Source organism: Sinohyriopsis cumingii, chromosome 8, assembly GCF_028554795.1.
Source record: "Sinohyriopsis cumingii isolate HCF-2022 chromosome 8, ASM2855479v2, whole genome shotgun sequence".
Classification (NCBI taxonomy): Eukaryota; Metazoa; Mollusca; class Bivalvia; order Unionida; family Unionidae; genus Sinohyriopsis; species Sinohyriopsis cumingii.
In genome coordinates, this window is record NC_142968.1 from 64,140,343 (window position 1) to 64,260,542 (window position 120,200).

Sequence of the window (120,200 nt, forward strand, 5' to 3'; positions counted from 1 at the left end):
CTAGTTTATAAGGTCATCAATATAGTGAAGATGAGCTAGTTTATAAGGACATCAATATAGTTGTTGTTGTTGTGGGGTTTAACGCCATTTTTCAGCACACGATAGGCTATACATGGCGGCCAGTATTAATGGTGGAGGACGAACCCGGGAAAACCCCAGAAAGAACCACCGACCCACAAGAAGCTACTGGCAAACTTTCTCACATACCCACATTGGCTGACATCAATATAGTGAAGACAACCTAGTTTATATGGACATCAATGCAATGAAGACAAGCTAGTTTATAAGGACATCAATACAATGAAAATAACCTAGTTTATAAGGACAACAATGCAACGAAAACAAGCTAGTTTATAAGGACATCAATGCAATGAAAACAAGCTAGCTTATAAGAACATCAATGCAATGAAAACCAGCTAGTTTATAAGGACATCAATGCAGTGAAACAAAGCTAGATTATAAGGATGTCCATGCAATGTAAACAAGCTAGTTTATAAGGACATCAATATAATGAAGACAAGCTAATTTATAAGGACATCAATGCAATGAAAACAAGCTAGCTTATAAGAACATCAATGCAATGAAAACCAGCTAGTTTATAAGGACATCAATGCAATGAAACAAAGCTTGTTTATAAGGATGTCCATGCAATGAAAACAAGCTAGTTTATAAGGACATCAATATAATGAAGACAAGTTAATTTATAAGGACATCAATGCAATGAAAACATGCTAGTTTATAAGGACATCCATGCAATGAAAACATGCTAGTTTATAAGGACATCCTTGCAATGAAAACAAGCTGGTTTATGAGGACATCAATATAGTGAAGACAAGCTAGTTTATAAGGACATCAGTGCAATACAAACAAGCTAGTTTATAAGGACATCAATATAGTGAAGACAAGCTGGTTTATAACGACAACAATGCAATGAAAACAAGCTAGTTTATCAGGACATCGATATAATGAAACAAAGCTAGTTTATAAGGATGTCCATGCAATGAAAACAAGCTAGTTTATAAGGACATCAATATAGTGAAGACAAGCTAGTTTATAAGAACATGAATGCAATGAAAACAAGTTAGTTTATCACGACATCAATGCAGTGAAAACAAGCTAGTTTATAAGGAAATCAATGCAATGAAACAAAGCTAGTTTATAAGGATGTCCATGCAATGAAGACAAGCTAGTTTATAAGGACATCAATATAGTGAAGACAAGCTAGTTTATAAGAACATCAATGCAATGAAGACAAGCTAGTTTATAAGGACATCAATATAGTGAAAACAAGCTAGTTTATAAGGACATCAGTATAATGAAGACAAGCCTGTTTGAAAGGACATGAATACAATGAAAACAAGCTAGTTTATAAGGACATTAATATGGTGAAAACAAGCCTGTTTATAAGGACAACAATGCAATGAAGACAAGCTAGTTTATAAGGACATCAATGCAGTGAAGACAAGCTAGTTTGTAAGGACATCAATGTAATGAAGATGAGCTAGTTTATAAGGACAGCAATGCAATGAAAACAAGCTAGTTTATAAGGACAACAATGCAATGAAGACAAGCTAGTTTATAAGGACACTAATATAGTGAAAACAAGCCTGTTTATAAGGACAACAATGCAATTAAGACAAGCTAGTTTATAAGGACATCAATATAGTGAAGACAAGCCTGTTTATAAGGACATTAATGCAATGAAAACAAGCTAGTTTATAAGGACAACAATGCAATGAAGACAAGCTAGTTTATAAGGACATCAATGCAATGAAGACAAGCTAGTTTATAAAGACATCAATGCAATGAAGACAGCATCATTGATCAGGATATTGATACAATAAATACAAGCTAGTTCATAAGAACATAGATACAATGTAGACATGCTAATTTATAAGGACATCAAAGCAATGAAGACAAGCTAGACATCAATGCAACAAATACAAGCTCATTGATAACAATAACAATACAATGAAGACAAGTTAGTTCATAAGAACATTGGTACAGTGAAGACAAGTTAGTTTAATAGGATATTAATACAATGACGACATTCTAGTTTATGAGAACACTGATACACTGAAGACAAGTTAGTTTATAAGGACATCGATACAATGAAGACAAGCTAGACATCAGTGCAACAAAGGCAAACTCATTGATAACAACATCAATACAATGAAGACAAGCTAGTTCATAAAAACATAGATGCAATGAAGACAAGTTAGTTTGTAAGGACATCGATACAGTGAAGACAAGTTAGTTTATAATGACATCGATACAATGAAGACATGCTAGTTTATGAGAACATCGATACAATGAAGACAAGTTAGTTTATAAGGACATCGATACAATGAAGACAAGTTAGTTTATAAGGACATCGATACAATGAAGACATGCTAGTTTATGAGAACATCGATACAATGAAGACAAGTTAGTTTATAAGGACATCGATACAATGAAGACAAGTTAGTTTATAAGGACATCGATACAATGAAGACAAGCTAATTCATAAACATATTGATACAGTGCAGTCAAACTAATTCATAAGGATATTGATACAATGAAGACAAAATAGTTCATATGGACATTCCATAAGCTTCGATGTCAGCATTGAGCAGGTTCTTAAGGTCATTGATACAGTGAAGACAAGCTAGTTTATAAAGGCATTGATACAGTGATGACCAGCCAGTTTATAAAGGCATCGATACAATGAAGATAAAATAGTTCGTAAGGACATTTCATGTGCTATGATGTCAGCAGTAAGAAAGTCACCAATACAATGAAGACAAGCTAATTCATAAGGACTTTCTACATGATGTCTTCATTAAGAAACCTGGACTTTTTCAAGCCAGTCTATTCAGCCTGATGCTGGTATTTTCAAGTATTGCTCTCTGCACAATAACATAGATATATTCCTTTTAGATGAAAAGTAATCTGTAGATGACAAAAATGTACTAATTTCATGAGGAAGGAATTGAATGAATTGTAGCATTAATGGAGCTTTATCAAGCATTACTGGTACAAAGATTCACTTTGTCAAATAACTGAGGATTGTCCAGTCAGAATACCATTACAAAAATTTAGATGTAAAAGTAAGACTTCTGATTAGATTCAGACACATTGGTCCTTAGACTTATTCTCAATACAGTATTCTTATTAAAAATAAGAAAAAGCTCTGCTTATTATCAAAGCAAACAGAAGCTAGTGAATAGAAGTAGTTGTGTTATTCAAGTCCTACTTAATTTAAAATCTTAAAACTATTATAAAAATGTTCTGAGCACAGAAATAAAGTATAAAGTTCAGGCTCGGATTTTTTGGTATCATTGATTAACAGGATTACTACCAAAAGTACAGTAGCTAATATATTAAATGGAATATAGCTCAATATTATATCTGACAAGATCTCAGCTGATAAGTAGCCCAATATTATATCTGACAAGATCTCAGCTGGTTAGTAGCCCAATATTATATCTGACAAGATCTCAGCTGGTAAGTAGCCCAGTATTATGCCTAGAAGAGCTCAGACAGTTAAGTAGCTCTCTCTCTCTCTCTCTCCTTAAAAAAATGGTACTATCAGCTGCTCACTATGTGCTCAACATTAAGAGGTTAGTGTTAGAACTAGTTGGCCTGGTGTCAGGATATATATGTGACTGGGTGAGATATCATGCTACATCAATACATCAGTGCTAGACATCACTTTAAGTTGCCACACTGCATACAGCACAGCAATATGACTGAAAAATTATTAAAGCTAAGTTTTAAAAATATTAAACTCCAAATATATATATCTGTGTGTGTGCATGTGTGTGTATATATATATATATATATATATATATATATATATATATATATATATATATATATATATATATATATATATATTTTTTTACACACACACACATATATGCATACATTACAAGACCTCAAAAGGTAAGCATTTTGTACATTATCTATAACACGTTCTCAGATCTGTTTTATTTTTTACAAGACCTGAGATGGTGTGTAGTTCTGTATAATACATAACAAGACCTTGGATGGTAAGTAGCTGTATGTTATAAACAACAAGATCTCTGATGGTAAGTAGCTCCATATTATGTGTAACAAAATCTCTGATGGTAAGTAGCTCCATAATATGTGTAACAAAATCTCTGATGGTAAGTAGCTCCATATTATGTGTAACAAAATCTCTGATGGTAAGTAGCTCCATAATATGTGTAACAAAATCTCTGATGGTAAGTAGCTCCATAATATGTGTAACAAGATCTCTGATGGTAAGTAGATCCATAATATGTGTAACAAGATCTCTGATGGTAAGTAGCTCCATAATATGTGTAACAAAATCTCTGATGGTAACTAGCTCCATATTATGTGTAAAAAATCTCTGATGGTAAGTAGCTCCATATTATGTGTAACAAAATCTCGGATGGTAAGTAGCTCCATAATATGTGTAACAAATTCTCTGATGGTAAGTACCTCCATAATATGTGTAACAACATCTCTGATGGTAAGTAGCTCCATAATATGTGTAACAAGATCTCTGACGATAGGTAGCTCAATAATATGTGTAACAAGATCTCTGACAATAGGTAGCTCAATAAAATGTGTAACAAGATCTCTGACGATAGGTAGCTCAATATTATGTGTAACAAAATCTCTGATGGTAAGTAGCTCCATAATATGTGTAACAAAATCTCTGATGGTAAGTAGCTCCATAATATGTGTAACAAGATCTCTGCTGGTAAGTAGCTCCATAATATGTGTAACAAAATCTCTGATGGTAAGTAGCTCCATAATATGTGTAACAAGATCTCTGCTGGTAAGTAGCTCCATAATATGTGTAACAAAATCTCTGACGGTAAGTAGCTCCATAATATGTGTGACAAAATCTCTGATGGTAACTAGCTCCATAATATGTGTAACAAAATCTCTGATGGTAAGTAGCTCCATAATATGTGTAACAAAATCTCTGACAGTAGGTAGCTCCATAATATGTGTAACAAGATCTCTGACGGTAGGTAGCTCCATATTATGTGTAACAAAATCTCTGACAGTAAGTAGCTCCATAATATGTGTAACAAAATCTCTGATGGTAACTAGCTCCATATTATGTGTAACAAAATCTCTGACGGTAAGTAGCTCCATAATATGTGTAACAAATTCTCTGATGGTAAGTAGCTCCATAATATGTGTAACAAAATCTCTGATGGTAAGTAGCTCCATAATATGTGTAACAAATTCTCTGACGGTAAGTAGCTCCATAATATGTGTAACAAAATCTCTGACGGTAAGTAGCTCCATAATATGTGTAACAAGATCTCTGCTGGTAAGAAGCTCCATAATATGTGTAACAAGATCTCTGACGGTAGGTAGCTCCATATTATGTGTAACAAGATCTCTGACGGTAGGTAGCTCCATAGTATGTGTAACAAAATCTCTAATGGTAAGTAGCTCCGTAATATGTGTAACAAAATCTCTGACGGTAAGTAGCTCCATAATATGTGTAACAAAATCTCTGACGGTAAGTAGCTCCATATTATGTGTAACAAAATCTCTGACGGTAAGTAGCTCCATAATATGTGTAACAAGATCTCTGACAGTAGGTAGCTCCATATTATGTGTAACAAGATCTCTGATGGTAAGTAGCTCCATATTATGTGTAACAAAATCTCTGACGGTAAGTAGCTCCATAATATGTGTAACAAAATCTCTGACGGTAAGTAGCTCCATATTATGTGTAACAAAATCTCTGATGGTAAGTAGCTCCATAATATGTGTAACAAAATCTCTGATGGTAACTAGCTCCATAATATGTGTAACAATATCTCTGATGGTAAGTAGCTCCATAATATGTGTAACAAGATCTCTGACGGTAGGTAGCTCCATATTATGTGTAACAAGATCTCTGATGGTAAGTAGCTCCATATTATGTGTAACAAAATCTCTGACGGTAAGTACCTCCATAATATGTGTAACAAAATCTCTGACGGTAAGTAGCTCCATAACGTGTAACAAAATCTCTGATGGTAAGTAGCTCCATATTATGTGTAACAAAATCTCTCATGGTAAGTAGCTCCATAATATGTGTAACAAGATCTCTGACGGTAGGTAGCTCCATAATATGTGTAACAAGATCTCTGATGGTAAGTAGCTCCATAATATGTGTAACAAAATCTCTGATGGTAAGTAGCTCCATAATATGTGTAACAAAATCTCTGATGGTAACTAGCTCCATAATATGTAACAAAATCTCTCATGGTAAGTAGCTCCATATTATGTGTAACAAAATCTCTCATGGTAGGTAGCTCCATAATATATGTAACAAGATCTCTGACGATAGGTAGCTCAATAATATGTGTAACAAGATCTCTGACGATAGGTAGCTCAATAATATGTGTAACAAGATCTCTGACGATAGGTAGCTCAATATTATGTGTAACAAAATCTCTGATGGTAAGTAGCTCCATAATATGTGTAACAAATTCTCTGATGGTAAGTAGCTCCATAATATGTGTAACAAAATCTCTGACGGTAAGTAGCTCCATAATATGTGTAACAAGATCTCTGCTGGTAAGTAGCTCCATAATATGTGTAACAAAATCTCTGATGGTAAGTAGCTCCATAATATGTGTAACAAGATCTCTGCTGGTAAGTAGCTCCATAATATGTGTAACAAAATCTCTGACGGTAAGTAGCTCCATAATATGTGTGACAAAATCTCTGATGGTAACTAGCTCCATAATATGTGTAACAAAATCTCTGATGGTAAGTAGCTCCATAATATGTGTAACAAAATCTCTGATGGTAACTAGCTCCATAATATGTGTAACAAGATCTCTGCTGGTAAGTAGCTCCATAATATGTGTAACAAAATCTCTGACGGTAAGTAGCTCCATAATATGTGTGACAAAATCTCTGATGGTAACTAACTCCATAATATGTGTAACAAAATCTCTGATGGTAAGTAGCTCCATAATATGTGTAACAAAATCTCTGACAGTAGGTAGCTCCATAATATGTGTAACAAGATCTCTGACGGTAGGTAGCTCCATATTATGTGTAACAAAATCTCTGACAGTAAGTAGCTCCATAATATGTGTAACAAAATCTCTGATGGTAACTAGCTCCATATTATGTGTAACAAAATCTCTGACGGTAAGTAGCTCCATAATATGTGTAACAAATTCTCTGATGGTAAGTAGCTCCATAATATGTGTAACAAAATCTCTGATGGTAAGTAGCTCCATAATATGTGTAACAAATTCTCTGACGGTAAGTAGCTCCATAATATGTGTAACAAAATCTCTGACGGTAAGTAGCTCCATAATATGTGTAACAAGATCTCTGCTGGTAAGAAGCTCCATAATATGTGTAACAAGATCTCTGACGGTAGGTAGCTCCATATTATGTGTAACAAGATCTCTGACGGTAGGTAGCTCCATATTATGTGTAACAAAATCTCTGATGGTAAGTAGCTCCGTAATATGTGTAACAAAATCTCTGATGGTAACTAGCTCCATAATATGTGTAACAAAATCTCTGACGGTAGGTAGCTCCATAATATGTGTAACAAGATCTCTGCTGGTAAGTAGCTCCATGATATGTGTAACAAAATCTCTGACGGTAAGTAGCTCCATAATATGTGTAACAAAATCTCTGATGGTAACTAGCTCCATAATATGTGTAACAAAATCTCTGATGGTAAGTAGCTCCATAATATGTGTAACAAGATCTCTGACAGTAGGTAGCTCCATATTATGTGTAACAAGATCTCTGATGGTAAGTAGCTCCATATTATGTGTAACAAAATCTCTGACGGTAAGTAGCTCCATAATATGTGTAACAAAATTTCTGACGGTAAGTAGCTCCATATTATGTGTAACAAAATCTCTGATGGTAAGTAGCTCCATAATATGTGTAACAAGATCTCTGACAGTAGGTAGCTCCATATTATGTGTAAGAAGATCTCTGATGGTAAGTAGCTCCATATTATGTGTAACAAAATCTCTGACGGTAAGTAGCTCCATATTATGTGTAACAAAATCTCTGATGGTAAGTAGCTCCATAATATGTGTAACAAAATCTCTGATGGTAACTAGCTCCATAATATGTGTAACAATATCTCTGATGGTAAGTAGCTCCATAATATGTGTAACAAGATCTCTGACGGTAGGTAGCTCCATATTATGTGTAACAAGATCTCTGATGGTAAGTAGCTCCATAGTATGTGTAACAAAATCTCTGACGGTAAGTACCTCCATAATATGTGTAACAAAATCTCTGACGGTAAGTAGCTCCATAACGTGTAACAAAATCTCTGATGGTAAGTAGCTCCATATTATGTGTAACAAAATCTCTCATGGTAAGTAGCTCCATAATATGTGTAACAAGATCTCTGACGGTAGGTAGCTCCATAATATGTGTAACAAGATCTCTGATGGTAAGTAGCTCCATAATATGTGTAACAAAATCTCTGATGGTAAGTAGCTCCATAATATGTGTAACAAAATCTCTGATGGTAACTAGCTCCATAATATGTAACAAAATCTCTCATGGTAAGTAGCTCCATATTATGTGTAACAAAATCTCTCATGGTAGGTAGCTCCATAATATATGTAACAAGATCTCTGACGATAGGTAGATCAATAATATGTGTAACAAGATCTCTGACGATAGGTAGCTCAATAATATGTGTAACAAGATCTCTGACGATAGGTAGCTCAATATTATGTGTAACAAAATCTCTGATGGTAAGTAGCTCCATAATATGTGTAACAAATTCTCTGATGGTAAGTAGCTCCATAATATGTGTAACAAAATCTCTGACGGTAAGTAGCTCCATAATATGTGTAACAAGATCTCTGCTGGTAAGTAGCTCCATAATATGTGTAACAAAATCTCTGATGGTAAGTAGCTCCATAATATGTGTAACAAGATCTCTGCTGGTAAGTAGCTCCATAATATGTGTAACAAAATCTCTGACGGTAAGTAGCTCCATAATATGTGTGACAAAATCTCTGATGGTAACTAGCTCCATAATATGTGTAACAAAATCTCTGATGGTAAGTAGCTCCATAATATGTGTAACAAAATCTCTGATGGTAACTAGCTCCATTATATGTGTAACAAAATCTCTGACGGTAGGTAGCTCCATAATATGTGTAACAAGATCTCTGCTGGTAAGTAGCTCCATAATATGTGTAACAAAATCTCTGACGGTAAGTAGCTCCATAATATGTGTGACAAAATCTCTGATGGTAACTAACTCCATAATATGTGTAACAAAATCTCTGATGGTAAGTAGCTCCATAATATGTGTAACAAAATCTCTGACAGTAGGTAGCTCCATAATATGTGTAACAAGATCTCTGACGGTAGGTAGCTCCATATTATGTGTAACAAAATCTCTGACAGTAAATAGCTCCATAATATGTGTAACAAAATCTCTGATGGTAACTAGCTCCATATTATGTGTAACAAAATCTCTGACGGTAAGTAGCTCCATAATATGTGTAACAAATTCTCTGATGGTAAGTAGCTCCATAATATGTGTAACAAAATCTCTGATGGTAAGTAGCTCCATAATATGTGTAACAAATTCTCTGACGGTAAGTAGCTCCATAATATGTGTAACAAAATCTCTGACGGTAAGTAGCTCCATAATATGTGTAACAAGATCTCTGCTGGTAAGAAGCTCCATGATATGTGTAACAAGATCTCTGACGGTAGGTAGCTCCATATTATGTGTAACAAGATCTCTGACGGTAGGTAGCTCCATATTATGTGTAACAAAATCTCTGATGGTAAGTAGCTCCGTAATATGTGTAACAAAATCTCTGATGGTAACTAGCTCCATAATATGTGTAACAAAATCTCTGACGGTAGGTAGCTCCATAATATGTGTAACAAGATCTCTGATGGTAAGTAGCTCCATGATATGTGTAACAAAATCTCTGACGGTAAGTAGCTCCATAATATGTGTAACAAAATCTCTGATGGTAACTAGCTCCATAATATGTGTAACAAAATCTCTGATGGTAAGTAGCTCCATAATATGTGTAACAAGATCTCTGACAGTAGGTAGCTCCATATTATGTGTAACAAGATCTCTGATGGTAAGTAGCTCCATATTATGTGTAACAAAATCTCTGACGGTAAGTAGCTCCATAATATGTGTAACAAAATCTCTGACGGTAAGTAGCTCCATATTATGTGTAACAAAATCTCTGATGGTAAGTAGCTCCATAATATGTGTAACAAGATCTCTGACAGTAGGTAGCTCCATATTATGTGTAACAAGATCTCTGATGGTAAGTAGCTCCATATTATGTGTAACAAAATCTCTGACGGTAAGTAGCTCCATAATATGTGTAACAAAATCTCTGACGGTAAGTAGCTCCATATTATGTGTAACAAAATCTCTGATGGTAAGTAGCTCCATAATATGTGTAACAAAATCTCTGATGGTAACTAGCTCCATAATATGTGTAACAATATCTCTGATGGTAAGTAGCTCCATAATATGTGTAACAAGATCTCTGACGGTAGGTAGTTCCATATTATGTGTAACAAGATCTCTGATGGTAAGTAGCTCCATATTATGTGTAACAAAATCTCTGACGGTAAGTACCTCCATAATATGTGTAACAAAATCTCTGACGGTAAGTAGCTCCATAACGTGTAACAAAATCTCTGATGGTAAGTAGCTCCATATTATGTGTAACAAAATCTCTCATGGTAAGTAGCTCCATAATATGTGTAACAAGATCTCTGACGGTAGGTAGCTCCATAATATGTGTAACAAGATCTCTGATGGTAAGTAGCTCCATAATATGTGTAACAAAATCTCTGATGGTAAGTAGCTCCATAATATGTGTAACAAAATCTCTGATGGTAACTAGCTCCATAATATGTAACAAAATCTCTCATGGTAAGTAGCTCCATATTATGTGTAACAAAATCTCTCATGGTAGGTAGCTCCATAATATGTGTAACAAGATCTCTGCTGGTAAGTAGCTCCATAATATGTGTAACAAAATCTCTGATGGTAATTAGCTCCATATTATGTGTAACAAAATATCTGACGGTAAGTAGTTATATATTATAACAAGATGTCAGATGACTTTTAGTACATGAGGATGTTGGACCACTTGCCCAGATACGACCAGGATGAGATTGTATTATTAAAATATAAGGACCCTGTATGGAAAACTATGTCATTGTATTCTTAGCCATATCTGTCAACATTTTGGTTTCCTTTACAAATGATAATTAATTTTAAATTCAGTTAGCATAGTCAACTTTATATTGACAAAATCATAGAAAACTTATATTGTCAGAATTTTACATCATTATGATTTTTTACCATATGGTTTCCTCAGCATAACTTTACCAGGGATGATCAAATTTAATGCTTTATATATTTGCAAATCTTCACTGAGTCTGTTTGAATCTGGTTGTTGGCATTCTACCTTAATAAATGTCAGATATATTTTTGCACCTTCCCACTTGATTAGGAATGCAGTAACACTTTAAAAAAACCCATTTCTACATCATGACTAAACGAAGTACAAAATTACTATGAGATTAGTGCAGCAATCTAAAATTATTTGATACAGCATACATTATGACCCAAAAGCTACATTTAACTGAATCTGAGTTTGAAAATATGTGATAGCAGATAAAAGTTTTATCAAAGTTTGCAGTGATATAAAATAGCATACGTACGAAAGTATGCAAATGTTGATATGTTATTTATTTAAAATATAAAAGAGATATATTGGGGGGGGGGGTATTAGTGCCTTAACAATTTTAGTCATATCACTACAATGTCTGCAGTGTAGTAGTTTATAGTGATGTCTAGCTCTCGGGCCTCATGTCACAGACATGTAGCATCATGTCCCACCCAATGACATTGTCCTGACACAAGCTGGCCAGTCTCAACAGTTTAAAATAACAATAACCACTAATGCTGAGCAAGCGAGGTAGGTACTTGATAATACCAATTTGTATAAGTCTTTGGTATGACTCGGCAGGGGTTCGAACCTGTGACCTCTCACACCTGAAGCAGACGCTTTAACCACTAAGACCACCTGAGCAGTACCCAGATAAGATGGTAATAAAGTGATGTATGCAGAAGGAATAAATTCTGTTTTTGCTGCAGATAAATACACAAATCAGTATTGGACTAAATTTACACTACAACTCGAAGATCATCATCTTACACACTGTACAAGGCTAGTCAACAAAAACAAAGAAATCTTGGAGCGCATAGTTTAACATAATAAAAAGAAAAACAAAGAAGTTTTTGAGGGCGTAGTTTAAAGTAATTAACAAAAACAAAGAAGTTTTGGAGGGCATAGTTTAAGGTAAGACATGGTGACAATATATGAAGTACTTGTTTTAAAATCAAATGTTGGCTAAATTTGACATAAATCTGAAATTGTTTGTACATTTGAAAGGATTAAAGAAATGTCGCAGAACATAAGTTTCTTCTGCAGGTGGTCATCCTGCTGGCATGTTGATAACACCCAAAGATAATTTATTAAAACATGGAGATTTTTCTGGATGTTTTTATTTCTTTTTAAACAACTGACAAAGAACAAACAGAATTAAGACATCTTTATTTCAAACCAGAAAATTCAGTTGCTTATAGAAAATTATATGGGACAAAAATAAAATAAAATAAAATTGTTAACTGAACAGTCTACCAACACATTAAACAGGCCAGCAATAAAACAATTTTCCTTGAAAAAAGTAGTGTAGAAGAGTGGTTCCATGATCTTGTTTACATTTTAGTACTTCTGTTTTATATGGGGGCTGTTGACTTATATATATATATATATATATATATATATATATATATATATATATATATATATATATATATATATATATATATATATATATATATTGAGGGATATGCTGTTACAGTTGAACATCACTCCTTCAGAGACGAAATAAACTTAAATAGATGATGACATATGTTCTTAATCCAATCAAAGGCACTGTGCAGAAAAATACTTGTATTTATTTAAATCCCAAAGAATATGGTTAAACGTTTCCACTACGTTTTGCAAAAACATTATAAATTACCAATATTATACAAGCAAAGTGGGACCATAATTTTTTACTCATTTAAATTGGAACCATCTTAATTTTTCAGTTTTTGACTCTGTAATGACAAATTAAAATTTCTTGTTTTTGACTCGATGTTTAACGAATTTAATCATAAGAATCTCTAACATATATCTCAACCATTACTTGATATGAAAAAGATATGTTGCAAGCATAACTTTTATACTGATGTTCAATCTGGTTATGATACCGCTTCGTAGCCGAAATTTGAAATTAGTCACTGTTAAAGAATTTTCAATACGCAGAGATTATAACTTAAAAAAGTAGCTCAAATGTGCCAACTCCATGCTCTTACTATTTAATTAATATTTTGTGCTCTTGATTTCGTCCTGATAATTCAGAAAACTCTGTCAGGTTCGATTGATGCCTAAATAGTCTCTGGCTTTTTAATTCTAATAATATGTCATTGTAGTTTTGATATACGCTCAGTAATTATTTATCGAGTGATTCGATCTGATTAAAACCAGATCTCTAAAGTCCTAAGTGTACCTCTAACAGACACCAATTGAAGTTCATGTTTTGGTTACCTTTGCAATTTCCACTCCACTTAATTTTATTATTCTATCAAATAACATATTACAAATTCGTTTAAGGGAGAGTTATTGTTAGTAATTTTATGTTCTGAGTGGTGTGCGTCACTTTCAGAAATTTAAAAGTTGTGGTTTGCTTGGTGAATCAATAGGTCACAAGAACATGACATCTTATTGGTGTCCATCAGATCTCCACGCAGGACTGTGAAGATCTTATTTTAATAAGATTTAACAATGATTTTAACTTTTGAGCTTTGCTGCAATTATATAATAGCTACACTTTTTTCACTGGCACAATTTGCAATCGTCCCCTCATTAATTTTTTTTTTTATGTGAACATCGTGAAGTTGTAGAAACCATGACGAGGGATTATACTAGTTCTTGTTTAATTTTTCTCATTTATTTAACAGATGATATCGTTTTTTAGTTCATCCAAAATAATATTGTGCCTGACAACAAAACATATCCTCTGCATAGATATCCATCTTTCACCATTTCTGTTCACAATTGGACTGCTAAAATCTAGTTCTTTCTCGTGTCTTTTTTTCCTAGAGCTTATTGCACTGCAAAGCTCGATTTGAATATAATAAATTCAGATAGTCGAGTGTTGTGCCAAAGACATAGGTTCCCACCAATGAACATTTTATTTGAGCTTGTATCTGTCGTTATCATTGTCATCTATTACGCATTCCGTTTCGAACCCGACAGACACTTAGCAAGTTAATGAAGCTATTAATTTGGGGATAAAACGATTACGATACAGGTACCAACATATCGAAAGCTTTCAACAATACACATTAAAAAGTGAATGTGACTTTGCTCCTAGCAGTGACAGTACCATTCTAGTTCCAACCAACATAGTTACAAAACCGTATAGATACCTTCAGCAGATATAACAACAATTTTGAGAATCCTGGCGACTCGCTTCAACTATGTTCAAAAGAACTGTATTCATGAGCCTGATCCGCAACGTGTCAGGCGGCTTTCTATAAAATCATTAAATGTAGAGGATAATAATGAAGACAGAGTGGCAGTACCTTTGCCAGGGTGGAGGAGCCTGACATAACATGTCTTCCAATAGTATCCAAACTTTAGGATGACACTAAATAGTTTAGAAAGAACCCCCAACAATTATAACAAAATATAAAAAAGTAATGCGCGAAGTTCTGACAGGTGGCCATGAAAAGAAACAACACAGTTATATTGATACAGTTAGTTGCAGAAGGTGCTATAATTTATCGTTTATTATTTTAGTTTACAAACCTTTAGCTCATCCACGGAAGAAAAAACCTTTCTTGAACCTTCTCTGTGATATGTTTACACTAATGATAAATTCGAATAACAGACCAAAAGAAATAAAATTACATGCACAATAAAGTAGGAAGCAATATGGTAAGAACTGTTAAAAAATTAAATTAAACATCAGACCATAATTCAAGGTAGATGCAGTTGCATTATTTTTAACACAAACAATCATCCACGTTTATTCTTTTTAATTTAATTTGGTGAACTTCATGTCGTCTGATGTCTCATAATGAGGCATTATCGCCACTTGCTTCTCCTCCACCCCATACAATTTTTGCAAACTTTTCTGTACACATAGCAACAGTTGATAGTCATGCGTATGGCAGTGGCTAAAGCAACGGTTGAGTGGCCCTATTTTTTAAACTATCGTCTTAGCCTTTCACCTGTCGGTAATATTTATATTTTCTAATTCTTTTTTTTCTCAATGTGTTTTTAAAATTTCCTCCAACTGTAAAATATCTAATTAATTGTGGTCCTTTGTTTTCATTCCTTTTCAACTGTTCTTACGTTCATATTTTGTTTGTTTCCATCTCTTTCTTTTCTGATTTTTTTAAAAACTCTCAGTTGGGTCACATGTTCGATACCCGCCCATGTTAACCCTAGCCTGCAACCTTGGTGCCCCTTTGGAAAGGGCACGTAGCCCCGATGTCCTCTGAATGATATAGCGAAAATGTGTTGAAGGTACCGTTAACAAACGCTCCAATAATCAGTATCTAATTAGTATCTATATAGTTTGCATAGCCTCTCTATTCTCATTCCTTGTGTATCGAGAATAACCCTTCACTGCAGTTGTAAGCTCTCCATTTAATACTCTAACATCTACCTATTGATCGAAGGTTTTATTAATATATGCTGTGTGCATCTCTACCTTCCCGGGTACTTTAATTGGATATCTTTTTTTATAATAATGGGTTCCAGATGGTGATGATATTTAGTTTTTTGTATTGTATGAATCTAACCATTTGTCCCCCTCTTTTCTCAAACGTTACCAAGTGTGACTAATAAAACCTTTGTACGCTCTCCTGAATTAGTGTTAAGTGCTAAGAATATTTGATGACGTTCATCGTGGTTTGAACTGGCTTTCCTACAGGTTTTACATGAAAACGTGTTTTGTTTATTATTAGAAGTTTTTTCTAGTTGGTATTTTACTTCATCCATGCCAAGTGTATTTTATCTTCTCTGTATACTGTTCAATAATTTCTAGTCGATCTACAATATCCAATTCATGTGACATCTCTGAAATAATATGAAGATTTTCATCATCATTGATTGCACGCTCATTGTCTCCAACACATTAATCATTATTTATGTGAAGGATTTTCCATTCAATAATCAAAATCAATTACATCCTCTGCCACTTTGTCGGATATTTAAAAAGCACCGATTGTAACCTCGGCATACTTTAAAAACTGTGATCTTATTGAAAGAAAAGACAAAGCATGGACGTAGAGGAACAGTTGTCGGGAAAAATGAATTATCATTTATCGAAGATAAAAACGGCAATAAAACTACCCATTTCTACTGAACCTGACAAGTGCAAACAATATTTGAACACAGATGAATGAAATGGAGCATTAAAGAGACCAGAACACGTTTCACTAAAAAAGAGTTGGAAAAGGTGAATGAAAATAGATAAATATTAAATCTGTTTCAATACCAGAGCTGTAAAATCTCCACGTCCTTGTTCACTAGTGTGATTTACACTGTAATGTCATTGATCGTCGGATTTTTTCTGATTGTCAAGTTTGGCAATTTACAGGATAAACTGACAAATGACATTAACTGGAACAAGATATTTCACTGGATTTTTAAACAAAAATTCAAAATGATTTCCTCTATCTCACTTATTTGCTAGTGAGTTAATATCTAACACATTAATTTCACGCACAACAAAATAAAACAAAGAAAACTTCATAGCACGATATGGAAAAAATACTCCATAAAAAATGTGTGCTGGTTGCTTTGTTCTTGATGCATTAGTCTTTAACCACATTTTGTACAATAGTTGCCACTGTTGTATTAGCTGCTTCCTATGCACTAAACTCTACAGGGGAAAAGCAGTACTTTTCAAAATGAATAGATACAGCTAGCGGCTCTGAATAACTTATTTTCCTTGTATTCTTTTGTATCACTTTCGATTTATAACTTTAGAAAAATAATTCACTGTCAATTATGTACCTAAAGCTGGTCCAGTAGACATTTCTTTGTTAATCTGGATCCGATAGATTACACAATGACTTTAGTACAACGTGATCATTGTCTACATTCTTTGAATTAACGCATTCTGGTTAAGTTTAGCCACCTCCACGATGAAAGAGATGGAATATACATTTTTTAAGCTGTTCTAGAGTTGCCTCAATGCTTGTAAAAAAAAATGTTTTAACTGAACGAAAATTGTCATCTTTGTAGCATCTTGTGTATTCATTGCAGTTGTTTTTTTTTGTCATTTCTTATTATGTACTTTCACGTATGCTTTACAAGTTTTTTAGTCGGTTTATCTTCTTTCTCCTTGATAGTTTGGGTAAAACTTTATATTGTCTTATTTGCCCAATTAAATTTCAAGCTGCTTTTCACTCTTCAAAGAAACATTGAAATGTGACATGCATTTAAAATGTTTTTTGATTTATATTCCTAAATTCCTTAAAAAATAAATGAAAGGTAAACAAAATAAAATTGAAGAAAACAAGTTTAGGAAGGAGCCCAGAAAGGTTACTTCACAAAAGCCAAAAGACTGATGTAGGATTGAGCTTGGTAGAAACTACAAATAACATTCACAAGACTTCTAATATTAAAAAATCAAGATTAAAAGGAGAAACAAACAGACCCAAACCCATTACTCGTTACAAATTCAATGCACTGCACAATACATGAAACATACAAATCTCAAAACATGTAAAGTCTGATAAATGGTGGTGTAGCTTTGTACATATATTACCAATCAGGCAAAGAAGAAAAGCACTTCAACCACTGCAACAGTCAGGGGAACAGCAGGTTAGAAACCCAATGTTCAACAATATTTAAAACCAATCTAGCAGAGTAATACAGATGTTTTAGAAACCAACATGGAGAAAATCAAATCATCTCCACATTACTAAAACACTTTATAATCTTGACAGAAAGTTTCATTGAGATCTGACAAGATAGCTGTCTAAACAATAAATTAAAAAAACAAGATAATGAATTATATATTTTTTCACACAAAATTACTAACACTTAGAATTGCAAAAATATGATTTATTCAAATTAACTGTTATAGAAAATTAACAAATGACAGGAATTGACTAAATGTGTGTAAAACCAGAGTAAAAGCTACAAAAACGAGAGTGATATTTATTGCGGATTTGAGTGAAAGATCAAGATGTTACATTAGTTAATTATACATGTTACGATTCAACAGTCAAAACTAAATACAAAAGAATGTTTATTAAGAAATAACATAGTAGAATTGATGAATTACATAAATGGATGAAACAAATGTGAAAATATTTAATGACCTTGAACAAAACTTTACAATAGACAGGTGCATTAAAACTGAGACAACTATTGCATGAAATGGTAGAATTGATACAACTGAACTGGAATAATCAACTAAAAAAGCATTCAAAACTTAAATGAACATTGAAACAGGTATGAATATCTTGTATTGAGCATTCGAATGGATGAATTAATCAAAGAAATTGATAATAAAAAACAGGAGTTTGATGAGAAAAGCAAATGCCTACATGCTTATTACTTTACAACTTGCAAATTGTACCTAGCCCGTAGGTTATCATTGAAATAAGTGAATTTAAGACCAAAATCTTTTACTTGTTAGCGAGACAAGTGCTAATTACTTAACTTGCTGAATTGCTGAGTGATGCGTTGTCAAGTCCTTTGAACACTGCAGTGGAAGAGGCCATTATTCTTGTTTGCATAAGTACAGTAAATTGAACAACCCAATTTGTTAGGTACTATCATAAAAATGTGCATTAAAGAAAATAACTCATTTTATTGAAAACAGAATGTTCAGGCCATTGTTAAAGATTATTGGCAAGTTTGTTACCAGAGGCAACTCCATATATAAAACATAATTATTTTAGTAGTCGGTATACGTGTGGTTTATTTTGTTTTAGATAAAAATAAAAATGTCAAAAAGGAGTGGTCAGAATGGATCATTAATGAAATGTTTAGTTATGACAACAGATGGCAATGATTTCATTAATACAACTTGAATTTATGAAACCTAGGTGGGTTAGTGGTTTGTGTGCCAGACTTGTGACCAAAGGATACCGGTTCAAATCCTACAATCTAAACAGTCTTAGGTTGGCTATCATGTGTATTTGGTGAGGCAATTTATTACAATTGCTCTGGCACTAAAATAACCTATCTGTATCACTCTGCCATAAAACACCAAGCCCAACAAAACAAAACCAAAATGATTCTGCTAATTTCTTAGTTGCACCTTTCCTTGTGTTACAATGCAACTCCCTGATTGTTAGGCATGTTTTGCTGTTTTCACATGAATTTCAAGACATGATACTGCACTGAAGAAAATAAATACTGAAAGTTGTAAAGATACAACACTTAATGTACATCCTACTCAAAATGCAAACATGGAATTATTCAAAACAGAATATATATATTTACACCAACAATATACACTTAAACTTAGAATTATGGAGTGGATTCTGTTTATATGATATCATGCAGCGTTCTAGCTTCTTTCATTTCAGTGTTTTTCGGCAATATCTTGGCATCGAACATTTTCGATCACTAATCCTTCTGATCAGGATTCTGCTGCAAACTTTTGCCACAAAAGTTTTCATACCATCAGTACTATTTCAGTGAATCAAACCAAATCTGACTTCTAATGCTGTGTCAGCCTGATCAGCTAAATTAATGATACAATCAAACTAGTGTATGTATCATCTAAGCTAGCTATATTGGTGTTTTGTAGGCCTGATTAGCTAAATTAATGATACAATCAAACTAGTGTATCACCTAAGCTGGCTATACTGGTGTTTTGTAGGCCTGATTAGCTCATTAAAGATACAAACTAGTGTATGTATCACCTAAGGTGGCTATACCGGTGTTTTGTAGGCCTGATCGGCTACATTAATGATACAATCAAACTAGTGTATGTATCACCTAATCTGGCTATACTGGTGTTTTGTAAGCCTGTTCAGCTACATTAATGATACAATCAAACTAGTGTATGTGTCAACTAAGCTGGCTATATTGGTGTTTTGTAGGCCTGTTCAGCTACATTAATGATACAATCAAACTAGTGTATGTGTCACCTAAGCTGGCTATATTGGTGTTTTGTAGACCTGATCAGCTACATTAATGATACAATCAAACTAATGTATCACTTAAGCTGGCTATATTGGTGTTTTGTAGGCCTGATCAGCTACATTAATGATACAATCAAACTAGTGTATGTATCACATAAGCTGGCTATACTGGTGTTTTTTTAGGCCTGATCAGCTGAATTATGGTAATGATACAATCAAACTAGTGTATGTATCACCTAAGCTGGCTATATTGGTGTTTTGTAGACCTGTTCAGCTACATTAATGATACAAACTAGTGTATGTATCACCTAAGCTGGCTATATTGGTGTTTTGTAGGCCTGATCAGCTACATTAATGATACAATCAAACTAGTGTATCACCTAAGCTGGCTATATTGGTGTTTTGTAGGCCTGATCAGCTAAAATGCTGAGAAAATATGCCATGTATGCATCACCAAATCAGCAAGATCAGAACTAAAATGATGCTCATATTCAAAAAAGCCAATGTTGATATGGTACTATTCAAAAGAAAGCACACCTGGAATGAAGACTTTGATCTATTTATGATACCACATTGAAATATTTGAATGAAATTGTTGTTGTTGGGATTAACGCCATTTTTCAGCACACGATAGGCTATACATGGCGGCCAGTATTAATGGTGGAGGAAGAACCCGAGAATACCCCGGAAAGAACCACCGACCCTCGAGAAGCTACTGGCAAGCTTTCTCACATACCCACATTGGCCGAATCCGAGACTCGAACCTACGCAGACAGAGGTGAGATGGCAGTGATTCGTAACGGAGAGCGCTTTAGACCACTCGGCCACTCGGGGGCCCCCTTGAATGAAATTAAACTTTCAAAAGAGATCCTTACTTACCTATGGAATATATGGTACTAAATGATAACTTCACAACTGGAGAAAAAAAAAATGCTGTGCAAGCAACTTGACACAAATTTGTACCAATAACTGTGTCAGCCACAAGAAACTCATGCAATTTAAAAGAAAGGCATGTAACAACAATACAACAGACTGAAAAGGCATGTTTTGTGTCTAGTAACAAAGTCTGTCATAAGCTGACGATAATGTGATAAATTTAGTACAAGATACAAAGTCATCTGTGAGACAAGAAAAAACAAAGGTATTCTCCAATCATGGGCTAGTTATATAGTGGTTTATTTCTGTCGCAGTACCTTAATGTGATTTACTGGACCCTGAAAATATTTAGCATGTATGTGATAAAAACAAGACAAAATATGTACATATATTGAACCTTTGGATGGTGTGGCTCTTCTGTCAGTGGTCTACACTTAAATCCATTGATGTTGAGGTGATATCTTGGCCAAAGTCAACACAAATGTGTCATAATGTATATACATGTATTTAACAAAACTGTTGATCTTATTGCTTGTGAAATATGACAACCACTTTACAGTTTGTAACTATGCCAACTATTGCACATAATCAATTTACAGATCATTTTGTCAGGAAACAAAATAAAATAAATTACTACAAGGTAAACAATATTTATTTGGCAAGACAAGACAAGGATACAGATATGATACATCTACCATTTAATGGACCCCCTACATTCCAAAACAAAGCTGTTATCCTTCCTAATGAATACAATTATAAACTTGACTAGAAAAATTAAGTGGGTCTGATATTGCACACCAAAGTACTTGATATACTGTTATGTCAGGTTGTAAATGCAAATTTACACATTAAAACTGTGCCAGGAAGGAAGGGGGCTTGGGGCACATCATGTATGCACCTTCTGGTATCTTCATTCATAAAGTATATATCATATATATCTATAGACACACACATACCCAACCTGGAAATCTCTCTGCTCCTGGGACTTGATGGGCCCTTATTATAACTTGTACACTGTTCATAGCTGAACTCTTAAAGTATTGGTTTATAAAGTTAATCTGCACATGCACACACACACATGCACACACACACACACACACACGTCATAACTTGGAAGCCAATGAAACCCCACCCAAGTGAACTCCAGAGGAGTAGTCATTAACATTCAAAATGTCCGACTTGTGACAAGAAGGCTGTGAGTATTATTCCCACCATCTGATCTGCCTTATTAATATGCATGTATTTCACCCACAGCTGAACTCAACTGAGATCTTCATACAATTTCATATGGCAAATCTTAAAAAAATCTGTTCAAAAATAAAGTTTCTAGATTCCTTCAAGCTCAGCCAATTAAATGGAAGACCACCCCAATTAATATGAACATATGTCAGTGATAATCAACTCTTCCACTATCCTGATGATACAAGTTTACATGCCAGGTCTGTTAAAAAATACTAACACTACCTCTAGGTTGTTCACAAACTAAGTCAGTCAGATTCAAGATCACATCATTCAAATGCATAAATCTCACTCATGATCCAAATCATCTGAGGCATTGACAATATACATCTCCATACCTACTGGGACTGAGGAAACAATAGCTTATAAAAATAAAAGTTTCTATAAATGTACAAACATGCAAACAAAATAACTAAAATTATAAACTTTATACACATTAAACTATGATAAACATGGCAACTTGTTACCTGGAAACAAATTTCTAATTTTACAATCACATCTGCTTGAGGCTACTAGGTCTTGACAGTCTTATTGTTTTTACTAGACAATTTAAGCAATTTATTTACATCAGCCAACCCCACAGACACAAGATTAAAAGTCTAAACATTTCTGACCAATTATTATAAATACTCTGAACCCCAATACAAGAAATCAGACAGAAATGTCATGACAATCTGAGATTCTCAAAGACAAAAAGAAAACATTTGACAATCTTCCTAAACAAATTTAACAAACGTTTCATGAAAATCCATGAACACATTTGTGTCCAGTTCAGACTGCACCATAAATTTTATCTCACTTTACCGTCCTTAAGTTTCCTTCTGACTCGAGACATCTTCCTAATACACTATACAATTAGCAGAATTTTAGAAATACTGTGGGAAAAATGGAATGAAAAACATCAGGCAAAATATTTCAACATGTCAAATGTTTTGTTCTTATCGTCATGAAAAATCCCAACTTTTTCTGAATTTCACCAAAACTTTCCTTGGAGTACTTTGGAGAGACAGACATATTAAAAAAACATTTGGTGAAATATTTAACTTACTGAATATACTATGCAATTATTGGAATGTTAGGATTACTTTGTAGAGACAGAATGAAAAACATCAGGTGAAATATTGTAACATACTAATATCCTATGCAATTAGTAGAATGTTAGGAATATTGTGAAGAGACAGACGGAGTGAAAAAAAGTAGGTTAAATATTGAACTCAGTAATATATTATGCTATTAGCCGAATTTTAGGACTAGACAGAATAAAATCCATTACGTGAAAGCTTTTAACAAGTCTGATGTTTTGTTCATTGTTTTTATTCTCATGAAAGAACTTCACGACAACTTTCCTCCGAGGAAGGCAAATGACCTGCATTCTCTATTAAATATATTTATAATCATGCACACCCGGTTCTTTCCTGGGAAAAGTTTCAGTGCTACATGTATGTATTGCTCCATGGTGACTAGAAATGGGATTCCTCTGACAGGAACTGCTTTGGACATGACTGACAGAGGAAACAGGGTGACTGTGAGGGAAATGGTACAATGATGCAACAGATATATCTCTGCCCTATATTTCATTCATCTGTACCTGTTCAGGAATTTCTGCCCACAGATGGAACTACTTGATTCACAAGATTTGGAGAGTGTTCTTGAGTTTAGTTGTGACAGCTCCACCGTCAGAAGCTTGAGCTGAGTGTAACATTCTACGCAATATCCTAATAGATGTGTGAAGTCTCATATGCATGCGGAGACTAAAGGCAAACAAAAATGATTGATTACATCTTCTACACACATACTGAGGCATGCCAGTATGTGAAATTTGATGTACTTTCAATTGATATATATGATAAAATGCTTTGTCACACATAAGGCATTTGAACCTAGGCTCTGAATGATAAACAGCATGAATTTGCAACTGATGGTGATTGGGAAAGGATTTGGGACATGACAAACACTGTAATCGACCAAAGCAGTTCTGGTAAGTCTTGGATGAAACTCTCAATATCTGTGGTGAACTAAGGTGGTCTTTCTTTGCACCATGTCGCAGCCTTTTTTCACAAACTTTGCATTCATATATACTCTTTTCAGCAGAAGATTCGCTGTCAAATGTGCCCCTGCATGTGTTAGAATACCTAGCAGTACTTGTGTCTTCAGTTTTGTGCATCTTCATGTGAAGTTTAAGAGCAAAGCTGTGCTGAAACCCTTTGTCACAAACATCACACTTGTACAGGAATGGAGTGTTGTGTGATTTAACATGACGACGCAGGGTGCCATTGTCTGCCAAAATATGTCCACAAATTCCACCTTTGTAAGAGATCAGGCCACTATGTGACCTGGTATGGGCTGAGAGGTAGACATCTCTGGTTTCGGTGCAACCACAAACAACACGATGATAGGGACACATCTCCATTGATGCTGCATTCGTTTCTTTCAGATCAGTAACCACACCCTTGGTAGCTTTGCTTAAAACTAAACTTTTGCTTTTTTCCACATCTGATAAAACAGAAGGATTATCCTTATTCACCACTGTGCCTTCCACATCTAGCTTCTGTTTATTATTTAAAGAATTAACAGAATCAGTCAAAGATTCATTGTTTTCAATCTTCAAATCTTCATATTTCCGCTTGTTTCTTTGATGTGATGGTGGCTCAGATAGGCTTTGCTCCATGTATGAGGGTGATAATTTTGTTTTCCCAGCTGTGAACCCTGTCTTAAGAGATATCAAAATCTCTGCATGCAAGAGGTCTTCCATAGAATGCTGCCAGAGATGTGATTTGCCCTCACAGATTATGTTCCTGATATCAAAAGCAACACTGTTGTCTTCGCCACTGGAATAATATTGACTGGCTTGAGAAATGAGGGATAGTGTGTGAGCAAGGGAGTTCTTATTGCTGGAGGTAATGGAGCAATTCACACTCAGTTCTGGAGAACAGTTTTCAATGTAAACAGCTGAACTTGAATCTCCCTCATTTGTCTTGCCAAGCATTTCTCCATCCTCTATTGCTGTCTCCTCAACAACTGCAGGACTCTAAAAAAGAAAACATTGGTTTCTAACTTCTGTTTAAATGCAGATTTTAGGGGAAAACCAGTATTCTATAGAATCATATAATTTGTCACGTAAAAGACACTTAATCCATTATCCTATCCTTAATCTGTCAACTCTGTCCCAATTCTAAGATGAACAAGAGACCCTTGAAAGGGATGTTGCTTATCAGCTGAAAAGAATTTCCAAGAATTTGAAGATAAGACCATTTCTTTTATTTAACTACTGAGTGCTGAAACCATATCTGATATTCTTCTGTGACAGCAAGATTTTTTAAATAAAACCAATTTCGTTTCAATAAGACAGCATTAGATGTCTTCATGTGGAAACACATTTTGACGTAACTTTCCAGTTGGAGGAGTAGCAATAACAAGATTTTCATCATGTCTGCAATGGTGAGCAGACTGGATAACAGACTGGCATCATGAACATTTAGTACTAAATGGACATCACAAGAAGAATTTTGGTAAAAGAACAATGTCAATATGAAACTTCATTCTGAACGTGTAAAAAAAAACTTCATGTTGGCCATTTTGGCAAGAATAATAAATATCTGACACAACGTACGATGCCTAGACATCACTCATTATTTAGTAATAATGTTGATTTGACCATCTATTCAGCAGTTTAAGATGGCTGCTGTGGTGGGCATATTGTATGTGCAAGCAGCACCATTTTCATTTAGGACCTACTATATACATCATAAGTCATAAGAAGTTTTCAGGTGAAAACCTCATCTCAATATTACTTTCCATTCAGGCATAATGGTAACAAAAATGTCAAGATGACCAATGTGATGACTATACTGGACATCAGGTTGTCAGTTTTCATTTTGGACCAATATACAGCATAAGAAATCATTTAGTGCAAATACCAGGCAGATACGACTATCCATTCAGGAGAAGCAGAGATATTTCTTCAAGATGGCCAATGTACTGGCCATCAGATTGGCATCATTTTTAAGAACACAACTAGACGTGTGTGTGTGTGTGTGTGTGTGTGTGTGTATATATACATATATATATCCCCCCCTCTCTCTCTCTCTCTATATATATATACATATATATAAAACACATACATACACAAAGAGCTAATCCTGCATATCCAATATTACATAATGAACATATTTACTGTTTTAACCCACTGCTTTTAGATAACTGACCTCCATATAAAACCATGCCATAAGCCTTTCATTAAGGTACATGGACGAGAACTGTGTTGTGATGTGATTTGGATTTTTAACAATTTTTCAGTCATATCGCTATGATGTCTGCAATGTGGCAGTTTATTGTGATGTCTAGCACTGGGGCATCATGCCACAGACATGTAGCATCATGTCCCACCCAGTCATATTATTCTGACACCAGGCCAACCAGTCCTAACACTAACCTCTTAATGCTGAGCACAGAGCAAGGCAGCTGTTAGTACCATTTTTGTAAGTCTTTGGTTTGACTCAGTCGGGGATCAAACCCATGACCTCCCGCATCTGAGGTGGATGCTCTAACCACTAGACCACTGGAGCGGTTGGACAAGAACTAAAGTTTTTTTTTAATGCAAAAACCCAAATGCAACCAGTGCCAATGACCTCGGACATTCAGAATTGCAGCTTATAGGTTTCATCCTTATTCTAACTACAAGCCCTCCATCTTCACTAGCCAAGGTTCCGATATGTTAACCCTATCTACACCTGGGCTGATTGAGCAGATAATTTAGTGCTTTGTCCTAGTGACATCTAATGGATTTTATGAGTTGCCTCCCCTAGTATTTAATGTTAACTCACTAATAGCATATAAAAGTGGTACATTGTATATCGGCCAAAAATGGTGGAGGCAATTGACTTCAAAAGTATACTTTTTAAGTTTAACACAGAAAGCACAACTGCATAGCAGAGAAGCCATTACAGGTGTATTTGAGTGAAAGGTATTTGTACAAACATGAGACAAGTACTGGGAAATTGCTTATTTATGAGTCTATTCAAGTTGTGTGCTCCTCTTGTCTCAAATCAGAACAAATTAATTTTGATTGGATGTAGTGTCTTGTTGCCGCATGTCATGAAAATCACAGACCTGAAGCATGGAAATATCTGCTTGATCTGCCAAAATGTAGATAGTTAATATATCGGAACCTCGGCTAGCGAAGATGCAAGCCTTCCACAACATTCGGTCAAAGTCTGTGAAGGAGGACTCAAGTTTTTTTGCAGAAACCACTTTTTCTCCAAGTCAAAATGAACTTGCCTTTGGACCAAAAGTTCAAAAGACTTCTTCCCTGCACCAAATGCAAATCTAACCCTAGGTCAGTGATGTAAAACTAATGCTGTTGTTCAGAAATAAATGTTTTGATCCTGGAATTTATAGAATTCTTCCTTACCCCAACTACATGTTGCTTACAAAGTTTGGTAATTGTTAATGATGGGATAATTTCAGTTCAATGGAAACAAAATAGGAAATGGGTGGCTGACTGGTTGGACATCGTAACAATGATATGTTCTACCTAAAAGCATTTATATCAAAAAGGGAGCTGACCAAGTAGGATATACAAACAAGGTAATCAGCCGACGTTTATAAAAAAAATTGAAGTTTAGCATGTACCCAACTCAATATTTTAACCTGCCATAAAATGTTAGCAAAGTCAAAGTCAATGACTGTTAGTGGTCATGGAAATGGAGTCAGCTTACTCTGAAACAAGCACTTATTGCAGTGCTTCTACTGATAGTTGAAGATAACAGATTGAGGCATGCCTGATACATGGTCAATGCAGTGAGACAAGACAGCAAGCAGGAGTATGGATGATGGTGGACAGACATAATACCTGAGTATTTCTTCTAGATATCCCCAATACTTGTTCTTCTAGAAATTCAATTTCCCATTGCAGCATGGATTTGGAATCCTGGCTTGCTGTGGTGACATGTGAGACTGAGGACTGGACATGGGTACTGGCCTGTGTTAATACCATCATATCTTGGTGTAGAAGCAGAAAGTGCTGGATGAGCTCGAAATTTTGTCAGGAAACACTTTTCACACCAATGGCACTAGTACATATCTGAAAGAGATGCATCCAATTTTCATGCCTTAGAAAATCCAGCCTAATAAAATTCAAATACATTAACACAATGGGAACAACACAAATAAAAAAAAGCATCATTTCTAAATCAGCTTACACTATCCTCATCTTAAATAAAATGCAATACCAATTCAATACAACTTGTATCATATACACAAGGCACCAAAAACAAGTCCATAAGGCAGAGAAATCTGACATCACTGTGTCATATTAGGGCAATCAAGACTATTACAATTCTTCTTGAACATTCTGTATTTTTGGATTTGTGGTAAGTCATGTAGGATTATTTGAGATTTAATTCACAATCCTGTAAGTATCTCTTGAATTGTGTCTTTGTACTGTAGAAAAATAATTGCTTCTTAATTTACTCAGATTGTTGGTTTCACTTCTTTTGCTACATATGCCATTTAATATCTTATTTTCATATTTTAAGACCTAGAGTTTTTATCAGCTCCTAACAGCAAACAACCCCAAAAATCACAGAAAATACTCCAAAACTTTGTGTTCCCAAATAACCAACTTGGTTATTACACCAACCCACCCTTCCCATTCTATCAAATAATATTTGATCTTACCAATTGAAAATTAACAAATTAAAATCAGTAGCTCCTATCATGGCTACAAGTTCCTGAATACAAATAGTCAAAAAGATAGATGTTTTCTTTATCCTGACACTTTGAAAAATCTAGTCATGTTTGGAGCTGTCACTGCAACTGATGTTCTCCCCAAGGCCTTTTACAATAGTGGTACCACTATGCTCTCATTGGATCTACCAGTGTGTTAGAAGAACCTTCTGCTAAAATGAGATTTTGTAGCCAACACAATATAACCAACCAAACTAGTTATTCAATAAAGACTCAATTCTGAATACAAAATTGCAACCATGTTAAAAAAATTGTTAACAAAACGAAAACTCTCAAAATGGCAATTTAATCATCTTTTCAGATTTCCTATTCACAATGTAAACCATACAAACTCATACGATTTGAAAGTATTAATATTCCTGATCCTAAAGATTATCTCCTCACAACATCTGGAATAAAATATTCTGTACTGTCAGCTCTCTAGTCACATTGCTATTATGAATAATTAAAGGGACGATAAAGCATGTCATAAAATCTGGAATTCTATACTGTCAGCTGTATAGTCACACTGGTATAGTTTCTTTTTTTTAATTATTCATGTTTGAATGCAAAATTCAATATATTGACTTTAAAAAATATATAAATTTATAAGTTTCATATACTTTTCAAAGTATGTGGAATGGAAACTCCACAATAATCTTTGTAACATCCAACCCATCACTGAGGTGTGGCATCCCTCATACAAAACAAATTACAGGTATAAGGTGATATCATACTCACCATAAATATGACATATGTACAAGAATGCATATCATGAAAGTGTCCACTGACAATAGGCAACATTCTTGTCGAGTGTAATGACTTACACTCCAAGACAAAATACGTTTATGTATGTGAATTCAGTTTACGAATGTCATCATCATGTTCCACACAAGAAAATATTTGACCTTTTGAGAGGACATCAGTATGCATAACAAATTGTACCTATATTTTAAAGCTTTTGCTATGCTGTTTATTTTATATAAATCAATTTTACACAATTTTATCTTTACATTGTATATTTTGTCTTGTAGTAATTCATGCTTACATTTATGTGGAAGGGTTTATCCTCCTAAAGTATATGGCAGATGAATTTGTTTTTACATTTGCAGGACTTTACTTTTAACTGCCACCATACTGTCATTATTGTGTTGGTGTACTATTATGCACATACATACAGACACATCTATCCATACACACACACACACACATATACACATGTACTGGTCTATGAGGTTGATAGGGCCTTGAATTTCTGCTCTTCTATTAATCATATCAACCATGTAGTCCAGTCCATGTCCCACAAGCAGTGCAGTCCATGTCCCACAAGAATTCCAGTCCATGTCCCACAAGAATTCCAGTCCATGTCCCACAAGCAGTGCAGTCCATGTCCCTCAAGAATTCCAGTCCATGTCCCACAAGCAGTGCAGTCCATGTCCCATAAGAATTCCAGTCCATGTCCCACAAGCAGTCCAGGCCCAATCATAATGCCATATTGATACACATCTACTGCTTAAGTAGCACATTTAATGTAATCTGTACACCAGTCACTCTGTACATGTTTGTCAGATATAAATAGAAGCAAAGAAGCAAGAATTAAAGCAAGGGGTGGGGGAGAGGAATGGAATTCTTCTGGATGCCAGTCCCTCTATACACGTTTGTCATATATAAATAGAAGCATGACTTCAGGCAATGGGGGGAGTGGAATCCTTCTGGAGCTGTATCTTGACTTTGAAACTTGGCCAAGCATGTCTTCAGTCTGCCAAGAAAGATCCATCACCATTATATAAACATTTTACTTCATCCTCAGCCATTAACGATTTTTCCAGAAAAATAATTCTGATAAATCACTGGCTTGGAACATCAGAAACAATTTATCATTGCTGTTGATGGACATTCATTTAGCATTTACACTCTTGCTTGGTTTGGAGGTAAGCATGGCTACTTCACATATATAAGAACCAAGTTCAAATCCCACAATGTATATAAAATTGTATCTTACATTGTTTGTGTTCTATTTTACCATTAGGAAGGAGAATGTTAGTACCGATATTATCTGTGTAAACAGAATATAAACTTTAAACCACTTACATTACTAAGTGGGAAATCTACTTCAATCTCAAATATATATATCTTGCTAATATCTCAGATCATCAAACAAAAAATAAAATTTACTTTGAAACAACTGAATAATGCATAAATACAAGTATATGGATATATTTCATCTCTCATGTGAAAAATTCAAATATTTGCCTTTTTTGTGGCTATGGCATGTGTAAAACTATCAAGTTCATTACCCACTTGAACAAATAAATCTGTTAATCACTCATTTCAAGCAAATATCATCTATGTAATATTACTGTAACTTTATTATATGCCATGGCAATACCTCAGTACAACTTTAGAAGACCACACCACTACTGCTGATAAAAGAACGTACCCAGATTACCGGTATATGACCTTACAATCATGCAAATAATTTCATCTCATAAAAGTGCTTGGATTATCGAGGTTCCAATACAGTCAAAAGACAAACAAAATCCTTGGATTATCAAGGTTCCAATACAGTCAAAAGACAAACAAAGTGCTTGGATTATCGAGATTCCAATACAGTCAAAAGACAAACAAGTAAGCTGAACATTACTTTAAATGGTCTTAAGAAACATGAAAAATCAAAGCCATGCAAGAAAAAAAAGAGTATAGAAGTAGGTGTAATGAGATTTTTTCAAAATTGTACGAGTGTAAATTGTAATCTGGGACCAGCTACATATTCTGAAGTGCTGTATTCAAAGCTATATGATAACATGACCATTGCTTCACAAGAAGCAGTGAAAACAAGATTTTCAAGATGGCCACTATTTTCATCACCCTTTTATTTAGGATCAACTAAATATTAGTTTCTAAGTGAACTGGATATGTCTACATGACCATCAGTTCACCAGAAATAACCAAGATTTTCAATATGGTACCATGATGTAGTTCTCATTAATAAGAAAAACATTACTGGGTACTGAAAACCCCATATAAACATATGGCCATGAAACTAAATGTCTGATTACTACCATTCAGGATTAAGTGGAAATTAATTATAATTCTTTCAATGAAAACCTCATTTTGATCCATTCTTACATCGAGGCACATCATTAACAAGATTTTCAAGTCAATGGCCATAGTGGATGTCACATTGGCATAATTTTCATGCAGGATGAACTAAATATCCTATACCAGTGAACACACAAAACTGACCGTCTATGCAGGAGTAGCTACAACAATATTTTCCTGATGGCTACTGTGATGACCACTAATATTTTCCTATAAGATAAACTACATCTTTGAGATGAATATATGCAATGCTTCATGGCAATTCTTCAAATAGTTTCTTCAAAGTAGTGAGACCAGTCTTATACTAATGTATGGACACAAACAACTGGACATGAGCTTCAACTCATATGGTCAGTACAACTCAAAAATCAGCAATGTCCTCTGGATTTCTCACTGCTCACAGGAACTAGGCTTGGAATAATAATCTGGGAATATGTTCACAGTCCCACTCTTAAAGCATATCCATTTACATGGCATTACAAGGGAAGTTAATGTGCAGTCAGTATTGATCCCTGAGGTTGTCAATACCACCACTGAGGACCCCAGCCCTAAAGTCAGATCATGGACACCACTAAGATCCCAACTCATGAAAATTGTGTGTGTGTGCAGTGGTTAAGGCCTTAAGTTTATTTGCATGAATACAGGTTCGACTCCCACATCTTACAAGCTTGTATCCTAATAAATCTGTGATTTTGATACAATCTTATATATGACAATCTTACATAGCAAGTCCAACCAAAATCTTGTTGGAAATATGGTCTGAAATGTTCAAAATCAAACGCAAGACCCTCGCACAAGGAACCATGCAACTGATCAATTGCATGGGGGTGATGGGGGTCAATTTTTTTTTTTTATATCATAATGCCATTATTTGGAAAGGTGCCAGAATTAGAGGGGGGGGGGGCAAAATTTCTTGCCACACCACCTGATGATAGAAGCTTACAAACTAAATTCAATCAAAATCAGAATCACGGCCTCTTGAGTGTTCGCATATTCAGCTAATTTGATGCATACTCACAGCACTAATACGACAGTTTCCAACCATAAGAACCGATTTTCTCAATCAGGTTTCGAAATTTCAAGTTCGTAATTTTGCCGCCATTTTTGTCAGCGTCAATCACCGTCGAGGCAAAGTCAGCAATAAATAAACATTCCAAACTTTGCCATTTTTTTTTTTTTGTGTCTTTGTTTTGTTTTTTTTGTTTTTTTTTGGGGGGGGGGCTCACTTGTGCTATTGGATTCGTGTAAGTTTGCCGTTTCTTTGGATTAGTAAAATTTTGTGCTCATAGTAAATTCCCGGAAATGAACTTGATGTTGCTGACCAAGTATTTTTTCGTTTGTTGATCCAGCCCTAATTGAAAACCAAAAAAAAACAACAAAGATGTGTTTAATGCAACGTACCCTCAATAATCAATTCATCAATTTATCATATCTTACCTGATTGTCACTACGGGGTCTAAAACACTGTCTTTTGTGCGTTTCAAACGAGTGTTTCTTTGTTAACAAGGCACGCCATATTGGCATGGACGAATCTATTGTTTCACACAAAGGGTGTGATGTAGTTCGCCGTCTTCGAGAACTTTTAATTCATAAAATTTACGTCACTGTGCGAGTTACAACATTTCATTATGTATATATTTTCTTTTTAAAATATTAAAGGTACACATGTCAAATACTGTATACCGACCCGGGGGAGGGGGTCAATATTAATAGGAACTGCTCTAATAACCGGAAGAGGACGGCGAGCAGTCTGTCAAGTTTTCCCACATTTGCACTGACACAGAGACCGACGTTTGGTTTGAAACGCGAAGATAATGTTAGAAATTACAGAATGAGGAATTAATTGACAAAGCTTTGAGCATTTTCTTTATATATCAATGATGCTTTTTGTTTTTAAAATCATGGGGGGGGGGGCTATCAACTAACGGGAGGGTTACGAGGACTTTTGAGGACTATTACTGGCAATGTAGCGCTGTAGTTTACAACACACGTACTGATGTAATTATTATTACTATTATTGTCATTATTATTGAATGAGTAAGCTTTGATTATTTGTACGAGCTATGCTTAAGGTATTCTGACAAGTGCATGTTCAACAAATAATATATAAATTGTAAGGGATTATTGGGGTCTCACTTTAGCATATTAATTATTGCTAACCCAATAACCCTGAATATATCAGGTCAGGAGCAGACTAAAATTAGCATAATTCAAAATTTCCCAAATTTGGCTATCAGATGTTTTTTCCTTGGCAGTGGAAAATTCGTACATATCCAAAATATGAACATGTTTATAATACCCTGAACTAAATAAATGCTGCGATATTCCTATATTTTTTTATATAAAGGAGTTCAGTACATACATATCTCCTCATTCTATTATGATGCACAAAGATAAACCATCCCCAGTTGTACATTCAAATTCACCTCATTTTGATTTACTCTGAAATAAAAGCATAAGCCAGCAGAATGAAAGAATATGAATCTGTTCAACTATTCCATTTTACAATTTCGTGCACCCTTGTATAAGAAAACAATAGACCATTAAAAGCCTGGAAAAACACTTGCCAATACATCCCTTACTTGGCACATATCAAACGTTTTACAATATTCCTACAATATTGGAACCTTCTGCACTATTATTATCCATTCAAGTTCAAACTCTTACTTTGTTATGAACATCATTGATGCTCAGTTCCACCTCTTGGAACAGCATGATAAAAGTTTTACAAAAATATAAAATCATTCACAAATTGTTGAACTGAAAAAAATTTGCATGCAATCTAATAATCCATTCTCTTTCATTTGCTTACTTTGTGAATGATCATTTATTTCAAAATTTTCAACAGTTCACACCATTACAATTTCAATTCTTCTGCTTCATTCCAACTGTCCCATTTTGTATTAATTATCAAACTAGCCATCTTTCTTAAAAATGCATAAATGATAGCAAAAGTCATCCTGGCACAAATAAACTTACAGATGATGAATGCTTATTCAGAAACCGGTAACCTGTAGCACAACAGCTCTCCCAAAACCTTCCTTTCTTTCCTACAGAGTTTTTGTTGTACCTGTAGTTGTTGTTGGGTCTGATGCCATTTTTCAGCACATGATAGGCTATACATGGTGGCCAGTATTAATGGTGGAGGAAAACCCCCGTAAAGAACCACTGACCCATGACAAGCTACTGGCAGGCTTTCTCACATACCCACATTGGCCAAATCTGAGACTCGAAACCACGTAGACAGAGGCGAGATGGCAGTGATCTGTAACAGAGAGCGTTTCAGACCACTTGGTGCACCTTTTCCTACAGAGAAGTTACTGTCTACAAGGCGATGACAGTAAACAATGTACTCATAAATAAGTCAAGAGCATTTGATGTATTATATGAACATTTTGTTAAATCCTTACAATACTGAAAAAAGCCAATTTAAGTAACAATAATTTGGTAGATTGCATAAACAAATAATCTTTAACAATTAAACAAAAATCTCAAGTCTTTATTGTACCAGATCATGATTCATAAGCTATGCTGACTTTATTACCCTCACAGGATATACTTGCATGTACAGTGTAGGCTCTGATTCTTACATGTGTTGATGATTTAAGTAATGGTAAGGTTCCAAATATTTACACAAATACATTTTGGATAATACACCATTCGATTACTCAAAACACCTGCTAAAATCAGAATGAGGCCAGATATGCACAGTTTGGGGTAATTGCTTTCCATACTCAAAATTTCATGCAAAGCACAAATGCAAGTACAAATTATGCTGCAATGATAGACCTGTTGTGAAAACTGGGTCTGATGTCAATTTTCAAAAAACTGTTTACAATGATTGCTACTTATAAAAGACTGGTCACCAATTTAATCAGCATGAAACCAACTTAATGTTATCTTTTATTTGCCTAACAATTGAAGGTGCTAAAATAAACATTCAAAAGATGATTTGTTTCTTTAAAGTCCTCACATCAGAGAAGCATTAACTGTTAACTAGTCACAATGGCATCAACTTCAGGGCAATGAAAGGGCAGATAAAGCAGCTACAATCTTCCCTGGATATTGTGCATATTTAAATGGATGATTCAATATTTTGACTTGAAATATTCTACAAACTGTCATCATTCATATACCTGTCAAAGTTTGTGGAATGAAATTTCCACACCAAGCTTTGTAACATCAAACCCATCACTGGGCATGGCATCCCTCATACTGAACAGTTTACAGAGATGAGGTGACACCATACTTATCATAAATGCATATAACACATTTTTTTACACGAGTGTATACCATGCCAGTGTAAACTAACAGTGAACCACATTAATTTTGAGTGTATTGACTAACATCCTCAATAACAAAATATGATGTACCACATGAGAAATCTTGGGTATGTGTTATGGAATATTATCAACAAATTTTAACCCTCTATTTAAAGCTATTTTTTGTTACTTTTTACATCTATTTTACCGAATTTTAACACCTTTACCTTTTTAGCTTTCATCTTATAGTAATTCATGTTAACATTTATTTGGAAGAGTTTATCCAACCAAAGTAAACCATGGATAAATTTCTTCATTTTCACATTTGAATGTTACTTTTAACTGCCAGCATATAGCAATTATTGTGCTGAGGTGTTTTAAACATACATACATGTATATATACATGCACACACACACATACATACATACATACATACATACATAGTGGAACTGAACCATCAGGATACAGGGCTTTCAATCTCAAGTTTACATGACTCAGGCGATATAATCCAGTGCATGTCTCTCAAGTAGTCCAGGCTCAAAGATACTGCAAGCTTTATAAATATGGACCATGTTTAATTTAATCTAGACCCTATTTTGATTTATAATTATTTTCCAGATATAAACAGCAGCATGTCTTTAAGCATTGGTGGGGGTGGGGTGGGATTCTTCTGGAACTCTCCCTCAATTCTGGAACTTGAACAGGTACTGACACCACAACATCACTGAGGTGTGGTATCCCTTGCACAGAACAATTTACATACATACATACATACATACATACATACATACATGCATACATGCATGCATACATACATACATACATACATACAAATTATGCTGCAATGATAGACCTGTTGTGACATATTTTGTCATTGAGGTTAATACACTCAACATTAATGTGGTTCACTGTTAGTTTCACTGGCACAATATACACTTGTGTCTAAAAATGTGTTATATGCATTTATGATAAGTATGGTGTCACCTCATGTGTCATACATACATACATACATACATGACCTGGACTATGTGGTTGATAAGGCATTCAATCTCAACTCTTCACTGTCTCGGGTCATAGCAACCCATTAGTGCAGGCCATGTCGCTCAAAAAGTCCAGGCCCAATGAAATGGCTATCTTGATAAATACCTACTCTTAAATACCTTGTTTAATGTAATCTAGATGTTACATGTCAATCCATACATATTTATCAGATATAAAGAGAAGAAGACTTCAGGCAATGGTCAGGAGAAAAGGAAAAACAATGGAACTTTCAGTGTGATGTATAAAGACTCATCACTAACATTTTACTTTATGCCAAGCCATGCATGACAGGATTTTCCAAGACTAAAATGGCTGGAGAGGAACATCAGAATTCATTTTTCACACCTATCAACAGACACTGATATTTGTAAGCTTGCTTAGTAAGCATGGTTATCTCCCATGCAGGACAACCAAGTTTAAGCTATTTCATTTTTTGTGCTATTTTACTTACAAGTGATACTTTTGTGTGATTATATATAAAAAAATACAGCCAAACAAAAACGGAAAACAGCTGACACTACTGTGTGGTATACAGAAAGAAATCTTGTACTTCAATCTGTAATACAATACATCTTGCTTGCCAGCATGTTTATCCATTAGGTAAAATAAAATTTTGGTTCAGTCAATTTAAAAATAAATAATTTTTAACAATGGATATATTTCATCTCATGTCTGGCTTTGGCACTCATCAAAGTACCAAGTTTTTCATCCATAATAAATCTGCTGAACACTTGTTTCTATAAAATATCAAAGTAATATTACAGTAATTCATTTTATAGAGTGGCAATAACTCAGTACAACTTAAGGTTCATGACAGCACCAATAATGTTCATAGAAGAACATACTCAGAATATCATGCAAACAATTTCTTGTCATAATCGACTTCGACCAGTCAGATTATAAAGAAAGAAACTGAACATTACTATAATGAGTCTAAAGAATAATCCCAAATCAAAAATATGTCCACCACATTTCACTACAGTATCCCATAAACGTGGCATGGCACTCATCAAGATGCATCCAACCAAAAATGCATATTTATTTGACCAGAGAAGCATGACAAATGGACTTGAATGCAAAACTTAAGTAATTTCAATAAGTCTGAAGTACGAAATATGGCACAGTGATCTACTTTTGGTAAGATAATGTTGCATTCATCTATAAACCATGCTGCACGACTCTGGCAAATATATTACTGACATGTAATTTGTAGGTCACAGTGGATATTTGTATGATATTTTGTACTCAACCAAGACACATCAACGAAATTGCATGACTGGTCAATAATGCAATAAACATCAAAATAAATTTAAAATCAGTCATTAAAAGTGTGAAATATAGGCCACAGTGACCTATTATTGGTAAGATGATGAACTGACAACTGTGCATCTAAATAATGACTGATAAAATGACCTAAATGCACTGAAGATAAAGGTTACTATGACCTCTGTTTGGTGTGGTGACACTCCACTCAATACAATGCATGTCTTGAGGGCAACAAAACCAGAGAAACTCATCTAAGCACAAAACTTAACGAAAGATATTGGAGTGTAAAAATTATATCAGTGACTGCATGGTCCTGTGACTTATAATAGGGCTTTCAACATAGTTTCAGGATAAGTTGTCTCCACTCACAAGTCCTACATACATGTGAAAGTCCCTCACTTTCAAAATTATAAAGTATATAAATGATATTTTATTTCATATCAGGAATGAATTCCTAGTCATTTATAATATCTATAAATCACTTTTTTTAAATAATGTAATAATTTAAACTTATTACACCTACATCACTAGAAACCTAAAATAAATCAGAAGAATAAATTCATCAACAGTTAGTTTCAACCCAAAGAATAATCATTTAGAATTCCATGTAGTTTTCCCAGCAAGTAAATTATCATCTCCATTCACACCAAAGAAACTTGCACAAGTAAACACCTGGCATTACACTATACCCTATATATTAACATAAATTTCCAATTTTAAATGACACAAATACACATACTAACCAACACACTGCAAGAAAGTGACACATAAAAAAATATGTTAAGTAATAAGTAGTGTTAAATGTCTTAAGAGCTAGTCCTGAGAAATAAAAGTGAGTCACAATGGCGGCTCTACAGAAAAGGTGAATTGCTCTTGGTACATGGTACCCCAACAGCTCGAGACTGCCAATGTGAACTCTCCAACTCATTTTTAAGAGCTGAGATACTTTACAATAGAAGCTCCTTTCTCTGAAGTCATGTTGGAGTAACCTTCAGAGGGACAGTATTATTTTACAAGATAATTCTGGTAACAAGTATAAATAATAATAATAATAATAATAATTTATTTATAGAGGGTGACTCATTAGTCAATGACTATTCTCCCCTCGAGGCCCTCTTAAGGAGAGCATATCAATGTGCATTATATATGAAGATAGCAATATGTACTGTTTATTTTAACATGATTAGTATTAAAATACTAAATTCCATTATCTATTAAAAACACATACATGCTCATGATATCTCTTCTTAAATACTGTTACTATTTTTAGCTGATTTTAACATGTAGTGGAAGCTTGTTCCACAAAACTACCCAGTATTTGAAGCTCTTTTTAAATTGCTCTGTTCATGGTTTTGGTGCTTGTAGGTTTCAATGTGATATTGATCTCAACTTGTATTGAGCTGAAAATAGGCCTGAATAAGTCATGAAGATACTCTGGTGCAGTTCCATGTAGACATCTATATACAATAACAGCCTTGTGAAAATCTATCGTTTCATAGGTAAATATTTCTTGATTCTGCTGAGTAGGGCAATTTTGGATGATAGTGTTTTACAAAGCTTATTAATATGGTCATCAAATTGTAAATTATTATCTACAGACACACCTAAAAGCTTTTCATGTTTGACATTTTCTAACTGATGATTATTTTATTGCAAGAAATAGTTCTGGGTTCCCCAACTTGTGTAGCTTTTGTGATATCCCGAAAATTGTACATTAACTGCTGCCTAGTCATACTGGCTTCATGTCTCTTTACTTAAGTCTAGCTATTCTGCATCTTGGCCACAAGGGACTAAAACATTCAATTGGGGAGCATCACAACGACATATAATATACTCATGGATGAGCATTACACGGAGTGTCCTGAGGATTTAAGTTGTATTTGATCTTGAAGCTCAGGCTCCTTGGAGTCTTTATTACAATGCCTGAGAAATTGACCTAAACAAATAATAATTAAGGTATGATGTGCAGATGGAGGGATAACAAAGGTACATGCAATACTAGATGCAGGTACCTGTTCCACATTTGTGGAGTATCATAAACTGAAAAAAAAGAAGCAACTGAACTAAGGAAGTTCAATACATAAAAAAATACAACACTTCCAAAATCAATGCCATGATTTACAAATCAAGGTCACATTCAAGGCATTATTGTAAACATTGTAACACAGACCCAACATCCAAAAGGAAGGTATAATGCCAAAATAATTCTCTTCTACTTCATAAAGAAACATGCTAAATATGAACGAAATGCATCCATGGCATCAAGTAACTATAAACAAATGAAAAACCTTTATTAAAACCCATAACCAAACTGCTAATGCTCCAACAGCAGATAAAAGAATACTGTTTGTGAAGATTCCTTCTCAAGTAAACAGAAATTCAACACCAAAGGTAATTTCAAACTTTACCAGTGAAGTCAATCTAAAATGAATGTACATATACATAATCATGGACGGCTAAGTGCACACCAATCGTAAGAAAGAGCAATGTTGCAGTGGAAGCGAAAACAATTTTACAGTTTGTGCAATTTTTTCTGGTTGGGGTACAGCAAATGCAATGCTCATCCAAGGCGATGCTTCTGGCAGCATAAGTTTGTGATGGCCCTGCCAAAGTGATTGCTAGTCTGAACTTCTGCTGGTGGCAGGATCAGCGAAAAATCAATCTCTGTCTCACTTTTCCCAAAATAACTCCGTAAAGAAGGACAGTTCATGCCACCTTTCATTGATCCATATATCAATTAGGCCTGGTTTTATGTAAGTACCATTTTTCATTCAGAAGCGGCTACAAATTGTGTGACAGTGTTTTAGTGAAGAGCTCCTGTAAATGAGATCATCTCCTTAGGACCAACATCCACATAAGGATTTTTAAAATGGCTATCAAAGTAGTGGAGTTATTTCAGCATATTAATATAGAATAACTATACTGAAAGAAACATACATGCAGAAGTAACTAATGAGATTTTTTAAATTTTGGGAGGATAGATGTTCATTTTGGACCGGCTACAAATAGTGAAAAGTCACCAAAAGCCCCACATAAATACAACCATCATTCATGAGGAGCAGTAATTAGAAGATTTTTATGACAGTCGGTATTATTCAACACCTCTTTTACCAAGGACCAACCAAATGTTGTAAGTTTCCCTGTCAAATGTCCATGTCTAAAGGACCATCTGTAAATCAAACCAACTGAGATTTTCAATATGTCTACCATGATGGATATACTGTAGATCTGATTAACTCCAATTTCACTTAAAGCCAAACATCCATGTATTACAAAACTTTAACTTGGTAGTGAAGAGCCCATGTTGCTACAACTAAACATTCTGAAAAGCTGCAAAAAAAAAATGTACACCAAGATGACCACGAATCTAAATGATTGCTAACATTTGCATTAAGGATCAACATGATTATAAATGCATAATTATTATTTCAGTGAAAACATCATGTTGATACATTCATCCATTCATGTACAGCCTTAACAAGATGGTGATAAGGGTGGGTGTAACAGTTTTATTTTTATCTAGTACCAAACAGACATGAAAATTCTATCAGTGAAAGCCATGTGTCAAGATGACCATCTGTGCTGGTGTATCTATAACAATATTTTCCACATGGCTACTGTGACAGCCATAAGACATCTGACTACTACTATTATCATACAGTACAAACTAGACCTTGGAATGAATGTGTGTAATGTAGGGTTACCAATCTTGTGCTAACCTATAGGCACAAAACATGTTATAGCACAAGCTCGACTGATATATGGCCAATAAAACTAAACACCAGCATTATCCACTGGATCTCGCCCCAGAATAATAACTTAGTCATAGTCACATCCTTAATGTATATTCATTTACTTCTCATTATTTGGGAAGTTAATCTGTGGAATCAGCATTGATCCTTGGGATACCACCATATGAACACCAGCTTTCATGTAATAACATGGAAACAGCTAAGACCCCAATGAAAGAGAACTGGGGGGAGGGGGATGCAATATTGAAGGACTTAAACTCTTTTGCAAGAAGGCTGCATGTTCTTTTACACCTTTTCAGCTTGGAGCCTCATAAATCTGTCATGATGCTAGCTTACACATCAAGTCTAATCAATATGTTCAGAAATATAGTCTCTAGAATGTTCAAAATTAGATTTAAGGGAATCAAACAACCTCTGCAACTGCTGGGAAGGGGCCAAAAATCCCCATTTAATGGTCACTTTTATTTAAATGGAGGTCCAAGATTAAGTTTTTTTTGGGATACATAATTTCTTGCTACTCCAGTCTTGATGATATAAGCTTACATACTAAATCCAATCAAAATCAGAAATCTGGTGCCTTGAGTGTTTGAAATGTTAGCTAATTTAAAGCTGGTTCACTGCACCAATTTCGATTTTTTTTTAAAACAGGATATGGGATTGTCTTTTTATTTAGCACAGCACCACAACCGTCAACAACAACCAAATGGCCCGGTTATTTTCTTGACGGTTAATGTCTGATATCTGCAAATTAGTATTATCGTTTTAATGCAGGTTTTTTTAGCATCAGCCTTGCACCACTCAACAATTGTTTTTAATTTATTATCTGATAACATCCGCACACCATGAGAACCGCTTCTCTTATTAAAGTGTCCTGGGGCCCAGAGTGGCCGAGTGGTCTAAAGTGCTCACCGTTACGGATCACTGCCATCTCACTTCGGTCTGCGTGGGTTCGAGTCTCGGGCTTGGCTAATGTGGGTATGTGAGAAAGCTTGCCGGTAGCTTGTCGTGGGTCGGTGGTTCTTTCCAGGGTTTTCCCGGGTTCTTCCTCCACCATTAATACTGCCCGCCATGTATAGCCTATCTTGTGCTGAAAAATGGCGTTAAACCCCATTACAACAACAAAAGTGTCGAAGTTCTCATGTTCCTAGCTCTATCGCCATTTTACCAGCGTCAATTGCCGTTGTCGAGACGTAGTCAGCAATTATTATACTTTCTCAATTTTTAGTTTTGTCTATTGTCTTTACCTGTTTTCTTACTTTCATGTTTGTTTGTTTGGGGGACCGTTTTGAGGTCTTTTCGTTCCTTTTTATTAGTGTTTTCTCATCTCAAGTAAGTTTGCGAAAAGTAAAAATAGACGGTACCGTTTATAATATTCCCGTTTCTTTGTAACACATACACGCACGCACGCTTCTGAAACTGAAAATAAAAAAAGCTTAAAACAAAATGCAAAAACCTACGTCATTTAATTCATCAATAATTTATTTCTAACCTGTTTGTCACCAGGAAGTCCAACACGCAGTCGTCTTCTGTGCGTTTCAACGCTAGCGAATGTTTCTTTTTTAACGTGGCGCCATTATAGCGTGGGCGAGTCTATTTTAATCAGACAAAAGTCGTGATGTTGTTCGCCGTCTTCGATGACCTATGAATAGTTCCTTAAATATACGTGTAGCTTTATATTTTGTTAGATATTTGTTAGGAACATTAAAACTAGACTTTCCAAATATGCAAACAAGTTTCTCTTGAAAATGTTAACAAAAATGATTCCAACGATAGCTTTTGTTTGGTCTGAAAAGCGACGAAAGATAAAACAAAACAAAAAAATGTCACGGCTCACCTGTCGAGGACCAGGTTAAAAAATATGAATTGACGAACGAAATAGTTTTGTGCAAATTTTTCACATCCTTAATGCTTTTCATTTTTAAAATCGGTCGCGGTGGGTGGGTGGGGCATATAACCATCGAGTGGATAACGAGTCAGAGTACATTTATGCACTCTTGTAAAAGGTGTCCACTGATAACACAATGCTGCAGTCTAAATTATTCAAATAGTTATTTTTACTGGACTTTACTGTCCAACTCAAAATTTGCGAAAACTTCGATTATTTGTATAATTTATAATAGCTATACTAAAATGTATATTTCAAACAAAATGCATTTTCAACTACATTTTTGGATTTACCTGGTTCTAGTTTTTACATATTTACTGCATTTAACCAATAACCCTCAAGATGTAATGTCATGAGCTGACCAAAATATTCACATCATGGATTCAAAATTTCCAAATTTGGCCATCAGCGGATTTTTCTTCATCAAATGAAACTTCAAACATGTCCAAAATGAAAACAACTGTATAATGCCTTGAACTAAATAAATACTTCGATATTCATACATACATACAAGCAAAAACATCCTTTGTCAGAATGCGATAAGGAGCTGAACACATTTCTCCCTATCGCATTCTGGCAAAGTTCAGCTCTTTGCTGAGCACATTTCTCCCTACTGTATTCTGACAAATGGAGATCTGGGTCAACACATTCCGGTTGCGCAATATAATTCACCTGGTTTGGACTTAATACGAAATAAAAGCATAATCCTGCAGAATCAAAGATAAGAAATTTATACTACTTTACATTTTTACACATTAATGTGTCCTTATACCCAGGGGCGCCCGCAGAATTTTTTTTTTGGGGGGTGTCAAAAATGTAATGTTCAGTTATTAAATTTTACAGATGTAGGCCAAGACATGTTTAGAGGTAAAATTGAAGGCGGGGGGTTAAGTGAACCCCCACCCCATGCCCATGTGCCAGTGCCTATGTTTGAACCTGAAAATAAATTAAAGCCTACGGAACACGTACATCCCTCAGATGGCCAAGATGTACATCTGTGTTCAACACGAAACAGATTTACAGTATGATTGTTTCCATCTCTTGTTAATAACATCGGTGTTGTCTTGAATAAAAATGATAAATGTCGAAAGTTTTTTAAAACATCAACTGAAGAAAAATGAAAAAGAATCGCACACATTTATTAAACATATTCACTTTCTGGAGTAAGTTGCTTACTCTTTCATTAAACATTCCAAATTATCACAATTTCATAACATTAAAATTTCAACTTTTAAGTCTTATTCCCACTGTCTGTTTTGTATTATCAAACTAGCCGTCTTTTTTACAAATGCGCAAATGATAGTGAAAATCATCCTGGCACAAATCAATCAACAGAAGATGGATACCTATCCACAAACTTGTAATCTGTATCACACCAGGAGCTCTACCGCAGCGTGCTTCTTTGCTACCGAGATACTAGAACATACATCGACAATGTTTGATATACTGAATAAACATTTCGTTATATCTTATCATACCAAAAAACAATTAAAGTCAAATTCTTAAGCAAATTTGGTAGAGTGCAAAAACGATTATGTGAAACACCGAAACACAAGTCTCCACTCTTAAACGAACAAGGTCATGCTTACTGACAAATGTTCACTTTTTTTCTACCCTAATATGGTATAATATACTTACATGTAAGCTTTCGTGCAATGAAGGCTGCGATGCTTACAACGATTTGAGCAACGGCAAAGTTTTAAAATATTGCGTTTTCCCAAAAATGTATGAACCATGCACGTATTTTGCTTCCTAAGATGATCAAATGCAATTTGTACCAGTCAACATTCAATCAATCACCTCAAAACACCTGGTGAACTGCTAAAATTTGGAGGCCAAATTCGCACGCTTCAGGATATTTGTTTAGCATGAATACTCATAATTCCACGTAACGCCACAAGCGAGTACAAAGTATGGTGCCAAGCCAACCTTGTTGTGAAAACCGCGCCTAATTGTTATTTTCGAAAAGCGATTTATAGTGATTACCCTTCAATTATTTTAATACTAACATTCACATACAATAGACCAGTTGTTTCTTTGACGACGTCGCGTCTTCGAAGAATAGTTAATTACTCACACTGGCTTCCTGACTGTTTACATAAGTCTAGCCCTTGGCTATTGCCCAGGTCGTCATGGCTGACTAAACATTAAAATAGCGCGCGTCACTGAGTAAATGAGGCCCGTCACGGGGTCGCATATATACTGGGAAATGGTGCATCCTTTGAAAATGTTCACACATATCTGACCCGGACTTATTTACTATAAGATTATCCGTCAGGTTAATTTACCACAACATTCCACATTAGACTGATTTACCACAACATTCCACATTAGACTGATTTACCACAACATTCAACATTAGACTCAGTTATCAAAACATTCTACATTAGACTGAATTAACAACATTCCACATTATATTTAATACAACATTCCACATTAGACTGATTTACCACAACATTCCACTTTAGACTGAGTTATCATAACATTCCACATTAGACTGAATTAAGAACAACATTCCACATTAGACTGATTTACCACAACATTCCACATGATACTGATTTATCACAACATTCCACATTATATTTATTTAATACAACATTCCACATTCGACTGACTCACCACAACATTACACATTAATCTGAATTAACAACATTCCACATTAGACTGATTTATCACAACATTCCACATTATACTGATTTACCATATCATTCCACATTATACTGATTTACCATATCATTCCACATTACACTGATTTACCACAACATTCCACATTAGACTGATTTACCACAACATTCCACATTATACTGATTTATCACAATATTCCACATCATATTTATTTCATACAACATTCCACATTAGACTGATTTACCACAACATTCCACATTAGACTGATTTACCACAACATTCCACATAATACTGGTTTACCACAACATTCCACATTAGACTGCACTGTGTCCCCCACCATTCAAAATGGGGGGGGGGGGGGCACACAAAACGGTAAAGGGACAAATGAAAAGTACGAAAAATAGTGTGTAAAAAGCTTATTCTGGGATCGCATAAGGCTTCGCCAATGTCGCAAACTTGGGGGCGGGGGGCTTCCTTATTGGCAGAAAAATATGCCATCTGGCGATTTTGTTTATTGGCGACATTGTTGGCTGTTTAAACTTGTATATACAACCACTGGTTTAGAGGTGGAGAAATTCAGAGGCCCCATGAAAGGAAGCTGAAAACTGGATATAAAATTTATCTATTGTTACATCAACAACTTCTTTGTACATATTAACAAACCATCTAAACAGTGCATTGTTAGATCATAATCCGCTTATCATGGCGTATAGCATGCGTAATGTACATTGTGAGATATCCACTTTTTTGTTTATGACATTTCTGGTAACGGAGATAAACCGGACGAGGCATTATCTCGTAATCTATCTTTCGTCGGATTTTCGGCCGCTCACTAGTAACTAATATATTTACAAAGACTGACATTTATATGTGGATGGTAAGTAAAATTCCTCTTCTTTTCCGTCAGAATTAAATCCTTCAGAACACCTCTTTGTTAAATTTCTAACACTTGCGTGGAAGGCAGCATAACGCTGCTACCACAAATGTGTAAAAAAAATAAATAAAAAAAAATTCAATAGGCAGGGAGGAACAGTAAATTTAATAGACCAAACGATGGCCAATTCCTCTTAAAAAATGTACCCAGATAAAATAGTTTCCTGTAATTTCAAAGGAAACAGATTACCTTTAAAGCACTGATTGCAAGAACAAACTTAAAGACCTAATAATGTTTCCTACCTTTCCGCATGTTTTTGTAATGTTTTCTAATTTCATGGTGTTTGTTTTTGTAATTATATCATTATATATTTTTTATCTTATAGGTGTTGTCTAATGTTGTAAAGCGCTTGGAGCTTCCAAATATTAGGCGCTATACAAAGTACTCATTATTGTTAGTATTATGAAAACGCATGCACCCTTCATTAAAGAAAACCGACTGCAATCTTCAATAAAAACAAGGACTTTTTTTCCCCATAGGAAGTCAGTACCAAACTTAATAAAAGTAATGGAAACTGATGGATATCTACATTTTCCAACGTGACTAGAACACGTTAACTGTGCCGTAAAAGTTTCCTTTATGCTTACAAACGCTATCAAAGGCGGCTTAAAACGCAAACTAACTTTTACCTACTTGGGACATAATGAAAAGGAGATGTGCTTCGTCATTCGTTACGTGATTGGGCAATGTTTTTACACTGAATTCAGACCAATATGACCTGTGACAAACTTACTGTATATTTTAAATCTGTGTGTGTGTGCATATTTTCGATGGAATCACTTGTATTATCGATTCACTGTTTAAGATGTGATTCGCGGGTGAGTACACAGTGTTGATACTCTTTTTGTGCTATACTTTAGACGTGTGGACCCCTAGTGGTCTAAAGCACTCTCCGTTACAGATCACTGCCATCTCACCTCTGTCTGTGTGGGTTCAAGTCTCGGATTCAGCCAATGTGGGTATGTGAGAAAGCATGCCAGTAGCTTCTCGTGGGTCGGTGCTTCTTTCCGGGGTTTTCCCGGGTTCTTCCTCCACCATTAATACTGGCCGCCATGTATAGCCTATCGTGTGCTGAAAAATGGCATTAAACCCCAAAACAACAACATTAGACGTGTATAAATAAATAGTATTCACGTATATGTACCAATTCGTGGTTCTTTAAATAAAGTAAACTATTATATATGCCTTCTCTGTGTTCACTACAGGTATATTTCTCATTTAACATGCATTGATTTAAGACGGTAACTCTGCCGACGAAACATATTTTACCGCCCGCATTTATTACTGACCCCCCACCCTGCATCATTTTCTTCAGCTAACTGACCTGGCTGCTTATAACTCACTTCGGTTTATAACACGGTCGGGTTTTATGGCTTCCAACTACCTTGTGTATATATTTTACCAATTTATCTCAAATTACCAGTAAATTCTAGATCTGAATTAAAAAGTCGAAAAGATATTTCTCATTCTAAATAGTGACCTTGATCCTGATGGTAATTCACCTTCTAGAAGTTTCATCTGTTAATCTCAAGCAGCTTTTATTTTATTTTGTTAAATGGCAGAAAAAAGCAGTAAAAATGAAAAATATTTACACTGGGAGGAAAGCAGGAGCTAATATCAGGAATTTTGATTTTGGGTCCAATGAATAAATCTGGACCAATTCAAGTATTATTACAGAACAAATGGTTGGGTTCATTTGAGGTTTGCTGGATCTATGGGATATGCAAATATAAAACTGAATAAACTTCTGTATGGCAGGTAAGAGGTTTACATTACTTTAAACATTGGAAGTAGGTAGGCAGTCATGGATTGACTGAGTTAAGACAATGAGAATTCAACATTTCTATCTAATGATGCATTGTTCTTTCACAGAAACTGAAGAAAAAGTTTCCCCAAGTTTGTATGTATGTATGTGTGTGTGTGTGTGTGTTTGTGTGTGTGTGTGTGTGTGTAGGTAGGTAAGTAGGTAGGTATGATTTGGTGTTAAGGACTTTTTCAGCACAAGATACATGGTGCCCAAAATAATTGGTGGAGGAAAAAACCAGAAGAACCCTATCTTATGTTACATGTTTAGACTTGAATAAACATTAACAAAGAAAAAGTGAAAATAACAAGCTGTAACAAAATTTAACAAATAATTTATTTCCCTGGAAAAACACTGTAAAAATGAAAAAATAAGACCTTAGCTTTTAAGAATCAAATCCCAAAATAATCCAAGAATAATCCATGAATTAAATTTCAAAAGTCCTCGTAATGAAATGTTCTAAAGAATTCAAGTTCTAGTCCCAATGAAAAATCAAAAGTGGAAGGCAATGACATATACTGTAGTCAGTATAGAGCTGATGTGTACAGTCCTTTTTAAATCCACAAACAATAATATGCCGGTGATTGAATTTCCAAATAAAATTTAAATAAATATCTTTGCCCAAGAATTCTGTATGAGCCTCAAATATTTCCAGGAAAAAGAATTATCCTTTAGAATCTAAATAATCTGAATAAAAATAACAATGTCATTCCCAAACTGGTCACAAACACACTTTATAATGTAAAGAAAATGTCCCAACTGACCAAATACCTCTTTAAACAAAGATTATACAATAACCTGAAATGCAAATCAGATTCTCGGATGAGGGTCAATTTTCCAGAATATTCGAGAAGTATTTACATCTAAAAGCACATAGTCCCAGTATGACCTTGACAAAAACCAATCATTTTACTCTAAGAATAAGATAAAAATAAAAAGTTGTTTACTTCTCTCAGTGATTTCTGAAATCAAGGTCAGGAACTAGGTCAGCTTTAGGTGTTTACAACTTAAGAGTCAAGGTCAAACTATTTTCTGAAAAATATCAAGTTCCTAGTAAACAAAACTACATTATTTAAACATATAATGAAATGAAAAATAAAAAGATATTAAAACTTACAAACAATTAAATTAAATCAAATATATATAACACCTCATAAGAACAACGGACCCATGGGAAGTTACTAACAAGCATTCTCACATCCTTGCATTTGCCAAGCCCCAGACTCAAACACAGACTGCAATGAATTGGCATTGATCAGTAAAGGCTAGCACTTTCAGACCATTTGGCCACCCAGTGCCCAGTATGTATATATGGATAGATAGATGGACATGTGCAGGTATGTGAATATATATACAGTTTTCTGGCAGAAAAGTATTTCAGCTTAATACAAACCCTTCTAAATCTCAAAATGGTGTATACACATGGGTGAGGTCGGATAGGTATGTTGGACTAGAGTCCGACAGTGAAACATAGCACAGAGAACAAATTTTATGTTTGATTCTGGATTCAATGGATAGCCAGTGTAGGGTACAGAGCAGCGGAGAGGTGTGCTCTGATCATGGTACTCTAAGTATGATCCAAGCAGCTGTGTTTTGAACTTTTTGAAGTTTCTGGAGCAAATATTGAGATGAACCAGACAGAATTGAGTTACAATAGTCCAGTCTTGAAAGTACTAATGAACACACAAGTATTTTAGTGGCATCAACTGAAAGATTTTTGCGAATTGAGCTGATGCATCTCAGCTAAAGATATGCAGCCTTGCATATGTTCATGACATGTTAGTGCAATGTGAGAGTAATGTCCAGAGTAACACCTAGGTTTCGTACTGATTGTGTGAATTTATTGTTGGTGTTGCTGATATTTATTGTTTGAGGTAAAGGATGTGAATGAGAAAGTCTTTGTGTTGTGATCCAAATGGCCTCAGTTTTGTCATCATTCATCTGCAGCTTGTTAGATGTCATCCATAATTTCACATCAGAAATGCACCTCTCTACACCTTGGATGGTAGCATCAACTTCAGTTGGGTGGCTAGATTTGTATATTTGGGTGTCATCAGCGTACAACTGGTGAGACACTGGATGATGATCTGTGACACTTGAGAGCAGCTGAGTGTACAGAATGAAGAGAACAGGCCAACAACGGACCCCTGTGGAACACCACAACACAGATCAACTGGGCTGGAGCATATTCCATTTGCAGATATAATTTCTGTCCTGTTGACCAAGTAGGACTTGAACCACAGTAAGGCTGTATCATGAATCCCAAATACATGCTGGAGACAGTGAAGTAATATATCACGGTCTATTGTGTCAAATACTGCAGACAAATCAAGGAGGGTGAGGACTGTAATCTTTCTGCTATCCAACGCAGAGAGAATGTCATTAACTACTTTTAGAAGAGTAGTTTCAGTACTGTTGCAAGGGTGATATGCAAATTGTACATTGCTAAAAAGACTGTTTGAATTTAGATGAGATACAAACTGGGATAAAACAACCTTTTCTAAGATTTTTATATGAATGGGAGATTAGAAACTGGGCGGTAGTTCTTTAAATCACTATGGTCTAGTGTTGGTTTCTTCAGCAGAGGCTTTACAATGGCAGTTTTGAAAAATGATGGCAATTCCCCAGATGAGAGAGAGGTATTAATAACATCAGTTAGTGAAGGCAATACTGGATCTAAGCACTCAAGCAGCAATGATGTTGGAATTGGATCAAGTTTACATGACTTTGGTGCACTCTTCATCAGGATTGTATGTACGAAATCCATACAGACAGGTTCAAATGCTGCTAATGATTGACATTCAAATGCTGTATCCCATCTGTATGGTGACAACGAGTCAACTGAAATTGTGGTGTCAAGCTTATCTCTAATGGTTTGTACTTTGTCACGGAGGAAATTTGCAAACATGTCCGGAAGGTCGACTGGATTTGGTCCTTAACAGTAGCTTGTTAGTAATCACGAAGAGCTCTTCGCAGCTGGAACTTTCCATGATCTTAGTAGTGTAGTGGGCTGATTTCGCTGCATGGAGTATATTTGTGACATTCTTCTTAGCGGCTTCATAGATCTGCTTATGAATATTGAGTCTGGTGGAAAGCCAGAGCCTCTCAGCTTCACAGCGGTCTCTTTTAGCAGTGCGAAGCTGGTCCCTAATACTGCTGTACCATGGAGAACACTTTTGAATTGATACTCTGCACTTGGTAGCTGGGGCATGTTTGTCAAGCAATGAATGCAGGCAGTTATCAAGTTGTTCTGTGGTAGGAGGTAAGCAAGTTGTTAGGTTAGCTTGGATGTCATGCATTAGTTTGGTTCTATTTATCATATGGAGGTTTCTCTTAGTAGCAGATAAAGGTGGAGGGTTAGGAACTGATACGTCAAGATGGCATATAATACAGAGGTGATCTGATGCAAGGTCATGGGATACCAGGGAGGAACATAGAACGTTATCATCAGGTCTATGAAGAATCCAGTCTAAAATGTGACCATGTTTATGGGTTGGTTGGTTAGCTGACTGTTTGAGGTTGAAAAAATTAATGGAATCTATGAGTTTTGATGTATTTGAGTTTCCAGGGCAGTCAAAGTGAAAGTTGAAATCTCAAAGAATAATCAGGTTGCCACCTATCGAATTTCCATAGTCCAGGAGATTTGGAAACTGCTCCAAAAAGAGAGAGTCAGCCAGCTTGTTTTTTCTACTAGGAGGAGGGCGGTATAGGCAGAAGAAATGGACTGGTGTTTGCTCCAGTGTGAATGTGGTTTGGACTAGTTGAAACAATGTGTGGTCGAAATTGAATGTTGTGGTGTGGTTAAGACGTTTTATCATGGAGTTCTTTCTGATGACAGCAATTATAACTCTGCAAGAATTACGGGGGAACGACTTGATGGAGTAACCAGTGGGTGTTAGATCCACACACTTGGGCTCATCACCTGATGTTTTTAGCCATGTTTCTGTCAGGAAATATATGTCAATATTCCAGTCGTTGATAAAATTAACTATTTCTGTGTGCTTTTCCAGTGGTCCTACTGACTGGGCATTGAATAATGCAATGCGCAGAGGTATTTCTTGGATAGTTGACACAACAGTTGATGAATTAATAGGGATTTGAATTAGGTTATCTAAATTAACTGTCAAATTTTTTTTAAATTGTTGAGCTGAAATAATGGATATAACTGGAATTATTCTTCCTGTTTTACACCAGCTTTTAAACAATGTGTGTGTGTGTGTGTTTTTTTTTTTTTCAGGCATCCTGTACAAGCAATATATGTTTGACATGTTGAACATAAGTATAACAAAAATGAACAAATGTAAAATCCCAAGAACCAACATTCTGAAATTCTCCATAGAAACTCATATTTGGACTTCATAAATACTTGGCTCCCAAGTGAAACTCATAAATGGACAAATAACATCACTTAACTGAGGTTCTCTATCAGGAATGGCTTCAAGACAGGTTTCAGCATCTTTGACATACCTTTATATCATCTACTTTGATACCTTTTATATCATCTACTTATATACCTTTATATCATCTACTTTGATACCCTGGGCCCATTATCAGGGACAGAATTAAACAGGTCTTTAGCAGACAGAGGTGAGATGGCAGTGATCCGTAACGGAGAACGCTTTAAACCACTCCGCCACTCGGGGCCCCGGCTTTAGCATCATCTTTAATCTTTATATCATATGCCTTAAATGGGTCCTCTATCAGGGACAGAATCAAGCTGGGATTCAGAATCTTTGATACTCTTTCACTCCTATACATGCATTATTTTGCCTGCTACTCGGGTGTTAATCATGGGCTCTCTCCAGTTTGAGTGGATAAATGTCTTCATGGGCTCTCTCCAGTTTGAGTGGATAAATGTCTTCATGCCAGTTGCCCTTCCATGATAAACTGTCTGTACAGGTAGATATATCTGAGTGGTCTATCAGTTTCCAATTCCTCACTGTCAGCTGCATGCTTTAGTAATCAATGATGCAGTCATAAGATCCCTCAGAGAGAACCCCAATTAAGGTTTTTTTGAGGGTTTCTTTCATTTAGCACATGTAACAAGTCATAAAAACTCATAACTAATGGTATATTCAACATAAAAATGTGCCAGTTGACGTTAAAGGACTGTATGCCAAATCAGCTAATAGCTTTTAAACTCGAATCTTTTAAATTAAAAATTCTTAAGGTTTAAAATTCAAAGCACGTACAAGCTGTGTTTGTGGGGTTGGTACATGTATGTTGGTTAGTTCCATTGCTCAAGCTACTAAGCTCAGCCTTTTGGTTCAGGTCAGAGCTTGAGCACCAGTTTAATGCAGCCTCTTCTCCTGCTTGCGTCTCTGGCTTTATCCCGTCTGAAAAAAAACAAAATCAAAACCTTTTCATCACCACCTGCAATAATTCTTGTGCAATCACACTGCTATCATCAACAATAAGATTTCATACTTAATTTTTAGTCGTAAATATAGCGAAGTTCATTTAAAGTACAATATGTAGGAGACATTATATTTTTGATTATTTTGGACAGTGATGTTGTACTAATTCTTTAAAACACTATAAACGAAAATACATCTTCAGCAAACTATAAAAGAAGCTGAATCAGTAGCACTTACATTCCTGTAACAATTGCTGATTCATGAGATGACCAAACTTGTATACATAATTATTTATCAGTGTTTTCAATATAAATTATTGGTCACTGTGACCTAGTGTGAGGTCAAAGGATTATATTCACTAAAATACATCACCTCACAAGTTTCTTAACTGGGTGATAAACAAGAATGGAGATTAACTCCACAAAGAAATCTAACATTATACAACAGCATTATTACTACAATTTTCAGAGTCTGTGTAACATAATCTGCCATACTTATTATGTCTGAAAGATCTGTTTTATACAATGCAACTTAAGATAAACCATCATCAATTTGGATTCCAATGTGTTTTTATCAAAATTTGGGAAATACTATGAGCTTGCTTTTTTTCATGCTGTACCCCTTCTGTGAATTTCTTGGTTGTTACAAGGGCAAGAATTGAAAGACCATATGTAAACTGTTTTTCTGTGGAGGCATATAGTGATGTCATCATTGGCCTAAAGTTGTATTGCGGTATCACACCCCATTTGCAATATCATAATTAAAATACCACAATGTTAATGACAGCAACAAGAAGGGATATGTGAGTGTTTTTCAGAAATGTCTTTGATTTATACTGATTCATCCAAAGTGTGAGGAAAATTAATTAAGGGGTTTAGAAAATACATGCACATAAACATTAACTAAAACCATAATGCAAAGGACTAGGTTCACATTTAACCAATCAGCTCTGCATCAGATTTTAATGAAGTTTTTCTAGATCTACTTTATCAGTAATGCATACAAGTTTGGGGGCCCCAAGTGGCCGAGTGGTCTAAAGCGCTTTCCGTGACGGATCACTGCCATCTCACCTCTGTCTGCGGCAGTTCGACTCTCAGATTCGGCTAATGTGGGTATGTGAGAAAGCTTGCCAGTAGCTTCTCGTGGGTCGGTGGTTCTTTCCGGGGTTTTCCCGGGTTCTTCCTCCACCATTAATACTGGCCGCCATGTATAGCCTATCGTGTGCTGAAAAATGGTGTTAAACCCTACAACAACAAAAGCATACAAGTTTTGTTTTCACACTGAGTCTTGACTATGTTCCGATTACTACAGAAATGTCAATCAACATGCATAATGTGCCTCATTTGAGTGATGTGTTGTGTTTGTATATGAGAGGAATGAATGCATATTCCATGTCTTTAAGAGCCAATGTTTATTCACCAAAGTAATGTGTGCTTATTAGTTATATTCCAATGATTTTTATACGTATGATCAAAATTATCACTCTTGTTACAAAGCTAAAAGCATCAGTTGCTGAAAATTCTAAACTCTATTATTGGGAATAATTTTCAAGATGAAAAAATTCAATTTAATCCAAAGATTTAAGTTTCCAAGGTAGTACTTTTGTTCAAGATAAAGAAACTACCATTATAAAACATGGGTCCCACTGCTCATTTCTCTATTTCATAAAAAGGTGAGGATACTAAATTGTTTTTTCATATTTGTTTCAAGGCCCTCAATCAAAATGGAGTGGGCTGCTCATTTTCTGAAATTTGACCAAAAAGAAAATTCTCCTTATTGTGTGATGACTGACTTTAAGATATTGAAAACTACCTAAAACTGGTCAGCAGGTGAATCATAACACTTACTGAATCAAATGGCTACATTGGCAAATTGACTGATAACTGTATCACTATTATAACCCTGTTAATTCATGAACACTGCATTTTCCATAAAAACCCTTTGAAATTTGTATCTATTTTAAAGAGATAATTTTGGCTCATGCTTAACATTTCTCACAACTTAGATGAAAAATAATGACGTTAACATACAAATACATCAAATTTCTACGTTATTCAGTTTAAACTATCCAAGATGGCAGCATACATCCTCTAACTAAGACTTCTCACAATACGTGTCATTAATCATTATGCAAAGGATCAAACATCACATAGGATGAAATTAACTTGAGACTCATTTAAAAAAATTAAAATATCAAGCAAACAATGTTGTTGTGTAACGTATATCTGATTTAATCATGTTTATTTTTAATTTAACTGTTTGTCAGTTTTAATTTTTTTAGTCTATCATAATGTAAATTTATTCACTAGAGATGCTACTTTTTCAGAAAATTGTTTGACCTTGACTGTTAGTTTATAAACACCAGGTATTGATCTAAATTCTGACCTGGATTCAAAATTAGTAAACAAAGTTCTATTTTATTTTAAAATGACTGGTTGTTGTCAAGGTCATGATGGGGCTACGTGGGTTAAGAAGTAAACTCTTCTTTTATTTTTTATTCTGGGAATAAAATCATTGGTCTAATAAAGGCCATATTCTGTGTATGTGATATAAACATGATCATGTGACACCCCCCCCCCCCATTTAGCAATTGGAGGGAATTTCGAAACTGCATCTTAAGATACAATATAATCTTTGTTTTGAGAGAGATTTCTCAGTTTTGGGCTTTTCACACTGATGTCAAGTTAATTTGTTGTAGCCAGATTTGAGCTATAATAATTCTTCAGTTCAGTTGGATTTCAAAAGGATTAATTCTTTATTCTCTGGAAATATTTTTAGGAGTGCTGACACAGAAATTTTTGGAAAGACGTTGCTTACAAATTTCATTTGGATTTCCAACACCATAGTGCCATTATTTGTATTTCTACAAGGAACTGCAGATAAGCACACTACTGACTACAGCTCACGTCATCATCATCCATCTTGGATTTTACATCAGGATTCAAATTTGAAATTTTTAGAACATTTATTACTAGGACTTTTGCAATTTAATTTGTGGATTATTCTTAGATTTTGAATTTGATTCTTGAAACCGCAAGTTCTTCTCTTTTTTCCCCTCATTTTTACAGAATTTTCCACGAAAATAAATTATTTGTTAAATTTTAGAAAGCTTGTTGTTTTCACTCTTTCTGTGTTACTGTTTATTCGAGCCTAAACAAGTAACAGTTATAGGTTTAACACCATTTTTCAGCTCATTATAGGCTATACATGGGGACAGTATATATGGTAGAGAAAGAACCCGGGAAAGCACCAGGCCAGAAAAACACCAGCCTACAGGAAGCTACTGGCAAGCTTTCTCATGCAGACCTGCCAACCCTGATGAATCCATCTCAGTAAGGCAGTTGATTTCTTTCCATAAAATCGGACCAGTTTTCAGTAATGTATAAGAAAATACAAACTGCTATTGTAAAGCTGGAAAACGTAATGAAAAGTTCGGTATTCAGAATGTGCAGCGACGATAAACAATATATTCAACTGAAAGGTTTATTAAGTACGTGTAGACTTTATTTACCACTAGTACAGTGCACACATTTTAGTTCCAACCCCATGCAGCTCAATGTCTTGTTGCTGTCTCTCAACCTGGAAATTCTTTTTCTATTTCACATGACAATGGCAATCATATTTCCCGCCATGAGTCATACTCAAACTGGCATGTTATGTCCAATAAACATAATTGTGTCCCTTCCAGCTTTTATTCACAAGAATCTGAATATTCCTTTTTATTTTTCTGTGTTAATTATTAAAACTTTTCAAGAGACTTTTTCTCCCTTTCATCTTAAGCAGGCATCGCTTGCTGGACACCATTTAAAAAAAATTATATGATCAACAGTTTGATCATGCAGACATTTCGCATGAACAAATAGGTGCAGTTTAAAGCATCTGATGTGCTGCTATAAAGTTAGTCTGGTTCTCTGACCAATTTCACTATTTCTAATATGAAACCCAGATCCAAATCAAACATGGATGAACAAATTTTCTGGATTTTTCAGCAATGATCATTTTCCCATAGTTCTTGCTTTTATGTCATAAGTCTGTATTTTACGGGTAATTTTCGTAAGACTTATGGCAAAATCGTAAGAGTTGGCAGGTCTGCTCATGCACCATGCTGGCCTAGCTTAAGACACGAACCCATGCAGACAGACATGAGATGCCAAAGATTTTTGAAGATTTGTAAAGGTGAGTGCCACTCTGCATGAAGTTTGTCAATTTGTCAATTACTGGCTCTGCACTCTACAGTTACATGGTTACATCATAAGACTGACCACTAGGTGTCTCCTTACCACACCATGTCTGATTAGGATTTTTTAAAAATTTAATGTGACTGCTATGGCACAGCAACACTTTGAAAATTATATCATGACAAGGCAAGCAGAGTGAGGTGCTCTGCCTAAGGACACGCCATAGTAGTCAATTTGGGCTGATCCAATCGAGGGAAGTTGACCAACACCCTTCCGATCATGTGTCCAACAATTTAACCACAGAGTCACTTCAATTACTGCTGTAATATTTATTTGGTCTGGTTAATGGAACATATGAGAACATTACAATGCAGCTAAAGTTATGTCTGTACACCTGTCTGGTCAGTTATGGAGTAAGAAAGGTATGAACCAATTTTTCCTACTAAAATCACCGAGGAATGACAAGTATAGTTCACCCAAATTGTTAAAATTTACACCATTCATTAGCTCTTTTATGACTGAATGAAACAAAAAGCTGTAATAAATTTAGTACCTGACCAATCAGATTAGATGTGGGCTAAGCTTAAATACAGGCTCTTTGTATGTTACATGTCTGTGCTCAAACTGATCTTTAACAATAAGAAAATCAAGCTTTGTAGACAAGATCTTAGAATTACGAAATGAAATGATAGATGCTTGGCTTTGTGAGTCACACCCAACATGGCTGTCACTATTCATTCTGACACGGCAGTAGTGTGGTAAAGTCTGCTCCCCTTGTTCTATTTTACACACACCTTTAAAGGTCCCCAGTCCTTTCCATCACCAATTCCTCTTTTTAGCATCCAGATCACTGTCAAAATATCAATCACAGCAATGAGTTCATTCCTTTCTTCATCTCTCTCAATTCCTCTTTTTAGCATCCAGATTGTTGTCAAAATATCAATCACAGCAAGGAGTTCATTCCTTTCTTCATCTCTCTCAATTCCTCTTTTTTAGCATCCAAATCGCTGTCAAAATATCAATCACAGCAAGAAGTTCATTCCTTTCTTCAACTCACTCAATTCCTCTTTATGGTGCAGTACTTAAGTTCTATTCAAGAATTTCACATCTATTTTGAACAAGGTTTGCATTTTTCTGAAAAGTAAATCTGCTACAAATGCTTACCTTCTGAAAGTAAGTCTCCTACGAATGCTTACCATTCTGAAAAGCAAGTCTCCTACGAATGCTTACCATTCTAATACGTACTCTCCCATAAGTTCCACTCATCTTTTCTGGATTTATTTTGCTTGGCAAACAACATAATTTCCTGCTAATTTTTTATTATTTATGATTCAAATACTGCAGTTCAAATTTGATCTATATATTTTTTTAAATCTTCCTAATGTCAATTTTTCTTGATTTTTTTTAAATGATACACTCAAATAGCCTTGCTACCCAACCAGCTGCTATCAGCCAACCTCTGATGGTGGGAATAGGAAGAGCTACAATCGACCAAATGATGGCTAATCCTTGAAGAGAGGAATGTACCAGAAAAAAGTTTTTCTGAAGCTTCAAAGTAAACTGACTACCTCTGAGGCACTGATCATTATGTATAAATACTAAGCAAACGAATCAAAAAAATATTTCAGTCTCAATCAGAACCACATACTGTCAACTGTGCAACGTTGTTTTGGGCAAGTTATACATTGCATATTCATCATCTCATCCTGAAAGTAAGTTGATAAAATTAACCGCCTCTGGATTTAGTTCATCAAACAACACATTCACAGAATCCTGACATCATACTTGACTGTGCAACCTCTTGTACCTGTAGAGCTGGTAAAAATGCCAAAACCACATCATTATGAATGAACAAGTTCCCAAAAGTTTCTTGACACTTGGAAACATAGGATGAGATATGATTCAAAATTAAAGCAAATGTTCTGTGATATGTGCATTAAGGCAAAATGTTGTCAATTCATTTACAATTAATATTTTGAAGCAGGAAAGTGTCATCAAACAGGAATTCAGGTGGATATGTAAAAAAAGAGTTACATCTTTTAATTTTACTCGTTAATATTTTACTTTTGCCATCAATCCTGTGTTACAACTCTAGGTTCTTAAACTACATCACAACAAAGAGCAAAGTAATCCAAATATGTTCCAAATAATTTCACTATTGTAGTGATGTGTCAACAGTACTGAAGAAATCAAGGATACAATCCCAAAATGTCTTTAAATGAATAAACAGCAGATTCCAAATAATTCAAAGTCTTTGAATAAACTCACAGTAAAAACATATACATCGAATATTTACAGTGTCTGGTTTAACTATTTCTAACAAATAAAATGGAAGAAACTCTTATACAATTGTTCAAAGAGATGTAATTCCAAAATTTATGGAATTATTGAGATTATCAAAGATGGTGAACTACATCACATTTGCTGCCTAGAAAAAATATACTCACCCATGCAAACGCGGTGACCGTATTACTAAAGAAATTACTATTTTATTCAAAATGCTAACAAGTTGACACTGTTTGGGACCCCCTGGCAACAATAAAGTAGGAACTTAATAGACGATTTGTGCATTCTTTTACATACTTCATGCCTTTTTCACTGTACCAGAATATATTTCTGTGAGTAAAGAATTCATTAGTAATCTGGCTATGTATTTAATGAAATGAACAGCATATTTATGCATCTTCGCTGCTAACATGGCCACAGTTGCTGTAAGTGGATTAAGTAAATAATTTCTTGAAGCCGTTACTGCATTGTTAACAAAACAAAAGCTGCAGGTTCATGTTAGACATGTTAACAAGCATTGTGTCTAGACTATTATGGAAGGGCTGTCTGGACATCAATATTCACAGGAATAATTAATGAGGTCTAATCTAATCTATCCCTTGGGTAACATGACTTCCATCAGTCATACAATCACTCAATAATCAAAGCACACACCCACTTGAATTAAAACCTGCTGACACAGCACAACAGAAGGCTGTCTTTTGTTATGATTTCACAACCACAACTATTTGACCCACATGGAAACAGCTTCATTCAGTATCTGTATGTACCAGGGCAGTTTTGTGCTACTGACCCATTACTCCAAGGCATCCAACACACTCAGGGTTCATACCGAATTCTTAATGATTAATTCAAAGACATTTCCCAAACTTTCAAAGACCACAAACATAGATTTCCAAGACCTATTTTTGCTAACATTTTGTATACAATTTATGTTATATGAGAAAACAACGAATGCAAATACTACAATATTGTTTAATGATGAAATTCAAACTATAATTAATTAAAAGAAAGAAACCAAGAAAACTACATCTAAATCTAAGAACCCTAGACAATTTTATTTGTGATTATGGAAAGAAATTAAAATGATTGGGTTTATTTCAATTTTCAAAGACTTTTAAAGACCTCTGGGTTATTTGCTCAATTTTCAAGGCCTTGAAAATGCTATCTCATTTTTACCAAACTGTCAAAGTCCTTCAAAGACTGTAAAAGCCCTGACACTGATATTTGATACCTGTGGTCAAACCATGGAACAACCTCCCAGTAAAGCATTTGTACTTAGGAATTCCAAGTACAGTGGAACCCCGCTACAACGCGATGATCGGGGTCCATAAAATCGGATCGCGTTAAAAGCGGGGTCGCGTTAATGCGGGGTTTTACAATATTTAACTTTTTTTCCGAGAACATATACGTGTATACATGTGCAATGATCAAAAGTCGGCTTATCATCAGATGAATATTAACTGGAATGCATTAATTAAGATATATTCAAAATAATCGATGGTTAATATATTTATAGGTTATTACTGTGCATTAAAAACATTTACTAATTTTTATTTGTTTGAACGATAATACAGATTGACCGATAATACCAGACTATCGCTATATCATGAAAAGTGTATCAACACCGTATGCTACCGTGCCGTCGTGGCATGCAGTTCATCCATAATGGATGTAATTTCATTGAAAATCGTACAGATTTAAAATATTCAATAATTTTGTAATAGTCTGAATTCGTCGTGTAAAATATAGGATGAACAAAATATTGAAACCATTTACTTGCCGTCTGATATCGTACGGTCATTGCATGCAGCTATTCCCGGGTCTACATACGGTGTCTGTATTGGATATTATTTACTTTCAACTGTTTGTTGTTTGATCACACCGCCAAGCACAGCACACATGTTGGCGGCTTTCGTCCTTTGATGTTTATTAAATTGTGCGACTCTTGTATCAACCACAGCTTTGTCTGCTGCTTGGCTGTGATTGCAGTTAAATAAGAAGCCCATGTCGGCTATTGTTTGAGCAACGACTGTATACAGATTTCATGGAAGACAATCACAAAGACGATTTACTGGCTTTACTCATGGATCCGTAATAAGTAACACTTCCGATAATGTTTACTTCGGCTTAACAATTCAAAAACCTAATGAAACCAGTTTTCTCTTCTAGAGTAGAATATGGAGCTTCACCACAACCTGTTCAAATTGATAAATTTCAGAAGCCAAGCGTTGTACACACTATTTCTCGTACGTTATATATATCGTATTATTTTAGAATTCATACACGATCACTTCTCCAAAATCACTTAAAGAACCTGGATAAATTGTTAAGTTCCGATCGTTTATTATTAAAAGTCATACGCGAATTCTTCCACCAAATTATAATAAACGTTTTACACACTATTTCTCGTACGTTAAACAAATATTTTCACAGTCCGATAAAAATACACGTAAATGAATTTAAATTTCAGGAACCATGCCACGATCATATTATTATAAAAGTCACAACTAATCTCATGCCCAAAATGAAGTTAATTTCTTGTTTTGTTTTTTTTACTTTTCTCCAAATTTTTTTTTTCATGTGTGAATGAATATACGAAATTTCGGGAGCCATGCTACGACCGCGTTATATCCGAATTCGCGTTATGGCGGGGCGCGTTATAGCGGGGTTCCACTGTACTACTGCCAAGGTTTATTTTCCATTTACAATGGTTCAGTTTCCATAAGAATAAGTAGTGATTCTATCTGTGAATATCCACAGTTTTGGTGTCATGATGGGATAAACTTACTTTATTACGACAATACACATTCATCCAATGTTTCTTTGATAGAACCAAATTTTATTTGCGCATGAATTCTCAGCATTTGCAAAGACACTCCACATACATGTGCGCCAAAGATCATTTTTCAAAATCACGCATGAAAAACCTTGCCTTCTTGAGGCTTTTGCACGATCCTCTGGGAAAACCAGAAATGATCGTTGAGATACTTTCTGGTGTTAAACTCATTTGCCAGCAAATATCACTTACCGGTATGTGGCTTTTTGGTTACAGTGTAGTATGTTTACAGTAATACTGCATGTGATCATGTGACTGATCTAGCTTAAGTGAGTAAGACAATGTTGTTGCTAATTTCACCCTTTAATCCTGTCTGTAAGAGTTCAATTAATTATGGTTGGGTTCTGTGAGGTATGTTCTGCCAAGTTCGATGATTAAATTTACTAGCATAAATTAGAATTTAAACTATCTATGATTGCAAGTAATTTGAATAGGATTAAAGATGTTAATTGATTATGGTTGGATTACTCTGGAGCTTAATTAGCATCAAGCTGATTTGGTCTGACATCTCTGTTTAAAGTTTGTCGAAGCATACCAATAACAAAACAGCAAATTCCAAACAAAGGAAATAAAAACATTCAATGATGGGTGGAAACAAAAGTTTCAGTGACTGCAACAAAGTTAAGAGACAAGAAAATGCATTAAGTTCTTCCTGTAAAACGGTTATTAATGTCTGTTAAAGTGGCAAGAATGGCATCACATTTCATGCATGTTGTGACTCCTTGCTCATAAACTAAGTTTTAGAAAAAAAAGAAGCAAAACCAGCAGTTTTGTAGAATTCAACAATCTACTTCCATAGAATACAAAGTGAAAATTCAAAAGTTACTTACAGTAATGTGAATTAAATCCCAAATAATCGTAAATGTTTTATCACAAGTCAAAAAGCAGAGAACGTTCAAAATGAATTTCAAGTCCTGAATGTGTGGATGTACCAAGAGTCCTGATGTATCACAATGATGTAATCCAAAAATGTCTTTGATTAAATACAAAATTATTCCAAAAAAGTACTTTGTAATTCTAGTGAATTAGTTAATTGATTCCTCTCAAATTACATCAGAACACAACCAAAAACTCTGACCATAAATTCCCAAAGACTGATATGAAAAAGGAATGAACTGCTTACCTAACACATTTAAATACAAACTGTCACCTGATCTATGACAAAAAAGAACTTTCAGGAAAACTGATCATTTCTAGTGGAAAAATTTACAAATTGTATAAAAGGTCCACAAAAAAGTGAAAACAATGGCTAAACTATTGCATTAATTTTCTGGGAGATGCTTTCTCATAAATTTATTGATAATAATAGGCTATCATCTTCTTGTTAAGAATACCTTATATTTAGTAAGAAATATATACAAGAGGTATATCCACAAACTGGATTTGATACAAATCCATTCATACTAGCTTGAGTTCTGCTCACAAGCCAGTATATCTAACAAGAGTCTCTTGAAAAGATTGATCCTCTGCTGGCCAAAATGATTTTCCAGGAATTCAAAATAAGACCATTTCTTCCATTAAGCTACCGAGTTTTGAAATGAGATAATATTTGTCAGCAATAACAAGATTTTCATGGATCTACTGGATATCAGATTGGCATAATTTTCATTCAGGACCAACAAGAGATCACAAGAAGTCTTCAGGTGAAAACATCTTGTTGATATTACTTTTGATTCTGAAAGAATAATAAGATGATTTTTAAGATGGCTACGATTTCCATTTATAACCAACTATGCATCATAAGTCAATGGTGACAACACAATTATTACAAGTTATCTAGAAATAGTGAAAAGATTTTTAAGATGGCTAATGTGTTGGCAATAGTGGAAGTCAAATCAGAACCATTTTTTATTTAGACCAGCTAGATATTATAAGAAGTCTTTGAGAGAAAGTCCCATGCTGGTTATGATCATTCATTAAGGCATAGCTATAACATGATTTCGCCACTGTGACATCCATATTAGATGTCAGAGCATTTTCATTTAGGACCAACTAATCACTACAAGTAATTGCTTGTGAAAATCTCATTTTTATAAGACCATCCATTCAAAAAGAGCAAAAACAATATTTTCATGATGTGTGCTTTAGTGGCTAAATGAGGTATGCAAAGAGTACCTTTTGCACTTCGCACAAACTAGACATCATAAGACATCTGGTGGTGAAAACCCCATGGCAATAAAAAGTGATAAAGATGGCCACTGCGGCAGCCAAACTGAATAACAGTTCCGGATTTTTTATTATTTTTTCCAACTAGAGATCACAAGAAATGTTGATATGACTGTTCATTCATCAAGAACAATATCAATAACAAGATTTTCAAGATGGACACAGTGATGGCCATATGGGATACCAGATCAGCACCATTTAATTTTATAGCAAGTAGACATCTTAAGCGTTCTTGTGAAAACTTCATTGTAATAGGAATTTCCATTAATTTTTAGGACCAAAAAAAAAAAATGAAAAATAATAAGTGGCTAAAACCATGTACTATGTGTAATGACAAAAAATAATGCATTTACTTGATAGTATAAAAACAACCAATATTTCAGGCATGTCAATAAAGCAATACCAATTAAAGGTTACTTGTGTTTTGTGTTTTGTTAGACTATGAGATTAATGAGGTTACTATTGTGTGTCTTTTACCACACATGTACAACAACTGGTTTAGTTGGTACAATCCCTATTTAAAGCATTTTGCCTACAAGACTTGTGGTTTTTGTTGACTCAGTCATGGAATGGTCCTTAGCTGAGTAGAAAAACCAGAGCAAATGATAAATTTTGTTGTGAAAGGAAACCCAGAGTCATGCATCATAAATGCACACACAGTATCTATGTGGTTTTTAAGCATGACTCATCAAACGTATTCACAACATTATATACAAAATATTTTACATACTTAAAGAGTTTTTAATTTAATATTTTTATTTTTTTTTGTTTTGCCAATTTATATAACTTCTTTGATTGAAATTCATGAGTTATATATTCTCAAACTAATTTTGGAAAGTTTGAAAATGGTTTCCAACGTTGTCAACTCTGATCACAACCACAAACCTGTGATTCTCAACAGATCTGATTATTGGTTCTCTCCTTGCCACAAACTGATATTTTGACCTAAACATTGGAGTCAAGGTTAACCAATCAGAAGCAGGTTTACCTCGTTAATAGGTGTGAATCTTGCTAATGTTTTAACTCATCTTGACAATACAGCATAAGCCTGTATTTCATGTATGATCAAAATGTGGCCACTAGAGTAGTAATTAACTCCACCAATCAAGCCAGATAAATAATAGTTCTCCACTGTTGTAATGTGCTCAGCTTTAATGCCAATCAGGATATAATACATTAATGCTTTCGAATGCATCATCAAAACAATATTTTGTTTAAATTCAAGAAAAAGTAAAAAAAAATATATCAGCTTAAACTTTATATCAAAACAACTGAACTTCATTTGGACATAACCAGAATGTGCTTGTGCAGTCAAAAATGAACTCAATTAGATAATACTGTATTCAGGCAATGTAAGACACTATTAAACTAACAACTACAGTACACCCAAAATTACCCTTATCTAAAAATTGGCCAAAATGGTCACTGGCTAGTGACAACCAGTGTATTTGGGGGGTCTGGACTGTGAAGTGTTCCCTTTACCAATCACTGCAATCTCACCTCTGTCTGCATTGGTTCGAATCTTGGGCTTGGCCAGTGTCTTCACATGGACCAGTGGTTCTTGCAAAGGTTTGAAGGTTTTTCTTTCACCAATTATACTCTCACCAATTATACTCTCTGCTATGTAAAGCCTATCCTGTGCCGAGATATGGTGTTAAACCCAAAACAACAATAAATGTATGTGGCTTCTAAAGTACACAGGACTGTTCAATTTGACTTCAGCACTAAAGCCACCCCAGCTAATCAGTGACTTAATCTGATTAATGGAACCAGCTCATCATTGTTTATTGGCACTAGACAGCATGAATCAAAGAAACAATTAGTGGCAATATGTCTTTGGTACTTGCCACCGCTTTCTTTAATTTGTTGCAGTGCAGCCCAGAATAGATATATGCTCATTGGCATAATATAGCTATAGATAGGTTCCATTCACTCAATGAAGTATTACTTTCAAGTGAAATAAGTCGGATTTAAGAGAGAGTTCAGCATCATCAGTATTTAAAAGTGAATTAAGACAATGGAGACGTCCAGGAAAAGGAAAGCTTATTCTGTGATTTTTTTATGGCTTCTTCAGCGCTGGATCAAACTTGACAAGGACTGTTGAATGTAAGAATCATGCTGACATTGAGCATTTCTTTATAGGTGCTAAGATCACAATCAACAGAATAGAATCTACTAATGACAGTGACCAGCAGGACCATCTGGAGGAATCCCAATGATATTTCCAAATTCATATTTGCATTCAATAATGGACTAATGTGGCTAGAAAGTCAGGACAATGAGCCCTTGAAAATTATGCAGCTGAGAAACATATATACGCTATATTATAAAAAGAATGATCAGGTCTCAAACTACATACAATCATGAAATGATTTCAGTAGGGAATACATATCATGGTTGTCAACAGTGTTTATCCTATTCTGATTAGTATTTTTAATGGACGTCATTGGATTTTAAATGAATTACATACAAGTTTGTTATTTTCTTGTTCTGTTGCTGTTATTCAATGTTTTGGAATTGCTAAAAGCATGCTGCACATGATATTATATACCTATATATGTTCCAAGTCTGATCAAAATGGGATAAAAAATGCAGCCTCCTTACTGGCAACAAGCACCGCCGATCAGATGCATTGTCGTCTTTTTTGTAAGTGTTTAGCTCATTCATTATCCAACTCATTCAAGATCATAATGATACTCATGTATATCTTTGATCAAAACTAGATCCCATATGGATCAAAAATCACCTCATTAACCTGCATGCGTCTCACTCATTACTGAAATGGTCAGAGAATTTGATGCTATAAAGTCATATCTTAAGTTTGCTTAAAACTGGATCAGAAATATGGACTCTAGAGTGGTAAGGAGGAATTGCTGACAGGTGTACATGATGGTCAATGCACACAGGACACATGGCCATACCATAAGCCTACCTGGCCTTAGGGCCTTGTGGGCCCCCTGTGTCATGCTTGATGATTTAATTGTCTATTATGTCACTGTATTGGTGCATGGTTGACTCAGGTCTTGATGACCTGGACTTTGTGTATGTGATCTCCAAATAAAGTCATTGTGTAGAAATCAATATTGTCTAGTTAGTCTTACCCTGACTGTGATATATGAGCTTTATGACCCTAAAATCTATAGATGTCTTTATTGCCCTAAATGCAATGCCATCCACACAGCTTGGTCCATGTATGTGGTTTAGAACTAAAATTATAATACAAACTGAATTCTTAATATAGTTATAATAACCTTGATCTTTAAATTTATAAAACACCAAATTCAATGTGATTCTTTCTTACCCAATGTGTAAGTTATACACAAACATTTGTGAAGGCAGATGGTCAGGAACTGAAATAATTATTGTGCAGAATCAATTTTTTTTCTGTCATAATGGCCTTGGCCTCTGACTATTTTTAATCTTAAAATCAATCATCATCTTCCACACCAAAGTTCAAGATATCCAACAGGTTTGGTCCAATTATGTGATATAGAATTAATGTTACTTTGTGAAAACCATCTGTGTTTTTATGTCAGTTACCATGACTACTGATTCTAAAACCAATCGGGTTCTACCTTACCACAAATGCAAACCTACCAAAAAGATTGGTAACTGTAGATGGTCGAGAACTCAAATTATTGTATGGAAACCATTCTTGTTCCTTCAAAGTTTTTCCAGTCAATGACCTTGACCTAGGATTTTCTTACCCAAAATTGATATTTATTTTTTTATTCCAAGCGCAAATCATCCACAATGTTTAATAATGAGAGATAGCTTACAACAAAAATGAAAACGCAGACATAAAATTTTAACAAGACCTAAAAACATAACATAATACACTCTGCATTATGCTGTATGTATATAAATAAAGCTTTCTTACATGTGGTCATTATGATTTCCTCTAAGGCTGATATCTGTAGTGGTCTGACAATTGGCGGCATTCTGTCCACTCTCATTAACATATTCTTCCTGAAATAAACATAGTGCAACTGAAAAAACATACAAGTTGTTTTGACCAACAACCATCCAGACAAATTTTGTACCATCGATTACAAAGAGGCATCTTTACTTGTATATTAACATGTGCTGAATGTTTTCTTCAAAAACTGAAAGCCATCAATGTTTTGTTCCATAATTATGTAGGTTCAAAGCCTATCAAAAATATGATCCAAGATATAAAAGAATTACAATTAGCACATTTAACTTTGTTAAATACACCCATTTTTATTACCCGATTCTCTTACTTTCATTCATTGGTGGGGGTCCATGTTTTATAATAGAACTAAAAACTGATTCTTTTAGAGGTCAAACTCATAAATGGATGAAGGCACTATGCCTAACAACAGGTGCTTCCACAAGAGGGTGTATGTTATCAAGATTAACCTTTTGCTCAAAATGGCAACCTCATTACAATTATACTTTTTCTCTATTCATATGCAAAAAGTTGACATTACTTCTAAATGTATTCACAGTTCAAAGGTCCAAAGCTGGCCAAGTGGTCTAACCTTCCCACCTTTACTGATCACTGCTATCTCACCTCTGTCCACATGGATTCGGCTCTTGGGCTGAGCCAACGTGGGCATGTGAGAAAGCTGCCACTAGGTTCCCATGGCTCGGTGGTTCTTACAGGGGGGTTTCTCTGGTTCTTCCTCTACTAATTATAATGGCAACCAAGCATAGCCTAACTTGCACAAAGAAATGGCATTCAACCCAAAACAACATCAACTGTCCATATTTGGTGTAAATGAAATTGGGGATTTTCCACATCTTCTGCAGAAATAAATAATATTTTTAAAACTGCAGAAAAACTAACCTATGCCTGCTTTTGAAATACTTTAGAGTTCTTTTATGATAATAATGGTAAAAAGTGTGTGAATATTTGAGTAAAAGCCCATATTCTTTTCTTTACGGTCACTACTGACAGAAGAACAATAACTCTTTCTGACACATGGCTACATAAACAATAACCATAGTATGACATAAATTCTGTACAAAAACACATTAAAACTTTATTTTACGAAAATGCAGATATAATACTAAGAAATGAAATTATACCAATGTAAAGTCATTATAATAAATTTATTCAAACAACTAAGTATAGCTTTTTTTGTGTAATTTACCTTTAAGGTTCGATTTCGATATATGATGCCTAATTACTGACAGTGTTAATGACTAGCAGTATCTACTCTAAGTAGGATTCTTAGCTAGAGACACTGGTATTCAAATTAAAATTCTTCTATTTAGTACAGGCAAAAACAAGGTCAAAGTTATCACTTTGCAGAATTTGGACTAAATCCAAATCATTTCATTTTTTGACTACTCAAATATAAATTCAACAGGGTTAAAAGTTAATGCAAGAGTCATTAGTGTCCATCACTACACTCAGTAGGGACTGGATGGTCCTGGTGTTCATCACTACACTCAGTGGGGACTGGATGGTCCTAGTTGTTGTTGTTGTTGTGGGCTTTAACGCCATTTTTCAGCACACGATAGGCTATACATGGCGGCCAGTATTAATGGTGGAGGAAGAACCCGGGAAAACCACAGAAAGAACCACCGACCCTCGAGAAGCTACTGGCAAGCTTTCTCACATACCCACATTGGTCGAATCCGAGACTCGAACCTACGCAGACAGAGGTGAGATGGCAGTGATCATAACGGAGAGTGCTTTAGACCCCGGATGGTCCTAGTGTTCAAACTTCTCTGCAGTATGTGCTATGATCTAATAGCACCCTCTTTGTTATTCTTTTTCACAGTGTGCATCACAAAGTAAAACTCAATCAACCAAAAGTTATGAAATATGGCGGGGGCTTTGCTGATAGCCAATTGCTTCAAAAATCGGAATTATAAATGAATTACACTTGAACACTATCCAACTACTGAAAAGATCATGCTTTTCATTCTATAAAAGGAAGTAAAATCTGACTACAAAGAAACACTGCAGCTGTTCACAAACTTGTCAAACATATAATATATATGGCTTAAACTGTCTAATTCAAGGAAAGAAGGTAATAACTTTTGTTCTTGTACTTGCATCTAGCATCTCTTTCATTTACATATAATGAGTTGTTCCACTTCCTGATCCTACCTATGCAAATTAGCTCTTGTTTGTTAGTTAATTTATATGTGAAATGGTGGATTATACCTGACCTTTTTGTCTTTAACTACCACTATTTTAACTGCCCAAGGGATAGTTTTACATCAGCTCAAATCATGACTGTTTGCCATTTGTACATGCTGCATGTAACGGACATACTGAAAGGGGCAGGGTGTTTTGGGGGATTTTTTGTTGTTGAAGGTTACTGAAAATTGCGTTTTTTTGAAACACGATGGTGGGGTAGGGGGTGGGAGTACAAAAGTGTATTTTGTTTAGCATAACATGCCATTTCCTCAGACAAATTAAACATTTTATGACAAGCCCAATGGGTACCTCACCTTGCAAACAGGACAGGCCTGATCTAAAATTAGAGGGGCCCCAGGCTATCAGATTTCTTTTTGCACTGATGCACAATTGGTTCTAAGATTAATTCAGTTCTGAAATTGTGCATCGATTGGCCAATGAGAAGATAGTATTACATGCATTGCACTTGCATATTAAGCAGGTTCAGTCATGTACATGTCGAATGTAAGTATGGAATAATGGACTGGCATGCCTTCAAGATAACAGAGTATGCCAAACTTGGATAGTTATACAAAGTCAAACACCTGAGCCAAACATCAGTACCAACTTTATTACCCTACGAGAAATGTAGCTTCAAATATCAGCCTGGATTTTGTTACAACTTTATGGTCTTACACTAAGTAACAAAAAAGAGTGAGAACTAACAAGGCTAGTAAAATTAAATATATAATTTATTTCCCTAGAATACAAATTGAAAGTTTTTAAAAAAAACTCACAGCATTGTTATTAAGATCCCAAATAGTCCATAAAAGTTCTATCCCAAGTTTAAATGTACAGAGTTCCAAATGAATTCCAGTGTTGTTCCAAGTAAAATCCAATACTGATAATGATTATGTGCCAATAGCCTTGAATGTGCTACCATGCCAACAGTCTTGATGGATCACAATGATATAAACTCAAATGTTCTTAAATGAATTCACAGTAATTCAGTAAGAGTGATTTTGCTCAAGAAGTATCAATGGGCATTTTGTCATTCCAGTAAATAATTTAACTAAGTAAATCCTCCCAAATTTTAGCTCAATGAACACAACAATAACACTGATTCTACTTTGGATATTAAGGCAGGAATAAGTAATTTTAAAGTAAACAATATTAATATAAAAGGCTATGGCACACAATAACAAAACCAGTATGAAAGTCAACTTCTTTTTAAAACATTTGAAGTGGTCAACAAGATCAGGGATATCCAACTCAAAAACTAATGCTGTAAACTCAGATACAAGTAAACACATTTACCTCTATTAATAATGATTTGAATATTCGATCTGACTAAAATCAGATCAACACAGTTTTACATGAAGATCTGACCAGGACAACTTAGGGGTCATGTTCTTGTAACCTATGTTATTACCATAATCACAAATTATACAAACCATTCAGAGGACATCTTATATCTTCATGTTTGGAGACGGAGCAGTGTGGATTAAGAGCATGAATGTGTGCTGAATGATTTGATTCACGTTCAAATTTCTTAAAGCTTCATTTCCATTGGTTAATTCAAAGGTCACCAGAACATGATCTTTAAGTGGACGTCATCAGATCTTCATGTAGGACAGCACAGATCCGATTTTAATATTGAATATTTAATCTATAATCATAGAGAAATACCACCTCTATATTGTGTTGTTTCCAAAATAAATGTCACTAGTCAGGTAGGACCTTAACTTGATTACTGACCAAGGTCAATCAAATAATATATGCATAACATACAATCAGAGATAAGCCAACATAGAATACAAATATACAAAACAATTGTTAAATAGGTAACATGATAAGGAAGAGATGTCCTCCATTGTAATTTTTTATATAGTACATGCATGACTTTCATGTGAATTTAAAGAAACAATATGAGACCCTGAGTGTGTGTGCCTTATGAATATGATATTTCATGAAAAAATGCATTGGTGGCACCTGGTAAAAAGCACAGAAAAAGACTTTAGAATATCTGGAACATATCAAAAGTCAATTTGTTCTTATATTCTCCAAAAACAGCATTCACTGTTTTTACTATGCCCTTCTGTTGTAACATCCATTGCAATTACCATATTTACTGTATACATTGAACTAGATAAAATTTAATAAATTCCTGTCCCAGAACTTAGTGAAACTTTTTTTCACCTAGGTTATATGTCTAATAAGACTTAAGAAACAAAATAAATTTATGTTGAGTTTGCACCCTACCCCCATTGCCTGTTGCAATAAAATAGATAAACAATACACATTTTTGATAATAAAATTTAAAAAAAATAACCTTGCACTGTTATCATTTATTCCTCTTTTTCTTTCATCATGAGCATTAAATATATCCACGAACTCTGTTTATGTAGCATACCATGGGCAACCATAATGTAGCATGCATTGTTTATATCAAATAACACGACACATTGTTCATTGACGTGAACATGAGAAACAAATCGTGTTTGATTGTACTCAGAGGTATGAATAAAATATCTGACTGAAAAGTGGATCCAATAAAATCGCAAATGATCAACCGATTGCTTGAAGGTATCGGCCATTCACTTATGATGCAGTGTTAGGTGCAAAATAACCAATACTGTATGATATTTAAGTTAACTATATGACAGTATCTCGCAAATAAAAATCACTATTTGAAAATACAGTCACTTGAGTGCAAAATAACAATCTTTTCACTGGCATGGGTTACAAAAAGTATTATTAAAAGCAAGTTATTGCTGTGTATAATATCTACCAGCAGAATCCCGGGTGGTGAATAAACACAACAGACAACCAGCAATAAACTCACTGTTTGAACTTACTTACAGGATATTAAAGATAAAGGTATTTTTTTTTAAAGCAATCCGACCTCAGAAGCTGGCATTGAATACTTTTAAGTGTGCCAATTTGTTTAAGGATATTAACCACCAAGGTTATTTTATTACAAAGTAAGCCAACTTCAGAAGCAGTTTTTGGATTGTTTTAAGTGTGGCAATCATATTTACCATACAAAGTTGGCTGACACAGGGAACTAACTTTGCTTCCTTTTCACCAGGATTCAAATGGGAATTTTGAAAATAAATTTAAACAATGTAACAAGTTTTAAAGTGATAAAATATAGTGCTTCATGCATGGGCATCGATGACCCAGTGTTGCCAGGGAAACTGGAGAAAATAAAATGATTTCGCTGACAATATGATCATTAACATGGATGAAATTCCAGTGTACTTTATCTCATTCTTGGACTGACTGTCAATAAGATAGGGGGTTTAAAGTGTGAGAAACAGCAAGACATATTTTAGGCCTTGCAGCTTCAGCTTCAGGAGATTTGTTTCCTCCAACGATACTTTTTTCAAGGCACGAGAAAGCTAAAAAGATATTTATACACTGAACAAATTATCGTACATGTGAAGGTTTGGCAGATGAGACGCTGATAATGCAGCAGATTAAAGTGTTTTATCTCAGGTATATTGCATTTTTTCAAATAAAATTTAAGTTGGAGTGCATTTTCAAACAATTTTAAAGGTGTCCCACAACTCACAACTTAATAAAAAAAAACAGTGTGTACCAAAACATACAGTGCACAAAAAATTTACTTTAAATATTTATTTATGGTGTCCCAATAGTACTAAAATGTAAGACAAAGTATATACATGTTGTTTTTGTTTTGGTGCTTTTGAGGTTTTACATGTAGGACTAGGTGTACGGACAGAAAAGGATGGGGGAGATAACCAAAGCAAACATACCAAAATATATACGGAATGTTTCAGTATGGAAATGTGTGAAAATCTGAATGGGTGGGTACACACTACAGCAATTTTACTAGCAGCTACATATTATCATGTTTCCGAAAGGTGCCGAATATTGTCTAAAGTCTCTGGAGTATGTGTAATGAATGACACTTTTTTCCTAAAAAGCTCACAGTGCTGATAATACAAATGCCCTTAGAAGAAATATTAATGAAAATAATTTCTGGGCCGATTACGCAGTTCTATTCAAGATATTAATAATTATTATTCATTTCTTATACTGAATAGAGAAAAAACTGCTTCAGTTGTCCATGTAATGAAGAGCAATTATTAATTTTTGTATGACCCTGTTAGATGTAATTCTTCAGCCTTATTTTCTTTTCACCATGCATTATGGATCGATGTGAAGATGCAAATATTAGAAGCTGAAAGTCACTCGACACAAAATATGATAGAGTTATTTAATCAATAATAATAATAAAAAGTATTGATTTAGAACAACTTTTTTGTTTATCTTCTGTTGAGCTGTTTTATTCAGCCTGCTATAAATATATAAGAAAGTCACTCAGAGACTTGCACGTCAATTCATTGACAATTACGTAGTAATTTGTCTTGTACAGTTTTAATCCGGGATAATTTATCTTGGTAGTAAGCAAAATTGTGTTTCATATCTATTTCTTATCAGATATTTAACAAATCTTGTATGGAGTTTTTTTCTTTTCTTTCATGTTTTGCGTGCTGGTGTATGTATATCCATAATGATGGAGTACAATAAAGACATTAGAACTTTAAATGTTCGGACAACTATTGACATCTTTCATAAGAGACAACTGATGAACACTATTTAACAAACACGTTTGCACAAATAGCTAACCTTGATTCATCATCTATTAATAAAAAATGCTCTAATTGCAAAGCTGTATTGATACAAGAATAAACGAGGGTTGGCAAAGAATGAATTTGAAAATGAAGCATTTTCAGTACCAGTTAACACTGTGACAGCACCTAAAGTTCCAAGTGGAAAACTTTATGAAGAGGAACTTTCATCTTGCAAGCAAGCATGTACAAGTTTAGCAACTGAAATGTCACAGTTCAAACAACAGTCAGAACAAATCGAGTCACTGAAGGCACAAAAAACTGTTGAAATTAGAGAAACTATAGAAAAGCATCAGCATGAGATTTTTAGTCTTCAAAGGTCTCAAGAATTAAAAACTCACTCAAAGAAATTAAAATCAAAGACCCAACAACTATCCTCTCAAGCGAAAAAGATAATAAATGATAAAGACAAAATGCTTCAAAAATTCCATTTCGTTGTTAAAGAGAAACAAGATGCACGTTATGAAAATACTCTACTGAGGAGAACCCTAACACGATATGCCATTAAGAGAGTTTCTGATGCAAACAACAGAGCATTGCAAAAGACCATAATTTGTCAGAAGAAAAAGCTTTCAATATTGAAAACTGACAATGAAAATTTATGGCTCAGCAACATCAGATTAACTGTTCACTTATGACATGAGCAAGAGACGGTGAGAATGTTAAATGAAAAGTTAACGGCATCAGAAAATGCAAGTGATATCAAAGGTAAAGGTAATAGTCAGCTGAAGAAAGACTTGCAAAATATAACACATAACAGAGATTATTTGCAAGCTCTTCTACAAGATAATGCTGTAATTGACCTGTACAATCACGTAACAAAATGTTACACACCTGATACAAGACAATGCATTATGAACATTACCAGTTATAATGTTGCATCAGCTAATGTAGGTCCAGCAATAACAGAAATTTTAAAGCTTGCTAACAGAACTCCTAATGAAGTTCCATCGAGAACTGTGGATAATATAATAGCTGAAAAACTTGCTATTGGACAAAAGCAGCTTGGAGCTACTGTTGGTAGAGCACAAAATACATGCTTGTACGGTGATGAAACAAGAACATTTGGGCAGACGTACCAAACATTTTTGTTAAGTGATGAAAACAAAACGTGTATTTTCTGGGTCTGAGAGATATGTCTGACAAATCAACCAGAACTACACTGGACATTTTTAGGAACATATTAAATAACATTTCTCACATGTGTAAATCTTACAGAAACAATAATAATACAAACTCTAACATTTCTGAAAAAGCTATAAAAAATTGGGCTCTGTCCCAAGGGTGGGAATAGTATTCTATGCAACATAAGAGATTTTATGTCTGACAGAGACCAATTTTTTTTAGCTTTTACAGAAATGTTAGAGCAATATAGGAGAGATGTCATGCTTATGTTTTCAAGTAACTGGAATGATATAACAGAGGGATAACAGACAGCCACAGTTATGGTCCTGGGGCTCATATCAGAGTTAATAACAGCCCCTTTATGGAGACTGATTGAAACTAATGTTCATGTTTTAAACATGAACAACAGTTATCATGCAGTGCTAGCCTTCTTTGACAGAGCTGGTCAAGAATCTACAGATTTCATTAATGGTAATGACCACCCATTTGAATGTAGTCTATTTGAAAAAGACGAAATTTATGCCTAACTTGTTCAGCCCTGTGATGGCATTGATGACAATGTATGTGCTCTTGCACAAATGGCTTTCAAAGGGCTTGGAAGTTTTCTCACAAAGGCTATGAAAGAACAGCTGCCTGGTGGAAGTTACTTTCAGCCAACAGACGCAATCAGAGGACACACCCAGTCATATACATCACTGCCAATAATGGAAAAAGATAAAATGCTATCAAAATGTAGACAAGAAGGTAGACAAATACAAGCCAAATATAAAGAAAGGCTAACAGAAATTGAGGCAAAATGAAAAGAGCCTTTGCAAAATAAACAGCTTGCTCTAGAAAAGAAACAAAAGAGCACTCAAAATAAAATCAAAGCACACAAATGCAATCCTTTATTATGGTTTGTGACAAAGACCAGATGATGCTGAGAACATCCTTGCAGAGCTAAAAGTTACAGCGAAAAGAAAGACACTAACACCACAAATATGATTCAGGCAGAGTCTTAAAACAGACTGTAAAAGATAAACAACTGTACAAAATGAGTGTAAAGGGTAAGGCATACTCAATAGAAAAACTGAAAAATAACCTCATTCAGTTAATTAACGATGCCGCAGATAGCCCAAATGAGGAATCACCTGTACATGAAATGCCATTACTTGCTGGAAAGAAGGTTAATCATACCTTCAGTGAGGGCAAGTGGCCTGGGCGTGTATTGAGTGTAGTAGTGGGATTTCCTGAATTTTACAACATTGTATACGATTGTGATTTGCAGGACACAAGTTCCCTAAATGCCAACTACAATTACACTCTCAAAGAGGATAACAGAAACAGCCATCTGGAAACTGTTCCAGAGGCGTAGTGTATTTACAGTTATTACTGTTCCTTCACAACAAAATGGCCAAGTTATCAGTGAAGTGGAATTATTTGTATAAATGTTTATTGTTTAAAAGTTTTATGAATTTGTTATTATGGTTTTAAGTCAAGTTCTTGATATAATTCCTAGCTGTGTTTAATATTTAATGATAAAATGTAGATGTTATTCAGCTTTAGGAAGATTCACTTCATGCAGTAGATAAGAAACATTCAATTTAGATATTTATAAGTTGATAATTTATATTATCGCAATATTTTCCAAGTAAAATGCAACAATTTATTAAATTGTATCAGTGCATTCATTTAGTTCATATTCGAGCATTGTGTTGAGACATATCTTTCTTTTGGAATATAATAATTAAAGTTTTGCAGAGTGAATTATAGTTATAATTGTAAGTAAGGATGAATAAATGCTTTCTACACTTTTTTTTAGTAGTGTGCAATGAAAGCAATTGTATATTTTTTAGTCTTTTACTCATAACGAGTTATCTTTCTTTTTACACGTCAAAAATATATTTATGTCATTTTATACGTTTAAAAAAAACACACTGATATGATCTATAGTAACGGGAAAACAACATTTAAATCGGCTATAATCATCAGTTCATAGTTTAAATCAATCAGTAAGACAAACAGTTTAAATTCATAATGTATACAATTTGTTGTGTAAATAGTGTTCTTCTGACGTTTTTCTGTAATTTGAGTTCGTAAAAATGCCTGAGGGTACCGGTATAAAAAAAATGACATAATCAATCTTACAGATATCCTTTTCAAATAAACGTTATTATTCATCTTAAAGATGATATTACCGTAAAATATGTTTTCAAGCTGCTTATAACAAACGGCTCAAGAACCTTTGCCGTCCCTACTTGGTGTCCCAACAAACACGGTATCCCAACATATACGGTAAATAAGGGTAAGTTGTTTACCAGTACTAGCCTTATTAATTAATTACATACTGCTTAAAAATCCCCGATAGGCCTTTAAGCTGATCTTTCATTCCTTATGTTCATAAACTAGCTTCATGCCACATGGTCTAAAGAGCTTTACTACAATGATCACTGCCATCTTACCTCTTCCAGTGTGCGAGAAAGCTTACCATTAACTTTCCCTGGGTCGGTAGTATTTCCCATAATTGTCCTCCACCAAATATACTGGTCGCCATGTATAGACTCTTGTGTGCTGATAACACTGGACAACAAATTTTTACAAAAGTCATGTTACTGAAATAAAATTAGTCAATTCTTATCAATTTTTATGTGCTGAACACGAATATGACAGTCAAATTGCAAAATTGGCTCTAGTTTTTTTGTAATCTGCAAGAAATTAATGTTTACATAACGAAATGCATTCCAATAGTAAAAGGTCAACTGTAATAGCCTACCTATAAAAAATCAGGTCATTGACTACATCTTAGATTTCTTCGCCTGTCTCTTGTACAGCTGTTCGGGAGCATCTCTGAGGAGTGTCCAGCAGTAGTCAGCCAGCATTGTAGTGGACCATTTTCCCTGGTATCTTTGTTCCATTGTTGCGATATCTTGATGAAAACGTTCGCCGTGTTCATCACTAACAATACCACAGTTGCTAGGAAAGAAATCCAAATGGGAATGAAGGAAGTGAATCTTTAGAGACATATTGCAGCCAAGTTTCTTATACTTCATCAACATGTCTTCTACTAGTTCCTTATAGTTTTCTGCCCTAACATTTCCGAGGAAGTTTGTAGAAACTAGGCGAAAAGCATTCCATGCTTGTTTCGCGTCACCTTCCAGCAAGTTGTTGAACCGGTCATCTTTGAAAAGCTCTCGAATCTGAGGACCCACAAAAACTCCCTCTTTAATCTTTGCTTCGCTGAGTCGAGGGAATTTTTCATGCAGGTATCGGAATGCTGGCAAAGTCCGGTCAATGGCTTTCACGAAGTTCTTCATCAAACCTAGTTTGATGTGAAGGGGTGGTAGCAAGATTTTCTGAGCCTCAACCAGAGCTGGGTGTTGGATATTCTTCTCTCCAATGGCTACATTCTGCCTGTGAGTCCATTCCTTCCTCATGTAGTGCATTTCCCTTGCTCGGCTATCCCACTCGCATAAGAAACACATGTATTTTGTATATCCTTGCTGCAGTCCCATTAAAAGGGCAACTACCTTCAAATCACCACAGAGGTGCCAGCTGTACTTGTTATACTCAATGGAATTCAGTAGCTGCCTTAAGTTATCATATGTCTCTTTCATGTGGACAGCATACGCTACTGGAATAGATGGAAGAATGTTTCCATTGTGCAAAAGCACAGCCTTGAGACTCAGTTTCGAAGAGTCCACAAATAGTCTCCATTCTTGTGGGTCATGAGTGATTTTTAAAGCATTAATGAGGCCCTCAATATCGGAACAGAATATCAGATTACTTTCCTTTCTGAAGAAAGGCTCCAATTGCTGGTGGCGCTTTCGATATGCAGTAATTGTGACATCTTCTTCTAGAAGATTCCATTGTTGGAGTCTTGATCCTAGCAATTCTGCCTTGTTCTTTGATAAGTCCAAATCACGAATCAGGTCATTTAGTTCTTCCTGTGTTATTCTGTGTGGGGTTGATGATGCACCACAGTGAAAATCTGGATCACTGCATGCTGATGGACCAGGAGAAGAACAAATCGACTCACCTTTGTCTTCGTCAGATGAATCAAGAGAATATTCTGCTGGAGGTTCTGGAATAGGAAGTCCCTCACCATGTGGAACTGGTCTCAATGCAGACGGAATGTTTGGGTAGACTATTCTCGACTTCTTTCGCTTCGTTATTCCGCCGGAAAGAGGAGGAACCAAGCAGAAGTAACAGTCATTTAGGTGGTTGCTTGGCTCTCTCCACACCATTGGGACTGCAAACGGCATTGATGACCTTTTGCAATTCAACCACTGTGAAAGCTGTGTTGTACATGTATCACAGCATATATGCGGAGCCCAAGGCTTGTCTTGGTCACCAACCTTGCATCCGAAGTAAAGATGATATGCCTTCTTCACTTGAGAATTGATACTTTTCCTCTGGTTGGCAAATGTCACTTCCCCACAAATATAGCAAAAATTGTCCGCGGTATTAACACACTTTCGAGGCATTACTGTTCTTTATTGTACGTAAATGGATAAAATAATAAGTTTTATGTAACAGTAGCTTGAACTGTCTCGCACAACGTCTAAAATATTTTAAATGCTGAACCTATCTGATTGGGCTTTATATAGTACACTGCTTACGTCAGCTTCAGCAGCCGCCCGGCATTAGTATAATAGGCCTACACATGTATAGTACACTGCTGACGTCAACTTACTTCAGCAGCCGCATGGCATTAGTATTGCATTGCATCAGAAAATGATGCAATCAACTGTGGATGATGTGAGCATGATGGTATTATGCAATGTTACATCATTATTCCGGATGTTGCTGCAGTCCTACTGGAGAAATTTACACAGTGAAACATAGAAAATGAGGTATATGAATATCTTCAAAACGAGAGCCAATACAAATTTTTCACGGTTATATTCGTGTTCGGCACACCAAAATACTACAGATTAGGGCCTTTTCAAGTCAGTAATGATTTCACTGTTGACCAGTGTAATCTAACATAAAGCACGTAACAACAATAACATCATCACTGCGATTCATCGCGAAGTGTTTTGTTATGTATCTCAACCGGAAACACATGTACATGACGATGGGTGCTTTGCTGTTCTAAACTGTGCAATTTGCCGCACTGAAACGGAACAAATATGTATCGGTAAAATATTAGTGATGATCTAATAAAAACAAATACATTTCTTTGTTTGTTAATTTATTTATTGCTTGATTTGTAATATAATATGTTGGAATTCAAGTAGTGTTATGTTCTTATTTTTTCACTCTGATGTTTACTATTTTAGTTATGAACGAATATGCATATATTTTTCGTCGTCCGTTTCATCACTTGGGATAATGAAGAAATCCTGCCAGTCATTAAATATTCATTTATGCAAATATGTAAATGACTTTCGTTGAAACGATGGTTTTCATTGAACATTGTGGTTTTTTAAAAATTAACATTGACACTGAGACTTGTGCTGCTAGAAATTTAGTATTATTTTATCAGACCGGTAGTGTATATACTTTAACCGTTACTAAAAAAATTATTGTAAGTTTCATTTCAGCGCTGGTAATTACATTTTATTTTGTTTACTATTACAATTTTTAAAGTACTATTTGAAATTAGACCGTCATTTGTGGCGTTATCAATTTTCGTGGATTGGTTGAATTGCAAGGTTATTTCGCTAGTAGTTTTAGTTTTATTATTATTATTATTATTATTATTATTATTATTATTATTATTATTATTATTATTATTATTATTATTATTATAACCGTATATATGAATTCTTTGTACATTCCTTTTTAAGACTGGCCAGCGAAATCTTTAAATATCGAAACTTAACTTTAGTATTGGGTGCGGCATAACTTAAGCGTTGGTTGACATAACTTTAGCATTGGGTGCGACATAACTTGACTAGTGTGCGACTTGACTTGAGTGCAACACGATGAGGGTGCAACATAACCATTTACCCACATTTAGGGGTCATCCTTTCTTACTACTGTTTGCATTAACGTTAGGGTATCATTGGCATACATCGTGGACCAAATATAATCTGAAGGTATGGAATTGGAAATTAATATTTGTTAGAAATAAATTGGTTCATTTAAAAAAAAACAAAAAACAACAACATTACTTTGTAGTGATACATTCTTCATTGACTGAGTGTGGTCTTTTCAAGGCAATCGGCAATGACTAAAGCTATGATGTGTTAAAAACATGGTTACATGCGTTATATGGAAATCTGCAATTTATTTTCTCTCCTTCAGGAAAAAATATTGGTTCTTCCTTTTATTTCTCATCTTTAATCACAGTATTTGATACGTCTTTGTTACAATACAGTGAACCTTTGATGTGCCAAAATAATTGCAATATGTTGTCTTGGTAAATACAAGTTTGGTCACGGAAAAAATAGTTTAGAGTATGTCACGATAGTAGTATAAGGGGTGAGATTAGCGACAATGGGAATTAGCATTAAAAACACCCCCTGGGTAAGATTAGCGACAATGGAAATTTAACATTAACCACCCTGGGTAAGATTAGCGACAATGGAAATTTAACATGGGCAAAAAACCCTGGGTAAGATTAGCGACAATGGAATTTAACATTGGAGAAAGGAAAAAAAAAGGAAATATTGAGATTAGCGACAAAGGCATTCGAACAATGGAAAAAAATATCGATTCTAGGGACAAAGGCAATTGAACATGGGGAATAGAGTTTGGGTCTGTCTATGGACAAGGGGAATTGAACATGGGAATAGAGTTTGGGTTTGTCTAGGGACAAAGGGGAATTGAACATGTTAGAAAAAAAAACTACTTTAGGGACAAGGGGAATTGAACATGGGATTTTTTTATTTTTTTTAAATTTTTATAAAGGGGTAGGCAATCGAAAGGCTATCTCTTTTCGAGAAATGTGGGTGGCCCTGAAAAGGGCCTTTGGATTAATGTAATATTAATATTAACATAGACGGCATCTGTCACATCTTCTTCTTCTTAAACTCCTTCTAACTGCAGGTCCATACACAAGTACCCTCTTGAGGCATCCTTGTCTTTCTATGTAAACTCTTCTCATCCATAGACTAGTATCTGTCCTATCAACAACAGTCCACTTGGACCGGACATACATGAGCATGTCCGTCCTAAACATCATTGAAGACACAAGGCTGGATGATTCAACTGTGGTCCACATCGTGAGGCGACGAGAACAGGTGAATCAATGCAGTGAACTGCGCTTATTTATAGGTAGAGGAAGGATTGAAACGGATTGAGTTCATTCACCAATTCGAACACGCGTTACAAAATTCAGTCAGTCCGCATCCAATCCGAAGAGAGCAATCTGTGACGCCATGTGGTCTATATAGATTCGCTAGCGCCTGTGTGCTGTCAATCTATGCGACAGTGATTCAACATGACGGAAACTCAGAAAACGATCCATTGGGGTGCACCAGCAGTGGAGACCGCCCAAGGGAACCCGGACTTACTTTCAGAAGAGGTACATTGGGATTTTGTGGATTTTCTTACCTCGCAAGAATTTGTTCCGGAACCTTCGTCTCATTCTTCATTACCGCAAGTGGAGAATTTTAGACAGAGACAGAAAGAAGAATTGGAGAAATTTATGCAACGACAAAAGGAAGCGGAACAAGCTTTTCTCCTACAGCAACAGCAACAGCAACAAGAAGAGGTAAGAAAAAAACAAGAAGAAGAAGAAGTAGCAGCAAAGAAACAAGAGGGTGAAAATCAAACGGCTACGGTACTGTTGGACATTTTAGCGGAGTTAAGAAGTCTGAAACAAATGTATCAGACTTCTTTATCACGACCGAAGAGAATACGACCTTCCCGAGCTAAACACGCCAACCCTGTGACTAAGCCTATCGTACCACCCTTAGTGATTTCAACCGAATCATCATCAGAAGTAGGCCTCGGCCGTGGCAAAGGCTTAAGACAGTTAAAGTTGATTGCTTAAACTCACCCCTACACCAAAAAAGGCCCACTTCTCTCGAAAAGAGATAGCCTTTCAATTTGCCAATAACTCAAAAATCAACAAAAAAAAACATTTTACCCTTATAGTACATGTCTGTGTATGAGTGCGTGAGTGTAGCTTCTTATTTTAAAATCAAAACTCAAAGACACTTACCTTATATAATTAATGTATTCTTTTCTCCATAGTTACAATCCAATTCACAATTCACAACAGAACACTTTATAAATTACATTCACTTCTTCTGTTTCTTTTTTTACTCTCTCTTTTTTTTTCAATTTCTTCACCGTCACAGTCTTTTCCTCATCTTCCTCCTCACTTTCTTCCCTTCTTCTTTTCTTCACCTGGCTGCTTTCTTCCTCTGAAGAATCTCTCTCTTCTTCTGAAGAATCCCTCTTTTCTTCCGACTCCTCTTGTTTCTTTTTTGGGCAATCTGGAGACCAATGTCCTTTTTCTTGACAATAATAACAGGTATCTTGACTTTTGTCTTTTCTAGCCCCTGTTTTTGTTCTTTTTTGACGGTCTGGACACTCTGAAGACCAATGCCCTTTCTTCTGACAGATATAGCAAGTATCTTGACTTTTATCTCGAAAGGGTGGAGAGTAGTCCGTGGGCTGGTCTGAAGATAATTTTCTAATGACCCCTCGCAAAGCTCTGATGAAACGTTCCATCTGGGTAGTCTCTTCCATCGTTGTGCTCGGTTTGAGAGTGAAATGAATAATGAAAGGACAAGACACACACCCGTTTTATATACGCTGGTTTGCCATGACTATAAATTAGTCAATGGTGTTTAAACTTGAGTCATTTGACGTTTTGCACTCAAGATGAAACGATCCTATTCATTCGAGAAGAAAGAACAAGAAGAAAGTAAGAGGCAGAAACGTGATCTATCGCCTCGTACCAGAGCTGAAGTCTTGGCACAAATTCATGCCAGTGATTTTGAAGAGGACATGAGTGAACCAGAATCCGAACCCTCTAAACAAAGTTCACCACTCTTAGTCAACCCTCAAAAGTACTATTCCATTCGAGAGACGGAAAAGCGCTCCTCTAGAAAATTTAGAACCAGGGCTTACACCTACACAGTGAAGTTTAAAGATTTCAAGTCCGACGTACCATTGGAGAAAGCAGAAGGGTTTATCACCGAGATGTGGGATTCTTTGCTCACCGCACTCAAGCGACAATGTCAACCCAAAGAAGACGATCGCTTGACACTATCCATAGATCACGACAGCTTGAAATCCCCTGTTTGGATCGAGTTTAGCAGACCCGCAGAACTAACCCCTTCCAAAGTCATGGACAAGATTCAACACGTACAACAATCTAATGACCAGTTTGACATCACCGATGGTAAAGCCACACTGAAAATGGCCCACGTCTCTCTTCCTCAAGGGACCGGACAACGCAATAAGGTGTTATTGGTGAACGACCTTCGCAACACCAAAAAGAGTCTCGTCCAAATTCACAATTCTCAAGACCAGATGTGTTTAGCCCGAGCCATCGTGGTGGGACGAACCTATGCCAAGAAGAACGACACGGTAGAATGGAAAAGAGCCTGGAAACCTATTCAACGATCCGACCGAGCCAAACAACGAAAAGAAGCAGAACTCCTGTTACAACAAACCGGACTGTCCAAAGACACGCCCTGTGGCATTCCTGAGATGCAGAAATTGCAAGATGTCCTAGCTCCACTCTACACCTTGAAAGTGCACCCTCAAGAAATGCGCGGACCTCTGTTGTTTCGAGGGAAAGACTTTAAGGACGGAAAATACATTCATGTCCATTATCACGATGACCATTTCGATACCATTACCACTATCACTGGATTCCTGGGATACAGTTATTACTGTGAGAAATGTGACTATGGCTATAACAATCGAGAGCAACACAAACATTGCGGATGGAAATGCCCAGGATGTTTGGCCTCTCCACCCTGTCTGAGCGAAGGACAAGAAAGAGTACAATGTCCTGCTTGTCTGCGCACGTTTGTCAGCCCTGCCTGTTACCAACAACATCTGAAGATGCAAGGTTCACAGCAGAAATGTGCTTGTCAACTGCTGAGATTGTGCCCTACGTGTCGAAAAGGCCTACGTACCAATAATACCAAGGCACACGTATGTTCAGGAAAGAAAAAATGTCACATTTGTCACCACATCGTGGACTTGGAACACCAATGCTACGTGCAAAAATACCAACCCCCACCAGAGAAAGAGGACGGTCACAAGAAGAAAGGCAATTTCATCTTTTTCGATTTCGAATGCATGCAAGAGACCGGCATTCACATTCCTAATTTCTGCGTGGCTCATCGAGCGTGCGAGAAGTGCATTCAAGAACCTATCTTCAGTCATTGCCCTCACTGCAGCAAGATTCCTGGAGGGCATGAAAAAATCTTTCGAGGACCGAACACGTTAGCCGATTTTGCCCAATGGGTCTTAGATCCCATCGACAAGACGTGGAGCCAAGAGGACATCGAACGTTACGGAGATTGTCACCGTCATGCCACGGTGATGGCTCACAACTTCTCCGGATACGATGGACAGTTTCTTTTGAGGTACTATACGGAACATGGCACCGAACGTCCTAAAGTCACTTTGAACGGAGCCAAAATCATTTTCATGCAAGTGGGACAAGTGCAGTTTAAAGATTCGATGAGTTACTTGGCCATGCCTTTGAGTCGAATGCCTAAAACGTTTGGAATGACAGAAATGGCTAAAGGTTATTTTCCTCACTTTTCAATACGGAAGCCAATCAACACGCCGTTCTACCCCATTTGCCCGAGGCTCACTATTACGACCCCGACAACATGCGTACCGAACAACGAGAAGCTTTCTACGCTTGGTACCAGACTCACGCCTCCGACCCTTTCGACTTTCAGGAAGAAATGCTAAAGTATTGTCGTTCTGACGTGGACATTTTACGGCGTTGCTGTGGAAAATTTCGAGAACTGTTCATGGAACACGGAGGGGTCGATCCTTTGAAAGAAGCTTGCACCATTGCCAAAACGTGTTCCTTAGTGTATCGACAACGATTCATGCCTGAAAACACCGTAGCTGTCATCAGTCCTCAAACGACCCACTTTGTCAAACGTCAATACTCGGTCAAAGCCCTACGTTGGTTACATTACTTGTGCGACAAGGAAGACAAATGGATTCAGCATGCCCGCAACGGAGGAGGCGAAAAGACCATCGGAACGTATTCGGTCGATGGCTGGGACTTAGAAAACCCCAAGATCGTGTACGAGTTTAACGGTTGCTTATTTCACGGATGTCTGTTACCCTGATCGTAGCACTAAAAATCAGTTTTTACAACGAACCATGGAAGACTTGTACGAGGACACTTGTCAGCGACGCCTAAAGTTAGAACAGCAAGGATACCAAGTGGTGGAAATGTGGGAACACGAGTACGATCACCGTATGAAAACCGATCCCGAGTTTAAACGTGCCGTGGAAAGTTACAAGCTGATGGACCCCCTAAACCCGAGGGATAGTTTGTACGGAGGAAGGACCAATGCTACCTGTTTGCTGTACCAAGCCGACGAAGAGAAAGGAGAAGAAATCAAATACTTGGACGTGTGTTCGCTGTATCCTTACGTGTGCAAATATTGTCCCTTTCCTGTAGGGCACCCACAATTGTTCACGGAACACATCGACCTGAAAAACATTCGACAATACGAAGGCTTGATCAAGTGTAAAGTTTTGCCTCCCACGAACCTATACCATCCCGTCTTACCTCACCACTGTCAAGGCAAACTGATGTTTCCATTAAGCCGTACTTGTGCCGAAACGTGCAACCAAGACCAACCTTGTCAGCACACCCAGGAAGAACGTGCCTTGACGGGAACCTGGATCAGCGTAGAATTGTTGAAAGCTCTGGACATGGGATACCAACTGTTAGAAGTGTACGAAATTTGCCACTTTCCAAAGACACAACAATACCACAAGGGTGACCCCAGTCAGAAAGGCATTTTCGCCGACTACGTGGATGCCTTTTTGAAACTGAAGCAAGAAGCCAGCGACTATCCGTCCTGGTGTCACACTTCCGAAGACGAAAAGACATTCAAAGAGAAATACTATGAACAAGAAGGCATCTCTTTAGACCACATCGAGAAAAACGAAGGCAGGCGGTCGTTTGCCAAAGTGATGTTAAATTGCTTGTGGGGTAAAATGGCACAACGACCGTGTTTACCCAAGACGGAATATTTGACAGAACCTTCCCGCTACTTTCAGATGATTCACGACAAAACCAAATACATGAAACACGTGGACGTCGTTCGCGAGGATTTGATCTTGGTCAATTACGAAGAAGATCTGGACTTTGTACAAGACGACCCCTTTGGAAATGTCATCATTGCGGCTTACGTGACAGCTCATGCTCGCTTAAAATTGTACGAAGCTTTAGAACTGTTAGGGGAACGTGTCCTGTACTTTGACACAGACAGTTGCATTTACATCCATCACCCGAGTCAACAGCACCCTGACATCGAAGGAGACCGTTTAGGAGCCTGGACAGACGAACATCCCGACGACAAGATTCTAAGTTTCGTCAGTGGTGGTCCCAAAAATTACGGCTACGAATACCGGGACCCACAAGGAGAATTGCACACGACGTGTAAAGTGAAAGGATTGACTCTGAATTATCGTACCAGTCGTGTGGTGAACTTTCGGGTATTGAAAGAAGCCTTGCAATCGGGAGAGGATGGAAACTTTAAAGTGACCACCTATCAACCGAACAAAATTGTACGTTTACCTACTCACCACATCGTCAGTCGACCCTTGGAAAAAGTCTATCAAATCGTGTACCAGAAGCGAGGGCGACTTCCCAATCATTTCACCTTACCGTATGGACACGTCGCTATTGGTCTGTATATAAAAAGAAACCCTAGGCAAGATCGATAGTTCATTGTGACTACCAAGACCGAGCGAACAAGATGAATACTTTCAGAGAAACACAAAACAAGTTTAGACAGGCACAATTCAAGTGTGGGGCTTCTGAAGTGGAATGCGATTGTGAGCCTTGCGACTTTTCAACCTGTGTTAGTGACGGTGCCAGAAGAACCCGTCACCCAGGACGGGACTGTCGTGGACAGGCCTGAAAGACCCTTTCGGGAGGACACTTGTGTGACCTTACCCCCTACTATAGAACTGGTTAGAACATTACCCAAAACATGTTGTACAGACATTTGTGTTTATTCCACGTTAATGGTTATCATGTGCCTTTTATCCTTATACTTAAGCCTTTGGCTTTTATGTATTTTTGTCTTTCGTATTCATGTTTGAAACATTCAATAAACGTGTTCTGAAAAAAGTATATAAACTCTTGTCTTGTTTGTTTTCGTGTCACAAGTGACATTTCTCACACAATGGCTACCTCTGCTGTCTCTGCTCCCTCTTCCTCTACTGTCAAAGTCATCGACGAACACTTAAATCGTGCCAGTTGGGAGACTTTGTATCTTCGCCATCCCTTTAACATGCTCATTGCTGGACCTAGCGGTTCAGACAAAACCGAATTCGTCAAACGTTTGATCGAACATAACATCATTTGATCGATCGGCCACCTGAACGGATCGTGTGGTGTTACAAAGAGTGGCAATCGGCGTACAGCCTCTTGCGAAAAGTCAAGGCGATTCCATCGTGTTTGTGGAAGGCATTCCTAAAGAAGACGACGGCATCGTCTCTGACTCCCGTCTAACCCATTTGGTCATTTTTGACGACATGTTAGGAGAAGACGAAGAAGAAATTAAACTGTGGTTCACGCGCAAAGGGCATCACCGTAATGCCAGTGTCGTTTACATCACCCAAAATTTGTTTCAACAAAGTAAAGCCCATCGCACCATCAGTCTCAATGCGCATTACGTGGTCTTGTTTAAAAGCCCTCGAGATAAATCGCAAGTGCAAGTCTTAGCCAAACAGTTAGGAACGCCTTGGCTGACTCAGGCGTACGACGATGCCACTCAAATTCCACACGCCTATTTACTCGTCGATTTGAAACCTACGACCCCCGAGGATTTGCGATTTCGTACCCACTTGTTTCACCACTGGTGCCAAGACGGAGGGCCTGTCCTGTACACGTCTCCGTCCTCGACTTAATTTCACTCCCCATAAAAAATCTATAAAAACCTCAGACCCTTTTTCGTCTGTCTCACACAGCGTCAACATGACGTCCCTTCAGTCGCATCTTCCCGTCAAATTGATTCGTGCCTTGTATGGCGTCAGTCGAGAAAAAAATCCACAAATACCAGCTCGTGTCTTAGAAGCTAGTCTCAAAGAAGTCTTACGATGGTTCACGGTGACGGCACGTCAATTACTCCAAGGAATCATTCAGATTCCTCATCAAACCAAACGCTTTTTCGATCGAAACAAAGTCGCTTTGGTCCAACTGGCCGATCCCCGCATCGACACTCAAACCAAAAAACAAATCATTTTGAAACCTGGAGGGAGCGATACTCTAGGAGGGGTCATCATTCACTCTCTCTTAAGATGGGATCCTAATGCCCCCAAACTTCTCCCCAAGAAAAAAGTCCAACGAAGCCCCAAGAAGAAGAAAAAGACCAGGTCCCCAAGAAGAACTTCTCCAGTGGCGGGACCCTCCTCTGACCAGACACCACCCCAGAAAAAGAAAAGAAGCCCCCAGAAAAAGAAACAGAGAAAAAGTCCCCAGAAAAAGAAAAGTCCACAGAAGAAAACTAGTCGCAAGAGAGGCACTTCGGCCAGGACGCAACTTTACACTCGCAAACCACGACCTGCCACGGCGGTGACCGCATCTCCGGCAGCCTCACGTTCATCCACTTCTCCGTTGATGACACCAAGAACTGAAGAGTACTTGGAGACGTTGATCACACCAAGAACTTCTCCGGTGATGACCCCAAAAATTACTTCCCCAGTGACAGGACCCTCCAATTTAGTGGCACTGGCTGCTGCTTACAAAGTACCTTCTCCCAAAATCAAAGTTCAAGAAAGATCGGGATTGTTACAAAGTTTACTGGATTTGTCCAAGCAAGAACTGGCTCGATTTAGTCCGTTACGTACCCCTGCACGACGTGTCATGCCTGTCCTCAAATTGATACGACGTAAAGACAATCAGTGGCGACGCGTTCCAGTATAAAAAAGGTGTGTGACCAAGTAGGGTATCAGTGTTTTTTGGTGCTCCTGAAGACTCAAAGATGTCACCCTCCAGAAAACCCCAAGGAAAGAAAAGAAAAGGACTACCACCACGTTTAATCAAACATGGGGACATGTTATCTGTCCTGTCCAAAGCTTCTCCACCTCTACGAAAAAAACTCATTCAATCGGCCTCCAAAGAGGTCATCGATACCGTGTGCGAATGTTGTTTGAACGTCTTGAAAGGCACGATCCCTTTGTCCAAACACCAGAAACAATGCTTAAGCAAACATCGTCACGTTCTTCGCCAAATGGTTCAAAAGAAAATTCCCATTGGTCAAAAAAAGAAGATGTTAGTGCAACGTGGAGGTATTTTACCTCTCTTGTTAGGCCCCATACTGAAAGGAGTCTTGGGAACCATGTTGGGAGGACTGGTGGGAGCAAGATAAAAAGGCCTCGGAAGTTCCAAGATCTCAGAATCGACCCCTGACAACCCCATGGAAGGACGAGAACTAGCTTTAGTGCCTTACAAACGATGGATGGAATACCATCGGTGGCAAGAACAACACACCCGGCATTTACCTCCCAATCCCAATTTGAGCGAGATGTCCCAGTTACAACACGAATTGCAGTCCTTGATGGATCGCCAAGATTTGTCCGAAACAGAAAAATCGCAAAAGTACGGTCAACTCTTGCAACGACTGCAACTCTTTCACCAGAAAGCTTTAGACGAAACAGCTCTACCCACTCTGAAAGATTTTAAGACCTTGCTGAAAAGTCCAGCACCATCACCAGTACCAGTACCAGTACCAGTACTACCACTACCAGTGACCAAGACAGAAAAAGAAGAAGAAGAAGAAGGGTTTCAAACTCCACCAGAAAAAGTACGCAAGTTAACAACACCACCTACCTCCAGAATTGGATGGATTAAAAAGATGATGGCCACCCCTTCTTCATCACAAGAGAAAAAGAAAGTGAAGACAGAAGTGAAGACAGAAGTGAAACAAGAACCGATATCCCCCGCTCAGACATCCTCCTCTTCGACACCTATTGCCGATCGCACACGCAAAGCATTACAATCCAAGAAAGTACCCCAAGAGAAAAAGAGTAGCATCCTCCAAGAGTGGGTGTCTTATTAACACACCAATCAACACAAAAAAATAAAAAATGGAAAAAGTCTTAGCCAGCATTTACTACGATCCCTCGCATCCTGCAGGTTACGTAGGAGTTCAAAAATTGTATCGTGCTGCCAAAACGCGACTGAAAAGTCTCCGTTTACCTCAAGTGCAACGATGGTTACAAGAACAAGCTACCTACACTTTACACAAACCCATTCGACGCAAGTTTGCCAGAAGTCGCACCCGAGTGGAAGGCATCGATCATCAATGGCAAGCCGATTTAGCCGATGTCTCTCATTTGGCCAGCTACAATCGTGGCTACAAATATTTGTTTTGTGTCATCGACGTCTTTTCCAAATTTGCCTGGGTCGTGCCCTTGACTTCCAAATCGAGCAGCGAGTTAGTGCGAGCCCTGCAACGGGTGTTGAAACAAAGTGGTCGTCACCCTCTTCGATGGCAAACGTACAAAGGCACCGAATTTCTGAACCAAGCTTTCCAAAAAGAATTAAAGAAACGTGACATTCATTTTTTTACCACCGAGAATCTCGAAACCAAAGCCAGCATCGTGGAACGTTTTCAACGCACTTTGAAAGAACGCATGTGGAAATATTTTACGCATCACCACACTCTGAAGTACATCGACATCTTACCGCACCTGGTGCAAGCGTACAACCAATCTTACCATCGAAGCATCGGACGTGCCCCGCAAGACGTGACTTCCGACAACGAAGTGTTGGTGTTTGAGCGTCTGTTTGGTACGTCCCCGACGAGGGCTGTCCCCAAGAAAAGTGGAGTGTTGGCCGTAGGAGATTGGGTGCGCATTGGCAAAACAAAACGCACTTTCGACAAAGGTTACTTACCTAACTGGACGACCGAATTTTTTCGCGTCACTGGACGAGTGCATGGTCGTCATCCTGCCGTCTATAAATTGGAAGACATGAATGGAGAAGTGCTCAAAGGAACGTTTTATTTGCCCGAGTTACAACGTGTCACCAAAAAAGAAGACGACGTGTACGACATCGAAAGCATTCTCGAACGCAGAACCCGTAAAGTGGGCAAACGACGTGTCAAAGAAGTCAAAGTACGTTGGAAAGGATATCCACCCAGTTTTGATTCTTGGATCGACGCTTCGCAAGTCATCGACTATAAAAAGAAGTGACCATCATGCCCTTTCACACAGACGCAGCTACGTCAACCACTCCTCCTTCACCTAGTTCTTCTGTGCAAGATTTACAAAAACAACCCTTGTGGGTGTGGTGTGGAGAACGTGTGCCTAAAACGCAAATCGTCTTTTTCTGCCAAATCTTCGTGGTGTATTGTGTCATCGGAGCAGCCATTGCCAATTTGAGTTTGCAACAAGGAGACAAACAATTGTGGACCATTTTATTGAGCAGTTGCATCGGTTACCTGCTTCCTAATCCCTCCCTGAAATTCTCCTCGAACGGGAACCACGAGAACCTTGTGTCCAGTGCCAGTGCCAGTCACCACTCCAACAACAATCACAACCAGAACCCCATTTTGGGCGGAGACACCCCTCAGACATCCACTAACCCCTCGGACAGCCACAGAACTCTGGAATTATGAGTCACGAAAACCAATTTTACTTAACCTTACCCAGTGACAGTTCCATGGAGGTGTTTCCCCACAACACGTTGTGCTGTTACACGGCTAAATTACCTCAAGCCATCCAGTTAGATCACGAAGCCCATTGGGAAGTGGCTTTAGTAGAAATGATTCACCCTACACAAATCCAAAACATCACCGAAAAGCAAAACACTTTTGAGGTCGAAATCCTGAACCAACAATTACAAGAAGCCATGAATGACATCGGGTTTTCAGGGGACACAAGACCATCCAACAATTCACCCTTCAATATCTACACCTTGAAAATTCCGGCAGGGTTTTATTTTAGTGGTCAACATTTGGTGGACACCATTACTTCCAGGTTCGAGTTAGCCTTTGGCAAAGCCCTGAACAGAGTCAAAAAAAGTGTCACCCTGGAGTACCATAAAGTGGCTCGTCGCTTACTGATGAAATTTCAGGATACCCAAACGTTGTCCATCAGTTTTAATCGTGACTTGTTTGATATTTTTAGATGGAGACACAAAAATGGCTCCAAATTTTAAACCGAAGATCAACAGCAATACGGAATTTTACAAGTTGTTTCGATTCCCTGTAGAACTGAACCAAGGACTGAATTTGATGTTCGTGTACTCCGATGTGGTGGAGTATAACGTGGTGGGACACACCTCTGTGCCGTTACTGCGTGTCATTCCTTTCAAAGTGGATAGTACCACGACCAGTGACCAGGAAGGTGGAAACACCTATCACGTCCACCGGGAATTTGTGCATCCTCATTATTTGCCTGTCAGCAAGTCGTATTTGGACACGGTCAACATTGCTATAAAAGGAGATTTGGGACAAAATATTCCATTCACCAAAGGAAAAGTCACGGTGAAACTCCATTTTCGAAAACGGTTCTCTCACGACTCGTAAGTCATGTATCCAGTGTACCGAGGGGTTGCTCGACAGCGAGGACACGGTTTAGGAGATATGTTAAAATCGGCCTTTCGTTCGGTGGCCCCAGTGTTGAAACCGATGGTGACACGCGGATTGCACGCCTTGAAAGATGCGGCACTGACGCAAGGCAAAGAATTTCTCCAAAATGTCATCATCGACAAACAAAACCCTAAAGAAGCCTTCATGAGGGCAGGCAAAAATGTCTTGCTGCAAACAGGCAAAGACCTTTTGGGCCGACGTGAAACACCTATAAATGCCCTGCACGCTACCGAGTCAGGCATTCAGCAAGGACAAGGCAGAAAGAGACGACGCAGAAAACACCCTTTCACCAGACTTCAAGCTAGAAAGGCAAAGGAAAGAAGAACCGTTCGAGACTTAGACGTTTTCGATTATTGAGACACAGCAACAAAAAAAATGATGCACCGAGAGTCTTGCGCCTGTTCCAAGACGGAACTGGATCTGTTTGCCATGCCACCCACCATGATGACCATGCAAGAATCCCAATGGGTGGAATTTCATCCCGTCTCCTCATTGACCGATTCCGCTCCCATCGAGTTTGAAATCAAAGGATAGCCCGAAGATTACATCGATTTGAATAGCAGTTACTTGTACTTGAAAGTCAAAGTTCTAGATAAGGATGGAAATGCTATAGACACTGAGCCAGTAGCTCCCGTCAACAATTTCATGCATTCCTTGTTTAGCGGAGTGGACTTGTACTTGAATAACAAACTAGTCAGTAGCAGCATGGATACTTACCCTTATCAAGCGTACCTGGAAAATCTCTTGACGTACGGAATAGACGCCAAGAACACTCATCTCAATGCCTGTGTGGTATGGGAAGCTGACGATGCAGGCGAATTTGAAACATTCAAAACTGATACAGCCAAAGACCACAATGCGGGATTTGTAGAACGAAGAGACAGAATCAAAGACGGACACAGTTTAGAACTGATGGATCGTTTGCATTTGGACATGTGGTTGCAAGAAAAGTATTTGCTGAACGGGGTGGATGTCCGCCTGAGACTGAATCGCAGCAGTGCCGCTTTCCATTTAATAGCTGATAGTGACGATAATTACAAAACCAAAATCCAAGAAGCCAGACTCTACGTACGCCGTGTGGAAGTGTTACCTAAAGTGGGAAACGACATCAGTCAGACGTTGAGCAGAACGACCGCCAAGTATCCGATCCGACGCGTAGAAGTGAAAACCTTCACCATTCCTAGGGGACAGCGATCCATGATTGAAGATCATCTGTTCCAAGGACAGTTACCCAAACGTTTGATTGTTGGTATGGTCGAGAATACATCCTTCAACGGAGCTATCGCTAAAAATCCTTTCTACTTTCAACACTTTGACGTGTCCAAGATCGAAGTCAGTCGCGATGGCAAGACCTTGTGTACCCGACCTTTCGAACGTAACTTTGACAAGAAGAATTACTTGAGGTCGTACTTGTCGCTGTACGAAGCCACGGGACAGTTAGGAACCAACACCAGTCACGGCATTGCGTACGAGGATTATGCAGGAGGCTACGCTTTGTGGGCTTTCGATTTCACTCCAGACCAAGGCAGCGACGAGGGACATTTCCACCCTATAAAATCTGGCCAGATTCGTGTGGAACTTCAGTTTGCAAAGCCACTGGACGAGACAGTGAACGTCATCCTGTATGCAGAATTGGATAATACCATAGAAATCAACAGTTTGAGAGAAGTCATTCTAGACTATTAGAAGCTATGGAAGACTGTTCTCCCTCTTTACCTAGTGGAGAAGCTTTGAAGATGGAATGTGAGGAGACCGTGGAAGGAGAATCCCAACACAAAGACGAAAAGGACATCGTGATCAAGTCGAGATGTCCAGAACAAGAACAGCAATTGGTCTCCTACTGTGCTACATACCTGGCAGACACAATTACGATATGGATGAAGCATGATTACTATGGATGTCAAAACATCAGTCAAGAAGAAAAATTCAACGAATATCTGGACGAAGCTTGGAGTCTGTTTAAAAAAGACGTGTTACGTTGGTGGTATAGAGACTTGCGTGAACATTTCTGTCCTCCATTAACGACTCGAGACATCCATTACATCAATGCCCTCTTTGACAAATTCAGAGAGAAAGTCGAGATCGAAATTGATCACTTATCAGCAAAAGAACATTTAGTGACTTATTTTGATCGTGATTTTTCTAGAAACGATGAGAAAGTAAATCGTTGATTTTGTGACTAGTATGCTTATTTTGTTGTCTTCAGCTAGGAAACGTAGTGTCCATCCATGACTCAATGACTTGCAACAGTGGAAATCACAATTTCATTCACAACGTTGCCAACCCTGTTTAAAGTAGAGTGTAAATTAAAAAAAAATGTTTGTCATTTGAAAAAAATGTTTGATGTTATATTGTTGGATTATTGTTAAAAAATTTTAGAGGTGTTGGTTAATGTTAAGTGATTTTGAATAAAAAATGTTGTGTTTTGAAAAAAATGCCTTTGTGGTTTGTTTGGCTATAAGAATGTTGATTTATGCTCTTTGACTTCTTACTATCCCTCTCATGACACTCATTGAACATTGCGGCTCGAAAACCGTGGAGGGATGTTTTCCTTCACGTCCGCGCTTTGACTTTAAGAACCGGGTTGTTTCCAGTCTAACCATCCATTGTCGACTCATCCTCCTACGAAGATGTGCTCCAAACTAGCTAAGCTAAACGAAGCCTACGTGAATTTGCATAGGGTCAGACACAGTCTGATACCGAAGCCAGAAGAGATAGAGAATGTGAGAATGTTAAAAGTTACTGAAGACCTGATAGAAGAGCTCTTCAGAGAAGAAGTGAACAGGGAGAAAGAAGAATGGACAGAGAAGTACAGACTTCAGAGACAGCAGCAGCAACAACAACAACAGCAGCAGCAACAGCAGCAGGAACCTGAACCTGAGAGAGGCTTTGTCGACTGTCGTATCGACACCAAAGAGTTCTTCTTCTCTTTCCGAAGAAGCAGACCTATCGTCAGAAAGTCTATCCTCAGAGGACATCGCATTCTTAGAAACTAAAAGATTGCCATAGCAAACAAAAAAAAAAAAAAAAAAAAAAAGCCCTTTTCAGGACTACCCCAATACTCTAGAAAAGAAATAACAATCAATTTGCCAATGTGTATAGGTAGAGTAGTGTGAATATAAACACTAACTCTTTTTTATAGTGTGAGGGTATGTGTTTGTGTGTTTGTGTTTGTAACATCTCACGTACGTTGGTGTGGATAGTAGATTAAGATCATGTTTGTTTTGGCTGTTTGAGGTGTGGGGAGAGTAGATTTGGGGGGGGGGGGTTGATTGGATTGCTTTGCGTATGTGAATAGTATATTGGAGTGATTCATGAAAAAATTTTTTAGAATAGGAATGGGTAGTATAAAAAAATGAGTGAGTGTTTCTTTTAGCTCCGCGCGTTGTTTTTTGGTCATGATCTAGGTAAAATCAATTTTATGCTTTTTAGGGGGATGTTTTCTTTCACGTCCGCAGTTTTAGTATAAATTGAAACTCGTTCGGCAGTCCAGCTACCCTTGTTGATTGATCAACACCAGAATGAACACGAGACTGGCGAAACTGTTGGAACTTCATGTGCATCTGGAATATGCCAGGCGCCTGTTGAACGAACTGGCCGCGGAGGCCATTGTGGAAGAAGGAAGGATGAGAGAGGAGGAGGAAAGAAGAAACAAAGAAGAGGAGGAGAGAAGATATAAAGAAGAGGAGGAAAAAAGATACAAGGAGGAGGAGAGAAGATACAAAGAAGAGGAGGAGGAAAAGGAGAGAAGAAGAAATTTCAGAATCCCAGAAACCGAAAATTTGGATTCTGAAGCCACATATCATGCCTCTGCTCTCTCCCCCAAAAAAGTAAAAAGCAACTGGGGAACAAGATGTGTATGTGGCGCCAGGCCTGGAAGGTGCCACCATTAACCAGGTGTCCATGAAGTTAAAAAAAAAACAGCCCTTTTCAGGGCTACCCAATACTCTAGAAAAGAAATAACCATCAATTTGCCAATGTGTGTGTGTGTGTGTGTGTGTGTGTGTGTGTGTGTGTGTGTGTGTGTGTGTGTGTGTGTGTGTGTGTGTGTGTATGTGTGTGTGTGTAGGTAGGTAGAGTAGTGTGAATATAAACACTAACTCTTTTTTCATAGTGCGAGTGTATGTGTTTGTGTGTTTGTGTTTGTAACTGCTCACGTAAGTTTGTGTGAATGGTAGATTATGGGTTTCTTTATTGTTTCTTAGCGTATGTGAAGAGTATAGTTTGGGTTTTGTAACCGCTCACGTACGATTGTGTGGATAGTAGATTATGGATTTTGTTTATTGTTTCTTAGCGTATGTGGAGAGTATAGTTTGGGTTTTGTAACCGCTCACGTACGATTGTGTGGATAGTAGATTATGGATTTTGTTTATTGTTTCTTAGCGTATGTGGAGAGTATAGTTTGGGTTTTGTAACCGCTCACGTACGATTGTGTGAATAGTAGATTATGGATTTTGTTTATTGTTTCTTAGCGAATGTGGAGAGTATAGTTTGAGTTTTGTAACCGCTCACGTACGATTGTGTGGATAGTAGATTATGGATTTTGTTTATTGTTTCTTAGCGTATGTGGAGAGTATAGTTTGAGTTTTGTAACCGCTCACGTACGATTGTGTGGATAGTAGATTATGGATTTTGTTTTAATGATTTGCGTGTGTAAATAGTAGATTTGGGGTTTGTTTATTGTTGCTTCACTTATGTGGATAGTATATTATATGAAATGAGAAAAGTAGGGGATGTTTTCCTTCACGTTCGCGCGTTGTTTGGTCATGATCTAGGTAAGATCAATTTTATGTCTTAGGGGGATGTTTTCCTTCACGTCCGCGCTTTTCGTATAAGAACCCACAGTATTCGTCGTTCAAACCATTCTACAAAGAAGATGGCTTCTAACCACCTTGACAAAATGCAAAAATTACAAGACGTTTTAGACAATTTAGGAATAATGGAGCAGATGTTAGTGAGACTCAATGAAGACCACTGTTCCTATAGTCCCCATCGACTAAAGATGGAAATTAATAACTTAAGAAAAGTAAAGGACATAATAAGTGATGTCATGAAAGAGATAAAGGAGGAGAAGGAGGATGAAGAGGAAAGGATAAGAATACGAAAATGGAATGAAAAAATTGAAAAAGAAGAAGAAAATGAGAAGAGGAAGAAAGAAGAGGAGGAAGAGAAGAAGAAAGAAGAGGAGGAGAAAAAAAAGAAGAAAAAGAGTGTAGGAGAGAAAATAAGAAGTTGGTGGAGAAAAAGAAGAAATTAGAAGCAGAAGAAGAAGAAGAAAAACCAAAGGCCCTTTTCAGGGCCACCCATATTTCTCGAAAAGAGAATGACTTTTCAATTGCCTACCCCTTTTTTAAATTTAAATTTAAATTTAAATTTTAAAAAAAAATTTAAAAAAAAAAATCCCATGTTCAATTCCCCTTGTCCCTAAAGTAGTTTTTTTTCTAACATGTTCAATTCCCCTTTGTCCCTAGACAAACCCAAACTCTATTCCCATGTTCAATTCCCCTTGTCCCTAGACAGACCCAAACTCTATTCCCCATGTTCAATTGCTTTTGTCCCTAGAATCGATATTTTTTTTTTCATTGTTCGAATGCCTTTGTCGCTAATCTCAATATTTCCTTTTTTTTCCTTTCTCCAATGCTAAATTCCATTGTCGCTAATCTTACCCAGGGTTTTTTGCCCATGAGTAGTAATAGGGGCCACTTTACGTACAATGACAATTAGCATTACAGACCCCCCCTGGGCCACTTTACGTACAATGGAAATTTAACATGGCGAAAAATCGTGGGCCACTTTACGTACAAGGGGAATTAACATGGGAATAAATCGTGGGTCACTTTTACCGACAAGGGGAATTTAACATGGAACTATAGTGTGGGTCTGACAAGGGAAATTAACATGGGGGAATAGAGTTTGGGCTTGTCTAGGGACAAGGGGAATTGAACATAGGATTTTGTTTTTTTTTAAAAAAAGGGTAGGCAATTGAAAAGTCATTCTCTTTTAGAGAAATATGCGTGGCCCTGAAAAGGGCCTTTGGCTTTCTTCTGCTTCTTCTTCTATTTCCTCCATTTTCTCATCCAGCCCCTAATCTTTCCCCAAATTCCTTTGTTCTTCCTCTTTTCCTTTTCAGGTAACCAGTCTGGGTGACCCATAGCCCTGAACTTCTCTTGTATCTTGATCCAATTTTGATTGACTTTGTCAAAGGCCTCTTTCTTCTTTATTGTTTCCTTATCCTTTTTTTCTTGACTCCATTTTTCTTTTATCTTTTTCACCTCTTCAGTCATCACTTGTTTCATTATTTCTTCTCCTTTTTTCAACCTGTTCAGTCCCCTCTTCATATATGACAACTCCGTCCAATACACTATATGTTCTAGGAAGCACCGGACTTGGATGACATAATCCAGTGCTTCCTTCAAACTCCCCACTCTTACATAAGGTGGGTCAATAAATCCTCTTGATTTGTTGACTTCATCTTCTATCATTCCTTCTATTATATGTCTGGGGGTCTTTATACGTTCGACTTGACTGGTTACAAAGTGTTCTTTATCTTCATACTCCCATTCCTTTTGTATCCTTTCTATAGCATATTCTGCATCTATTATCCAGAAATAGATATGCCTCAATTGATTAAATAAATCATTCACTTGCGTCATCTTGTGTAGATTATTCTTTGTAGAATGGTTTGAACGACGAATACTGTGGGTTCTTATACGAAAAGCGCGGACGTGAAGGAAAACATCCCCCTAAAAAACATAAAATTGATCTTACCTAGAGCATGACCAAATAACGCGCGGACGTGAAGGAAAACATCCCCCACTTTTCTCATTTCATATAATAAAACCCAAACTATACTCTCCACATACGCTAAGAAACAATAAAGAAACTACTATTCACACAAACTTTACTTGAGCAGTTACAAACACAAACACAAACACTCGCACTATTAATAAAGAGTTAGTGTTTATATTCACACTACTCTACCTACACACATTGGCAAATTGATAGTTATTTCTTTTCTTGAGTATTGTGTAGCCCTGAAAAGGGCTGGGTTTTTTTTGGAACTTCATGGACACCTGGTTAATGGTGGCACCTTCCAGGCCTGGCGCCACATACACATCTTGTTCCCCAGTTACTTTTTACTTTTTTGGGGGAGAGAGCAGAGGCAGGATATGTGGCTTCAGAATCCTAATTTTCGGTTTCTGGGATTCTGAAATTTCTTCTTCTCTCCTTTTCCTCCTCCTCTTCTTTGTATCTTCTCTCCTCCTCTTTGTATCTTTTTTCCTCCTCTTCTTTATATCTTCTCTCCTCCTCTTCTTTGTTTCTTCTTTCCTCCTCCTCTCTCATCCTTCCTTCTTCCACAATGGCCTCCGCGGCCAGTTCGTTCAACAGGCGCCTGGCATATTCCAGATGCACATGAAGTTCCAACAGTTTCGCCAATCTCGTGTTCATTTTTGGTGTTGATCAATCAACAAGGGTAGTTAGACTGCCGAACGAGTTTCAATTTATAGTGAAAGCGCGGACGTGAAGGAAAACATCCCTTAAAAACATAAAATTGATCTTAACTAGATCATGACCAAAAGAACAATGCGCGGACCTAAAAGAAACACTCACTCACTTTTTAATGCTACCCATCACTATTTTAAAATTTTTTATAAATCACTTCAATAGACTATTTACATACGCAAAGCAATCCAATCTAACCCCAAATCTACACCTCAAACACCAAAAAAGACATTATTTTAATCTACTATCCTCACCAACGTACGTGAGCACTTACAAACACACAATCCTATACACAAACACATACCCTCACATTTTTTTGAAAAAGAGTTAGTGTTTATATTCACACTACTCTACCTACACACATTGGCAAATTGATTGTTATTTCTTTTCTAGAGTATTGGGTAGCCCTGAAAAGGGCTGTTTTTTTGTTTTTTTGTTTGCTATGGCAATCTTTTTTTAGTTTCTAAGAATGCGATGTCCTCTGATTATAGACTTTCTGGCGATAGGTCTGCTTCTTCGGAAAGAGAAGAAGAACTCTTTGGTGTCGATACGGCAATCGACAAAGCCTCTCTCAGGTTCAGGTTGCTGCTGCTGCTGTTGTTGTTGCTGCTGTTGCTGCTGTTGCTGCTGTCTCTGAAGTCTGTACTTCTCTGTCCATTCTTCTTTCTCCCTGTTCACTTCTTCTCTGAAGAGCTCTTCTATCAGGTCTTCAGTGACTTTTAACATTCTCACATTCTCTATTTCTTCTGGCTTCGGTATCAGACTGTGTCTGACCCTATGCAAATTCACGTAGGCTTCGTTGAGCTTAGCTAGTTTGGAGCACATCTTCGTAGGAGGATGAGTCGACAATGGATGGTTAGACTGGAAACAACCCGGTTCTTAAAGTCAAAGAGCGGACGTGAAGGAAAACATCCCTCCACGGTTTTCGAGCCGCAACGTTCAATGAGTGTCATGAGAGGGATAGTAAGAAGTCAAAGAGCATGAATCAAACATTCTTATAGCTAAACAAAAGACAAAGGCATTTTTTTCAAAACACAACATTTTTTATTCAAAAATCACTTAACACTAAACAACAACTCTAACATTTTTTAACAATAATCCAACATGATAACATCAAACATATTTTTCAAACTGACAAACATTTTTTTCTCAATTCACACTCTACTTTAAACAGGGCTGACAACGTTGTGAATGAAATTGTGATTTCCACTGTTGGAAATCATTAGGCCATTGATGGACACTACGTTTCCTAGCTTGAGACAAAAGATAAGCATAATGGTCACAGAACCATCGATCTACTTTCACATCGTTTCTTGAAGAAGAACGAGGATCAAAATGAGTCACTAAATGTTCTAAGAAATAGCCCAGGCTGCGATGATGCAGAAAATACACACAATATTGTCCACACACCAAGGAATCTGTGCCTTGTAATTTCACATTATTGAATCGGGTGGTCTGAGCATTTCTTCTCATAAAGTCAATGATATCGTCTTCCAAAGGGGGCAATCCGTACGAATCGAAATATTCCACACATCCTTCTTGAGGAAAGTAGACGGCTACCCAGTGGGTTCCTGGGAGATGACTGTCGTCCGTGTTGATCACGTAAGCTAGATGGTCTTTAGGTTTGCGATGAGGGAGTTCATCTTTAGCACAGACGACAGGATTACAAGAAGCCGTATACGAACTGTGGTTCAAAAGGTAATAAAGTTCCCAGGTATCCATTTGTGTGTGGTTTTTTTTCTTCTTCACAGGTAATAATACGTTGTCAATTCGATCCTGACTTTTTGCTTGAAAATGTCTGACAATTAACCGTTTCTTCGTTTCGTCTCCTCACTCTGATTCAGGAGAGCTTCGATACGATGGATCTCTTGAATGGTTAATGGTGGACAAGAATGTTCACGCAAGTCTTTATACCACTGGTGCAACACGTCTTCGTCCGAGATGAGACTCCAAGCTTCGGCCAGATATTCGTCCAATTTTTCTTCTTGACTCAACATCAGGCATTTATCGTGTTGAATTTGACTGGGATGATCGTTTTCACATCCATAGCAATTTTTCCTGATCAATTCCGTCATTTTTTCCACAAGTGTTTGGCAAAACAGGAGACTAAATGGGCTTCTTGTTCTGGCCATCTTGACTTCATCATAACTTCATCGTCTTTGTCTTGGGATTCTTCTTCCACAGTTTCCTCACATTCCATCTTCAAAGTTTCTCCACTAGGTAAAGAGGGATAACAGTCTTCCATGGTTTCTAGTAATCTAGAATGACTTCTCTCAAACTGTTAATTTCTATGGTATTATCGAATTCTGCATACAGGATGACGTTCACCGTCTCTGGTAGAGCATTAGTAAATTGAAGTTCCACACGAATCTGGCCGGATTTTATAGGGTGGAAATGTCCCTCGTCGCTGCCTTGGTCTGGAGTGAAATCGAAAGCCCACAAAGCGTAGCCTCCTGCATAATCCTCGTACGCAATGCCGTGACTGGTGTTGGTTCCTAACTGTCCCGTGGCTTCGTACAGCGACAAGTACGACCTCAAGTAATTCTTCTTGTCAAAGTTAGGTTCGAAAGGTCGGGTACACAAGGTCTTGCCATCGCGACTGACTTCAATCTTGGACACGTTGAAGTGTTGAAAGTAGAAAGGATTTTTAGCGAAGTGTCCGTTGAAGGTTAAATTCTCGACCATACCAAGGATTAAACGTTTGGGTAGCTGTCCTTGGAACAGATGATCTTCGATCATGGATCGCTGTCCCTTGGGAATAGTGAAGGTTTTCACTTCCACGCGACGTATGGGATACTTGGCGGTCGTTCTGCTCAACGTCTGACTGATGTCGTTTCCCACTTTGCGTAACACTTCCACGCGTTGTACGTAGAGTTTGGCCTCCTCGATTTTGCTTTTAGGAGTGCCAGTCTTAGTAGCATCCTCATCAGCCAACGAATGGAAAGTGGCACTGCTGCGATTCATTCTCAAGCGGACATTGACCCCGTTCAGCAAATATTTCTCTTGCAACCACATGTCCAAATGCAAACGATCCATCAGTTCTAAGCTCTGTCCCGCTGTGATTTTCTTTCGTCTTTCCTCAAAGCCGTCATTGTTAGTTGCGTCAAACTTGCCCGCTTCGTCAAGTTCCCACAGCACACAAGCATTGAGATGAGTATTCTTGGCATCTATTCCGTACGTTAAGAGATTTTCCAGTTAGGCACGGTAAGGGTAAGTATCCACGCTGCTGCTGACCAGTTTGTTATTCAAGTACAAGTCCACTGAACTGAACAAGGAATGCATGAAATTGTTGACGGGAGCTATATTCTCGCTGTCTCCTACTTCACCATTATCCTTATCTAGAACTTTGACTTTCAAGTACAAGTAACTGCTATTCAGATCGATGTAATCTTCGGGCTGTCCCTTGATTTCAAACTCGATGGGAGCGGAATCGGTCAATGAGGAGACGGGGTGAAATTCCACCCATTGGGATTCTTGCATCGTCATCATCGTAGGGGGCATGGCAAACAGGTCCAGTTCCGACTTGGAACAAGCGCAAGATTCTCGGTGCATCATTTTTTTCTGTGTCTCAATAATCGAAAACGTCTAAGTCTCGAACGGTTCTTCTTTTCTTGGCCTTTCTAGCTTGAAGTCTGGTGAAAGGGTGTTTTCTTCGTCGTCTCTTTCTACCTTGTCCTTGCTGAATGATTGACTCGGTAGCGTGCAGGGCATTTATAGGTGTGTCTCGTCGGCCCAAAATGTCTTTGCCCGTTTGCAGCAAGACATTTTTGCCTGCCCTCATGAAGGCTTCTTTAGGGTTTTGTTTGTCGATGATGACATTTTGGAGAAATTCTTTGCCTTGCGTCAGTGCCGCATCTTTCAAGGCGTGCAATCCGCGTGTCACCATCGGTTTCAACACTGGGGCCACCGAACGAAAGGCCGATTTTAACATATCTCCTAAACCGTGTCCTCGCTGTCGAGCAACCCCTCGGTACACTGGATACATGACTTACGAGTCGTGAGAGAACCGTTTTCGAAAATGGAGTTTCACCGTGACTTTTCCTTTGGTGAATGGAATATTTTGTCCCAAATCTCCTTTTATAGTAATGTTGACCGTGTCCAAATACGACTTGCTGACAGGCAAATAGTGAGGATGTACAAATTCGCGGTGGACGTGGTAAGTGTTTCCACCTTCCTCGTCAGCGTTCGTGGCAGAATCCACTTTGAAAGGAATGACACGCAGTAACGGTACGGAGGTGTGTCCCACCACGTTGTATTCCACCACATCGGAATACACGAACATCAAATTCAGTCCTTGGTTCAGTTCTACTGGGGTACGAAATAACTTGTTAAAAGAATCGTTGTCGTAAACGATGGGTAATTCGTTTTTCTTCATCATGGTCATTCTCATGTTTATGTCTCCGCCCAACATGTCAAACAATTCTGGACAAAATAAGAAAGACATGATTTTACCCCCCTCAGGAAATTTCATCAGGAAGCGACGAGCTGTTTTGTGGTATTCCAGGGTGACGACACATTTTTTGGCATCCTCCAAAGCTTTCAGAAACACGCCATTAAACCTGGTGGCTATGGTGCTGACCAAATGTTGACCACTAAAATAATAGCCTGGGGGAATGAACAAGTGATAGGTGGTGTACTTTTGATTTTGTAAACGGGTTTTCTTGTCATATTTGCCATGGGTATCCAACCACTGTTGCACTCGCTCGTCATAAACTTCCACATCAAATTTATTTTGATTGGGAAGGACATTGAGGACTTGGGTCGGGTGAATGATTTCCACTAAAGCCACTTCCCAATGGGCTTCGTGATCTAAGGGACTAGCCTGAGGTAATTTGGCCGTGTAACAGCACAACGTGTTGTGGGGAAACACCTCCATGGAACTGTCACTGGGTAAGGTTAAGTAAAATTGGTTTTGGTGACTCATAATTCCAGAGTTCTGTGGCTGTCCGAGAGGTTACTGGAAGTCAGAGGAGTGTCTCCGCCCAAAATGGGGTTCTGATTGTGGTTGTTGTTGGAGTGGTGACTGGCACTGGCACTGGACACAAGGTTCCCGTGGTTCCCGTTGGAAGAGAATTTCAGGGAGGGATTGGGAAGCAGGTAACCGATGCAACTGCTCAATAAAATGGTCCACAATTGTTTGTCTCCTTGTTGCAAACTCAAATTGGCGATGGCTGCCCCGATGACACAATACACCACGAAGATTTGGCAGAAAAAGACGATTTGCGTTTTAGGCACACGTTCTCCACACCACACCCACAAGGGTTGCTTTTGTAAATCTTGCACAGAAGAACTAGGTGAAGGAGGAGTGGTCGACGTAGCTGCGTCTGTGTGAAAAGGCATGATGGTCACTTCTTTTTATAGTCGATGACTTGCGAAGCGTCGATCCAAGAATCAAAACTGGGTGGATATCCTTTCCAACGTACTTTGACTTCTTTGACACGTCGTTTGCCCACTTTACGGGTTCTGCGTTCGAGAATGCTTTCGATGTCGTACACGTCGTCTTCTTTTTTGGTGACACGTTGTAACTCGGGCAAATAAAACGTTCCTTTGAGCACTTCTCCATTCATGTCTTCCAATTTATAGACGGCAGGATGACGGCCATGCACTCGTCCAGTGACGCGAAACAATTCGGTCGTCCAGTTAGGTAAGTAACCTTTGTCGTAAGTGCGTTTGGTTTTACCAATGCGCACCCAATCTCCTACGGCCAACACTCCACTTTTCTTGGGGACAACCCTCGTCAGGGACGTACCAAACAGGCGCTCGAACACCAACACTTCGTTCTCGGGAGTCACGTCTTGCGGGGCACGTCCGATGCTTCGATGGTAAGATTGGTTGTACGCTTGCACCAGGTGCGGTAAGATGTCGATGTACTTCAGAGTGTGGTGATGCGTAAAATATTTCCACATGCGTTCTTTCAAAGTGCGTTGAAAACGTTCCACGGTGCTGGCTTTGGTTTCGGGATTCTCGGTGGTAAAAAAATGAATGTCACGTTTCTTTAATTCTTTTTGGAAAGCTTGGTTCAGAAGTTCGGTGCCTTTGTCCGTTTGCCATCGAAGAGGGTGACGACCGCTTTGTTTCAACACCCGTTGCAGGGCTCGCACTAACTCGCTGCTGGATTTGGAAGTCAAGGGCACGACCCAGGCAAATTTGGAAAAGACGTCGATGACACAAAACAAATATTTGTAGCCACGATTGTAGCTGGCCAAATGAGAGACATCGGCTAAATCGGCTTGCCATTGATGATCGATGCCTTCCACTCGGGTGCGACTTCTGGCAAACTTGCGTCGAATGGGTTTGTGTAAAGTGTAGGTAGCTTGTTCTTGTAACCATCGTTGCACTTGAGGTAAACGGAGACTTTTCAGTCGCGTTTTGGCAGCACGATACAATTTTTGAACTCCTGCGTAACCTGCAGGATGGGAGGGATCGTAGTAAATGCTGGCTAAGACTTTTTCCATTTTTTTGTGTTCGTATGTTAATAAGACACCCACTCTTGGAGGATGCTACTCTTTTTCTCTTGGGGTATTTTCTTGGATTGCAATGCTTTGCGTGTGCGACCGGCAATAGGTGTTGAAGAGGAGGATGTCTGAGCGGGGGATATCGGTTCTTGTTTCACTTCTGTCTTCACTTCTGTCTTCACTTTCTTTTTCTCTTGTGATGAAGAAGGGGTGGCCATCATCTTTTTAATCCATCCAATTCTGGAGGTAGGTGGTGTTGTTAACTTGCGTACTTTTTCTGGTGGAGTTTGAAACCCTTCTTCCTCTTCTTCTTCTTTTTCTGTCTTGGTCACTGGTAGTGATGGTACTGGTACTGGTACTGGTACTGGTACTGGTGATGGTGCTGGACTTTTCAGCAAGGTCTTAAAATCTTTCAGAGTGGGTAGAGCTGTTTCGTCTAAAGCTTTCTGGTGAAAGAGTTGCAGTCGTTGCAAGAGTTGACCGTACTTTTGCGATTTTTCTGTTTCGGACAAATCTTGGCGATCCATCAAGGACTGCAATTCGTGTTGTAACTGGGACATCTCGCTCAAATGGGGATTGGGAGGTAAATGCCGGGTGTGTTGTTCTTGCCACCGATGGTATTCCATCCATCGTTTGTAAGGCACTAAAGCTAGTTCTCGTCCTTCCATGGGGTTGTCAGGGGTCGATTCTGAGATCTTGGAACTTCCGAGGCCTTTTTATCTTGCTCCCACCAGTCCTCCCAATATGGTTCCCAAGACTCCTTTCAGTATGGGGCCTAACAAGAGGGGTAAAATGCCTCCACGTTGGACCAACATCTTCTTTTTTTGACCAATGGGAATTTTCTTTTGAACCATTTGGCGAAGAACGTGACGATGCTTGCTTAAGCATTGTTTCTGGTGTTTGGACAAAGGGATCGTGCCTTTCAAGACATTCAAACAACATTCACACACGGTATTGATGACCTCTTTGGAGGCCGATTGAATGAGTTTTTTTCGTAGAGGTGGAGAAGCTTTGGACAGGATAGATAACATGTCCCCATGTTTGACTAAACGTGGTGGTAGTCCTTTCCTTTTCTTTCCTTGGGGTTTTCTGGAGGGTGACATCTTTGAGTCTTCAGGAGTACCAAAAAACACTGATACCCCCGACTTGGTCTCAGGCCTTTTTTATACTGGAACGCGTCGCCACTGATTGTCTTTACGTCGTATCAGTTTGAGGACAGGCATGACACGTCGTGCAGGGGTACGCGACGGACTAAATCGAGCCAGTTCTTGCTTGGACAAATCCAGTAAACTTTGTAACATGCCCGATCTTTCTTGAACTTTGATTTTGGGAGAAGGTACTTTGTGAGCAGCAGCCACTGCCACTAAATTGGAGGGTCCTGCCACTGGGGAAGTTCTTTTTGGGGTCATCACCAGAGAAGTTCTTGGTGTAATCAACGTCTCCAAGTACTCTTCAGTTCTTGGTGTCATCAACGGAGAAGTGGATGAACGTGAGGATGCCGGAGACGCAGTCACCGCCGTGGCAGATCGTGGTTTGCGAGTGTAAAGTTGCGTCCTGGCCGAAGTGCCTCTCTTGCGACTAGTTTTCTTCTGTGGACTTTTCTTTTTCTGGGGACTTTTTCTCTGTTTCTTTTTCTGGGGGCTTCTTTTCTTTTTCCGGGGTGGTGTCTGGTCAGAGGAGGGTCCCGCCACTGGAGAAGTTCTCCTTGGGGACCTGGTCTTTTTCTTTTTCTTCTTGGGGCTTCGTTGGACTTTTTTCTTGGGTATAACTTTGGGGGCATTAGGATCCCATCTTAAGAGTGAGCAAATGATGACCCCTCCTAGAGTACCGCTCCCTCCAGGTTTCAAAATGATTTGTTTTTTGGTTTGAGTGTCGATGCGGGGATCGGCCAGTTGGACCAAAGCGACTTTGTTTCGATCGAAAAAGTGTTTGGTTTGATGAGGAATCTGAATGATTCCTTGGAGTATTTGACGTGCCGTCACCGTGAACCATCGTAAGACTTTTTTGAGACTAGCTTCTAAGACACGAGCTGGTATTTGTGGATTTTTTTCTCGAGTGATGCCATACAAGGCACGAATCAATTTGACGGGAAGATGCGACTGAAGGGACGTCATGTTCACACTGTGTGAGACAGACGAAAAAGGGTCTGAGGTTTTTATAGATTTTTTATGGGGAGTGAAATTAAGTCGAGGACGGAGACGTGTACAGGACAGGCCCTCCGTCTTGGCACCAGTGGTGAAACAAGTGGGTACGAAATCGCAAATCCTCGGGGGTCGTAGGTTTCAAATCGACGAGTAAATAGGCGTGTGGAGTTTGAGTGGCATCGTCGTACGCCTGAGTCAGCCAAGGCGTTCCTAACTGTTTGGCTAAGACTTGCACTTGCGATTTATCTCGAGGACTTTTAAACAAGACCACGTAATGCGCATTGAGACTGATGGTGCGATGGGATTTACTTTGTTGAAACAAATTTTGGGTGATGTAAACGACGCTGGCATTACGGTGATGCCCTTTGCGCGTGAACCACAGTTTAATTTCTTCTTCGTCTTCTCCTAACATGTCGTCGAAAATGACCAAATGGGTTAGACGAGAGTCAGAGACGATGCCGTCGTCTTCTTTAGGAATGCCTTCCACAAACACGATGGAATCGCCTTGACTTTCTCGCAAGAGGCTGTACGCCGATTGCCACTCTTTGTAATACCACACGATCCGCTGAGGGGGCCGATCGATCAAATGATGTTTATGTTCGATCAAACGTTTGACGAATTCGGTTTTGTCTGAACCGCTAGGTCCAGCAATGAGCATGTTAAAGGGATCGCGAAGATACAAAGCCTCCCAACTGGCACGATCTAAGTGTTCGTCGATGACTTTGACAGTAGAGGAAGAGGGAGCAGAGACAGCAGAGGTAGCCATTGTGTGAGAAATGTCACTTGTGACACGAAAACAAACAAGACAAGAGTTTATATACTTTTTCAGAACACGTTTATTGAATGTTTTCAAACATGAATACGAAAGACAAAAATACATAAAAGCCAAAGGCTTAAGTACAAGGATAAAAGGCACATGATAACCATTAACGTGGAATAAAAACAAGTGTCTGTACAACAACATGTTTCGGGTAATGTTCTAACCAGTTCTATAGTAGGGGGTAAGGTCACACAAGTGTCCTCCCGAAAGGGTCTTTCAGGCCTGTCCACGACAGTCCCGTCCTGGGTGACGGGTTCTTCTGGCACCGTCACTAACACGGGTTGAAAAGTAACTTTTTTCCTTGAACAACTCTCGTGCATACTGGGCCACTTCTTGGGTCCAAGCCTCAAAATCCCATTCTTTCCAGGCACGGACATCTGTCCAATGGGGATGTAAGTCGCAAGCTACACACACATCGTCATACACGTCTTGGGTAGCTAAAAGTTAACGAATCTTTTTTTCCCGTAGAGGTCGAGAAGTATCCAGATGAAACCGCAAGGCTTTGAGCAAAAGGAGTTTTTCGTGACCATTTAAGGCCATTGAGGTGGTAAGTACTGATCGTAAAGAGTCCACAAAGAATCGGCTGCTAAACAAAATCCCAGAAAACAAGTCACTAAGACACACACCACTTGTCGTCCCAAATTGAATGGATACAGTTCTTGTAATAATCGATGGTAATGATCCACGGTTTGAATATGGTCATTGAGTTCCTTCCACGGAATCTGTTCAATGACATGTGACATAAGTCGTGGCATGGCAGCCTGTTTTTATATTCTCTTTTTTTCGGATGCAATGCACGTACTTTCTAGCCAGAGATCTTCGTTCTCCAGTAGGGAATTTAAATGTTACATACTGTAACCGAAACGTCAGAGTTCGTTTAGAAGTTTCGTCTTCCGCTAAGCAGATTCCACGTAACAAATGTTGGTAATCCTTTAACTCGTCTTCCTCAATACGTTGCAGTAAGTGAATGTCGAAGTAACCAAAATTATGAACATGTACATCATTGGCGACCTCAAAGTTTTGAACAATGTCTGACCACTGAAACAATTTCTGACGAATCAGTTTTCTTATACCATTCAGGTACCAGTGGTTAAAGATCTGGTGACGTAACGGATGCAATTGTTCTTTACGTTTGACTTGTATTTTCACCAGCTCTCGGTAAATCCTTTCTCTCAACTCCTCAGGCAAGCCCAAAATGTTCTCTTGTAAAGTATCCATAAGTATATACACTGTTTTTGGAATCCTTGGGTGGTGGCCAATAGCCTCGTTTACCTTTGTGCCTGATGTAATATCCACTCATAATCAGTCTTCTTATACTTTGGAACAGAGCATAATTTAAAAACGGTTCAATAACTTTGCGTTTGCGTTTCACTTGTATTTTGATCAGTTCTCGGTAAATGCGTTCTCTCAACTCCACAGGCAAAGCACGAATGTTCTCTTGTAAAGTATCCATGAACAGATTATGGTAAGTTACTTCAATGTCTCGGTCCCACTAAGGGTAAGTAATGACAATTCGGTGACCATCGAGCATGTTCTACGTAGGCCGAATCTTGCGGTTCCCAGTGGTGAAGTGACACACCGCAACTGAAGCACTTGACTTTATCTCCTTCGCCCAAGTAGAAAAATCCGGCTCTGGCTAATTCTTCGGGGGTCGGTCCTCCCAGATACTTAGGCCATTTTCCTTTGAACGATTGAAGACGATTTTCAAAGTCGCAGTATTCCGACAAACGCACAGGAAACGAATATTCGTCTTTCACAGGTTCGTTTCGATGAGGGTTGAGTGACATGGGCAGGAGTTTGCTCAGGGCTGGATGACATCCGTAGGGGAGTATACGTGAAGGTGAACATTCCCCTTTAAAACGAAACCCAGTAAAATGTCCAAGAGGACGAGCGGCATCACTTTCGCATCCCTCAGGTTTGGCACGCACAGCATCACTTTCCATGATAGGGGTCGTAAGAACAAAGTTCCCATGATGCTTTACGGCATCGCTAAGGTCACAACGTACAGCATCGTACCCATCGCAAGGCTCACAATCGCACTCGTCTGCAAACTCCGTTACGCAATTACAATGGTAACAACATGGACAATCGCAGTTTCCTTCCGGACATTTTCCGTCGCAATGCCTGGGTCTTATCCATCCAGTATTAGTCACACTAGAGGAAGATACAACCTTTTACAATCCCCAAACTGAAACGATGTCTCTTTCAAAGTATTCATCTTGTTCGCTTGGTCTTGGTAGTCACAATGAACTATCGATCTTGACCATAGCCCCCCCTTTTTATACTAGTCGCAATGCAGTCTCCAGCTTGTACATCTTTCCTTTTTTATGTTTTTTTATGTCTTGTTCTGGAAGGTACCGTCTCTAAGGTACCGTCAACATTGTACCGTAGTGTGATGGGTGGAAAGGCCATAGAAAAGTAAGGGCAGTGCGGAGACCATCCAGTATGTTCCAGAATAGCTGAATCTTTATAGATACATAGATCCATTCGTAACTTCAGTCCGCATGCGAAACACTGTACCTCGTATCCCAATCCTGACTCAGGTCCCAAGTAGACAAATCCTGTTCTAGCTAAAACATGCGAAGAAGGTAATCCTTCCCTATCCGTAGGCCATTTCTGAAACGTGTCCAATCGACGGGCACAATCACAATAGTCAGGTAAGAAGACTGGAAAATGGTAGGGTTTGAACTTGGAGTTCTCATCGGGTTTCTCACTCGATTCTTGCTGTGGCGAAGTCATCCTTCTAGCGTGGGACTATCCTCTTACAACCAATGATTATACCAACGTGTCCATACGGTAAGGTGAAATGATTGGGAAGTCGCACTCGCTTCTGGTACACGATTTGATAGACTTTTTCCAAGGGCCGACTGACGATGTGGTGAGTGGGTAAACGTACAATCTTGTTCGGTTGGTGAGTGGTCACTTTAAAGTTTCCATCCTCTCCCGATTGCAAGGCTTCTTTCAGTACCCCAAAGTTGACCACTCGACTGGTACGATAATTCAGAGTCAGTCCTTTCACTTTGCACGTCGTGTGCACTTCTCCTTGTTTGTCCCGGTATTCGTAGCCGTAATTTTTGGGACCGCCACTGACGAAACTTAGAATCTTGTCGTCGGGATGTTCGTCTATCCAGGCTCCTAAACGGTCTCCTTCGATGTCAGGGTGCTGTTGATTCGGGTGATGGATGTAAATGCAACTGTCCGTGTCAAAGTACAGGACGCGTTCCCCTAACAGTTCTAAAGCTTCGTACAATTTTAAGCGAGCATGAGCTGTCACGTAAGCCGCAATGATGACATTTCCAAAAGGGTCGTCTTGTACAAAGTCCAGATCTTCTTCGTAATTGACCAAGATCAAATCCTCGCAAACGACGTCCACGTGTTTCATGTACTTGGTTTTGTCGTGAATCATTTGGAAGTAGCGTGAAGGTTCTGTCAAATATTCCGTCTTGGGTAAACACGGTCGTTGTGCCATTTTACCCCACAAGCAATTTAACATCACTTTGGCAAACGATCGCCTGCCTTCGTTTTTCTCGATGTGGTCTAAAGAGATGCCTTCTTGTTCATAGTATTTCTCTTTGAATTGTATTTGGTCTTCGGAAGTGTGACACCAGGAAGGATAGCCGCTGGCTTCTTGCTTCAGTTTCAAAAAGGCATCCACGTAGTCAGCGAAAATGCCTTTCTGACTGGGGTCACCCTTGTGGTATTGTTCTGTCTTGGGAAAGTGGCAAATTTCGTACACTTCTAACAGTTCGTATCCCATGTCCAGAGCTTTGAACAATTCTACGCTGATCCAGGTTCCCGTCAAGGCACGTTCTTCCTGGCTGTGATGGCAAGGCTGGTCTTGGTTGCACGTTTCGGCACAAGTACGGCTTAATGGAAACATCAGTTTGCCTTGACAATGGTGAGGTAAGACGGGATGGTATAGGTTCGTGGGAGGCAAAACTTTACACTTGATCAAGCCTTCGTATTGTCGAATGTTTTTCAGGTCGATGTGTTCCGTCAGCAATTGCGGATGCCCTGTAGGAAAGCGACAATATTTGCACACGTAGGGATACAGCGAACACACGTCCAAGTATTTGATTTCTTCTCCTTTCTCTTCGTCGGCTTGGTACAGCAAACAGGTGGCATTGGTCCTTCCTCCGTACAAACTATCCCTCTCGTTCAGCGGGTCCATGAACTGATAACTTTCCACGAGACGTTTAAACTCGGGATCGGTTTTCATACGGTGATCGTACTCGTGTTCCCACATTTCCACCACTTGGTATCCTTCCTGTTCTAACTTTAGGCGTCGCTGACAAGTGTCCTGGTACAGGTCTTCCATGGTCCGTTGTAAAAACTGATTTTTAGTGTCACGGTCAGGGTAGCAGACGGGACATCCGTGAAATAAGCAACCATTAAACTCGTACACGATCTTGGGGTTTTCTAAGTCCCAGCCATCGACCGAATACGTTCCGATGGTCTTTTCGCCTCCTCCGTTGCGGGCATGCTGAATCCACTTGTCTTTCTTGTCGCACAAGTAATGTAACCAACGTAGGGCTTTGACCGAGTATTGACGTTTGTCAAAGTGGGTCGTTTGAGGGCTGATGACAGCCACGGTGTTTTCAGGCATGAATCGTTGTCGATACACTAAGGAACACGCTTTGACAATGGTGCAAGCTTCTTTCAAAGGATCAACTCCTCCGTGTTCCATGAACAGTTCTCGAAATTTTCCACAGCAACGCCGTAAAATGTCTACGTCGGAACGACAATACTTTAGCATTTCTTCCTGAAAGTCGAAAGGGTCCGAGACGTGAGCCTGGTACCAAGCATAGAAAGCTTCTCGTTGTTCGGTACGCATGTTGTCGGGGTCGTAATAGTGAGCCTCAGGTAAATGGGGTAGAACGGCGTGTTGATTGGCTTCCATATTGAAAAGTGTGGAAAGTACCCTTTAGCCATTTCTGTCATTCCAAACGTTTTAGGCATTCGGCTCAAAGGCATGGCCAAGTAACTCATCGAATCTTTAAACTGCACTTGTCCCACTTGCATGAAAATGATTTTGGCTCCGTTCAAAGTGACTTTAGGACGCTCGGTGCCTTGTTCCGTATAGTATCTGAGAAGAAACTGTCCATCGTATCCGGAGAAATTGTGAGCCATCACCGTGGCATGACGATGACAATCTCCGTAACGTTCGATGTCCTCTTGGCTCCACGTCTTGTCGATGGGGTCTAAGACCCATTGGGCAAAATCAGCTAACGTGTTCGGTCCCCGAAATATTTTTTCACGCCCTCCAGGAATCTTGCTGCAGTGAGGGCAATGACTGAAGATAGGTTCTTGAATGCACTTCTCGCACGCTCGATGAGCCACGCAGAAATTAGGAATGTGAATGCCGGTCTCTTGCATGCATTCGAAATCGAAAAAGATGAAATTGCCTTTCTTCTTGTGACCGTCCTCTTTCTCTGGTGGGGGTTGGTATTTTTGCACGTAGCATTGGTGTTCCAAGTCCACGATGTGGTGACAAATGTGACATTTTTTCTTTCCTCGACATACGTGTGCCTTGGCATTATTGGTACGTAGGCCTTGTCCACACGTAGGGCACAATCTCAGCAGTTGACAAGCACATTTCTGCTGTGAACCTTGTGTTTTCAAATGTTGTTGGTAACAGGTAGGGCCGACAAATGTGCGCAGACAAGTTGAACAAGGCACTGGTTCTTCGCTCAGACAGGGTGGAGAGGCCAAACATCCTGGGTATTTCATTCCACAATGCTTGTGTTGCTCTCGATTGTTATAACCATAATCACATTTCTCACAGTAATATCTGTATCCCAGGAATCCGGTGATGGTGGTAATGGTATCGAAATGGTCATCGTGATAATAAACATGAATGTATTTTCCGTCCTTAAAGTCTTGGCCTCGAAACAACAGAGGCCCGCGCATTTCTTGAGGGTGTACTTTCAAGGTGTAGCGTGGAGCTAGGACATCTTGCAATTTTTGCATTTCAGGAATGCCACAGGGTGTGTCTTTGGACAGGCCAGCTTGTTGCAACAGGAGTTCTGCTTCGTTTCGTTGTTTGGCTCGATCGGAACGTTGAATAGTGTTCCAGGTTCTTTTCCATTCTACCGTGTCGTTCT

At 37.5% G+C, this 120,200-nt stretch overlaps 2 protein-coding genes across 2 annotated transcripts; both read right to left on the reverse strand.

Annotated features, from left to right (window-relative positions):
• Nucleotides 1-21,749: 21,749 nt before the first annotated feature.
• On the reverse strand, nt 21,750-60,348 carry LOC149793687 (uncharacterized). Its single transcript, XM_089967664.1, has 4 exons — nt 60,082-60,348; nt 54,945-55,088; nt 28,206-28,436; nt 21,750-25,382 (listed from the first exon to the last, which is right to left on the reverse strand). Exons 3-4 carry the CDS (start codon nt 28,350-28,352, stop codon nt 23,982-23,984), a joined length of 1,548 nt encoding a protein of 515 aa, XP_089823790.1. The 5' UTR covers nt 28,353-28,436; nt 54,945-55,088; nt 60,082-60,348; the 3' UTR covers nt 21,750-23,981.
• Nucleotides 60,349-63,896: 3,548 nt separating this feature from the next.
• On the reverse strand, nt 63,897-83,494 carry LOC149793688 (uncharacterized). The gene is made up of 3 exons (XM_089967663.1): nt 80,906-83,494; nt 70,459-70,547; nt 63,897-66,087 (listed from the first exon to the last, which is right to left on the reverse strand). The coding sequence occupies exon 1, from the start codon at nt 82,925-82,927 to the stop codon at nt 81,239-81,241; it is 1,689 nt and encodes a 562-aa protein (XP_089823789.1). The 5' UTR covers nt 82,928-83,494; the 3' UTR covers nt 63,897-66,087; nt 70,459-70,547; nt 80,906-81,238.
• Between the last annotated feature and the right edge of the window lie 36,706 nt (nt 83,495-120,200).

Excerpts from the sequence above, each read along its gene's own strand:
- LOC149793688 (XM_089967663.1), bottom strand. The coding sequence starts at position 82,927 with ATGCCTCGAAAGTGTGTTAATACCGCGGACAATTTTTGCTATATTTGT.
- LOC149793687 (XM_089967664.1), bottom strand. The coding sequence starts at position 28,352 with ATGATGGTATTAACACAGGCCAGTACCCATGTCCAGTCCTCAGTCTCA. Across the intron at positions 25,383-28,205 it reads TATCTAGAAGAAATACTCAG|AGTCCTGCAGTTGTTGAGGA; the intron begins GTATTATGTCTG and ends TTTCTTTTTTAG.